This window comes from Pollicipes pollicipes, unplaced genomic scaffold (assembly GCF_011947565.3).
Source record: "Pollicipes pollicipes isolate AB1234 unplaced genomic scaffold, Ppol_2.1 Scaffold_4881;HRSCAF=5763_pilon_pilon_pilon, whole genome shotgun sequence".
In the NCBI taxonomy this organism is placed as follows: domain Eukaryota; kingdom Metazoa; phylum Arthropoda; class Thecostraca; order Pollicipedomorpha; family Pollicipedidae; genus Pollicipes; species Pollicipes pollicipes.
In genome coordinates, this window is record NW_023596576.1 from 24552455 (window position 1) to 24692404 (window position 139950).

The 139950-nt window shown below is 55.8% G+C and overlaps 9 protein-coding genes across 17 annotated transcripts in view; 3 read left to right on the forward strand and 6 right to left on the reverse strand.

The window, feature by feature from the left end:
- Window positions 1-9081, reverse strand: part of LOC119100154 (mitogen-activated protein kinase kinase kinase nsy-1-like) — a 30994-nt gene extending 21913 nt beyond the window's left edge. Inside the window, 2 exon segments of the mRNA XM_037223264.1 lie at window positions 155-315; window positions 9078-9081. Coding sequence (XP_037079159.1) covers window positions 155-315; window positions 9078-9081 — 165 coding nt within the window.
- Window positions 9082-20086: 11005 nt separating this feature from the next.
- Window positions 20087-28781, reverse strand: LOC119101232 (putative neutral sphingomyelinase). 2 transcript variants are annotated; one of them, XM_037224531.1, is made up of 8 exons: window positions 28704-28781; window positions 26436-26609; window positions 25585-25768; window positions 25060-25278; window positions 24458-24689; window positions 23850-23956; window positions 23280-23457; window positions 20087-21518 (listed from the first exon to the last, which is right to left on the reverse strand). In XM_037224531.1, the coding sequence occupies exons 2-8, from the start codon at window positions 26570-26572 to the stop codon at window positions 21367-21369; spliced, it is 1209 nt and encodes a 402-aa protein (XP_037080426.1). In that variant the 5' UTR covers window positions 26573-26609; window positions 28704-28781; the 3' UTR covers window positions 20087-21366. The 2 variants fall into 2 exon arrangements, with proteins under 2 accessions (XP_037080426.1, XP_037080425.1); XM_037224530.1 differs by lacking the exon at window positions 28704-28781 and adding an exon at window positions 28246-28402.
- A 3994-nt stretch (window positions 28782-32775) lies between these two features.
- LOC119100155 (trichoplein keratin filament-binding protein) lies at window positions 32776-42039 on the forward strand. The gene is made up of 12 exons (XM_037223265.1): window positions 32776-32929; window positions 35804-35897; window positions 36317-36453; window positions 36725-36833; window positions 37646-37849; window positions 38285-38511; window positions 38762-38890; window positions 39185-39291; window positions 39539-39665; window positions 40363-40630; window positions 41076-41222; window positions 41486-42039. Exons 1-12 carry the CDS (start codon window positions 32922-32924, stop codon window positions 41522-41524), a joined length of 1596 nt encoding a protein of 531 aa, XP_037079160.1. The 5' UTR covers window positions 32776-32921; the 3' UTR covers window positions 41525-42039.
- Window positions 42040-42290: 251 nt separating this feature from the next.
- Window positions 42291-91395, reverse strand: Ask1 (apoptotic signal-regulating kinase 1). 6 transcript variants are annotated; one of them, XM_037224616.1, is made up of 30 exons: window positions 90653-91395; window positions 80570-80655; window positions 73215-73328; window positions 67317-67511; window positions 66357-66520; window positions 65575-65743; window positions 63019-63128; window positions 62559-62842; window positions 61899-62058; window positions 61268-61430; window positions 60637-60806; window positions 60024-60210; window positions 59614-59747; window positions 59214-59331; window positions 58465-58609; window positions 57679-57845; window positions 57114-57209; window positions 56513-56652; window positions 55928-56074; window positions 54388-54396; window positions 49472-49555; window positions 48756-48840; window positions 48254-48400; window positions 47947-48105; window positions 47073-47178; window positions 45905-46172; window positions 44987-45127; window positions 44301-44484; window positions 43829-43905; window positions 42291-43214 (listed from the first exon to the last, which is right to left on the reverse strand). In XM_037224616.1, the coding sequence occupies exons 2-30, from the start codon at window positions 80648-80650 to the stop codon at window positions 43118-43120; spliced, it is 4101 nt and encodes a 1366-aa protein (XP_037080511.1). In that variant the 5' UTR covers window positions 80651-80655; window positions 90653-91395; the 3' UTR covers window positions 42291-43117. The 6 variants fall into 6 exon arrangements, with proteins under 6 accessions (XP_037080511.1, XP_037080508.1, XP_037080509.1 ...); XM_037224613.1 differs by having other exon boundaries at window positions 48756-48843; XM_037224614.1 differs by lacking the exon at window positions 90653-91395 and adding an exon at window positions 85808-85869 and having other exon boundaries at window positions 48756-48843.
- Window positions 91396-93737: 2342 nt separating this feature from the next.
- Window positions 93738-102216, reverse strand: PI31 (Proteasome inhibitor 31 kDa). Its single transcript, XM_037224842.1, has 7 exons — window positions 102053-102216; window positions 99853-100043; window positions 98344-98496; window positions 97568-97681; window positions 96678-96826; window positions 95646-95762; window positions 93738-94971 (listed from the first exon to the last, which is right to left on the reverse strand). The coding sequence occupies exons 2-7, from the start codon at window positions 99988-99990 to the stop codon at window positions 94824-94826; spliced, it is 819 nt and encodes a 272-aa protein (XP_037080737.1). The 5' UTR covers window positions 99991-100043; window positions 102053-102216; the 3' UTR covers window positions 93738-94823.
- Window positions 102217-102459: 243 nt separating this feature from the next.
- On the forward strand, window positions 102460-115441 carry Bsg (immunoglobulin domain-containing protein Bsg). 3 transcript variants are annotated; one of them, XM_037224204.1, is made up of 9 exons: window positions 102460-102494; window positions 102900-103037; window positions 104202-104480; window positions 107858-107972; window positions 111323-111501; window positions 111956-112069; window positions 113016-113204; window positions 114104-114239; window positions 114668-115441. In XM_037224204.1, the coding sequence occupies exons 2-9, from the start codon at window positions 102986-102988 to the stop codon at window positions 114702-114704; spliced, it is 1101 nt and encodes a 366-aa protein (XP_037080099.1). In that variant the 5' UTR covers window positions 102460-102494; window positions 102900-102985; the 3' UTR covers window positions 114705-115441. The 3 variants fall into 3 exon arrangements, with proteins under 3 accessions (XP_037080099.1, XP_037080098.1, XP_037080100.1); XM_037224203.1 differs by lacking the exon at window positions 102460-102494 and adding an exon at window positions 102517-102584; XM_037224205.1 differs by lacking the exons at window positions 102460-102494; window positions 104202-104480 and adding an exon at window positions 102560-102584 and having other exon boundaries at window positions 114668-115436.
- LOC119100157 (translation initiation factor IF-2) lies at window positions 114811-121238 on the reverse strand. The gene is made up of 3 exons (XM_037223266.1): window positions 121155-121238; window positions 120127-120854; window positions 114811-114825 (listed from the first exon to the last, which is right to left on the reverse strand). The coding sequence occupies exons 2-3, from the start codon at window positions 120802-120804 to the stop codon at window positions 114811-114813; spliced, it is 693 nt and encodes a 230-aa protein (XP_037079161.1). The 5' UTR covers window positions 120805-120854; window positions 121155-121238.
- Window positions 121239-121587: 349 nt separating this feature from the next.
- On the reverse strand, window positions 121588-129376 carry LOC119100158 (chromatin assembly factor 1 subunit A). The gene is made up of 12 exons (XM_037223267.1): window positions 129144-129376; window positions 128495-128551; window positions 125553-126307; window positions 125002-125144; window positions 124372-124642; window positions 123698-123725; window positions 123250-123396; window positions 122977-123164; window positions 122781-122861; window positions 122315-122413; window positions 121848-121980; window positions 121588-121604 (listed from the first exon to the last, which is right to left on the reverse strand). Exons 1-12 carry the CDS (start codon window positions 129148-129150, stop codon window positions 121588-121590), a joined length of 1926 nt encoding a protein of 641 aa, XP_037079162.1. The 5' UTR covers window positions 129151-129376.
- A 326-nt stretch (window positions 129377-129702) lies between these two features.
- On the forward strand, window positions 129703-135503 carry mRpL54 (mitochondrial ribosomal protein L54). The gene is made up of 6 exons (XM_037223268.1): window positions 129703-129845; window positions 131729-131857; window positions 132304-132380; window positions 133053-133188; window positions 133665-133672; window positions 135251-135503. The coding sequence occupies exons 2-6, from the start codon at window positions 131770-131772 to the stop codon at window positions 135368-135370; spliced, it is 429 nt and encodes a 142-aa protein (XP_037079163.1). The 5' UTR covers window positions 129703-129845; window positions 131729-131769; the 3' UTR covers window positions 135371-135503.
- The last annotated feature ends 4447 nt before the right edge of the window (window positions 135504-139950 follow it).

Genomic DNA, 139950 nt, shown 5'->3' on the forward strand with positions numbered 1-139950 from the left:
GAGAGGCTCGACGAGGAGGGAAAACCGAATGATATCTGGTAAAAAGGCCTACCGCTCCACCCAAGCTATCTAAGTGGGACATTGACCGCAATCATCTCCGGCACGGCAACGGACGCTCTAGGCCGAGGGGGGGGGGGGGTGCCGGCACACTCACCACCTTGTAGAAGAAGCAGCCGACGGGCAGCTCGTCCTCGCGGCCGGGGCAGTCGTAGGCGCCGTCGCAGATGCTGGACATGCCGACGCAGCTCCATTCGCCGCCAGTGTCCGGAGAGGGACAGAAGAACTGTTCCTCGCCGCTCGGCGAGAGCTGACATTCTGCAACGACAGGGAACGGTCACGGCCCGCGCTCAGCGCGTACACGGATTGTCTCGACCGCGCTCAGAGCGACAGGTACTGTCAAGTGCCGCGCTCAGAGCTGACACGAACTGTCACGGGCCGCGCTCAGAGCGACAGCAACTGTCACGGCCGCGCTCAGAGCGACACGAACTGTCACGGCCCGCGCTCAGAGCGAGACCAGGCGGATACACGAGCAGAGCGACGGCGGGCGGTACAAGGTCAAGACCGGGTCAATAGCTGGCAGGGAAGCTCAAGATCGGGATCAAGAGTCGCAGAGAAGTTCAAGACCGGATCGAGAGCAACAGGGAAGCTCAAGACCGGATCGAGGGCGGCGGGAAGCCTCAAAACCGGATCGAGGGCTGGGCGTGTTAGTCGAAATCAAGCTCGTGAAGGTCGGGTCACAAACGAACCAGTCCGAAACACGTGTGCCGAGTAGACTGGTGCCGCTGCTGCAGGTGCCCGGAAACTGCGCGTGAGGTGACAGCGTGCGAGACAGTCTCCTTGGTGTATGGTCAGAAGCGCACTGTATTGGAGGATGTGTCACTTGGGGATAAGGTTGAAAGTCCGGCGTAAAACCGATGCCTCGGAATCGACACGGACTGTCACGACGCTTCGGAATCGGATCACTCCAGCTTTTGGAAGGAGATGAGACACTTGCGAGATTGGTTTTGAGATAATAGGTAAAACAGGATTATCTTAAAAGCAACCGATTTCAAACACCACCAACAAGAAGCCGGTGTAGAAATGACGAATGGCTATGGAAGGCATGCATTCCATTTAATTACATTTTTCAATGGCAGTACATTTTTGGACTTGGGAGCATCACTTTATCATTTTGGCCAAATGACGCTGTGAAATAATCACAGTCATATGTTCATAGTTAAGCTAAAACAGGCAAATGCTTCATATCTGTTTATGTATATATATATATATATATATATATATATATATATATATATATATATATATGTATACATATATATATATATATATATATATATATATATATATTTACCTATATGAGATAAAAAAACAATGTTTGCTCAGAAGAAAAATATTTTCATACTGGAGTAGCGAACTATTGATTCCTTTGGACTGCTTGGTCTTAAATGTGTGCGCAAAGTTGTTTTTAATGTAGTGTATACATTTGGGCTCATCATACTATTCGTTCCCAACTATTTTAAAACGTTGCGTTGGCCAAAAATACCGTAACGCAAAAGAGTGAGACCATGTAGCACGATACAGCTTCCGACAGTCTCCGACGGTCAAGGGACATGATCCCACCTGCACATCCGCCCGCTCGCTCTGCACCACATCCTCCCTCCCCTCCCGGCCGGGCCAAGCCACCGGCGTAATCACCTCCGCCGCGCAGCCAGCGCTGGTACTCGTCGTGGGTGCGCGCCCGGTCGGCTCTTCCTGCCGCGCCGGCTGCGGCGCAGACGTCCGCTCCGTCCGCCCGGCTCGGCGGCGGCCGTCCAGCGCTCCTGAGCGCGCGGGGTGGGCGCGCCGCGGCCGCGGCTGGCTCGGCCAGCGGCCCGGTCCAGCCGGAGCCGGCCGGCGGCCGCCGTCGTCAGCAGCAGCGCCAGCACCAGCACCACCACCTGGGGCCACCTCATGGCACGGGCACGGACGGGGACCGACTGACCAGCCGCCGCCGGCCGCGCCTTATATGCCGCCGGGGATGAGCGCCAGCGGCGAGTCACGACGGCGTCGGCGCGTCGGCGTCCGCCGGTCGACAGTGGGTGGGGGCGACGGGCCGGTCGAGCAGCTGACGCCAGGCTGGGATCGGCGCTGACACCGGGTCACAGGGGGGGGGGGGATGTCGGAAGCAGGAACCTCAGCCCGCCGCCGACGGGGATAGGCGAATAGGGAAGTGGCAGGTCATGGCGGGGAAAAGAAGAGAGCATAAGAACTTACAACGCCAAGCACTGATTACTAAAGATTATTGGACAGGCGCCGGTCACTGGTGCGCAGCCAATAAATATCATACCGATAGTTCGAGCAGCGGGAAAACACACGGTAACATTCAGTGAATGGTCGGAAAAAAAATAGCAATGAAACACCTTAAATCTAAGCGGTCTTACCACGTACCTATGAAGATTAGTGAACATATGTGATATTCAATGCACGGCTCTTGTGTATAACAAGGCTTTGAACCATATCAAATACTAATTAACATAACAAACGTGCAGCGCATTTACCACGTAGCCATGTGCATAGAGAGACCCTGTAAGCATTGCAAGCCGAAACAGCCATATGCTCTTGCGTTGGACACTTGAAACATAACCGGGCGCCAAACCCCACCGCCCACCACGGCACAGCGGCCATGCTACCCACACTACGTGACGGCCGCTGGGGCGTATGCCGGCGATTTCATGGCCTCCTGCCTGAAACAGAACATGGGCTTACGCATTCCTTTAGCTGAAAATGTGGAGTACGCTATTACAGCTACGCCCATCGCCTGTGGCAGACACTATTTTGGTGACTATCGACCTCGGAAGTCAAAGTCAGAAGTCAAGCTACAATAACACAATACCGATTACCTCTCAAATGAACCAATGGAAGATAACGAAAAGTAATGTCCATTTCAGTTAGCTGGGATTTTGGTGCTATGCGCAACAGAGGTTTACTTGCCTGGTAGTAAAGCCTTACACTTAATACTATGACGGTTATCGGCTGCCGAAAGTCCTTATTGCTACAGTGATGCAAACATGCCGAAATGCTGTCTTTAACGATTGTGTTCCACCAGAATAAATCCTTTATTGTATCGTATCCCATTTTGTTGGCTCACGAAAGGTGCTGAGCTCGTTGTTCAGCCGCACAGGGTATGAGGCCCAGGGCGGTCACATTGCTTGACCCGATTGGCATGGAAAGGTCAGCTGAAAACCACCAACGCTGCTCAAACAACACCCTGGGCGGCCGTGCTGAAGCATCACGTGAAAGGTAAAGCCCTTCGCAGTCCTGTCTTGGAAAGGCCAGAGGCAAAATTTTCTGTTAAACTGGACAACCACAGCCTGGGTGGTGGTGGTGGTTTTGGGAATGCGTAACAAGCTGCGCTTTCGTGAGAAGTAAGCATGGGTGTAGGAAGAGGGGAGGGGGGGGGGGGGGCAGGGAGACCATGGCCCATCCGCTTTTCAAGGGAGGCAGGAGTGTTAACTACCCCCCCCCCCCCACACACACCACGCTTTTCAGGTTAAGGTTGTGTTTAGCCTACTTTTTGCACTACATTAACACGCGCCCGCGCGGCCGGTTGGATACCCTTCGTTCGGATGGGGGTCAATTTGACCCCCCCCAGATATCGAGAACTATAAGAGCTAGAGACACCAAATACATAGAGTATGTTTGACCTGTATGTGAACTCACTTAAGTCAAAGTTTTGAGGTTCCTAGGTCATGACCTTGTGGTCAAATAAGGTCAAACAAGGTCAGTTTCCAGGTTGGTCATCAAAGTGCCCCCAGAACTTAGATAACTGTCTGTAAACAAAAGGCAATGCTCATAAAGGTCAGTGACCTTATTTGACCTTCTGAAGGCCACGGTGACCAAAATAATACAAGACTGCTCTGAGTTTGCGTTTGAATAAGCGACAAAAGCTTACGCTAGGCAGTATGTTCCCTAAAAACCAAATGTTGACGGGGTCATTTTAAGTCGATGACCTTTTCTGACTTCATAGAGTCCATGGAAAATGTAGATATGCGGTTCCTGCTATCAATAAAATTCGAAATGAGCACCAGAAACTATCCTATACGGCAAGCCCCTGGAGCAATAAGAAGGTTGTTTTGACCTTGGTCTGACCTTCATACTGACCTTAGGTCAACGCAATTTGCTCATTCAATTGTTGTGTTGTCTAAGAACGCATTTTCGAGATGCATGGTTTCATCTAACACTCCGTTGTTGCATCAGACTGAACGATTCCCCAGAAATTGACTTCACTAAAACTATTGCCTGACCTCTATAGGTCAGCCATCCTTTAGAGGTCAGGATGCTCATAGCGGACCAAACGATCCGCTATTCAGTTGTCTACAGCTGTGCAAAATTTGGGGGCGGCTACGCCGCGCTGTTCGGAAACCATTCTGGAAAACCTTTTGGGAGGTCAATTTGATCCCCCCCCCCACACCCGAGCGCGTGTTTAACATGCATACCGATTTACCCTAGTTTACCAACATCTTCCGCAAGATGTGCCAATCTTTTTCATTTGCTCATTGGTCATCGCTTAATGTCACAGGCGCAGGGCCGAATTCCACGCGGCCTTGGAGACTGCAACGCTGGGCGTCGAGGCTGTTGCTGCTGACTTGCGAGAACGCCGCTTAAAGCTATATTGCATAGTTGTTTATCAGTAATCAGTTATATATAATATCAGTAATATCAGTTCTGACCAAATCTTGAAAATTTTAAGAGGAACATGGATTAGCCATGTTAATGCAAACCCCATTTCATCTACAATCTATGTTCGGGGAGTCCTCGCTATTTTTGAAGAACACAGAAAAAACATGGAACTGGAGTCTATGTGACAATTATTGGAACACGGTGGCGATCAGGGATGTTGTTGCATCAGTGAAGGCTCCTGTGCTGATCCAGGGCCAACTGCGCGGGACAGAAGGCCTTCCCATGTCAGAAAGGGCAACAATGTGACATAATGTACTTTCTAATGGCCTTCGGATCGACCGGGAGATCCTCTGCGTGACGCCAGAATAACAGCCAGAAGACGCTTCGCGATGGGGCAGAATGGCCTTCCAGTCCTTGATCGGAAACGGTATTGTGCCCCTGGTGTTCTAGCTCAAGGGGCCTCTTGCCGGGAAGGATGTAAGTGGTTTCATTATTATTGAGTAGAGTGGGAGTCTCATTGTTGAATGGGGTGGGTCGAAGTGAAATAAAAAAGCCAACAAGGCCATCCCATGTTTCCCTGAAAGTGCTTCTTTCTTCCAGAATGGATTAGTGAAGCAAATTTACATTAAAAGGTTTGAGCATACCCGCCTTCACCTCGAGAGGCAAGGACAGCGATGGCCTGGGTCAGCTTCCGTAAAACCGAACAGCGTCCGCCACTGCAAGTGTCACAGGGCGGCGGACGCCGTGTTAATCTGTCCAGAAGGACAAATTAATAGTTACAGAAGCAAGAAAAAAGAGACTCTTCCTGTACTTTTTCAGTTCCACCACAAGATTTTAGCAGCACTTTGCGGTGCGTACAGGGCCAATCCGTTCGTATCATCAGTCTAAAAAATCGCATGCCTGAAATATACGCCTATACTGCCTTCTCAATGCAAGATTTGATGTCCTGAGGCGTTCAAAGGCACTTCCTTCAGGAACGTCATCATTTTCCTCCACCCGTTGGCCACGGTTCATATTAGCTGCTGGACCGACGCTGCGCGGCTACAGCAGCGAGAGCAGAGACAGCAGAGACTACAGCGCACGGCGTCAAATTTCCATGACTAAGATTTTGCGAGTGCGCATGTTCAAAAATTATGTTGCATACCTCGTATCATTACTCTGTTTAAGTGCTTTAAGGTAATAATTCCAGGAACATCATCATTTTCATCCACAGTGGGCCACGGCTAAAAGTGAGCCACTGGACTAATGCTTCTCCGACTATAGAGACTGCAACGCCTGGTGTCGAGGTTTTTGTCGCCGAGATTTGCGAGCGCGCATGTTGAACAGCCACGTTACATAAGCTGTATCACTGATCAATTCTGACTGAATATCCAACATTTTCAGACAAGCATGGCTTGGCTATGTCAAAACACGTTGTTGACCACCCGATCTACAACCCCATTTCCATCTTCAAATTTCGATCAGACATGTCTATCCACAATCTACCCTTCGCGATGTCCTATATGTCTGTGGAACTCAGATACAAAATTCTGCCAAGCCTTTGCATTCCACGGGTTTGGAAAAAGTCCACTGACATGAAGGGCGCCGGTGATTTAATCCGTACAGTCGTCCAACGCCTGGTTTCAGCAGTTTATTAACTTCAAATTGCAAACAGAATTGATCTCACGGTAGCTTCTGGTTTCTTTTCTGGTTACAAGGTAAAGATCAAGATAAAACGAGGAAAACCATGTCTTTTTTTAGCAGGTAAGCTATATCCGGGGATTTTTAGGGGGGGTGGGGTTTACACATAAGGGGAGCTTTTGTCAGCCCCTATGTTTCCCCTTGGCACGACTCCTGGTCACGCCCCTGCTTACACACAAAAGCAGATCAAGTCGTCTAAGTTGAATGATGGGAAATTAAATGTCCTTTTGGCCAATTCATGTCTAAGGCAGGTAGTTTCCCGGAGTTTTTTCTGCTGGTGGTGTGGTGTAAGGGAATATATTAGAGAAAAAGATGTCCATTGCAGGTATCCATTATATGCTTTACACACCAGTTAGTAGCATGCTGGTCCAGAAATATGCAGCAAAGCTGCCATACGATCAGTTCGCAGTCAGTCATGCGGGAGACAGAGCAAGCCGGGGGCAGTGGCCGCCAGACGAGGAATATATGACTGAAATGCCTTCATTATGTGGGTTGGTTTTAAAGGAGAATCTTCCACTTTTATGGCGTCTGCCACATGTTTTTTGGCAGGCTTTAAGCTTCCAAATTTGTTTCCGCCTAAAATGGCTGAGACAAGTCTTATCTCTTGAAAAGCAGCCATGCAAAATGAAGGTGCATAACAAAGATCTGTCGCACTTTGAGCCATCAATTCACTTTAAAAAATAATCACCAGCGTGTATCCAGTCAGTATTTTGGCATCTACAGTGTGGAGGCAGATGCCTCCTCAAGGACCCAAAATGCTTACCCGCTCGCGGAATTTCGTCTCCCCAGAAAAGACGATGTTGCAATGTTGAAATGAGCGAATGGTCTTGGGAAGCTGGATAGTCTTATTTTGCAGAAGGACATAGATAAGACGAGTATACAAAATTGTGCACCAGTGGGAAACAGCCCTAGATGCATATCTAGCAGAGCAGCCATGACATTTGAATAAAGAGCGAGAACAACCTTTGTCCTCAATCGCTCCTCCCTTGGTCATCGGGCTTGCTTTGCAGAAAAAGTTCCTGAAGTAATCCCTGAGCTTGACCTCCCCTCCACACTTTTGAAATGTTCTTATGTCTATGGAAGTAAGTCAGTTATAATGATACAATATCGATAAGCTCTAAATCAATCAATGCAAATTATCGGCAAAGTGCTGACCCTTCAGTTTTGTTGAGACTTTGCCAGGATGTGCTCAGCCCACAGCAAGGCTCCGAATTGGAAGACGTCTGCGTTGAGAGACAGGTGTGTAAAAATCGTTCTAGGTGGTTAGCAGCTTACACCATCCGCGTGGCGGTACCAATTTTCGAGGACCTCGTCCGTATTGAAGGCAAAGTCCAAAGTGAGTCGTGTTTCTTGCAATGGACATATTAATGGCGACAAACAGTCATATGAACTTTGCCGCAACTCTGGCGACAGTTTTGACGACAGCTTTTTACACACTCGCGCCATTTTCTGAAATGTCATGTCGCCTGTTTGGATCGCCCGGCCAAAACCAATGGGCCCAGAAATCACTTCGCAATGCATGCTACACGCTACCGTCGATAGCACCCAAAAGAAACTTGTCATGATAGCATACCATCGCTTGCGCGCGTGCATCGTGTCACAAATTCACTCCTCAGTTTCTCACTGTTTGGTTTGAGCACGGATTAGCATGCAAGAGACGATAGACCCGCTTGGCTAGACGTCTGTTGGGATTGTGGGAAAGGTCGACGATGTAGTTAGGCACTTCTTCAGTCAATCAATTTATTGTTTCATTTCATCGCTCCCTGAGCTAGAAAGGATGGAGATACAAATCCTCTTCTACACATGGTGAGGGAGGATTTGTATATATGTAACGGGACACCATGCATCGATTGGGACAGTTTTCATTAAAATGTGACCCAACCACTTACGTGATGTACAAAAAATTGAGCGCCTGCGGCCACGTCGGTAAAAACGCCAACTTTGGTCTGGGTACCATGGTGTTAATCACTTACAGCTGAATACAATACAGCAGTGGCCGCTGGCTGCTCGTCCTTCCCGACTCATAGTCGTGTGCTGGAAACGAGCTACAGAACAGACTAGGGAGGCTATCCTGAACATTAAAAACAGAAACACCATTAACTGATGGGACAGCATTAATACAAATCGGAGTAAAACGCTAACATAGCGCACTCAGGAACCTTGCTGCTGGTCATTCAGCCAAGCCGCTGAGACGCCAAACTTTAGAGCGGCACAGAGCGACCGCAGTAAATGATTAAAAACATGCAAAGATAATAGATAAGAGAGAAACAATAGCCTTTTTCTTCGCGGAAAAAATACAGGAGAATGCACGGATAGATACGTTGATATTACGGCAACATGCCTTTATCGAAACGAATAGCAACAGTATCAAGACAAGTCTGCAAGTAGTGATATAAGGTATCAGTATTACTACTGATATTCGTTTCGATAAAGGCATGTTGTCGAAATATCAACGCATCTATCTCTCCATTCTCCTCATTTTTCTACGAAGGATAAGGCTATTACTAGTGTCTATCTATATGCATAATGTTCCTCGCAAATGCACTTAACATCTTACTTATTATATATCATGAGCGCTCTTCAGATGACAAAGCTGAGATTTAACGTTCCGGGAGGTACTCGTTAAAAGACGATATCATTAAACATTGGTTATGTTGGCAAAAGGTGGCACTTCAAATTTTGCCCATGGCCGCAAGGTCTACTCGTGACCTTGAGCGTCGAAGTCGGTCGACGCTCACGCATGTCGAATTCGAAGTAAGGCCAGATCTTTTTTTCTGAGTGGCAGTCACTTTCTAACCAGCAATTTAAAAACCGTAAAAAACTAAAAATCGTTGCTGGCTTCATGCAAGGTCTCTACGCACCATTCACAACTGGCCTTGTACTCTAGTTATCTATTCAATCCGCCAATCTCGACCACTTAGTCTATTGATAATGCCTTAGAAAGGAAATGTTTTTGGTTCTCGGCAGTTTCGCTTCCCACATTCATTTCCTCGCTTTCTATCACCCTGTAAAACGCTGAGGCCTTGACTGTCATGTTTTTCTCATTTGCTTGGATTATTTCAGTTCCAATATGTCTTGCATCATGTTGAACTGCCTGTACGGTGTCATCAGTTTCCTTTTCCGTCTTGTGTTTTGCACTGTCCTCGTTTGCGCATCACGTAAGCGGTAGCGCAACATGCTCGTGTGCAAGCATTGATGGGCAAAACCTGAAAGCTGACTTTGTAGCCGCAGCTCTATTGCCCTTTTTCCTTGCCAAATGACGGCGAGAAAAAAAAAACGTATGGATATTTCGGCTTGCAAGCCTTGACCAACACGGTTTATGAACAGTAAATTGAGCAATAGATAGCCATCAACTGTCGTTAACTTTTTTAACAATCTACGGACTAGTTAAAACTCAATAAGCCTACCCAGTTAACGAATCAGCTTTAACAGAAAATGAATTTTGTAAGTTGTTAAGTGCTACTGGAAGGTACATTACACACACCTAGAGCAGCACAATGGTTATTAATCCTCCTTGCACCACTAGCAAATTCGCCGAAAGCGCCGATCCAGGATTTCGTCAGGGTGGTAGGCACAGAAGCTGTGGTGCTCCTGAGTTGTGGTGCCCCTCAGAAATGGAGATATTTAACACCTCGGAAATGCTTTCGTTTGAATTTGATGCCTCTTGGAAATGAACGTTGTGGTGCCTCGAATTGAAGGTTTTGTTGCCCCCCCCCCCCTCCCCCCCGTAGAATGGGCCGATCCAGGATTGCGTCAGGACGAAAGGTACATAAATTTTAGTCTTGAATTTTGGTCTTCCCTTTAAGAATTTATGGTCCTTCAAATGACCCGTTTGAGTTTAGTGCCGCTGGAAAAAATATGGTGATGGTTTGGTGTTCTGAAATGAAGGTTTTGGTATTTTGCTTGGCGAAGCGCCTTTCTAGGACTTCATCTGCGTGGGAGGTATAACAATGTCATGCCTCCTGGAATATGGTGCCGCCTTGAGAATGAAGTTTTCGCAACCGTTTGAGGTGCTTCTTGAATTGGGGGCTTCCTTGAAATAAAGGTTAGTGCACCATGAAGTCAAGGCTTTGGCTTTTCTTTGCTAAATGGGCCAATTAATAATGTAGTGATGTGAATTAATAATTGTAGTGAATTAATAATGTAGTGATAGATCACGGCACGGACATTGCAGTGCGTGGAATTTGGCACCTGTTAAGAGTGAAGGTTCGCTGTTTCTTCGCCATATAGTTTTGGTGCTTCGGAGGGGAACCAAACGTCGTGGCTGGGCCAGGAGGAGGGAATCATGCGCCCCCCCCCCCCCCACCGGATCCGCCCCCTCTGCAACTGGCTCATATCGCTGTCCGTACTCGTTTCGCTTGGAGTGCTCTCATCCCGAATATTGCTTTGTCTCAAGAGATTGCCCCTTAAAAGGTTGTGATTTAGCGCACCAGCATCAATACAGCTACCAGCAGAAGATGCCTTATAGTCACAGCTAATGACAAATCACATCCTGTTACTGGGTTTTAGAAGCCACAAATTTAAACAGAAGAAAAACGAACGCACGCCATCACGAAATGGCTGGTCACTTATGCTACAATTACGGGAATCAGAATCCGTCACCTGAACTTTTGATGGCAATACTAAAAGTAAAATATCAGGTATTTGCAGGCTCAAAGCTGAAAAAGGCTAAAGAGGTCTCAAGTTTCCATGTTAGTTAATTTTTTCAACTTTAACTAAAGCGATGATTTGTGAAGGACAAAGCTAACAAGGCCATGGTCCGTCCGGAAATATTCAGCTTTCAGTTAAAATTGAACGGTTTCCAATGTTAGTTAATTTTTTCAACTTTAACTAAAGCGATGATTTGTGAAGGACAAAGCTAACAAGGCCATGGTCGTCCGGAAATATTCAGCTTTCAGTTAAATTGAACGGTGACACAAGTTATGTAACATAGTGACAGAATTATGTCACTAATATGTGTGCTCTGCAGATCGTAACAACAAATACCTCGACGTCAAACTCGCAGTCTCAATGGGCCACACAGCGACGGCCCCATGGCTAACACTAAGCCGTGGCCAACGGTGAACGCGAGAGATGACGCATCTGAAAGAAGTATGTCTGCATGTTTAAGGACACCAAATCGTACATTTAGAAAGGAGTCAGGGCGTGTATTTTCACCGGTGCCATTTTAGATTAATAAGTGCTGGAACCTGGTGGTGGAACTGGGAGGGTAGAGGTAGATGATGCCTATTTATAGACTCTATAGACTCTATTTATAGGCTCATTAATAGACCCTATTTTTCGTGTTGCTGTAACTGTTAATCTGTCCAGAGGACAACCTCAAAGTTGTATCAAAAATGCAGCCAGCCTCATCTTTAAAGGTGCCAAAATAATTTTAAACACTTTGAGGACTATCATTTTACAACGGTCGGTTATCGTGTGCACAGCGCCCCGCCGCCTGGTGTTACTTGCACCGGCGAACGCCATTCGGTTTTACGGAAACTGTAATTCAGGCCATCGCTGGCCCCTGCTCCCGCGATTGCTGGCAACCATGCTCGAACCTTGTCATGTAATTCGTTTCAGTTGTCAATGGCTGAAAAGTCTCATTTTTTTCTATGTTAATTATGTGACAGAAGTTCTTATTTTTCCTTTCGTTGACAGAGGGTCCTGACCAACGCGACCTTTGAGTCTCTGTCCTTGAGACTCCGTCCCCGTCCCTGTTGAGCAAATCTTCCCCGAACTGACCGAGGCCCCTCGTTGACACAGAATACCCTGTTAGGGCACTGTGGGCTTCTGAACGATACAAGAGCCCCCGCATTGCCACAGGGACCCCGGACAACGCAAATTGCGGGCCCAGCCATGTCCCTGCGTGGGAAATGGGCCTCCAGAGCTCAGACCGACACAGAGCCGATTGACCGGTGTTGCTGATCTTTGGCCGAAACAGAGAAGCGCTCTGTTTCAGGGGCTCCCGATCGGTGTCAGAGGCCTTCTAACTGGCATTTGAGATTAGGGCCCCATGGGCGGGCATCCTGAATGTGACCTACAGTCAGCCGTTTGGGCCCTTCAGCCTTCCAATAGAGCACTTGATCTTTGGTCTCAAGAGACCCTTCAGCCTCTCTTTGGGCCCTCAAACACCGCCTCTGGCCAACTCGGGGCCACTTGCCGCCACAAGACCCCCGTTAGGCACTGTGTCCCCTGAACGACACATGAGCGGACACATTGCGCCAGGAATCCCGAATATTACAAATTGCGGACCCGACCTCGTTCGTACTTGGGAAATTGGCCTCAAGAACCCTGGCGGGCATGGAGTCGACTGTTTGGCTCCGTACCGAGGCCCTATACAACAGGGAATAAAGCACCTAGTAGGAGGGCCTTAATAGAAGCCCTCTGACTGACATTTCAGGTCACGACGCTGCGGTAAGGGCCGGGCCCAAGTCCAATCGGGCTCTGGATCTCTGGTCCCGATGTGCCCTCCGTCCCCTTTTCGGACCTCCGCAAACAAAGCTTATGACCGACTCGGGGCCACTAGCCGACACATGACACCCTGTTAGGCGCTGGGGCCCCTGATCAACGCAGGGCACTGACCACTGTTTTAGGGGCCCAGACCAACGCACATCGTGGCTCCCGGCCTCGCTCCTGCTTGGAAATGCCCCCCCCCCCCCCCCCCCCCCAGGGTTCAGACTGACAGGAAGCCAACTGTTAGGTGTTCGTGGTCTCTGGCCGACTCAGACGCCAGCTTTGTCCCAGGGGCTGTTCACGTTTCTGTGACCTTAACACCAGTCCTTCAGACTCTTATGCCCTCCAAACGGACCTCTGATGGTCAGTTCCGTTGGGCCACCCGGGCCTCTCTTCGGGCCTCATCTAGCACTGCTTTTGGTCGGCTCTGGACCCCTTGCGAGCACAGAACCCTCTGTCAGACGCCGTGGGTCCCTGACACATACGGGAGTCCGACTTCTGTGAAATCACTGGCCCCGGCTTTGTAGTAATGAGAAAGTGGGCTCTTAGATCCATACCCACACGGAGCCGGCTGTGCGGTACCGGTGGTTCCTGACGGACACGTAGGCCCATGTCGACGGTCATATAGGTGCTGATCAGCGCAAAGGGCCCTCTGACTGTCATTTGAGGGCCCGTCTCCACAGACTGGGTCCCTGAATAAGACTCTGACCAGCTCTTCGCTTCCTTAGACCCTCTAGTCTGACCCTTGATTGTTGGACCCGTTGGGCCCTCCAGGCTCTTTGGGCCTCCTCGAACACTGCCTCTGGCCGACTCGGGGACCCTTGCCAACACAGGGCCTCAGGCTAATGTAACGACAGCTGATGGTTGTGGGCCCCCGACCAATGTAAATCGCTCTCCCTCGCTTTGTCCGTGCTTGTGAAAGGGCTCTCAGGCCCATGCCGTCACGTAGCAGACGTGCGTTACTGGTGGTGGTACCCGCCAACAAGCGTGACCAGCTCCCTCGTGGCAAACGTTGTGCATGGTGTTCGCTTAACAGGCTCGTACGAGAAGTGCTTTGACAGTGCCTGTCTGATCAACATGGTTTTCGACCACTAGGATGTCGTCGTACAGGGCACCGCACTTAGCACCGCGACGACATGACTCTTAGCTTTAGTAACTCGAGCATGAAAACTTCGAGCTACAAAAGCTACTGAGACGGAGCAGTCGAGCCGCGGTGACCTACGGGGTGGGAAGCCATGTGACCGCGCTGCAGTGCTTCTCTCATGTTCTCCGTTGAAGTCTTCGCGGCGGACGGCGCGGAAGATTTCAACGCTGCTATCGGTTGTTCATCTCTGTTGGTGTTGCCGCTGTTATTTGGGTCGTTGGCACCGCGTGATCCTTGGCCTTTCAGCGCGTCATCCCCGGGTAACCAACGCCAGATGCACCGCCAAACATTGCATGAGGCTGGGGTGGCGTTCCCGTCCAGGGGTCGGATGTCAACGTTCGTGGTACACCGGCTAGTCTCCTGACTTGGAGGGGTGAACCGTTACTGGAACAAAGGAAGTTGCTCAGAAGCAGATTTCCAAGCGGTGCATTTATCGATTCCAAGGTCCATTGACCTGCAGTATCATACTAGGCCCTGTACGAACCGAAGGTGATGTGTGAAGGCTGCAAAGCAAAGGACGTTGTTAGTAGATAGCCATATGCATAGCTTTGTTTGGTCAGTTTTGTCGTGACGTTGGGCATGCGGATCAAAATGCCAAACTAATCCGAGCTAGCGAATTCTGGATATGTCAGTTTGTGAAGTCTTGAAAGAACCATGTTTACAATCACCGTTATGTGCATGGTGGCATTACTCAAATGGCGCGATTGTGAGCAAACCGACGAGATGGAGATATACATCGGCCTCCCTGTGAAGCAGCTTGCTTGCGTTTTTTCCAAAATGTGTTGTTTTTGCGTCCAAGCTTCCATCCAATGATTTGCTTTGCAGCGCATGCGCCTGTTTCTCTAATATACGGCTGCTGCGAAATGTTCCCGCCCAGTCCGTGTCAGTGTGTGCAACTATCCCTGGCCAATCCTCGTCAGCGAGTAACACTTAGTAAACACCCTCATACCACTGATCACCCGGTCGCCTTCGTACCCTTTCACCACTGAGAAATTTACGGCACCTTTGGAGATATCCACACTGTGATCGGTTTTGAACACGACCATACCAGTTCCATAGACAGCTTTGCCGCTCTTATGAGACAGCTTCTAAGCAAACATCGTAAGCAAAGCTCCCCACGGGTGAAGCCGGTCGCACCTGGTGATCAGCCTGACAAACGGGGCAGTTTCTTCCCCTTAATGCCGAACTTGCCTCCGTCAGGCTCGGCGGTTCCCTGACTGACGGCGGACGGAGCAGCGCTTGAATGGTGGGAAATCATGCAGAAGATGCTCTAGAGGTTGTTCTGGAAAGCGATGAGAACAGCGTGCGAATGGCGCGATGGTCGCTCGCATGCGTGCATTCAGGAGGCACTCCCGTCACGAGCGTGCGGGGGGTAACATGTGGCCGTGGTGTGCATGTTTTATTAGTGAAGTTCTCTTGATTTTTACTGAAAATGATGCGTGTTGAGGGCTCTCTGTCCAGTTCAAAGGTTTAAGCGGTAAGTTTCCAAAGCAGGAAGGCCCGAATTCGTCCATCTTACGCCAACTTAGGTCACAACGGTGATTTTATTGCTGCTTTCATGCAAATTGGGGTGTCTGCGAGTACGCATTCAAACCTTATATCACTGCTTGCTGAAAATATTTTATGTTCGTATTCCATTATGCCACCGACGAATTTTAAGCAGCCATCGATGTTAATACGTATGTTGTCACAATGAGTGATGAATATGACACTGGGCCTCAATATCCCTCATGAGTGCCTGCTGGAGGTAGGAGCCAAATAGTCCGATTTGCCCTGTCTAGATAAGAAAAAGCTGACTTGACGAATACGTGACGTGACGAAAAGTTTACTTGAAAAGTTGACGAACTTATGTATCACGGACCCGCTGGGGATAGCCTGCCATTGTGTTAAAGGCGCGCTCGCTTCGATGCGCCACATGTCAGGTTTGGCGGTTTTTAGGGCTGACCGTGGGCCTGGACGTCTCCAGACCGCACACGGTCAATGGCTGGCTGCAGTGAGATTACGGGCCGGGATATTGGGCCCGTTTCCAGCTCGTCTTCGCTTAATGTGGACAGCCCGTTAGCCAGCAAAGGGGCTCATCCGTGAACACACACGCCTGTTTTTTTTTTCTCAAACGGCACGCCACCACGAAAAAACAGCGGCCATTTGCCTCCGACGGCACGTGGTCGGGAGACCCTCGCCGGTGACACGGCTCGTTCCGTTCCAATAGACACCTCACATATCAGATGGGCTTCCCTATCGGCCCGGCCGGCCGGCGAGCTAACAGACCGGGACAGGATGCGGCCGACCCCGCGAGTCAGGGGAGTGCCCCGGCCGGTACCGGTGGCCCGTGAGCGCCGGCCGACGGCCAGCCGGGACAGAGGTCGACCGCGGCGCCACAGGTAAACAATGACGGCACCGCTGACGAAACGGTGACGTCACCCGACGCCACGGCACGCAGGAGCGGCGCCGCCCTGGTTTTTCAGGCGTCAGACGAATTGTTGACACGGGACGGAAGCATGGGTGGGGGAGCTGTGAGAGGAAGCCCAATGAGTTGTCGCATGGCGCGGCACATGTGATCTTGGGTATGAGGCTTATATGAACAGACATGTTTGTTGTCGCGCTGGTGAGATGACGGAAATATGACGCAACTGGCGTGCGACGATCGGTACCTGGTGATACCAAAGACTAGTGATGGAAGGCTTCTTTTAAACCGTGTTGTGGCACCGTGCCATCACTGGCTTAGACGTTTTAAATTCATCACGACACGGCCATCACCGATCTAGAGTCACCACACCATGATCAGTCGTGTAAAGTAACGGCTCGTGTTAGCACTGATAGAGTGAACACCTTGCAAATGCTTAAATCCAGACCAGCAGTGCCCTAAAGCGGCAAAGCCTCGATGCTGTCAACTGAGGCGGCACTGGGAGCTTAACGCTCAGCGGCGGATTAGACGGGGCTGGCTGATTCTGGACAGCTCGAGGCCGCGGCTCGAGAGACGGCCCGCAGGCCAGACCACATGCTAGGAGCAAGTAGGCGCGTTGATACATGGCCCACAGCGGATGCAGCTGTTTAATGTGTTGACGTAAAGCCACTTCAACAGAGCAGATCCCTAAACAAATGACATCCTCTGCTGTGCATACCGATGGGTGATTTTTTTCTGGTGCTGTGGTATTTGCCTTTTTATTGCTCAGTCTTCAGTTAAGTTCTGTCTTTCCCACAGGTCGAATGGGTCCTGACAGTAAAGCGGCGCCGCGCCCATAGTCCAACGTAACAATAACACGTGGTAACGATGTTGCAAATGTTTATTTTGGCGTCGCTTTGCAGCGGCCATATTTGAACACGGTTTTCAGAGATGAGAGATTTTCCTCGCTTTGGAAGCAATCAATCAGGACTTGGTATTTCGCTGGTCAAACCTTCCGCAGTTTCGTCGCTACACTTTGATCGGCAATTGAAAGCCGTCGGTTCACGTCAAGAGACGATCACATGTGGATCAAGCATACCCTTGATTGGATTATCTCACAACTCACATCTTGACTATCTCACAATTGGGAATCAGCTAGCGCGGCTTAAAACAGGTGCATAGAGCTGATGGAAGATGTAATAAGAAACACGAAGAAGCCTAGCAATATAGCGAGAAAAGTTAGGTGCTCTGTGCCATACATGGCCCGGAAAGTCCCCTGGAGCGCTGTGCGACCACACAGAAACCGAAATTCCCCGCCATGGTTTGAACATGGTTGAAATTGCTTATACGCATCGGTGACATCCAGGGACGTCACCTTACACGCTTTCGGGGCGGGGAGGGCTGAGCCCCCAATGCTAACTTGAGCATTCCAGCGTTTCTTTGAACCCCCTGAGTGAACATGAGTAAAAAACAAATGCTAAATGGAGACAAAGTGCCTGAACTGTTGGTATACGCGGTATCTATAACATAACCCCGCTGACATGCTCACTTTTGTGCCAGATAGAGTGCCCTGTGGGAAGCTAATAGGTTTTACACAAACTTCCCTATGTGTAAGACCAGTCTGCATAAGTTGGTGTGTCTCACGAGATAACACTTGTGGATCATGGCAGTGGCGCGGTCATGGGGTCTCATGTGGCTTTAGCACATCCCCCGTTAGGTTCGAGCGCAGTTTTTCACAATGACTCTCATGAATGTACTTTAAGAGTGTGGAGATCAGGAACACTTTTTGATTATGTCATAGACTTTACCACGGGCAGCGATACGGGGGCCCAACAACCGTAATTTAGTAAAACACCTGTGGATAGCCGGGTGAACATGCGCGATACGCAGCTGAAACAATTGCTTACGACACCGAAGCAACCAGCGTCGATAGCTCAACTGATACGCCGGACTGTGGACCGTTGATGGGACCTGCCAGTCTATTCGTAGTGCGTAGGTATTGGCAACGGGGCTGGAACTCGCTCGTAAAAATAGTCCCCCGTCGCAAATTCTAGCCGTGCCCCTGTGGCATGGTAGCAATGGATCGCAATGTACAGGAGCTTTATAAAGTTCATGATATGGCCAAAATCAAAGTCAACCAGTGCTTTTCAGGCCGGTGGCAAGTGTAGTTACAAGCACAAGCACAATCGTTACTGTGGTGGGATGTCACTGAACTGTCGGTTCAATTCCATGTGATGTACGAGCAGCAACAGTGTCGGTCATCAGATATTGCACATCCATCAAGTCGCAACTACAAAAGATGCATCAGGTGGACGCCTGCAGTCAGGATGCGCAATAGCACACTGCTCTTCCTTTTTATGATGTTAAGACTGGCGCGTTGTGAGAGGACGGCCATGAGTTTTTAAGATTAAATCAGAACTTTTTAACTGGATGTATTTCTGGGATGTGAGTCCGCGTTAAGCAGTGCTTATTGCGTTGGACCTGGCTCCGCCGGTGGCAAAATTCCAGACCATGGGCGGAATTTCGCGGCGAAAGCTAGATGTGTCCCAATGTTCGGCACGTTCCGTCCTGCCCTCTGGCGTCACCTGACCGTAACCGTGGCCGCTCCCACCGGCTGCGGCCATCCCAGTCAGGGGCACATAGCCAGCGCCTAAAGCGACTCGGACCCAACCCGACATAGGTCTGTGAATCGGAGGGCAGGTGCTCTGAGCAGCTGAACTATCGGGACGGCCAAGAACACTTCGGGACGGGGCGGTTTAAGCTACGGTTCTGCGGTATATCTTCCACCTGGATCTACCACAAGAGAGACGAAGAATAGAATCAACACATTTTGTGCAGTTTCCTCCAAAGTTTCCAAAATGAATGTTTATGAGCGGTGAAATCTGACCATGGGCACAGCTTCAAGACGTCGAGCTTTCTTCATGCAACCAATGCTGTTTTGACATCATTTAGCCATTACTTCCTGGTAAACTGAAGATCGATTGTTCTCAACACGCGGGCCCCAACTCATGCGCCGAATCACGAAGAGTTTGGGGCCTCCCTCGCTTATACCGACTTCCGACACTTGTCGGAGCGTCGGCCGTGCTATTTGCTTAACACGGACGCTCGTGTTTCGTCCAGTCTTCAGCCCTCGCTTACGCTGTCCTACCAGCCATAGACACGTCTGTTGAGGTCATGCAAGTCTAGTTTCACTCCTAGATGAATGCAGGTTTGAGTGCAGGTTAGGTCAGCTCTATCGGCTCATCCCCTCCCTTCAACTTATCTACGAAAGTGACACGGTAGTGTCCGATGACGTTCACTCCTCAGAGCTACAAGAGGTACAATATTGAGAGCAGACGCACACGTACCCGAAACGCGAGGTTTAAAACCAAACCGAACATTGCTATGGGTTCTTCCGAGCGTGACTGGATTCAGTGTCACAACGGACTCGCCAACCGCATCGTCCTCTCTCGCTCGCACAGCACCCACCTCCCGCCGCCTCCGGGCGTCACCTGGCCCGAATGACGTCAGAGGTGGTCAGCCGGACGGCCGCCAGAACGCCGGGAGCCGGAGGCCACCGTCCGCGCGATCCCGCGAACGCCGCGGCGGGCCGGCGGACCCCTGCGCACGTGACCCGCCCGGTGTCGGCCTTGCGTCAGATGAGACCAGGGCGGCCGATGCCGGGCCTCCGGGAACAGTGACGGAGCGCCGCGCCGTTCTTCGCCGCCGGGCCCGCCGCGCGGCGCTGGCGAGCAGGCCCGTGACCTGCCTCGGGGGTCCGGGTCCGAGGGAAAACACACACTGCATCCACACACACGGCATATTTGTATATTCTCTAAGAAGCGTCGCGAACACATGGCGCCAATATCCGTAACGCTCGGCTGTTATCACATCAAGCTGTGGTCACCTCACTCTGCCAGCCACTGGCCCCGAAACGAACGCCCACCCCGAGATCAGGCCTGGCCCGACCGGAGCACGGGTCGCCCGGTCTTCTCCGCGGCACGTGGCGCGCGCCGGCGGTGGCACGGTGCCCGCGGCGCACAGCCGTGGCCACTCCGGCCCGCACATCCCCCTGAACGGTCAGCAACGGGCGCGAGGAACGAGCATGGCTCAGTCACGGCTCACAGGCACGAGCGTTCCCTTGAGGTGGCGGGTGGACGGCACACCCCGTGCCGGACCCCTGGACACGGCCGCATCGCCGCGGCGCTGGCTCCACGCTCCACGCCATCGTCGCCCTCTGGCCGGCGCGGCAGGCGGTCCCCAGCCCGTCGCATCCGCCACACCTACCGGTGACTCAACCCGCACCTACCGAGCGCACGCGCGTGTCAAGCCAGGCCCACAGCCACGCAGCTAAGGCAAAGCGACATTCACGGCAAACATAAAACTTTGAAATCATAGCTGGAGTGTTTTCAGAACACCGCACTGCATTACGCGTAAAATGGACCCCATAGAGATGGCTGGTGGCATAAATAACAACGCTTTCGTAACATTTTAGTCTCATAACAGAGCACCTACCAGCGGTGTCGACTAGTTCATACGGGAATGTTGCAAGCGTTTGCGTCGCCTATCTATTGTACAGTTCACTGTGCCCAGAGCATTCGTCTTCGTTCGAGGTCCCGGCGTAACTATCATTAACTTCAGTTCACAATGAATATCAATCAACAGCTATTGGAATCTGGTGTTGGCGTCGCCCTACCAAAACTCGTTTTCGGGTGTAACACAAGACCAATCATACGGTCCACACTTCCTCAAACCAGTGTCGTATCAGCGCAATTGGAGCTACTGTGGGCACCATCAGGAGACATTGAGCCCGTGTCCGACAGGTAGCTGCCGATCGTAAGATCGTCCTGCGATCCCACCCGACTTCGACTCTTAGACCTCCGCTCGCGCAGCTGCTATGTGACGGCTAACAACGACCAGTGCTCGCCGCCGGACTTCTATGTGACGGCTCAGAACAGCCAGTGTTTATCACCAAACACCGGAGGATCTGATCCCGGTGCTCGGTACTGGAGGGAGACCGCTGGCCCGCTGCCCCCGGCGCCCGGCGCTAGAGCGAGACAGTGGTCAGTCCCCCCGGCGCCTGGCGCTAGAAGGAGCCGTTAGCGGTCGCGTTGTCCTGGTCGCCCGACGTCAGCTCGGTGTTGCCGTCGCAGTCCGTGCTGTCGCGCCGGCCGGCCGGTGGCGGCGAGGAGCCCGATTCCGGACACTTGTTCAGGGCCACACGCAGGTCACACATGCCTGAGTGACATCAGGAGTAGGGGTCAGGCCTGGCCGAAGGCCACAGCCGCCCGGAAGCCGACGTGGCGGCTCGACTGTACCTCAGCAAGCGCATTAAAACAGCTCGTATCGTGTCCATTAACATGCGACACAAAAGACATTTAGCGGTAGCAATAGATGCGACCCACAAACACTGATTAAAAAAAGAACAATGCCCTGCAAAAAATGGGACGTCAAGTGTAGACATATTTAGGGGCGGCCCCACAGAGGCTAAACACCGACGTACAGCGGCCGACAAGATAACACACAATTGATGCCGCAGGCCTACGGGCCATCACCAGTACTCCTCAGAGTACCCATAATACAACTACCACTTCTACTCATAGTATTCATGGTACTAAGTGTTCGAGCAGTGAGCTTTATTGGTCTGTCGCGAGCGAGGAACATCCTAATGGACGATGCTGTCGGGCTGTGTGCTGAACGCCCTGTAAGTCGCAAAACGTCCCCGAGAGCCAGGAGTCGTCCCGACTGATACCTCTGGAAGACCGTGACAATGTGAATTGTGCAACCTGTCCGGATGCCTATGATTATGCCCCTTAACTGGAAACGTTTGGTGGAGCACGATCCGAGCACCAGTGCCGTGTACGGATTAACATCAATTTAATGATGATGATGGTACGGGTTGAAGGGCGCGTCGGTTTCTTTGGTCACCTTACGCCCGCAACTGTTACATGATTACCGCCGCGTATGGGTGGCTGAACACGTTATGTTGGTTAAAGGTGAAAACAGTCGGCCTGTGGCAACCAAGTGAGGGTCGTCCTTCACAAGGCCTCTGCTACTGCTGAATGACTAACGCCGCGTGTGGATGGCTGAAAACTGATTGGTTAGAATAGAAAACAGCTGACCTGCAGCAACCATGTGAGAGTCATCCACAAGGCCTCGATTCATAGCAAGTAGTAGCGTTAAGGGGATCTAATAATAGTCGTTCAACATCACACTGCAGAATTAACCCGTTCATTCTGGCACTGCAGGGGCACAGACCGCGCAGACATATCCATACTTCCATCAGGCTGCCGAAGGAGGCAGAGAACTGACGGGGTTCCGTCAGGCACTGCACGATCGAGAGGCAGGCCAGTAGGTCATGTCATGAGACGGTCTATGGGTACTTGACCCGTCGGGCTTTAAAGGCAAACAACGGTCACGTGACCTCACCGTTCGGAGCTCTGCGGGATCTACCGTCAATGGTAGCAAACGCGAAGAGGATGAAGGTCAGTGGGTCAGTCGCCATCCAACACTCCCGATGGAGACCAACGCCGCGTGCTCCGCAGCCTGGCATGAGCTGCGCAGATCGGTGGCTTGGATTTCGTGGCCGGATGCGGGGGAACTCCCGGCGGGGTACGGAGCGAGTAAACATGATGAGTCGCTGGCAGACTAAGACGCAGGTGACCTCACTGACTCAACCCCACGTGGTCTGCCGGTCACTTCGGGCGACACACATCCCTCGGCCCGAGTCAATACTCCGAGGTCAAGTATGCACCAGGGTTGCATAGTCAGAGTCGCACAGAGCACTGCAGCGCACGCGCGGCAAAGTGCTTCGCACGAACGCGAGTGCCGCCCCGCTCATCGGCCCACCGGCGCCGTCCAGCGCCGCCCCGGGCCGACGGATGAGCCGGGCGCCGGGGCGGGCACAGCCCCACCGACACTGGGTCACAGAGGCGCCCGTCGATCCGCCTTCGGAGCCGGGCGGGCGCAGCTGGCGCGCTGGCCGCTCCGCCCACTGACCGGCGGTGATGCCAGCCCGCTCCATCCGGTTCCAGACGGACGCCATGAAGACGGTGTAGCCGAACATGAGCGTGATGACCAGCCGCAGCAGGCCCTGCGCCCAGCCGTGCAGCACCGGCACGCCCAGCGTGGCCACCAGCACGGCCAGCAGCAGCACGGATAACACCACGTGGAATATCTGCCGACGCGGAGCACGGACCCGCGGTCACCACCGACGGCACTATGTGGGGAATCTGCTGAGGCACGGATGTGTGTTGGTGGTCAGCAGCAGAACCGACTTCGAGATCGTCTCGGTCAGGAGACCGGAAGCAGGGACCCGGAAGTGGGGCATAACAGGAGCGTGGACGGTATGAAGCGCAGGGCACGTCACTGGTACAATGCAGCATATCACATTGGCCCCAGCGGGGGGCCCGGCACGCAGTCGGCGACACGCGCCACTCCTTCGACATCCCGGACACACGCTGGACGCCGAGCCCCCGCGTCGGCGGCACCTGCCCGTCCGCCCCGGCCTCAGCCGCGCCCCGCCTCGTCACCGCGGCCAGTCCGCGGGCCGGTGCGCCGCACACCCACCTGGTCGACGTGTAAGGACCTCAGGTAGGTCTCGCAGACGGTCAGCGCCTCGCGCAGCACGCCGTCCCTCCAGTTACATGGGTGGAAGATCCACTTGGCGGCGGCGTCTGCAGCAAAGCCGCTGTCAGCATGGCGAGCTGGGCCAGGCTTGCGCTCCGGTCAGAGGCTCGGACCGACTCAAAATAGGCGCACGCCGACGAAAGTCAGGGACTTAAATTAGAGCTTACTAGACATGGCTGTGACCTGCCAGGACGCGTGCGGCAAGACTTTCCAGGACATCCAGCGACAATGCCACGAATTGGTGATTTTCACGCATAGAGCACGTACCATGATCACGCATCCTGCACATCTGACAAATGTGGGACGCGCATGACATGGATCTCCTTGTCATTGTTCAATTCATGACAACTTTACGCCCGATTTATTCTATGGAAATGTCCACCCTGTAAAAGTGTGCGTACTTCAAACAGATGCTATTCCATACCACGGTCGGAATTAGGAATTGACTCGTGCCGTAGTTCTTCAGGCCCTTCGTGGGCGCCGGCACGACAATTGCAGCGGGGTGCGATTACGGCGTTCATTTCGGGCGGTGCCACCCCTGCTCTGACCTGGCAGCGTGCTCAGCCGCAAGGTGACGGCCACCGCCTCGTGGTCCGAGAAGCTGAAGGAGGCTCCAGGCACGACCGCCGGCATCGGCTGGCTGTAGAGCACCTCCTCCAGCCGCGTGGAGCCGCGCGTGCCGACGAACACCAGGTCGATCCTCTCGCCGTGCTCCAGCACCGACCCCGACGACGTGTAGCTGTTCTTGGGCGCCTCGCAGGTGGGTTCCTCGGGCACCTCCTGCGACGGAGGAGGACATCACTGGTCATCGGTCAACAGAGGCGCGACGGCAGCCACGGGCGGCATCTCCTACAGGAGAGAGGGCGGGGAGGGAGTGCAGGATACTGTTGAGCATGACGGAGACATCCAGACAAGTGAATGCAAAACGACTTCAAATATCTTGCGTCGATTCACCAGACAGCGCAGAACCACGCTTAACCAGCCTCTGGCACTCAATGCTTTTCGTAAGCCCAGTACAGCACGCCGGCCAGAAGTGAAACCAGCGCGACCAGTCAGTCTGTCTTGCTACACCGCCCCCCCCCCCTCCGCCGTCTCCACCTGCCAGTGGGGGTGGATAGCCCGCCCAGCGCCGCCCGCACCAGGCGCCCACCTTGTTGGTGCTAGAGTCCAGGTAGTAGGCGTCTTTGAGGCCGGCGCAGTGCGTCACCACCTTGTATGGCAGCTCGTCTGGGTTGGTGTTGAAGTCGCCGGCGAAGATGATGAGGTCGGCGCCGAATGACGTCATGCGCACGAACTGGGCGCAGTCGAAGCTCTGCACCAGCCGGTGGCAGGAGTACACGTCCCGCGCCTTGTTGTAGTTGGCGTGCAGCTGTGGCGCGGAACACAGAGTCCATGTGGACGGCCACCTCACGGAACGCACGGAGGCGACGGTGAGAGACGGAAGGCCGCTGAGAATCGCGAACGTAGCATACAGTGTAATGGACGGCTGGGGAGATTGCTCTGTTCAAAGGCTGCACATGACTGATAAAGTGCCTCAAACAACCTTGTTCTAGACTCAGTAACGTCCCACCTACAGGGCATACAGACAAAAACACTAGACGTCACACAGAGCTCCATGAGCACTTGACCCCTGATGCTGAAGGACCGAGTCGGGTCGGGCCGGGCTAGCACTGACGTGCGTGATGTAGAGGTTGACGGTGAGGCCGCGGCATCGCGCCTGGCAGAAGCCGACTCCCTTGCCGCCGAACCAGTCGCCGTGGTGCACCATGTGCGCGAACCCGTTCACCGGGCTGCGGTGGTAGAGACTGGTGGAGAACGGGTGGCGCGACAGGATGCAGGTACCGGAGCCAATCACGCCGCTGCGTCAGAATATGAGCACCAGGTCAGGTCAGAACACGAGTACCAGGTCAGGTCAGAACATGAACACCAGGTCAGGTCAGAACATGAGCACCAGGTTAGGTCAGAACATGAGCACCAGGTCAGGTCATAATATGAGTGCCAGGTCAGGTCAGAACATGAATTCTGGGTCAGGTCAGAACACAAGCATCAGGTCAGGTCAGAACATGAGCACCAGGTCAGGTTAGAACACAAGCATCAGGTCAGGTCAGAACATAAGCACCAGGTCAGGTCAAAACACAAGCACCAGGTCCAGTCATCAAGTCAAAACATGAGCACCAGGTCAGGTCAAAACACAAACACCAGGTCAGATCATCAAGTCAAAACATGAGTGTCAGTTCAGGTCAGAAAAGGAGTGCCAGGTCAGCACAACAAGCATCAGTGGCTGGCTCACGCCAGTATGACAGGAGGGTAATGTGCCACCCAGAGGCAGCTATTAATTAAACATTGTGTTTGCTGGTGGGAACAACAAAAGATGGCTTTCATGGTCTTTGTAAACAAACAAAGCAAACCATTTTTCCTGGTTAGACACAGTTCCATGGTATCAAACACCTAGAAGAGACCATGTACAGAACATACACACTGCTGCATCACACAAAGTAAAAAGACCTTCCATGGTCTTGCAACTACCTGTAAAAGTAGTGGCTATGTGGGTATTGTTTTTCTGTTTTGGTTCTGATCAGTGCATAGTCAGATTTCAGCCATACTTCTTCCAGGAAAATGAAGTCATAGTCAGCTGTCGCCAACCACTCTGCAATAGCGTGCATGCGATGTGCGCGGTTCCGTGCCACAACTGGCACACCCCTGAAAAATGGATCTGCATCACATACTGCCATCTTGAGTGCACCAACAGTTGACCACTCATATGCACAATACTGTAACAGCAAGCAGTTAAATGGAATAACAAATTTCTCACTCAACAACTTTGCTTGCAAAGTATATAATGACACTTCAATCATCATCCACAATTGGCTTGGGATTAGGAATATTTAAAAACAAAATGTGCTTCTAGATCATCAGGCAGATGTCACACAGAGAACATGGGACCCCATACTTCCATCAAACAAACAACTGGACATAACAGGAAATTACTGAGACAACTTATCTAAACCAGACTCTAATCACTGATCTCCTGAAAATATGCCCACTCATATTAGATGCTCATGATCTACCTATTCATTTACCCACTATCATATCATAGGCTTGTCAGTATGGCGGGCTATTCAATGCACTCAGCAGTTGATACTATGTGGCACCTGTCAGTATGGATTAATTATGTTGTAGCACATTGATAGATGATGGGAGATCATATTCCTTGATATGGATTTCATATATCTGTGTAAAATAACAGATGATGGAAGACCATGCTCCCCCAGAGGACATTTCAATTAATTTTCAATCATCATTTCAAATAGATAAATATTCATAATGGCATATGACACACTGCCACATTCATATTATGGAACACCAGCAACCCAATTAGCCCTAATAATGCTCAAGGGATATGCTGCAACCAGGATTCTAGCCTGGACCTGCACTAGCCACTGAGCCATTATATCCCTACCTCTTTTATATAATTATAATTTTGGTGGATTGGGTAGGGGCTGGCTAGAGAAACCATTTCTTAACTATGTTCTTCAGGTTTACAGCATGCAAATACCATACTGTCTGCAATGTGTCAGCAAGATAATATTAATAAGATTTTTCATACAAAGTGGCAAACTGAAGTGAGTGAACTAGACCATACAGAATGATATCCATTGTGTCAGTGGTTATGGTAGTCCACAGCATCATGACTGCTAACAATTCTATGTTTTTATCATTCACAAATATTTCTTCCTTTATTAAAAGTTCTTACCTTCTAATGGTACAGCAGGTCTATAGAGGCTATCACAAAGTATGCTGGGCAGAAAGGAACCCAGCTCAGTGGGGAAATTTTTAGGACTATGTTACATGGCAAGTAAAGTATAAGTTTAGGAAAAAGCATATCCCCAATTTTCTACAATGCTTTTAGGAAGATAAACACTAAAAGACAGTCTCTTGATTATTCAAGACTTATCAGTGAAGGAGAAATGAGTTTGCATCCAATTTTTATACAAGCCGAGAAAAAAGTGCTTGAATTCTTTGACAGGTAAATATATAAAACATTTCCTTAAGTATGATAGATCAGAGCATTGCTCAAAAGGTGCATATGTTGGAAGAGACTTGGCATCTTGAACACCATGCATGACCATCAGCAAACACCCACTCAGCAAACAAATTCAAAATGAGTCACAGATTGCTCAAGTCATCACCCAGCAGAAACCTCATCACCACATTCAACCCTAGCCTTCCTTTCACCACACACAGTTGCCAACAGCGCATAGCAAGTGTTATTGAAACCCATACAACTGTAATAATATGACAGCTCATGAGATATCAACGCGCTAAAGGGCCATACCAGCAATTCAGAGTTATAGCCTTGACTTGATGGTTCATGTTTGCTTCCGCGAATAGATTTTTACGCACGTCAGGCACAAAATACACTGCAATAATTTTGCCTCGAGCCAAACGAAAAATTTAGCGGGCGGCACGCCCAAGATGCTGCGGCATACCCGTTAGGGGCATACACAACGCGATATGGTATACCAATAGTCCTCGTCGCAAGTGCGCAGGAAACAATTGTTGTCTGGATGCTTTCCGTACTGCTCAAACTCTGTGTCAGCAGCACCCGATCAGCAGCAAAAGTTAGAAGTGACGAATAGCGTTCAGTGGATGAGACTGGGCACGGAGTCATTGGAATTGGTTCAAGCATCAAATGCCATTTGAGCAAGCGCAAAATACTGTATGAGGTTGTCAATTTCTGCAATTTTGGGGCCTGAGCTGAAAGCAAGACGACTTAACCCCCACTTTTCTCACCGGATTTAGCTCACTTTAACTTGACAAAACACGGCATATTTTTCATCTTTGTATAATTTACAACAGTTTTTATTTAAGCAGCATAGAAGTCATGCAGGGTTAGATGCATGGCGCAGGCGCTGGACGCACGCGCCTCTCCTGATCGGCACGTGAAGGCGCCCAGGGGCGGATCCAGGATTGTGCCAAGGGGGGCACGCAACGCTGTTGGCCCTTCCAAAAAACATATCTCGCATTCCGGTCATTAAATTTTAAGATATGTGGTAAATGGTATATATATATATATATATATATATATATATATATATATATATATATATATATATATATATATATATATATATATATATATATAAATATGGAAACCCATCTCACTGTGTTAAAGCCGGGCATGTTACCCATGCACATACATGGAGCCCATTAATCTTCTCCAGATCGTTAAATCTCGTGATTTGGAGTCAAAATGTTAACTCTAGGTTTTTCGGAAAAACAAGCAAAATGAGCTCAACTTGGCTTCTAAATAGCATCCAAACCAAACACGGACTCGATCTTTAGCTTATTTACGGCTAGCCGGCTGGGTGACGTTATCAGCTGATGACTGGTTACTTATGTATAATTTTTATTTGTTATGAACGTGTACAAAATATTCTACCATGCAAAATATGTTAAGAACATGATGCACAACTTTGATAAGCGTCACACATTCAATCATCTGGGGAAATGACACATGCGACGTCGGAGGCATTAAAATTACCTCCGACAACTGTACGTAAAAATTCATCGGGGCAGATACGACTGCTGCTCTGAGGCTAAGGCACCAAGGCTAATAGGGACGGAATCTGACCGATCATGGGTGCCCTGCGAAGCCAACAAAGACGCTCCTGTCAGCAAGTATAGGGTCATCGGGGCAAGTGAAAATAACTCAAGATCAACGTGATGTTGGGATCGGTAGCACTCCGGCAGGCTGACATAGAAGGCCCCGGCCAGAGCACAGGACCCCCTGAGCAAAGGGGAATTATGCAAGACCATGAATTGATACCGCTGTGCGATAAATAGTGTCCGGGCAGGTTAACAAAAAGAGCCGGATAGAAGTGAAGAGTCCTCCACAAATGAGATCAAATGGAAAGAGCCCTCGATCAAAGAATCGAGTGTGCATCGAGCATCGAGTCTCTCGGTACCTGACCTTATATGAGCTCCAGCAACAGCGCAAGGCCCTCCGAACAAGTGGAAAAGCCCAAGACTAATATGAAGGGCTCCTGAGCAGCTGAGTGTGCCCTGACATATGGGGCCCCGGAAAGAACGCATGGAGCCTTTCAGGCGAAGGGAAGAATCGGTGGAGGACCCCTGATCAATCAAGAGTACCCGGGCGTGGAAGCAGGTAGTGCCCCAACAGCAGCGTTGAGATCATGTACGGAAAATAGAAAAATGTCAAGAGATCAAGGCAACGTGGAAGGCTCCTCGGCGATAGATTGACCAGACAAGTGGACATATATGGGCCGGGCAACAGCGTGCGGCCTCTGGAAAGTATAATGAGTTCCACTTTTTCAATCAATCACCACCCTTTCAATCAGCAATGTTTTAAATTTGCTTGCTTGTAAACTCTTTACTTTTGTTTGCAACCGTTCTATGCCGTCTTTGGCCCAAACACGTCCAATTTTGTTGCGTTTTTTTTTTTTTAGTAGAAAACTGCGTCCGTTCAGCCGGTTATCGGCCACTTCGAAGCCTATGGGTTCCCACTGCATGGCCCATGGGGCATGGTCCTGTGCTCCCCCCCCCCCCCCTGTTCCGCCAACGGCAGCTTAATAAATGGGGCTCGCCAGCAACATAGAACCATCCATTCAAGTAAGACGCACTCAAGACAACGTGGAGGGCCCGGAGTAATCGAGTGCGCCAGAGCAGGTTAAAAGATAGCCCCCCTCCCTCAAGAGCGTAGGGCCTTCCATTTCAATAAGAAGCACCTAAAACACAATGTTCCACACTCAACCGCCGAACGATTGAGTGTGCACGAGCAACGTGTCAGCAGGGGCTCGACAAGAGCGTAAAACCCTTCATTCAAATAAGAGGTACTCAAAACCAAGTGCGGAGGACCCCCGAAAGATGGAGTGCGCCCGAGCATGTTGTCAGATGGCTCCCGTCAGGAGCGTAGCGCCCTAAATTCAAACACCAAGCGAACAAATGGGCCCCCGACAAGTGCGCAAGGTCCTTTATTCAAATAGGAAGTACCCATGACACATTGTGAGGCCCCGGGCAATCGAGTTTGCCCAAGCAGGTTAAGAAATGGGGCCTTCGACAAGAGAGTAGGGCCTTCCGTTCAAATATGAAATACCCAAGACACGATATAGAGGGTCCCAAACGATCGGGCGCGCCAGAGCATGTTAGCAGATAGGGCCCTTGTCAAGAGCGCAGGGCTCTTCATTCAAATAGAAAGTACCCGAGACCCTACGTAGAAGCCGCCCAACAATCGAATGTGCCCGAGCAGCTTATCAGAGGGGGCCACGACAAAGAACGTAGGGCCATCCACTGAAATAATAAGTGTTAAAAACCCGGTGCGGAGGGCCCACGGAAGATGGAGTACCCGAGCCGGTTATCAGATGGCCCCGATAGGAGTGCAGGGCCCTAAATCAAAACATCAAGATCCAGTATACAGGGCCCCCGAACCATCCAGTTTGGCCGACGAGATGAACAGAGGTGGTCCCCCACAAGTGCGTAGGGCTCCCATTCAAATAGGACGTACCCAAGACCCAATGTAGAGGGCCCCGAACGATCGAATGTGCCCGAGTAGCTTGTCAGATAGACCCCCGACGAGAGCGGAGGGCCCCTATTCAAATAAAAATTACCCAAGGCCCAGTGTGGAGAGCCCGTGGAGGATCGTGTGTACCCGAGCAGGATATCAGATGGCCCCCGACAGGAGCGTAGGTCCCTACATTAAAATACCCAATGTGCAGGGCCCCTAAACAATCCAGTGTGCCCGAGCAAGATCACAGATGGGCCCCTACAAGTGTGTAGGGCTCTCCGTTCAAATAGAAAGCACCCAAGACCCAATTTGGTGTGCTTCGAACAACCAATGTGCCCGCGGAGATTAACAGATGGACCCCCGACAAGAGTGAAGGGCCCTTACCAAGTGGCAGAGAACTGGAAGGCCCCTAGACCAATGTGGAGGGTACATGAGCATATCGTGAGTGTGTCGATAAGTTAACCGAGACTGACATAAAAGGCGCCCGAGCAACCGAGAATACTCTGGCAGGTTAACATAGGAGGCCCTGCAGCTATAGCGTGCGCTTCGCGGGTCCTTTACCCTTGTTTGCGACTGTTCTTGGTCGACGGCAAGTCCAAAGACGCCCAAGTTGCTGCGTTTTGTGTTAAAAAAAACTGCACCTGTGTCGGCCGGCTATGGGCCATCGGAGCCCATGGGCCTCTTCGGGCCCAAAGCGTGGGGGGGGGGGGCATGGCCCCGTGGCCTCCCCCGTCTGGATTTGCCCCTGAAGGCACCCCTTAAGAGCCAAAAGGGCCAAGAGGCCTTAGGGCGTCGATGGCGCTCTTCTATGGCGGTCATGGGAGGCGGCACGCATTTTGGTTGTGGGGGACGGGGCCGGGGTTAGCCATGAAGGACTTAGGTCATCCCCATATTCTGGAGCTTTTCAGTTTAAACTCACAAAGCAATGCGTGTCTTATGGCGCTAGGTTTGTGAGGTTTATTGCATCGTTTATCCGCTCAGCTGTAACGATCTGTATCTTGTGGTGAGAGCAATCATGACGTTGTTATGAAGGTAGTACGAGACGCCACTACGCAGACGGATCAAAGAAGATGGCCTTTGAGTTATGGTCATCTTGTACCCACGTTTTTGTAGTATTCCAGCAAAAAACATCGGGGGGACCAAGCCAAAATGGGGGGGGGGGGGGGGGCAACAGCAAAGTCGTTTTGTCCAGCACTACCCATTCCAAGTTTGATAATGCGGCGCAATGCCAACGTGGCGCGCTAGTTGATTTTGCCGATTTGCGCTTTGTTTATTTTTATGGTTGTGTGGGACGCGGGCGGGGGTTCGTCGCGGGTTGCGCTGGCGTTTTCTGGTGAGATTCCGTGGGATTGCCTGCATGCGTTATTGAGTTTTGTTTGGCGTTTGCCTTTGAACAACCAGATATAAGTAGTCATAGATCCATGGGTCCAGGTTTTGCGTTGAGTGTCGCAGGCAGTTACGGGATATAGTGCTAAAGCTCCAGGTGGATGGGCAGGTAAATGTGGCATGTATTCTTGCCCTAATTTGCGATCTTTGGTCTTCTGTAGATTTTCCTTGGTATGAATGTGCAGGTCCCCCCCCCAATACAAGATAACAGATGCTTAAAGAGGCATGGGAAATGCCAGCAGCACTTGCGGTTTGATGTGGCGTACATATGTATCAGTAATCTTGTCTTCCAAGAGTCCAACCACTGCACAGGATGCTTATGTGACATTGGTGCGCTAAAAATCACAACCAGTGAAAAAAATAATTTTTGAAATTGTGCTGCTTGTGTGGTCTAGCTCTAGATGACAGACAGTGATCTGCTGGCTCACCACAGTCACCAGCCCAAGCTGTCAGGAGAGATGAAACCTGGCAGCAGCAATGGGCAGCTAGCATGTTTGTGCTTTGTTAAGGTGTTGGTGGGTGCACATGTTTAGTTACCTGCTCTGGATAACATAATTCCCATTCTGTTTAGTTATGTCTGGATATCATGAGCAGGAATGACAGATTTGAACAACTGACAATCACATTTACATTGACCTCGATTGCTGCTTTGCTAATGGCAAGATTTGAATGCCATTATGTCATTGAAAGTCTGCACATTTTCTTGGGTGTGAAGTTCAGATGTTAGGAAGGTTTAGGTCTAATTAAGGGCAGAGCTGTAAACCACACCAAATGATCTTCAAGGTGTCCATTTCAGTTCAAAACCCACATAAATGTGGAATGCTCTTTAGCAGGCTTTCCACCTCACCAGTTGTATACTGTACCCAATAAAATCACACCAAGGTGTCAACAACACACAAAGTGGTGGTAAAATAGTGAGGGTCCCTGATGCAGGTGCCTACCTTGAAATGGCCCTGGCAGCCAGTGATAAAGTCTGAATTATTGCTATTAGGGTGTCAACTAGGGGTGCTGGTAGTGTAGTGGCTAACACATCTGTGTTAACCACTGCGCGTCTGGGAAACCAGAGGTACCGGGTTTGATTCCCCGCAGTGCCTGCCCTTCCTGCCAGGGTGAGAGGCAGGCAACGCCATATGGCCTCAGCAGCTCTGTGCGTTGTAAAGCCTCAATCATATGTGCAGGGTGTCAACTAAAGCCTGGCTCATCTATGTAACAATGTCTAAAAACAAGCAGGTCATGTCCAAAGTTGAAAATGGGTAGCAGATATTTTTTCCTGAGATGGAGTCATTGGTTTTAATATATTTGTCTCCAGGAGCCACACATATTGACCAGGTGAAAAGTGTATGGTAATTATTTTTAGCAAATTAAGAATAATTAGGTTCAGTAGATCTGAGTTAATATAGCTTTCAAAGGGCAGAAATGAGAAACTGAAGGAATCTGTGAAAAAAATAAGCCTCAGCTGTTCTAGGTCTCAGTTTTCCAAGAGCAAAAATGCATGAACTGCTCACTTGGGCAGTTTTGTCTCTGCCATTAGCCTCAGTACTGTGTTAAAAGCATGTATCTGTGAAATTATGCATTTTTGTCCTTGGAAATTGTGAAGAATTTGAAAATTATGTGTTAATTGTGGCATGTTTGTTCCTTTTCCTCATAATGGATGTGCTGCAGTCTGTCTTAGATGAAGCCTTTTGGAAGTGTTTTTAGATGAAGGTGTGTGTTGATCATCTTATGCTGGATGATATTGAGGAATGGAGGCAGTTGCCCTTCTACAGTTTTGCATATTTTTTGTTCAAACTCTTTCAATGGGATAGAAGGTTCAATTCCTGGGATAGGAGGCCATGCTAGGCATTGCCTAGTGGGCAAACTCTTACCCCCAGGACCCCACCACCCCATTGTGATCTTGCAGGTCAAGGGCAGAATTTCATAGTGCAAGCTCATGGCACAGTGATAGCATGATCTGTTCTGAGCTCTGGCTTGACTTGACTTTTGGCATGGGTGCTGCCACCATCTGCAGGCCATTCCAGTCAAGGGCAAATGACGAGTCCTCAAAGCGACTGGAACCTGTGCTGCCAGGGGTGGATGGATGGATGGAAGGCAGATGCTTTAACCAACAACTATGGGGATGGACAGACATTTCTAGCAGTCATGATCATTCTCAGAAACCATCCAGTCGCTTTCAAACCTTCAATCAATTTAGCGTGCTAAAGTGAGTTATCTTAAATAATAATAAAGTGAAATATCCTACTCTTTCATACAGGTCTGAAGACAGTTGCCCCAGTTTTAGATGGAAGGCCATCAGTTTTCACAGACTTCCCTTCTTGTGGTCACATTATCACATCACATTGTGGTCATGATATTACTCCCTGGTTCTGCGTTGTTTCCACTGATGTACTGGCTGTGACATTTAACCTGGTGATGAAGCCTCAGATCAATTTCCAATAAAGAACCTAAACCGAGTATCGGTGTGGGCGTACTGTGGGTCTTTGTGCCATGGCCATCTACCATCAATGGCCATCTCCTGGACAATTATGAAATCGCTAGTTACGCATGTTTGATGTTTGACGGCGTCATTATATCATGGTTGAAATTGATGTTCAGAAAAGAGGGAGCTGAAGCTGAGAACCGTGTTGAACGCCAAGTCGACGCTCGTAACACTGCGTGCCATCGGATCTTCGCGACGCACTCAGTCGCTGAGGCTGTTTGGCGTCGCCTGCCTCTCGCCCGGCAGGAAGGGCGGGCACCGCGAGCAATCAGACGCCTTATGCCTTACCTCTGGCATCCCAGACGTGTAACTTAACCACTACACTACCGGTGCCCCTGCTGGTGATACCGATGGGCCGTATCGGCAGTGCGCTTTTCGTCAAGCCGCACCGCGTTACTTGGTAATCCATGCTTTTCAATGTCTGTCAATCCACCTGTCATCAAACTACTATAATTTGTGCAATATGCGTATGATCCATATGACGCAGAAATTGCGATGACGTTTCAGGACAGCAAGCAGCACAATGTCGTATCCGCTGCATATTCAGGAGCATCCGATTCCAGGCCGACGCTATGCGAGATGTGGCCGTGGTGCCTATGAGGTGAGCAAGGCTTGGTCACGTATCAAACGCTGTCAGCGTTATTCAGCTCGAAGGGAAGTGAGCCTTGAGCAGTGTGCGGAAATGAACAGCCGCGAATGGGTATAACCTGCGTACCTGTAGCCAAACAGGTAAATTATAGAATGTGAATTTATAGCAGCCCAAAGACTCAAGTTAAGTATGGTTCTTTTAGTTAACAGTGCAAAATTTTGCACCACGTCTTTTACGAGAATGTAGGATAACATACATGCATTTAGAATATCATAATTCCTGCATAGACTCTCCACCAATCTGTTTTGAGCCTTGCTGGCATATCTTACCATCCTGAATCCCCCTCCACTTGTGTTTGTTTTGTTCGCCGACACGTGACTGGGGTGTCGTTGGGTTGGCCGGGTGAGGTCAACGTGTCACTTATATTGCAGGACAAAGTGGCCAAAATGCGGATGAGAGAAGACAACTATTACAAGGTGTGGAATGATGTGGTCCAGTACTATGACACAATGGATATTAAGACCAAATCGCATAGCAAATGGGCTTCGAACGAGTTCTTCGTCACAAGGTGCGTATCAGCGCCGGTGCCGGAGAAGTTTGAAGCGATGCACCGGCAATGGGATTAGATGCCTGATGATGTGTTTGGCATTGGTTAGATGCTCTGCTGCTATGATAGGAGATCTGTTGTCATGCCATCCCAATGCAGACTGACATAAGACGCATGTTTTGGCTGCTGACATGATCGTCGTCACTGGGAACGCATCTCAACGAGACACGTTGCGTCACGTATGTTGCATTGCAGCTGATGCGGTGATGCTCGATGCCGTTCTGTTGTGCAGCTATCAGAACTACTGTCAGCAGGAGCTGGCCAGGCAGGCCGACGCCAACCTGGAGGCGCGCCGGCAGAAGCTGAAGACCAAGCTGCAGCAGGAGGACGACGTGTATAAGGTGGCCGCCCGCCCAGCGTGCTGCAGGGCACGCGCTCGTGGGGCCCAGTCGTACAGGGCTCGTCTCGCCACTCAGCGTCCTGGCGGGCTGGGCGGCGCTTGGCGGCCAGTGGTTGATCGAACCCAGCCTGACCAGCCAGGCGTCGAGCGGGCACACAGTGGAGTGCGCGCACCAGTGGCGGCCTTGTGCGGAGCGTGGTGCGGTGACGGCCGTGCGCGCACCAATGGCGGCCTTGTGCGGAGCGTGGTGCGGTGACGGCCGTGCGCGTCCGTGCGCGGCGCATGCGCTGCGGCGACCGTCCCCGTACGGGCCATCTTGCTGGCTCTCCGTGTTTGGCGAATTCACCTCTGATGTGTACGTGTGCGTGCGCGTGTGCTTGTGTGCGTGCTTGTGTGCGTGCGTGCGTGCGTGCGTGCGTGCGTGCGTGCGTGCGTGCGTGCGTGCGTGCGTGCGTGCGTGCGTGCGTGTGTGTGTGTGTGTGTGTGTGTGTGTGTGTGTGTGTGTGTGTGTGTGCGCGCGTACGTGCGCTCGTGTGCGATCCATGCTTGCTCGCGCGGCGCTAGCCGCGCTGCCTCACTGGCAGTCTGCGTGCTGTGCCGATGTGTCCTGTCCTTTGTCCTTTCCCATGTCCTGTCCTGTGTGCTGTCCTGTGTCTTGTTCTGTGTTCGGTGGCCTGCTGGTTGTCGTTGCCTGCGCTGCGTGTCCGCGTTGCCGGCCGGCCGCTGGGTGTGCGCGGTCACTGCCGGTTGCACTCTTGCCACTCCTGCGCGCCGCCTGGCTTTGTGACGGTCCGTCCTGGGTTTGCGCGGCAGCTGGAGCTGTCGCAGCTGCCGCCGCACTGTCGGCTGCGCGCCTGCCGCTCGGAGATGGACGAGTACCGGCAGCGGCAGCAGCGCGTGGAGGCGATGCGCGCCCAGCTGGAGCAGGTGCAGCGTGAACAGGAGCAGAAGCGGCTGGAGCAGGCCCGCCAGCGGCTGCAGCAGCACTGGCGAGTCAACAACGCCGTCCTGCGCCAGGTAGGCGCGCCGGCGCTGCCCGCCCACCTCGGGAGCGGAGCCTGCTGCCCCCGGATCTTCTCACTCACTAATGGGAGCCGAATAACGATGCTCCTACAGCGTCCGCAGATGGGGCGGGGAAAGGACTGGGGGCTTTGGTATAGGCGGGAGGAAACGTTGATGAGACAGGGATTCTGGGAAGGTTTGCTCTCGTTTCCCCGGTTTATTACGTCAAATCTTCATATTTGAATCATATTGTTAAAATGCATGGTTGCAGGTAAAATGCAGGTAAAATGCATTCATCAGCCCATATGTATATAGATATGTTTATGTATGTCAAGGTTCCGGTGAGCATTGCTGAAGTCATTGTTGGGAAGCATACCGATAGATAAGATCTGAGGGACCACGATGTGATGCGGAAGACCTCGGTTGAGTACTGTTCCTATGTCCCACCAGGTTGAGTCAGAACGCTTAACTGAAGGTGCCAAGCTAATGTGGGAGCAGCAGATCAGGGAGAAGTTAGAGAGGGAGCGGCTTCAGAAGGAGAAGGATGAGGAGGAGGAGGCCGAGCGTCGGAGGCGCCTGGAGGAGGACAAGCGCCGGTTGAAGGAGGAGGAGGCGGCCCGGGAACGGAGTTTGCACGACGCCCAGGAGTTCCTCAAGAAACAGATGGACGAAATAAGGCAGGCCCACGGTCTCGTGACATTTCGTATGAAATGTGCCAGCCCCGGATTATTCACGCCTTGTTGAAATCCTATAGAACGTCTCTGTGTAAGTGCTTGACTCATGAAAAGGTAGATAGTTGTATTCATTGAAAGGCTGTCATTGGATGGGGTCGGTGTCCATTGCCGTGCGCCGGCACTGGGCTCAGTCGACGCAGTCTGTGCCGAGGGGAGGGGGTCTGATTGCCTAACGTACCCCTCCCCCGGGCAGGCAGCGGGAGAAGGCGGAGGCAGAGCTGCGGGACCAGGAGCGCGAGCTGCTGGACCGGCAGCGGCAGATCGAGGCGGCCATCGAGCGGCGACAGGAGGTGGAGCGTCGCCGACAGTGTCGACAGCTGAGGTAGGGCGGTCTGACAGTGTCGCCAACTGAGGTGGGACGGTTCGACAGTGTCACCAGCTGAGGTGGAACGGACCTACAGTGTCGCTATCTTAGGTGGGATGCCTTGCCTGTGTTGCCGGAAGACTACCAGTGGGAGCAAGCTGTGACACGCGCGGCACCGCTCCGTCATAAGCGAGCACCTCTCTGACATCGGTGTCAGGCCGGTGGCCCCAGCCGAGCTGATGTCACTGACCGGGCCTGGCGTGCCGTGCCGGCTGCTGCCGACCGTCCGTGACGCCGGCGCCCGCCGCTCAGTCTGTTCCAGGCGCAGCAGTGTAACGCCAAGCTGCGTCAGCGCTCGGCCCAGGTGGAGGACGCGCTGCGGGACGAGCGAGACTTCCTCGACTCGCTCATGGCCTCAGGTGAGGCGGGCTCGCGGCAGCCCCCAAGGCGGAGGTGGCCCTTGGAATACGCTCGGCGCAATTGTAGTCGGTGACGTTTCAGGTGACCTGCTGTGTGGTCTGCTGTCCCCAGTTACGTCCTCTTGTAGAGCGGACCCGTTCAGTGTTCCGTGTCTGCCTGCCAGCTTGGCAGCGCGTCTACAGCTCACCATGTGCAGCTGTAGACGGCGTGTACAGTCTGCTCACACTGTGCACGTGACGGCGTCAGGGGACCGAGACCGTCTGAAGCTGGCCGAGGCGGCCGAGCGGGCCGAGGCGCACCAGCTGCGGCAGGTGCTGCAGCAGCAGCTCGACCTGGAGCAGGCCAGGCGCCGCCAAATGGAGGTGCTGTTCAAGTGAGTCACCCTCCCTGTCCGGAGTCGGGGGATGACTCCGGCGAGTGGCGTGGCAGTGGGGTGCCGGTAGTGTAGTGGTTAACACGTCTGCGTTAACCACTGCGTGTTTGGGAAACCAGAGGTACGGGGTTTGATTCCCCGCGGTGCCTGCCCTTCCTGCCAGGGTGAGAGGCAGGCGACGCCATATAGCCTCAGCAGCTGAGCGCGTTGTAAAGCCCCAATGACACACACGAATGGTGTGGCGGCGTCACGGATGATAACACCTCGCGATCTAGACATTTGCCTGGGACCAGCGACATTATTGACGGTGCGGGGCTCCTCTGGCTTAAAACTACACTGTCAGTTTTCCTTTCCCCGAGTTAACTGATCTGTACCGATCTAGATGTGCCATGACCCTGCGTGAAGATGGTGTCCGTGTTGCCTGTAATGTCTCCGTATATGTATGGTGATGGAGCGGAGTTGGTTTAGGGCCGGGCGGTCGGGGACCTGCTCCCCAGAATGCAGTGAGTGGACGAAACAGTCGGGTGTGTTGTGTCGACTGCGTGACCCCATGTCTCCAGTGAGGAGGCTGAGCAGAGCCACGTGGCCGGCCTCCTCGCCTTACACTGCCTACGTCCCCGCAGTGTATGTATGTGACGCGGCGCCGTCTCCCCGCGGCCCTCTCTTACCCCACCTCCCCTCCCCCTCCCCCCCACAGTGAGGAGGCGGAGCAGGTGTGGCGGCGACGCGAGGCCGAGTGGGCGCGCGAGGAGGCGGCGCGCCGCCGTCTGGTGGCCGACGTGGTGGCCACCTGGCGGCAGCAGATGGAGGCGCGCCTGGAACAGTGTCGCGCGCAACAGCGGTGCGAGGCCGAGCTGCGCGAGACGGCCGCCGCGCAGGCCGAGCAACAGGGTCGCTTCGTGCAGCAGACGGAGGAACTACGCCGCCAGCGCCAGGCCGAGCTGCGCGACAGCTGGGGTCGACAGGTGCGCCCCTCGCGCTGACCTGGTGGTCTGGTGGGGCGGGCGGGCTCACGACAGGGACCCGCTTGGACGCTCTCTTGGTTGCACCCTGGTGATGGATGCGTTTGGGGCATGTTTGTCAATGTTGACAAGGCGCCTGGATGCAAGCGCACAACGCTGCCTCACCAATCTTGTTTGATGCGACGAGTTTCTGTCGGTCTGGTGAACAAAGTGTCGACGAGTTTATATCGGTCTGGTGAACAGTGTCGACGAGTTTCTATCGGTCTAGTGAACAAAGCGTCGACGAGTTTCCATCGGTCCGGTGAACAGTGTCGACGAGTTTCTATCGGTCTGGCGAACAAAGTGTCCATGAGTTTCTGCGGGTCTGGTGAACAAGTGTTGACTAGTTTCCATCGGTCTGATGAACAAAGTGCCGGCGGTGTTGACACGGAGGTCTGACCGCGGGCAGATTGAAGAAAAGACGCGACGTCGGGACGAGCAGCTGAGGGAGGAGCAGGCCGACCTGCAGGAGCAGCAGCAGCACGACCAGCAGGAGGTCTGCCGGCTGCGGGAGGAGCTGGACCGCATGCAGTTCGAGTCCAGGTCCTTTAATCAGGTAACCGTCGGTGTCTCGGCTCTGGGCGTAGCCGGACAGCAAACCCGGTGTTCATAGCTCGTCAGAAATGACCAGGTTGCCGGCCGGTATCCTCTGTTGGTAAGGCTAGGCTGTTGGCGGTCTGTCGCATTTCCAGCAATGCGCAATGTTCCGAACATCTACCAGTGAGTGGTGACGGAGGGGCCCGATGGTGCTCCAGACGTCGTTGTGTAAGTTGTCATGTTTAAGTCGTGGGCTGACCGGAGGGGGCGCCTCTGTTGCAGTATCGCGACCACCGGCCCACCCGTAAGCTGGCCTGGTGAGACGTCCTCCGCTGTTCGGACCGCCGGCGACCTGTGGATCGGCCTGGTGGGCCCGGCCGCCGACCTGTGGAGCGGACCGGTGGTCCCGGCCGCCGATCTGTGGAGCGGTCCGGTGGTCCCGGCCGCCGACCTGTGGAGCGGACCGGTGGACCCACCGCCGCGGGCGCCGCCGCTCACACCCAATCGTTACGGGATCTGGTGCCTTCTTGTGAACGCTCGTAGACCGCCAGAAACGCTGTGTTGGAACGTATCTCACTGCCGTTTGCCTCGGACGCTCCGTCCGCCGTGTGGGTGTGGTCGGTTACGGCGGGAGCGAAGTGGATTAGTGTGGTGTGTGTTTGCGTGATATTTACGCCTGTGCCGACGACTGAGTGTGAGCAATGCTCAAGGGGGCGTCACGTGGGTAGGTGTTTGCTGCGTGGCCTTTCGCCACGTCCATGGCGCGGCCTGGTCGCTCGATATCCAACAAAGCCGGTCGCGGTCGGTGATGCTCCAAAGAAAAAATCCCGAGGAACGTGGGCTTACGAAATAAACGGTTCCGCATATTTTTTCTCTGGAGTCACGTATGCGCGCCGAGAGACTGCATGGCATGAAGTATAGCAGACCACGCCAGGACCTGGGGGCGAGCTGCAGATGGCCGCCGTGTCCCCCCCTCGTCGAACTCTGCATCGCCGACCGCACGACACAGGACGACTGGTGCCCACGCTAACCTAACAGAGTGGGTGTCTCATCCGCTGGTCCAGTCACGACTCCGCAAACAGCACGCTATCAATATCCCATGTATTACCTTTGTTATGGACGTAACACAGTTAATATGTAAAATACCAGATGCCGCCGTGAACCAGCTCCGCATATGGCACGGGGTTAGTCCATAGTTCAGTAACGCGCCGCTCCCGGTTGGCACGCGGGCGGCCACCGAGGACGGGCGTAATCACATTTGTACTGGTGCAATATCTACAGCAACCGACCCGCACGACGCGCACATTATTGTCTGGAGGTACTTTGTACTCGGCGCCTGGCGCACGTGGCTCCGTGCGGCACGCGAGCGGAGGGGCGCCACCGCACGTGCGCATCGGAAGGCAAGACGAGCGCACACGGGGCTTAACTAATATCACAACCTGCTCGGCGCGCAGGCAGACGACGGCGCACCTTAACTGAGGGGTTAACCTAGCTATCGCTGGCGGACACGGCCGGGCCGGCCGTCCGCGCCGACCGCTCGGCGGGCGCACGGCTCGCGGCCGCGCGCCCGCTGACCGCCCGCGGAGCTGCCTCCGCGGGGCTCCCTACCGCTCAGCACCACACACCCGCACGACCGAGGCAAACACACCACAACGCTCCTCCTAAGGCACTTGACGCACGGCCAACGGCCGCGCCACAGAAACGTCGCCCGCTGGCGTCCGGAGGCTGCCCGGCGGCGAGGGGACGGGTTACAGGTTATACGGCCGCGCGCGCGGCGCGGCACGGTTAATGCTCCTAAAACCCGGCGGCGCGCACGGCCGACGGGCCGCTCCGCCGCTGCCCCGGCCGCTCCTCAGTCGAGGCGCGCGGCCGCCGGTCCGTCAGTCGGACGCCACGCTCGCCAGCGGCGACCGCTCAGTCCTCGATCCGCTCCGTCGAGTTTTGCCGCGAGAGCGGCGGCCGGCGGCGGTGGTCGCAGAGCGCGCGCCACAGTCGCAGCTCCACGCCGCCCCTGGAACGGACGATAACACGGCGGTCGCAACACAACAGCCGGTGACACGAGGCCAATATCGATCAACACAGATAGTCAGCTCCCGCCGCCGGCAACAGCCGGTGCGGGGTAGAGTCGGCAGGGCCATGTAGCGCATCGCAAGAGTATGACAAGTACGGGAAGTAGAGATAAGAAACTGCCTCGCGATAGGCATCCCAGCTCCTTCACCTTGTGAAAAGGCGACGCACACGTTGGGAGCAGGGCGTTGAAAGCAAACAGATACAATTACTTTCCACTTCTCACCACCGGCTCCCTCCCCGTATGTTCATCTTATATCTAGCCGCTATTAAACCCTACAGTCTGCCCCAAATCTAGTGGCTCGGGCGACACCGCGTCTTACGTTCCAGGTGCACATAGTTAGAGTCACGTGCTCCAGGTGCGGCATTTTCCGCCATCAACACCGGATGAACTTATCAACTCGCTCGCCTCAGATGGCTTTCTCACCACTTGCGTCAGCCATCACAGGGGCGCCACTTCTGCACAGTGGGGCCGCTCTCAGCGTTGGCCCCGCCGCCGGCTGCTCCCTCCCCGCCGCTCCCACCCTGTCCCGCCATCTTTCCGCTCTCGCCACTCACCTCAGGTGAAGACCGCGAAGGTCTTCTCGCGTCATCATGGCCAGTACATCCTCCAGGCGGAAGCCCTCGTTCACGAACTGCCGACAGACAGGCACGCGGCCCGTCAGAGCGAGTCGCCGCGGCTCACGGCGACCGTACGGTCAGGTGGCGGCCCGGGAGGCCGAGATCCATCCCCAAAGCCCCGCGGCCCTATGCATGAGCTGGCTGGAACCTCATGCGGCGTTATAACGCCACCTTAGAAAGTCGGTAAGCGACAGACGATACCACCGAAACGGTAACCAGCCCGCACTGGGGAGTGGGTCAGCACAGCACGCCTCCGAAAAACCAAACGCCACGACACCGACCCGACCCGCAAAACATAACTCCCGGCCACCTCCTCGGCACCGGCGGAGATCTATGAGCAGCGTCGTGGAGGTATACCACCGCAGATCAGTACAGTGTGCGGGCCAACGCTCTGGCCGGCGGCGCTCACCCGCGAGACGGTGAGGTGGTCGGCGCCGTGCTCCACCAGCCAGTCCACCAGACAGCCGTCCGGGTCGGCCGACGGCTGCACCTGAATCTGAGGCGCCGCCGCCAGCTGGCCGCCGCCGCTGGGCGGCAGCAGCGGCGAGCCGGCCGCGATGCCCGAGTCGGCCACAGACACCTGCGAGCTGTACCTGCAGGCGGCGGCGGTACTGGACGGTCAGACTCCGGGAGGGGTCGAGGACGGTACGCACCATAGAAGTACAGACACCTGCGACCTGTACTTGGATGCGGCGGCACCGGACGGTCAAACGCCGGGAAGGTACGGGGGGGGGGGGGGGGGGGCACGCCGTACGGGAGGAGTACCGACACCCCCGAAATGTGCCCGATTGCGGAGGCGCCGGCAACCGGCTGCACGCCAAGAGGAGACGATGACATGTGCGGGGGGACGAGACAAGGGCACCAACACTGGTGCGGCGGAGGTCTGAGTCCCATGTTCTCTGAGCTTCTGACGATCGACTCTGCGTATCGGAATACACTCATCTGAGTCCTGAACAGCGCCGCGCCCCAGTCCCAGCACCACGGTGACACTGAGGCCTCAGCACAGCAGGCCAGCGCTGACACGTTTACCAGCCGCCCCGCCAGCGGTCCACATGTGGTCAGCTGACCCCCGGGCTCCCCGGCGCCGCCACTCACTCGGTGTCCTGGCGCTGACGGGCGGCCGGCTGGCTAGCCGACAGGCTGCTGAGCACCTGGATCTGGAGCGACCTCTCCGACAGCGTCCAGCGCAGCAGCTCTCTGTACTCGCGCTGCGACTCCAGCAGCTCGCTCAGCAGGCTGCCGGCCGAGGGCGGGGCGTCAGCGGCCGAGGGCTGGGCGTCAGCGGCCGGGAGCGGGGCATCAGCGGCCAGGAGCGGGACATCAGTGGCCGGGAGAGGGGTGTCAGCGGCCGGAGGCGGAGCGTCAGTGGTCGGGAGCGGGGATTCAGCGGCCGCGAGCGGAGGGGGCGTTATCAGTCGAGAGGAGGAGGGACTGTCAGCGACCAGGAGCGGGGCGTCAGCGACCGGAAGCGGAGGGGGGCACTATCAGTCGAGAGGAGGAGGGAGTGTCAGCAGCCGTCTGCGCTGCGCCGCACTGTGGGATCGGACGGGACGTTTGCGGCCGAGAGCGGCCCGCTGCCGCCGCCGTCATGATCGGCGGCAGCGAGCTTGAGAGGGTCGTTGTGGGAGTCGCACTGGCGTTGGAAGGCTGTTACGACAAGCGGACAGCACACGCTCTATCACACATCCGACAGCAAAAGGGCAGGCGTGGGATGAACGAAGCCTGGGCACAAGACCCCACCCGCCTGCCACTCACATATTTCAACAAGACTTGGCCGACACTCCTCTTGATTAGCCCGAACAGCGGCACGCACTTCCGAAAGCTCAGGTCAGACCCAGACACCGCTCTCGCTGAGCCCACCAACGCACCTACGCCGCGCATTACACATCCCAGAGCAGAGACATTGCAGCGCGGTACGTCGTCGCCATCAGCCTGCCACGACTAACCACCTCTGGGCGCACCCTCGGTCAGCTGCCCCATGGCTCGACCCGACCGCGTTCAGCGCCCGCTCACCGTTTGTTCTCGCTGCGCAGCCGGTGCAGGTCGGCCAGCGTCTGCGGCGTGTACTCGTCGTGGCGGACCGAGTTGATGGTCGACACACCGCTAGTGCTGCCTTCCCCGCCCGCGCCGGCGCCGCCGGCGGCCGCGGCGGCCGCGCCCTCTGCCGGCGAGCCGGCCGCGTCCGGCGCGGCCAGACCACCGGGGCCGGCGGCGGCCGCCGCCGCGTCCGGCGGCCCCACCACCGACTCCTGGTCGCCGCCCAGCAGGTTGGCGCCCAGCTCTGTGGCGGCAGCACGGTCACGCGTCAGAGGCGGCGCTCGCGGCGGGGACAGTGGCGGCGGCAGGGACGGTGGCAGCGTCAGAGGCAGCACTCGCGGCGGGGACAGTGGCGGCGGCAGGGACGGTGGCAGCGTCAGAGGCGGCGCTCGCAGCGGGGGCAGTGGCGGTGGCAGCGGTAGGGACGATGGTGGCGGCAGGGACGGTGGCGGCGGCAGCAACGGTGGCAGCGACAGGGACGATGGCAACAGCAGGGACGTTGGTAGCCCCAGACCCGCCTGGCAGCGCGGCGGTCGGAGAGAGCGGCGAGCTCGTGATCAGATCCGACCGCAACGCGAAGGATTCCACATCACATGGCACCAGATGGGTGCACATAGCGCGAGATGACTGACGTAGAGGACCTCATCAAGGCAGCAGTGTTTGTCGATGAGGTTACTATTATTTTTTTTTAAAATTCGCACAAGTCTTCATATTCACAAACATCAGTCCCATGACGGTATTGAGTTTGTGTTGTAGATTCATTGATGGCATGAAAGGAACGTTCACTCAGGCGGTGAGAGTTATGCATTTTTATCATATTAGCACAAGACAATGCACTTCCTTGCTTTCTTGAGTTTCTCCGTCCGGGCGTTATGCAGACTGCAGCGTCAAATTTTCCCGCAGTACGCCATTCTGCAGACTGCAACAAAGACTGGCAGAAGGCTAGTAAGCGTTGGGTTCGCGGATGAGACGCAGCCCAGCCGGCCAAACTCGCGATGTGACGGTCGGCGTCGCTGGTCGCAGATTCCGCCGGTCCTGACCAGTCCCCCCCCCCCCCCCTGACACGCTGTGGTGCTCTGCCGGCCGGGCTCGCTGGCCACTCCCGGCGCGGTGCCGGCGGCCGGGAGCCAGCGGCGGGGCTCACCTGGCGACAGGATCAGGATGGCCATCTGGATGGCGCTGCGCACCAGACTGTCCAGCGCGAACATCCAATGGGGCTTGATGTTGTGCGACCGGAGGGCCGTGTTCACCTGCCGGCGAAACAGCGCCGCCGCGTCAGGACACGGGATCACAAGCAGGGGCGGCGCCGGCCGGCGGCGGCGAGGCACGGCGACACAGACGCAGACGGCACGGGCCAGCAGGGGGACGTGGTGACCTGCGGGGTCCCCATGGCCCGCACAGCGTCCAGGCCAGGGACGCCCGGCGGCGGGACACGCAACTGTGGCCTCCGGGCGGGCGGACCCGAACAATCGGGTTGACACCCGCCTTAGCAGCTGGGAGTGTCACTCGGCGACAGCCTCTGATGGCTCCGGGACTACTCCAGCTGTGATAACTGTGACGCGGGTCGTGGGTGCAATGACTGCAAATTACTCGGTGCTCAGTGGTGGTCATTCTCATCGGAACACAGGCACCACACTCTATCGTTTTGAGCGCAATCGAAGCAACTGGCCAGGGAGAGGACGAAGCGAGGGCGTGGTATCAGTCTGTACTTCTCCGAAAACATCATTGTTGGAGGTTTCACGTCCGACCTAGATTTCCCATCAAACGAATCTGTCACCTTAATACACCACATTAATACACAGACCTGGCAAATCAAAGCGCAAACATCGCACATATCTGTCACACTGGCGCACGCCAGTCCCACCCAACTACACCGCTGTCGTTGCTTTAGAATAGTTTTTTTCCGTAAGCCGCTCGGCGCAAGCAATTGAGTTTGAACACAACCAACAATAAGCGGCCGAGGCGGCGCGGCCGAACGCGTCGGTAGCAGGGGCAATGGATCAGATCGCGCTAATTACCGCCTCCTGGAAGAGGTAGAGCGCGCGGTGGATCTGGTCCATGGCGCGGCCGTCGAACTCCAGCTCCTCGCGCAGCGTATTGATGGCCGCCTCCAGGGCAGCGCGGTTCTGTTCGGGGATAAAGTCGCGCAGTCCCTGCAGCAGCAGGGTCAGCTGTTCCTGGAACAAGAGGGAGGCACGCGGTCGGAGGCCGTTCGGCGCAGGCAGGCAGGGTGGACGCAGGACAGAGACATTCGTCGGGACACAGACGCTGGGTGCAGCGACAGCGCCGAGTCAGACCGCTGCACAGAAGCCGGGCTTGCCGTACCATGTTCAGCAGGATGGGTCCTATGCCCGGCTCGTTACGGAGCGCCGGCAGCCAGACGTCCAGGATCTTCTGCTGGTCCTGGGACAGCACCTTGTGCAGCGTCATGCGCCGGTGCGAGTCCTTCTTCAGCAGGTAGAAGCCGTCCTCCTGCCACAGGTATCGACATCAGCTGGGCGTGACGACGATAGCAGGTCAGTGACCCGCCATCCATGACAGCACCGGCGGCATCGACCGTGCGATACATGGCCGCCGAGCGACACTCCCGCGGCACTACAATGGCGGTAAAGCACCGCCACAGAGCCCGGCCCGCGGCACTACAATGGCGGTAAAGCACCGCCACGGAGCCCGGCCAAATCGCACACAGATCACAACACGGAAACCCGATAACACTGCACTTCCTGCCGATGGGTTTCCAGCACGGCGGAGGGGACCCCCCGCGACCGAGGGGGTGTACGCGTGTGCGGCGTCAGCCGGGCCGAGGCTCCGCCGCGCGGGGTCATACCAGCTCGCGCGGCGAGTCGACGTCCGGGCTCATGAAGCCGATCGACGAGTTGCGCCGCATCATCACCGTGTCGTCGAACTCGGCGCTGCTGCAACACGGCGGCGGGCCGCGTCAGAAGGCGGCGCCGCACACAAGACGCCATGCGATGCGAGATAGGTACCACCGCAGCAGCACGGAAGGGAGGGGGGGGGGGGGGGGGGGCGGGCGCCAGTGCTGATATCTGGACGCGATACGCCGTAAAGCGGACGGAGCAGCTCGATATGGAGAGGGTCGGAATGCGCCGGCCCGATAAAAGAACAGCTGTCAAACAGCACGTGACGAACGGATTAAATTCTCAGTTTGTTTTTACCATGATGTGATTAGGAAACATCGCACGAAGTCGCTCAAGATTCAATCCAAAACTCAGCTCGGTTTTCAAAAACCTGTACCAGCCAACCACCTAGGGGAGGGGGGACCTGTACCAGCGAACCAACGCTTCCACCCATGCTACATCAAGAACAGAGCAGAGCCCCTTCCCAAGTGGAATGCCACCGGCTACAGCCAACCGGACCCACTCGCGCTACGAGAGCACTAACACCGCAGCCCTGACACGACCAGTGTCGCCCAGCCCACAGAGCCATGACTGAAGGTGACAGGGCCGAGGCTCGAGAGGACCACATGCAGCAGACATGTCCCGCGGTCCCGCGTGCCAGCCGAGCGCCCGACCCTGTGCCTACCTGGAGAAGGAGAGCGTCGAGCACGAGGCGGGAGAGCCCACAAGCATGGCAGCCGTGCCCGACGGCCTGGCCCCGTACGAAGCGCTAGAAGAGGAAACAGGCCGGTCGGAGGGTGGCGTCGTACACTACAGCGTTAGTCGCGTCTCGACAGTTAGTGCCATGCCGGACAGGGACGCGGGCCGACGGGCCGGCCCGGCAGCACCCGCCAAGCCAGTCCCAGCGCGCCGTGCCAGGCATCGGCGTCACGCGGCGCACCGGCGCTACGTGCTGTCGCGCCGCGGCGCAGTGGAACGTCAGGCGCGGCGATCCAGGATGCGAGAGTCGAGATGCCCAGTCCCGTGCAGGAGAGCGCTCAGAGATGGGGTCAGTGGATTGCAAGCGTCTAAGGAGGGCTCTGGAACTGGGGTCGGCTCCCGCCCATCATGAGTAATTCCACTGTGCGCTTTATCGGCACAAGGCCTGAAAACCTGTGTCAAGCCGAAGTCTCACATCACAGATGGCGTTGATGACTGCCAGCATCGTCAGAAATACGAGTAAGAACGAGCGTCCGAGCACGAGAACCACAGCCACGCCAAAGGCGCCTCGGCGGCCGGCCGCGCGGCTCGGCGAGAATGGCCGGGGCCGTCACCCGGCCGGACGTGACGTGACGGCCCTCCGCTCCGCCCACGACACGCCACGGCCGGAGGGCCGCGCTGCTCCCCCTCCCGGCCGACCACGACGTCACGCGAGCCGGGCGGTGGCGGTGCCGGGGAGGGGCGGTCGACCCCGCCCCGCCGGGTCGAGCTTCCTCCGCCCACGGCTTCGGATCGGCGGCCGGAGGCCGGACCGTGCCGGCTGTGACGTGGAAATGACCGAAGCCCCCAGCCGTGAAAACTACAGATGAATTGGCGCTATGAGTGGAGGCGTCTGGCATACGCCAGACGCGCATCAGTACCGGGCCGTTCCGTCGGCCTCAGATCATGGGAAATTCCTAACGAGCCATAAGTGGAGCCCTCTTGCAATAAACACGTCCGCTGAGTGCCGTGTGGCTGACGGTTACAGCAACACCGCTGTCGAACCGCACAGAAATGCGGTGGTCCCGACTGGGGGTGGAACTGAGGGGTAGAGGGTCTGATCAACACGGAGGAAACCCTGAAGGCAGCGCACTCATGGCAGAGCGGGATGGCGAAGGTGGATGGGGTGGAACTCGATGTCCCGGCCACCCGTGTGACGGATGTGCACCAAAACCAGGCCGCTTCGCCGACCTGAACAGAGGTCGTGGGCAATTCCAGCCGGCCGTATCCGGTGCACCCTTGCACACGGCCACGGGCACGGCGCAAGGAACAGCCGCCAGACGACGCCATGGGAGCGAACGGCAACGCGGTGGTCCCACTCGGGGACAGTCGGCGTGCTGAGTACTCGAGCGCCGCTGTCACACACAGAGCACCCTTGAAGGAAAACGACATAACTCAAGCCGCGCGCCCAGTCGCAGCGAACGGGTGGCACGGCATCCGTAGCCGGGCAGCACGGTTTCCCTGTCCGTGCGGAGGCGGCAGGGCCGCGGGAGGCCAGCCCACGAGCGCCCCGCCCCGCGCCCGGCCGGCCGGCGGCTGGCGGTGTTTACCTGGGGCCGGCCGTCTCTTGCCGCAGCGGCACAGGCGAGTGCCGGCCCGGCAACGGCCAGCGGAAGTACACGTTCACCATGTCCTCCGCGTCGTTCACCAACAGCAAAGGCACGTCCGCCGACGACCGCATCGTCGCGCTCTGGGGTCGCACGTGACCGTACGTGGCTGTCTCGCGCGGCGGGCTTTCACGGGGGCCGGCGGCCGGCGCTGGCTGGCCGCCACGCCGAGCCAGCTGCGCGCCGACCGATCACCGACAGGCCACTAGCCTCACACCGGTCGGCGGGCCGTCGCTCGGCTCGGCCCGGCCCGGCGCAGCCCGGCTCCGGTCGGCCGTCGCTCGGCTCGGCTCGGCCCGGCGCAGCCCGGCTCCGGTCGGCCGTCGCTCGGCTCGGCTCGGCCCGGCACAGCCCGGCTCCGGTCGGCCGCCGCTCGGCGCGGCCGGACGCGCACGACTGCCGGCCGGCCGCGGCGCCGCGCGGCTCCGCCTGAGTCAGCCGCGGCCGCGTGCGGTGCGGCGGCCGGCGCGGCGCCGCTGCACCGGAATCGTACCGTCCCGCCGGACCGGGACCACCGGCGACCCGCCGGCGACTGAGCGGCCAACCGGGTCACTGCCCGCCCACCCCCCACCCCCCTCCAAATCGTCTCATAGCCGACCCGCGCCGGAAGGGGCCCGGCTGTGACGTCAGGCGTGCGTGGCATTCCGCGCGGCGGCGGCACGTCTCCGCGGCGTGTGTGTGACGCCCAACTGGCTGGGCGTCACGCCCGGTGTCATCCGCGGCTGGACGGACGCGACAACCGACGGGGACCGGCGGGCCCTCCCGCTCCCATCCCGGCCAGGCTGAAGAGACGTGGGACGTGGCGGAGAAAACAGACGCATTGAACTGCTGATATGCCCAGCGGTGACTGAACGTTTCGCCAGTACTGCGCAATAATTCGCCGTGAATGCTATATTTACTCTGCACCCAAGAGACGCCGTAAAACAGGCGGCTGATTGCAGCCGGAGCTGGAGAGCGGGCAGGGAGGGAGAGTTCGCTATCGGGTGATCAGCTGTGACGCACGTGGACGGTTCATATTCGACGGTCTTCCCCATTAATCTGCCGGGGCGACGCACGGCAGCTGTCGCACGCAATCATGCACCAGCGCATGACGTCACTGGAGCAGCCGGCGCCGCTGGGCCGTGTTGGGCCGGCAGATAATCTCGGCCATTTCCACGAGCGTCGATGGCCAACGCGACCTCGTTCCGGACGGTTCTTCAACTTTATGAATCCGGGTCAAACGGCGCGCCCCAGGCGAGCACCGTCAGTCGGGCCGTCGTCATGCGCCACAAGTGTTTAGCAGCGGCTGGCGTCCGAGGAGCGCAATCAGCGTTCGTCGGAGCGACAATGCAGTCGGCGACCCTTCAGACAGCCGCCGCCGGACGAGGCACTCTTCAGCATTGCCGGTATGTGCGGACGTCTGGCGTCTGGACCAGCTAATCGGATTATGATGGGAGCCGAAGGTTAGCAGCCGGTGGACGGTCACAGTGGCGCGCGGGCGCGCACGACCCCAGACCCGCGGCTGCAGCGACAGACGCAGCTCCGGCGAGGCGGCTGAACTTGCTGGCGCTCCGACACACTGGACGTCGATGCGGCGCCGCCTACACAGAGCATCGCAAAAGCCATGGATGACGCTTAATATGGTATCGAACCTAATGCCCCCTCCGCAGAGGGGCACGGCCAGCTTCCCAGCGCCGCCACCTCCCGGGTGAGCCGGGGGCGAGGCGGCTGCCACCTCCGGCCGCCGTCTCCGCACTGCGGGAGCGGCGCGGCCGGCGCCGCGGGTCGGCCGCCCCCACAGCTGGCGCCGGGCGCCCCGCCGGCGGCCGAGTCGCAGCCGGCCGGACGCGGGTTGTGTTTGCGCTCGGCGAGCGCGGCACAACACATCACAGCCGCTAATAGCCCGGCGGCCGGCGGCCGGGCCGGCGGAGTCGGCGCCGCGCGGGCGAGTCGCGCCGTTGACGGCCCCCACCGTGTCGGGCCCCGCCGCCGCGAGCCCGAGCCTTCAGGCCTGCGCGTCGCCGGCCGCCCCGCGCACCGGCCGCCCCTCGACCGAGTCCGACGAGTGCGTCAGGCGCCACCACCAGAGAACCCGACACCATTGTAGAACTGCAGAAGGCTGGCATCACCGGAGCGGCCATTTACAACTGACCGGAAGAGCGACTGGTGCCGTCAGACACGCTCCCGCCCCCGGCACCGGTGAAAGGTCTGGTCACTCGTGTGTGCAACTAGCTGGCAGTCAACCAACAATACACCGGTGCCCGGCGGCAAGTCTTCTAACGCTGTCGTCATCACCAATCCCACAAAGACCACAGATAGATCCACTGGCAGCATGTGGCATTACGGACTCTGTCTCCCTTACCCTTGAATTTCCCTGCTTCATTTGGACTCATTACATCACACACGACGTCAAACGGACAGGTCAGATGAGATACATCCCGTAAATTATCATTGACAACACCAGGCACAGTCCCCCTGTCCAACGCCACTGCCACAGGTCTTCACACGAACACACGCCGCTTCCACGAGCTGGGCGGTGGGTTCGCGTGCGCCGGCCGACAGCGGCCGTTCGGCGGACAAGGCTGGCGGCCTCAGTGACCCCGAAGCTCTCCCGGCCGGCCGGCCGCTGTACACGGCGCCCTCGGCGTCAGCCATCATCCCGGCCGGCCCCAGGCCCCGCCGGCCGGCACAGACCGGCCCCGAACGGTGCTGGACGGGGTGGATTGACGGGGCGGTCTGGGCACAGTAGACACAGAGGCTGGCGGGTTGGACACAGCAGACACAGAGGCGGGCGGTCTGGCCACGGCAGACACGGAGGCTGGCGGTCTGGACACGGCAGGCAGGGAGGTGGACACGGCAGACACGGAGGCGGGCGGTCTGGGCACGGCAGACACGGAGGTGGACACGACAGACACGGAGGGGGACGGTCTGGACACGGCAGACACGGAGGCGGGCGGTCTGGACACGGCAGATACAGAGGCGGGCGGCCTGGACACGGCAGACACGGAAGCTGGCGGTCTGGACATGGCATACACGGAGGTGGACACAGCAGACACGGAGGCGGGCGGTCTGGACACGGCAGACACAGGGGAACACGGCACCCACCGCAGGGCTGGTCTGAACAGTCTCCCGGGGGCTGACGGTCTGAACATGACATGTGTGGAAGTCGATCTGAACATGATAGTTGGGCGCACTGCTGTCACTTTCTTCACATCTGACCTTCACTGCCAAGGTAGCACGCTAGTGCTAGTGCCGCGAAAGTCGGTGATTAGCTTACCTGATCATCCTAAACGGAAAGCATGAAAAGTAAACACAATTAGGTCCCAAGAAAGCGGTGAGCTGATCTCCAGCGGACAACAGGCACTCAGTTCAGACACCCAGTCCTTCTTGCGCCGATCCGATGAACTACATTACGACCACCTGCCGCTGACCGCTTCCCGCGGCGCGCTTTTTCGGCCAACTATTAGTGGATGAGCCCAGCAATCCCGATGACCTTAACCGATGTGATGCGCATAACTGCCGATTATCCCTTGGGCTAAGCTCCGCAGACTCTGGAGGGCATCAAACCCAGTCACCATCGGGCCTGCCTCCCCTGCCCGCAGCCGCGAGAGACGCCAACAGACGGTGGAAAACGGAATCAATCAAACGTAACAACAGTCCCGGTCTCGCCGACAGTGTCCACGTCGGGTCAACAGTACGCAACAGTCACGGTCCCATCACAGACGCTGTTTACGAGAGGGCCCACGGCCGCTGGTACTAAACGAAAGCAGGCGGAAGTGCAACATAATAAGTTCAGAAGCACAGCTGCTTGGTCTGATGACGGTGATATCGGGGCTTAGGGGAGCGCCAATGTCCCAGATGGACACCGGACTCGATCCCTGAGGTCCATTCCACCTCGGCAAACCGCCAATATGCCCATGTTGGAGACACTTGGTGAGTCCACAGAGCCACTGCAGAGTTGGGTTGCATGTAGCGCATTCGACTTGACAATGACGGGACGAGAAACAACAACCCCGCCGCAATGTCGGGAACGACACGCATTCGGATGACGGTCCGCTTGCACCGCGCCATGCTGGAAGCGTGTGATGAGCTTCCTCTTACTCAACTCCCGTATCTACACACCACGGCTGTGCTATCGTGCGTCATGACCCAGAACAGACCGTCGATGCCAGACGGCGCAATGCATCCCCATTCACCAGTCCAAATGCACAAAAAATGTACACCAGTCTGTGCCCGCATCCAAAGGCAAGCAGCATAACCAATGCAACGCAAGAGTGGGGTTAGGCCTACTTAACTGGCTGGCTGTACAGGAGGCATCCTGATCTAGCCCAAACATTCCTGATAACGACTTATTGTCCTCGTGACAAGGAAACGTAATCAGTGACCCACCTGTCCCCCGTGTGCATGACACGAGGCAGAGTGCCCGTCATGTGAACGTTAGATAGACCACCGCGCGGTCAACTCATGATGAACTTGAATTCAAACGGACGGCCGCGCAGTTCCCTGCCTTCCAGCCCGGGTCGAGAGTCGCCTGTGGTAAGCGTGTCCTCCACACTCCCCATAGGCCAGCAGGCGTCGCGCGTCTACCCCGCCTCCCGGCGGGGGCCGGGCCCGCCGCTCCCAGCCCCACCACAGGGCCGCCAGCCCCTATTACCCGACTCCCAGGGGAAGCCGACCCCCCCCCCCCCGCTCCCAGCCCCACCACAGGGCCGTCGGGCGTGCCCGGTTCCCATCAGCCCCCAACCCCTACCTCCCAGTGGAGGCCGACCCCTGCCGCTCCCAGCCCCGCCGCAGGGCCGTCGGGCGCGTCGGCTGACCTGTCGTCGGGCGACGAGCCCAGCCGCGGCAGCAGCGAGCGCTCCTGCTTGTTGACGCGGTCGGCCGGCACCGAGACGCTGCGGTTCAGCTCGCCCATGTTGGCCGCCGCCGTCATGGAGAGGCGCAGCGTCTTCTTGCGGCCGTGCCTGGCGGTGAGCAGAGGGGTCAGAGGCAGTGGCCGCCGTGGGAGGGTAGGCGATGCCAAACGGATGACCGGCCGCCAACAGGCTGGCCAGTTTGGCAGCACCACGGACGGACGTCAAACGCAGGTGGACACCTCGCGCCGGTCATTCGCGGAGGGCAGGGGGACACTCTCGAGCAGGACCACAAACGTAGATGGGAGGAGAATGAAGCAAGCGCTGGAAGCCCCAACACATCGGAAGAGATGCAAAACTAAGCGAAACACGGCAGGCCACTTGATCAGCTTGCACTGCTGAGTCTAACCTACAGATGCACCCGCACTTCACACATCCCTCCTCCAGACGCCCCCCCAGGATCCGCGTTCAGCCGCATCCCGCTCCCACATCGTCCCATGACCACATCAGCGACATCGGACTCGGACGCCGCCCCGGCCGCTGACTCACTCGTTGATGAACGGGTCGTCCAGCAGCACGCAGGCTGTGGCCCGCTTGTCCGGGTTGGCCTCGAAACAGCTCAGCAGGAACTTCTTGGCCTTCTCGGAGAGCGACTCGGGCAGCTGCGGGTGCATCTTGTAGAAGCCCACCTGGGACCAGAGGGGTGTGCTCGTGGAGAGGCTGGCTCGTCGCGCTGGAAACCCCCCAGTCAGGAGCGCCAAACACCAGCCGGCACCGGCCGTTGACCCGTCAGTTACGGCTCGCCATCAGGTGTTAACGTGATGGAGCCAAACACCAGCCGGCACCGGACGCTGACCCGTCAGTTACGGCTCGCCATCAGGTGTTCACGTGATGCGCCAAACACCAGCCGGCACCGGCCGCTGACCCGTCAGTTACGGCTCGCCATCAGGTGTTCACGTGATGCGCCAAACACCAGCCGGCACCGGACGCTGACCCGTCAGTTACGGCTCGCCATCAGGTGTTCACGTGATGGAGCCTGTACTCAACACCTCACACATAGACCGGCCTTCGCAGCTTTCCCCGCATGTCCACCTCGGATCGAAGCCCGTCGCCCCGTTCCGATCCGGAGCGCCGCCAGCTGACCACGTACCTTGAACATGGCCGCCTCCGGCGAGCCGAGCTCGATGAAGGGCGGCTTCCCGGTGGCCATCTCCACCACCGTGCAGCCCACCGACCAGATGTCCGCCTGCCGAGACCGGCCGCCGGCCGGGTGGTCAGAAACAGCGGCGCCACCCCCAAACGGCCCGGGCGTCACGCCGACAATAGCATCACGGCGGGACGCCGCGAACGAATGCCTACAAACGGTGTAAAATGTGTGGAGGATGTACCGATTTTGGGGGGTAGGGGAGGGGGACGATGTGATGGGCGTGCAGGATTAGAGGAGAGTCGGGCCCAGCACCGAACGTGAGACAGGCACCGCGACGCGACGACAAGCAGCCGGCGCCTGGGTCAGACATACGATCGCCATACACGTGCAACACGTGCAATCCATCAGTTCTCCGCCGCCGTGACCACTCTGAGTGGGCAGTCGCGGACAGCGAAGCGCACGGCCCCGCATCGGCAGCGTCTCTCGCTGGTGACCTGAGGACGGGTCCCACACCGCTGCGCAGCGTCCTCGCCGTCCTCTGGCCAGATCCCGAGCGGTGGTGACGTACCGGCGCGCCGTATCCGCGCTGCCCCTTGTCGATGACCTCCGGCGCCATGTACTGCAGCGTGCCGGTGAACGTCTCAGCCGTGGGGCACAGGCCAGCTAGCCGCTTGCTGGTGCCGAAGTCGGAGATCTTCACCATGCCGCTATACGTGTTCACCAGCACGTTGTCGCCTGCGGCCGGGTGAGGGCGGCCGGGTCAGAGCGGCCGGGGCAGGGCGGTCGGGTGAGGGCGGCCGGGTCAGGGCCACCGGCCGGAGCAGGAACTCCCAGCGGGATGGTGCCGTCCACAAGCCGGCGACGGGTGCCGTCCGGCCGCCACGCCGGCGGGCCGGCCACTCCCAGCGGGGTTCTCAGCGGCACACGGTGCGTTGGCCGGCACACCGCGCGCGTGGCAGCGCTGGCATGGCGTCCCGCTGGTCCGCACAACCAGCCACACTGGCTCTGTCAGTAATGTAAGCTTACAGCGGCCAGCCACGTACACTGGCGACGTGTCTGAGGCTTTCGCTGCTTGGTGCACGGTGGAGGCAGAATACCGCTCGTCCACTTCGCCGTTGTCGTGGTATTATAACAGTATCACACATTCGTAATTTTACGGGGAACCACGACGCCCACGCCACCCATTCAGACATTGGTGCGAAAACCGTCTTATCGCCTGTATTTGCCGCGATAAGAGCAGAACTGCTAAATAAGAGCAACGCCTGCCTGCACGGCAAACGCCGCCGAACGACCACGCCGCCTGCTTTGACAACGTGGCGGGTTGTGACCTTCGCACATGATCACGTGATCCGACCTTTGATGTCGCGGTGGACGATCTTCTGGTCGTGTAAATACTTGACGCCCTCCAGGATCTGCTTGGTGTAGTAGGCGATGGTGGCCTCGTTCTTCAGCGGGCCCCACTTGAGCTTCAGCAGGGCCGACAGGCTGCCGCCGGGCACCTGCGGGCCCCCGGTCGCCGACCGTCAGCGACAGAACATGACGTCACGCCGGCACTGACCCAGCACGCTGCAGCCGCACCGGGGGCGCCGGCACGAGACACGCGGCGGCCGGCGCCAGCGCACAAACACACGCCCTGTCGCGAGCCCACGCCGGTGTCGACACGGCACGTGAGCGCGACAGGCGGGTGCCAGCGCTCGGCGTGCAGCTGCGTCACCATCAGCCGTCACGCACGCGCCGACATGGTCCTCAACACTGGCCAGTGAGTCCCCCGCCAGGAGCGTCGCCGCCTCCGGGCACAACACAGCTCCGGGCGGGTCCCCGGCCACACGGGCAGAGGTCGGTCCCTGCCCAAGGTCGGGTTCACGGGCAGAGGTCGGTCCCTGCCCAGGGTCGGGTTCGAGCCCCAGCGAGCGAACGGCGGCAAGCTATGACAAATGACGGGGCAGGGGAGAGTCAGCCTCACCTGTCAGCGGGCAATGGAAAGAAGTGAAAGAATCAGACCACTTCTGTGGCACACGCAGCGCGCTCATGCTACACCAGAGCGTCACCAGCTTTCGTTAACACCTCAATGCCCCTCGCACGACGAAAGTGCTCGCTGCTCACCTCTTCCATGAATATTTTGAAGAAGCCGTCTTCAGACACTGATCCCAGGTACTGCACGATGTTCCTGTGGCGCAGCTGCTTGTGCAGGTTGATTTCCTCGTGCAGCGGCTGCACGTCACTGATGAACACCAGGAAACAGTGCACCGTCTTCAGTTTCTTCAGACACAATATGATGTCTTTCAGTTCACTCGTTACCCGGCTTCGAACGTGGAGCTCTGTTCAGTCTCAGGCGACAGCACGCGTACAAACCTCTCACGACACAAATCCCCTCGGCGTTCACAAACAACAGCGACGATCGCGTCCGGTTCCGAGCCAGTACCGCCTGCGTCTGGCTGGCTACCGCAGCCGACCGGAGGCCCGCGGAGGAGCCGCCGGCGGGACCGGCCGCAGCCCCACTCACCCGATGTTCTTCTCGGGGATCTCCTTGACGGCGATGCGGACCTGGGTGGTGAGGTCGCGCGCCGCGTACACCACGCCGTAGGTGCCCTTGCCCAGCACGATGCGCCGGTCCTGCTCGTCCGCCTCGTACTCGTACTGCGGACGGAGCGCGGGGCGGGGTCAGCCACCGGGCGCGGGTTTACGACAGGGCACGAGAGAGCGCGGCACGCCCATTCCGGCGCTTTCCAGCTCATCCGACACGACACCGGGCGGCGGCCTGCCACCAGACGCCCCTCGGGCACGGCACGGCACGCAGCCGGGCATCACTGGCCGACGGCCGACGGCGGAGCCCCACGCCGCCAGCGGTCTCAGGTCCGGGCGGCGATCCGGTCCCGACCCGCCGCCAGCACCGAGCCCCCACCTCGCACTGACCTGCGGCGCCGTGCCCAGCGTCACGTCGTTGCCGAGGTCGGTCACCATGCCCTCCATGTCGGCCGTCATCTGCAGCACCAGGTTGTAGAAGCGCTGCCGCAGCGCCGCCGACGGGAAGAACATCTGGAAGTCGTCCGAGTTCTGGTGCACGTACAGGAACACGCACCGATCGTCCCGCTTGTACTGGCTGAAGCGGAGGGCAGGAGGGGAGTGGCGTCAGCCCGGCACGCGGCACCGTGTACCGGCCCGACACGAAGCGCTGACGGGGCGCCGAGGTCCAGGTGTCTTACGGCGTGCTCAAAGTTGAACAAATCGTGATAGCGGAGGAGCTGGGCAATGGCTTCAGGATGCCGCTTCTGGGAACTGGCACCATGAAAAGTCATTGTACGCCGCGAACGGCCCGATGCAGTATGCTCCTCACGCCAGACTGAACAGATCCACGATTGTGTCAAAAGGTTGATTATATTAAAGTGCGGTCCAAATAACCCACAAATCGAGGTACATGGGTCCCCGATTACATGTGTGGATGCGACCACTCCCCAGACAAATATCTCTCGAAGGAACCAAGTCAACCATGAGCAGGCTCAGCACCAATGGCTGCCCTCCACTGTACCTGATGCTTTTGATATGGGTCGCCTCCAGCACGAACTCGTGCACGCGACGGCACCTGTCCTTGAGGCTATCCAAGCAGAGGTTGGAAATATGCATGGCCGACGTCTCCGCGTCCAGGTTGACCACCACGTAGCTGGGCATGTACTCCTTGGTCGGCTCCAGCACCAGCACCTGCCGGCGGTGGCGGTCGCGTAAACGCACCAGCGGCCGCTCCGCCGCCGGAGACGCCGCTCCAGAGACCGAGCGCGGCTCCGGCAGAGACAGGCCCGCGGCTCCTGCCGGGACAGGCCCGCGGCTCCGGCCGGGACAGGCCCGCAGCTCCTGCCGCTGCTCTCGGCCGGCTCGTGCGAGCCAATGCCAGTCGGCGGAGCGTCAGCACACGGCGCGTCGACCCGCACTGCCAGACCAGTGTCGACACAGGGACCATCCGTCCGCGCCTCCGACGTCATCCTACGTCATCCTACGACCACGCAAAATGAATGTGAAGCGGGCACAGGTATTGTGCGGCCGACGTTGTGGACTTTTATACAGTCCGCTCAAATGTCCTTGGGTCAACACAGCAGCGTGGCTCCTTCGGGTAACCCATGGCACAGCAGGGACAGCAACAGTTTGTGTATAGGTATCTTACTCACCGGAAACCGAATGGTGTTCACGGAGGCCTCGTCGACAATGCCCTCCGAGAAATAGTCCATCCAAAAGTCAAAGATCTGCATCTCAGGCACCTTCTCGTTGTCTTCGGAATGCTTCCGAAACTTCTGAATAAGAGTAATATTCCCGATCGTTGATTTCAAATACCTGAAAGGAAAGCACAATAATTGTTCGCATTGGGAAAAATTAACGGATCCTGCGCTCATTAACATACGTTAACTTATCACTTTACGGGCATCGTTTGCGCCTTTGGGAGCAAACTAAAAAAATGCGTTGTTTCTGGGTTCAATTGTTCCGTGCGCGAAATGGAGCCGAATCCGTGAATGCAAGGATTCCAGTGACCAGGCATGACAGCCATATCAGAACTGACGCTGCCTGACCTCTCAACGGGATGCACCGCGCCGAGAACTGTCAAAAACGGACACCGCCCGGGCAGGACGAAACATTTCAGCAGAAGTGGGTAAAGTACCTCATTTTCGAATAAAAGTCAAAATCTAAGAACACGCAGAGCACAACAGAAAAAAGAAAACACCGCGGTGACATACAACGGTGCCTCGTTCACAACAACTGGGGGCGGAAGTGATCTCGAACAAAACGACAGCAAACACTACCCACCAATTAGGGGACTTGAGTTTGAACATGCTCTCGGCTGCCTGTATGGCCTTGGAGTAGTTCTCGGCCAGCACACTGATCTCGAAGAACGTGGCGATGTCCCAGTAGTCCTGCAGGGAGGAGAGACTTCCCTTCTTCCCGATCAGGTTGTTCAGTGTCATACCTGCCGCACAGACCGTTCTCAATCAAAGTCGACGACCGTGGCTTCTGGCGCACGCTAATGGGGGATTGGGATGACGGCAGCTAACGCCGTTTGCTGGCGGACGGCCGCTAGACCAGGCTAGACCGCAGTCCACGGTGGGCGATCCAGTCCCCACACGGAGACACAGCCCGCCAGGATCTGCCGTCTAATACATCGGATCGGTGGAGCCAACTCAGCAGCTGGGGAGCCGCACAGCGACGCTAGGCGCTGGGCGCAGCAGGCCGCTGGGCGACACGTCCGTCTCACCAGGCCGGTGAGCCGATACCCTTCCGCAGCCCGCACCGCCCCAAACCAGCGTGCAAGCAACACTGCGCTCACGTCAGTGCACAGGAGCGTTCGCGTCAACACGGCCCCCGCCCGCGACTGGGCGGTGCCCAGACACTGGCGACAGACAAGTCCGGCAGCCGCCCGTCCCAATGCCGCGTCCCCCCCCCCCCCGTCCCCCCACGCCCCGCACGTACCGATCTGCTGCAGCTCGCGACTTTTGGAGAATTCGTTGCCGGCCACCACCAGCAGGGTGGCCAGGTTGACGCCGGCGTACTCGTTGGGCTGCACCTCGAAGCCCTTGCGGTACCAGTGGATGGCGTTATCCAGGCTTTCGGCGTCCGAGTGGCCCGACTCCACGAAGATATCCTTATAGATGCGGCCGCACAGGCAGAGCATGTCGGGCACGTGGTTCTCGGTGCGCTCCAGCGCCTCGCGGATGACTTTCAGCGCCCGGTCGCGGTCGTTCTCCAGCTTCCGTCTGCGGGGGGCCGGGGCACGCCGGTCAGCGGTGAGCGGCGGTCCGGCGGCACACGACTCCGCCGGGAGCGTGCGCTCCCCGCCAGGACCAGCGCGCACCGGCAGGCCGCCTGCTGACCGCCGAGGGTGCGCGCAAGGCTCGCTGGTGCCACCCGCCGCCCCGCCGCCAACACCCACCTGGTGAGGGCGAAGGCGAACAGGTGCTGAATGGCCACGGGCGAGGTGTACTTCTTGTGGTTGGGCAGCGTCATCAGGTCATCCACCAGCTTCACCATGGCGTCGTAGTCCTGCCGGAGTTCAGAAGCGGTGACGACACGCCGGTCACGGAGCCGCTCTGGCAGAGGCATGCCGGCAGGCACGCACCTTCCCAGTAAACGTTCGCTCCCGCTCTGGGTCGGCGCCGGCAACACTCAGACATACGGCAGGTGCTCCCGCGACCCAGTTAGAGGCGGTGTTTGGCGTTTTGATGAGTCGTGTGAGTGCGCGCAGGACTGAGACCCAAGCTCGTGATAGATAGAACATTAAACAAGTGTCTCATCATACCTTAGAATTCGGGGCCAAACCGGTATAGACCTTTCAGCGCTAAGGTTTCGTCAATGTCAGCTATGCGAAATGACACTGGCAAAAACACTGAAAAACGTGCAGGCACTTTTAAGACTTTGACCAGAATATCAATCCTGTTCATTATGATTTCCATCAATTCATTTCAATAATTCCATAAAACTGTCATCTTGAACACTGGCGCAAAAGAAGACTTAAAAGTCGGACGACAGCCTTCTGGACATTGTTTTGGGGTCTATATTGTTACCCATTTTTGTTTTTGGGAACGTCTTGTTTTTGGCTCAAATTTAAGACGTAGCATAATACTTCTTGTTACTTTTCTTCTTACATAGCTTTAAATAAAGTTTCAACAAAACGGCCAGCTTGTCTTGTAATGACAGATGTGACGCGAGTACAGCATCATCAGTAAGGACGAAACCAAAGGAAAGACACTTAAGATACGTAAATACTTTGCTTCCTTTGCAAAGGTGATGCCCATCATAACACTAGCATGTCCCATCTGCTCCGCAGTCGAGGCAAGGCTGGGTATTGACTTAAGTACGCTACGTCAGCGCATTCGAGGAGTAATGCCAGTGCGGAGACATCATTCTTTTCAGTGAGCATGAAGAATGGCGGCTTGAATGGTTTCGTTGTGAACATGCTGCAGTTTATGCGCTGTCTGAGAACCCGAAGAAGCATCAATGACCCGCGTATGACGTAAAGACCCGTCGGGTCTTTTTGTGCATTGCTGAGCAATCATCACGGCAAGTCACTTGTGACGGCGAAAGCGCGAGGCAAAGCAGGCGACAACCACTACTGAGGGTTGCTTATTGGCTGCTATTAACCACCGTACCAACCAGTGATCCGTGAACTAGCACAGGCTGTGTGCATTGCGGCTACAGCACAGTGCGTCTCATTCAGGAAGGTGACGTGCGGCTACAGCACAGTGCGTCTCATTCAGAAAGGTGACGTGCGGCTACAGCACAGTGCGTCTCATTCAAAAAGGTGACGTGAGGCTACAGCACCACGCGTCTCATTCAGAAAGGTGACGTGCGGCTACAGCACAGTGCGTCTCATTCAGAAAGGTGACGTGCGGCTACAGCACCATGCGTCTCATTCAGAAAGGTGACGTGCGGCTACAGCACAGTGCGTCTCATTCAGAAAGGTGACGTGCGGCTACAGCACAGTGCGTCTCATTCAGGAAGGTGACGTGCGGCTACAGCACAGTGCGTCTCATTCAGAAAGGTGACGCAATCGGCGCCGAGCTGGCGACGGGGCGCTGCTGCAGGCATTCCGAGACCAACAGAGCATGCACTGAACGCCCGGCGGGCTCCAGCGCGGGTCGGCCCCGCGGCGGCGTCATCACAGCGAGAATGCTGCGATGCCGTGGCGTGTGTAACGTGCATACGGCAGACGTGACGTGTCGGGACGTGACAGAGACGGGCCTCTACACGTCTCGCGTGCTCCACACGAGATGTGGTCACCTGAGAGCGGCTGATACCATCCGCGGCGGCGAGGGCGGGGCAGGCCGGGCCACGTTTCGGGGTTAGTCACGATGAGCGGTACAGCGTGGGGCTGCACAGACACCACGCTCAAGCCAGCGAGCCCGCGTGAAAGGCGAGCAGCCGTTGGGCGCGACCGGTCCTGTTCGGCTGGCCGGCATGGGCGCCCACACCCGCCCCAATTGATGACGCCAGCCGGATTAATGAAGCCAACAGCCGGCGGGCGGGGCGACATTACATGGGCGCTGTAAGACTGTGTGGCCCCGAAGCCCCTCCGCCCGAGCCGGCATTACCAGGTGGGCGCTGATGCCGCGTGCCCGTGATGTCATGTCAGCTGGTGCTCGCCAATGGGGACGGCTAGGCGGAACTGGCGTGACTCAAGCCGCACACGCACAGCGACGCGGGACGAGACATGTGATCCCGTTAAACAAGAGACCCCGCGGGAGAAGCCACCCGATTACACCGCCGCTGTGCAGGATGTGATCCACTGGCAGCCGTTCACCGCACCGACAGTCCCACGCGGGATGCCCGGGGTCCCCGACACGCCGACCGCGGCCCCCGCCGGCCCGGGGTCCCCTACACGCCGACCGCGGCCCCCGCCGGCCCGGGGTCCCCGACACGCCGACCGCGGCCCCCGCCGGCCCGGGATCCCCGACACGCCGACCGCGGCCCCGCCGGCGGCGACACCCACCTGGATCTCACGGAAGGACCACAGCATGTTGAGCACGACGTCGGCCGACAGGATGTTGGGGTCGTCCAGGCGGCGGCGCATGTTGTTCAGCGCCTGGCTCATGTCCTGGGAGCTGACCGTCTCGCGTGTCTTGCGCAGGTCGGCCAGGAACTTCTCCTTCATGTGCACCCTGGCGGCGCGGGCAGCTCGGCTCGGCTTGGCTCGACACACGGCCGCCGCTCGCTCGCTGCCGTGCTCTGGGCCGACGAGCCTACGGTTTACCTGCCCCACGCCCACAACCATGCCGCGAAGCTAATGGCTTCGCCAGCTACACCCGTCTACAGATATAAGCCATCGACCGGACGGCCGCGCCTGGCAGCTGGAAGGCAGCCGGCCGGCGGCAGCGGCAGTACCGGCCTGTCTCCGCTGGCGTCAAGCCCAGCCAGTTCCGCACTGGCCGGGCTGGGGCCGCGGAGCTCAATGCTGTCCCTCCGAGAACGCCGAGCAGCGCACTAGCCGCGCTACTTGGGGTAAGATGGAGGCCGCGCGACGCCCGTGGCCCGCCGTCCCGCCGACAGCGGCACATCCCCACCCCCTGAGCGACCTACACCGCGCCGCCCGTCTCTTTCCCTCCCCATCGCTTAACTGGATAACAGGCGGCTGCTGCATCTCGCAGCCCGCAGCCGACGCCCATTGACACTGCAATGTGACGCCACAGCCGCCTACACAAACCTAGCGGACACGCTCCATGCCCGAGGAGAGAGCGCCGCGCCTGTGCGGCGCGGCGGACACTGCCAGCTTACTTGGCCTGGATCTCGACCTCCTGCAGGTGGCGACTGAGCCGTATGGATAGCAGCTCGCGCGTCTCGGTCGTCTCCTCCGGCGCCAGTGCGTTCAGGTCGGTCACGCAGCACTGACCCTGGTCGTTGCTCCGATACGATATGAACACGTAGTTCTTGCACGAGGCCTGCCGGGGTGGCCGCGGCGTTGGACGCAATCATACCCCCTTCGCTATCGGGGCGGGGCGGGGTTGGACGTCGGACGGGCGGACGCTGGGCACGTGGCGAGCTGGGAAAGCCCACAGCAGTAACCGCTACACACCCCGCGGCTTCCGCCCATCACGAGCGGCAGTCAGTGCAGTTTTTCGCACCGAACCGGCGCAGCGCCCGGCTACAGACGCGGGAGGCCACCCGAAACGCGGTCGAGTGCCTGGCTGCACGTGCGGGAGCCCACCCGAACCGCAGTCGAGCGCCCGGCTGCACGCGCGGGAGCCCACCCCAGTCGCACAGTCGAGCGCCCGGCTGCACGTGCGGGAGCCCACCCCAGCCGCAGTCGACGCCCGGCTGCACGTGCGGGAGCCCACCCCAGTCGCACAGTCGAGCGCCCGGCTGCACGTGCGCGAGCCCACCCGAGCCGTTCAGTCGACACCCAGGCGGACTGCGGGGCTCCTCACGATCCGGATCCAACAGTCACAGACCCGCCCCAAACTATCCGCAGTCTACAACCCAGACCCCAGCCGCAAACGGCACGACCGCCAACAAACACCGACAGGCCAGCGCGCCGCCGCCCCTGACGTCCGACCGCAGCGCGCGTCCGACCAGCCGGCTCTGACGCAGCGCGCGCCCGACCAGCCGACTCTGACGCAGCGCGCGCCCGACCAGCCGACTCTGACGCAGCGCGCGCCCGACCAGCCGACTCTGACGCAGCGCGCGCCCGACCAGCCGACTCTGACGCAGCGCGCGCCCGACCGGCCGGTCACGAACCTTGAGCGGCGCCGTGATCTCGACGTTGTAGTCGAGCGTCAGCAGGATGTTGCCCTTCATGCCGAAGCTCTCGCGCACGCCCAGGTGGTAGAAGAGCGAGCTTTGCTGTAGCTGCACTGTCAGGTCCACCAGCGCCACGTCCGCGTTGTAGAAACTGTCCAGCACGTTCGTCTCACCGAAGTCCAGCTTCTCGAACTGCCGGCGCACGGAACACGGTCAGTGACGACAGCCGAATGGAGACCAAGACAGCCAGGGAGGGAGGGAGAGAAAAGGAGATGGAGGGAGGCAGGGAAGGAGACAGGCAGGTAGGCCGAGAGGCTGGGAAGGAGGGAGAGAGGAGAGAGAGGGTTACGGACAGGGAGAGGTTTCAGTGAAAGAATCTAACTAAATCAAAACTTTGGCGGTACTACAGGGACTCAGCTGAACTTTTGCTATTCGGCCTATCCGCATAAAATATGCATGCCTGGGCAGAGCCGTAGCTTGAGGAAAACGAACGGGAAGTTGGACCTCAAGCCAAAGCAAGACCTCGTCGGCAATCACGGAGCCTACAACGCAGGAGTACGAAGATAACCAACGCTGATCCCGGTGCAGCGACGGTCTATCATTTCTATAATCGTTTTCATAGCACTGGATCCGTCGGGACTATCCACATAAGCTTGAATCCCCAATATTTCTACAAACGTAAATGCACCATCATATCGTTCACGTGAAATAAGGTAATTGTTTATTGGTGTTTTAGGGCGCGTTAACCGCAATGGTCGTTTGCCACCCAAAAGAACGCATTTAGTAGCTTTAAACGCCAGGCATCAAGTTCCTCGATGTAATGGATAGGACACAAATGCTATTGACAACCAAGCTTAACAGGCGGTATGCTTTAACAAGCATGCCTTGCACGCATTGTTGGTCAAAGGGTCGCAAATTACGTTATAACTTTTTGACCGCTTTCGAACCAGCCTCTTCCGTGTTACACGCTGGTTGTGCTGGCCCACCCACTCCTCTGGTTACACTGTTAATCGCAACATATCAAGAAACAACATTTGTTTAAACCGTAGTCGAGCTAGAAATGCAAAACAAACAACGGGCGTGTTCCATGCCATGAGAGGTAGCCAGCGGCATCCAGCTTCAAGTGGGTAAGTTGTATTTAAAGGCATTGCAATGATTTGTAAGCACACCTGAGCGGAACGTAACATATATAACCGTACAAGATCTCTCCTTCCTCCCATGTGACGCTTCTGCTACGCCCCATCAATCCCCATCCCTCCACGCTTGACGTAATTCATGGACAACACCCTACACCTCCCTCCCACACACACCTCTCGCACACGTCACTGACTTAATGCACACTTCACGACTTCATGACATGCATAATCTTCGCTGTATATATCTTGCTCGGTGTCGAAGCTACCGGAACAACGCAAAAAAGACAGGAAGGCGGGCTGTGGACATTTGCATGTCCACAGCCCGCCTTCTGCACGATGCACGACACAGCTGCACGATGTTACACCTCCCTTGTCTGTTTCTCTTTTCAAAATATCTGAGCCCTTTTTAATCGCAAACAGGGGTGGCATCCACTTCGATCAACACACGTTCGGGTGGGGGGTCAAATTGACCCCCCCCCCCAGGGCTTTTTCCGAAGTGTTTTCCGAACTTTGCGACTTGGAGTTTGATCTTATTTGACCCGAAGGTCATGACTTAGGAGGCTCAAACTTTGACCTAAGTGAGTTCACGTGCAAGCCGGGCCGCACCCTGTGAATTTGGTGTTTCTAGCCCTCTTGGTTCCTGAGATCTCAGGGGGGGGGGGTCAAACTAACCCTCCACCCGAGCAAAGGGTATCCAACCGGCCACCCGGGCGCTTGTTTAAATAACAGATAACACGCATTGGTGCCCGTAACGCTGGCCATATATATATATATATATATATATATATATATATATATATATATATATACATATACAAAACTGCCTGGTCGTACAAGTGCTGTCCACCCAACATGGACTGGGTATCGGCTGCGACAGCTGTGCACATCAACATGTCCCTGTCGATGATTTCGATTTTAGGGCGCGACATCTGCTTGGTGATTCGGCACCCAGACCTAGTGTGATGAGGGTGATGATTTGGAGTTTTAGCGCGCGTCGACTACAATCGGTCATGCAGCCCCCATCCCATAAAGAAGTGTTAAAATGACGCGCACGGCACAGCGCCGGCCACCACCCCCAGCTGGCCGGGGCACCAGGGCGGCGCACGGCACAGCGCCGGCCACCACCCCCAGCTGGGCGGGGCACCAGGGCGACGCACGGCACAGCGCCGGCCACCACCCCCAGCTGGCCGGGGCACCAGGGCGACGCACGGCACAGCGCCGGCTACCACCCCCAGCTGGCCGGGGCACCAGGGCGACGCACGGCACAGCGCCGGCTACCACCCCCAGCTGGCCGGGGCACCAGGGCGACGCACGGCACAGCGCCGGCTACCACCCACAGCTGGCCGGGGCACCAGGGCGGCGTACGGCACAGCATTGGGCACCACCCCCAGCTGGCCGGGACACCAGGGCGGCGTACGGCACAGCATTGGGCACCACCCCCAGCTGGCCGGGACACCAGGGCGGCGTACGGCACAGCATTGGGCACCACCCCCAGCTGGCCGGGACACCAGGGCGGCGTACGGCACAGCATTGGGCACCACCCCCAGCTGGCCGGGACACCACGGCGGCGTACGGCACAGCATTGGGCACCACCCCCAGCTGGCCGGGGCACCAGGGCGACGCACGGCACAGCATTGGGCACCACCCCCAGCTGGCCGGGGCATCAGGGTGGCGTACGGCACAGCATTGGGCACCACCCCCATCTGGCCGGGGCACCAGGGTGGCGCACGGCACAGCACTGGCCGCTACCTCCAACTGACCGGGACACCAGGGCGGCGCACGCCATCACGCAGCTACAGTTGGCGAAGGTCATGGCGGTGATAATATCAGCCAAGTTTCCACAGAGGTTCATGCGCTGGCGGTTGGTACTGGTCGGAATTAGTTGAGCTACGGCGAAGCACGCTGTGCTGATGGCCGTGTTCCAAGACTGGCTGTGCCAGGCTTACGTCACAGCGCCTTCGAATGGGCGCCATTTTTAAACGCCGATCTTGAAACTCTTGGTCCGCAGTGGCACGTCTATCTCCCCCCCCCCCCCCACCCACCCTCCCCCCAGAACAAACACAAATCTAGCTGCAAAACGCCTCAAGCCCGGCAGATCCATGCCACCCATTCCTGTGCGCAAGTGCCGGGCCAGCAGGCCCACACGAACGTCAATACGACCGCCCCTATTTGCACAGCTGGGTGGCACCTGCGACGTCATGCTGAAGACGGAGTCAGAAATATGGGCCAAACTCAATGTACGGTTTGCCTACTTCTCGTCCCACCTGCCTTATGCATCTCCCGAATGCACCGTTTTACTTCCGTAACTGGAACAGGGTCGCGTTTACCGCTGCACCACACCAGGCAGACGGTTTCGCCCATTCAGCGCAATACTTTTCCGACACCCACGGGATTTTGACGAATTTAATCATCGCAGCTCACATGGCGAAGCCACCAGACCGTCCCGACACTGCTGTTGTCAGCGGCTTTTGCCCGCACAACCCTAAACACTCCGATGGTAACGCCCCGAGCTGAACGCGTCACGCTGGAGCTTGAGCCACGAGCACATCTCCGCTGCATGCGCCGCTGAGCACCCAGGAGCAGCGGCGGCGGCTCGAGCGGGACAACGGCAGGAAATATCGTCAGCACTCAGCGCGCCCTGCTCGCCCGAGCCCACCGGCGGCCGCCGCGGCGCGACCACAGGAAAATCCCGCCCGCCGCCGCGGCAGCGGCCGCTCGCAGCCGGCGCTCAGACCGGCCGTGCTAACGGGCCCGGTGCAGGCTTCTCGGAGGGCTTGACCGCGGCCGGGCGGCCCAGGCGCCGTCGCCGGCCGCCGCGCCCCGTGACGCGTCACGTGCTGGCGCTGTACTGCAGGCCACCGCGCGTCCTCCCAGCAGGCTCGCCGTGCAGGGGTCCCTGTTCCGATCACGCCCGACGGGACACCGCGGGAAGATCGCCAGGGGACAGCGCAGCGGTGCCATCATTGTCATGTCGTCCCGACAGCATCCCCAGTCCTCTTCAACATTCTCGGCGAACAGATGGCTGCAACGGCCCGTTGTGTGCGACGTTTTGACGGCGCGCTAGACAGCAGCCTTTCCAGCATGCTCAACAGGCGACACTCCCACCAAGTGGGACAGGATCGCTGGCGAGTGTTCTCGGCGCGCTCCCGCTGCCGCCCCGACAGGATCGCATGCCGCGCTGCTACCACGCCCCACTGGAGCAGTGCCAACATTCCAACACCGTTCCGACAGGATCCCCTGCAACATTCTCAGCGCTCCCCTATGCGCAACAGCCAGTGACGTGTCACATTCTGAGGCGGCCCGACAGAACCCCGTGCAACGCTATGCACGTGTGAGTGACACAGTCAATGAAAACCGTACACACATCAACCGGCTTCATTGGCGAACCATCGTCAAAACAACAAGCGTCAAATGACAACCCAAGGCCAAGGGTTTAAAAACCCAAAGCTCAGGAAGTGCCACCGAATACAACCCTTACGTGCAAACACTATACCCTGACGCATGGCAGTCAGGAGCTATTGTTTGCACGTGGCCCGTTAAGCCCCTGTAAGTAGCGCTGATGCCTGACCTCCTCGCCACCGGCTGCGCTGCCCCACTCAACAATGACATCAGCAGCGTGCGAATGAGGAAAGCGATGACCTCACAATTGTTTATGCAGATGGAAGCGCCAGCGCCGGGCAAGGTCGGAGCCCGACCCGGCGCCGTCGGCCGGCGTCGGTACCGTCGCGGCCGGCCGGGTGTCGTCAGCGCCACGTGTGCGCCGAGCAATGCCGGCCCCCGAGCCAACACACCGACTGGGGGGCCGACGGGACCCGGGGCAGACGCGCGCCACCGGGCGCCCTCGACCTGACCGCGCCACCCCAATACTGGGAACGTGCCCCCGGTCGGCCAAACACGCCCCGCTCGCCGGAGCAGCGGCGCGGTGCCCGTAACCCGGCGGCGCACGTGCTCCACGACGATAGTGGCGCCCGCGACCGGGACCCGCCGGCCTGCAACGCGATAGGCGGCCGCCGCCGCACCTTCCGCTGCGGGCGGCGCGCCCCGCGGCACCCACTCATGCCCGCCGGGCGTCAGAGCGTTCCCAGAACGGCTCCCACACGGCTGCCGCGGCGGCGCCGGCGGCGGCAGCGGCAGTGGCAGGGCGGTGACGGAGGGTGGAGCCGGCCGAGGCGACTGGCGGAGGCGACAGTGGCGGCAGCGGCCCGGAGGCGAGCCGGGATCAACGACAGTAACGAGACCCCCCCCCCCCCCCTCCCACGGCTGGCGTACAGCCGCTTCAGAGGTGACGTAGGACCGACGGGAGCGGCGGAGCTCTCCCTCCCCCCCCTCCACCCGGAAGACGACCCAGGACCGGGTCGCGGCGAGATCACCCAGCGGAACTGGACACATCTGACCGTGAGTAAAGCCCATCGTGCGTTCAAAGGCCATCGCGCATTCAGAAACATAACGGTGTTGCCACACGGCATTCCACTGCATGCGCGTGTGCGATCGTGCGCGGACGTTGTGCTGGTCTACGCGTCGAGTGAACGCACCGCATGCCACGGTTTCTGTTCAGGCCCAGCATGCATGTGTGAAAGAGCATTTGCAACGCACGAGGTCTATCTAACAAGCGAGGGGCCCCGAGAACGGTCTATCAAACAATGCTTTCACCGTTGGTGTGAGGCGCAATCGCTTGGCACCTGTCGGCATTTCTTGCCTTGCTCGGGGTGAGCTTCACCTCCATCTGAGCGCGACGCGCCGGTCGACGGCGGGCACATACCTGGATCTGAGTGCAGTTGGCATTGCTGGCGCGGCAGGCCAGCTTGACCTCCTCCCAGGCCTTCTTGCGGTGCTGCAGCCTCTCGTGCGACTGCAGATCCATCACGCACACCACCTGAAACGGCGGGCGAGGCCCGGTCAGCCGCGGGGCACAGGGCGCTGCCGCTGCCGCCGGCGCCATGTGCTCGCTCCCACTGCGCGCGCCCGCCGCGTCCGCGTCCGTCTGATCCGTGTCGGCGCCGGGTCGGTCCCGGGAACGGCGCGCCCCAGACCGCGTCAGCCCGGTCTGTCGACGGCGCCCAGCTGGCGTCCACTGGCCCGGCCGCGCGGCCGGCGCCGCTGGAGTGGCGGTCGACGGTCCACCGGCCCCTCAGGCGCGGCGAGCCTGACCGGTGGCCGCCTCTGAGCGGTGGGTGGAGTATCGGCCGCCAGTGATTCACACCGGCCGCCAGGGATAATCCGGGCGATCGCACTGATAACGATAGCCGTCCGCCCCGCCCGGACGGCACAGCCGCCCGACGCAAACGGCAGCGCGAAGGCAGCGCACGCCCAGTCAGCAACGGAGTGAACATTATCGCGACGTGTTTCAACAAATAGCCCTTTGCCGTGGTAGCTCTGAGCGCGACGCAAACGCGGTCACCAGCCGACAAATGAAGAAACCACAAAAGAATCGATGGGAAGGCCAGCCGCGGCAGAAGGAAGGGGCCTGGCAGGAAACCGGCCCATCATCAACACCTGCATTCGTCCACGGCATTGCTAAGGTTCACTGAATCCCCGACTTATCCCACCGCCCCATGCCAGTGACCCGGGAGCTGGCCGTTCAGAACAGAGCCAATAATCCGGAGTCATGTGATCCGCTTCTCCACCCATCTGTCCCGTCCCGGTCACTGGTTACGTGTCACCCCTGCGTCAATGGCGGCGATACGTCACGCCCCGCTCGGGATCCTAGCGCCGCGTCGGCCCAGCGGATGACGCCATTTCCGGAGAATCGCTGGGACGTGCGGCGGCGTGTCGGCAGTAACCGGTCCTGGGGCCAGGCCGGGCCGGCTGGGCACGACACAGCCTGGCCAGGTGCGAGACGGACCTTCAACACGGCTCCTGGCCGGAGAGCGCCGACCAGTCCCGCCCTGGTCACCGCCGCCGGATGGCAGCGCGGGTCACACCCGACCGGCGCCAGGGGAGCCCCTCCCCGTCCCGCCTTGCTCCTACCTTGACGGCGGGCGGCGGCGGCGGCGCGGTCCGCGGCTCCTCATGGCCCGACCTGGCCGTCGTGGAGCCGCCCATGACGCCGACGCCGACGCCGACGCCGACACTGGCACTGACGCGCGCGCGCGGCGGCGGCGCAGCGGCCGAGGAGCGCGGCACGTCCGCGGCGGCCGCCGAGCCGGCACTATCTGGCGGAGCCGGCCGCCGCTGCAGCCGTGCAGCGGCGGCCGGCGCCGCGTGCGCAACGTCAGCGGACCGCACGGCCGAGCGACGACGACCCGGCGCCGGCCCCGGCTCAGGCACGCAGCACGGCAGGCGCGGCCGCTGCTGGGGCACCGGGGACGGCAGGGGTGAACTGCTTGGGTCTCTCAGTGACGCGCCGACCGGGGAGCGACCGCGGGCTCGGGTCCCTCTGTGCCGCGCCGACCGGGGAGCGACCGCGGGCTCGGGTCTCTCTGTGCCGCGCCAACCGGGGAGCGACCGCGGGCTCGGGGTGATTGCGTGGCGGTGTGCGGAGAAGACGGGGTGTCCGGATGGCATGCACAAGGTGGCAGCTCCATTTCACGGAGACGACACCGGTCGACGGGTGAAACAGAGCGACACTCACCGCCATCCACTTGGCCGGGAGGCCGTCGCTCCAAGAAGCGAGAGCTCGGGGCGCGAATGGTTGTTTATTGGGGGTTTTACGGCGCGCCGACTGCTGGGGTCATATTACGCTCACGACACTCGGGGCACGCTGACACTGAGGACAGAGGGCATCCGGATCGATGGAAGGCTGAAAGCGGACTGGAGGCGGAGGGAGGCTGTAGACGGAGAGGGGTGTAGAGCCGGGAGGTGACGGGGGGGCGCATACGGAGCGAGGTGTGGAGTCGGCAGGCAGCTACGTCAGTCCTCACTTGAGCAGAAAGGGACTCAGACTAGTGCGGAACTCCGTACAGAAAGACATTTGATGATGATGACGATTATCCGTGTCTTTGGCGGTCTAACAGCTCGGATCATTTTGAACTCGTGAAAAAGTTTTAGTCAATTAATGAGGTACCTACGACCTTCGCGACCTTCTTTTCCGTCATCGCAACCATGCTCGAAGCTGGTGCACCCAATGGCTGTAAGATAACGACAGGCATGGAGGCTACCAATTACGGCAGTAGGGCAGTTCAATTCAGCGTGATCGCCAAGCCCGCGCAAGATCTGCACGCCTGTGAGCTATTTCTGCCCAGCACTCTGCCTTCACAATGCACCCGAACAAATTCGGTAAATTTCAGGTCCACCCGACGCGTTCAGTTATGGCTGTACTGACGACACACTGGTTCACGTGACAGTTTCTCAAGATGCGCATGTAGAGCTACCACTGCAAACGCTCGGCACCATAAAGAGAGGTGCGCCATTTGCGAAGCACAAATAAAACTGTTGCCGTCGTAAGGTGTGACAGCACGAATCTCGCATGCCACAAAATAAATCCAAATTAAGTATCTCTTAATACCTATGTGGAGCATCGTCAGCAGCTCGTCCGAAAAAAACAGGCTGGACGTAAGGGTCAATGAAGTACAGTGCAGTACCAATGCCCTAACCAAATGCCGCTCGATGAAGTGCTAAAAAATCCCGAAGTATCGTTGTGAGCAACCTCGAGCCCCTGTACTCAAGATTACCCTGAGCTTGAGCTCGAGACTATCTCATCGACACCTCCCTCCTCCCTCCAGCACGAGTAGGGTCAAAGGTGACGCCTCCTCGCCGCCTCGCCTGCAGCCAGCCAGCGATCACGAAGTACCGTTGTGATCAACCTCAAGCCATACGCTCCAGATTATCCTGTGCTTGAGCTCGAGACGATCTCACCAAAACCTCCCAGCACGAGCGGGGCCAACGGTTACGCTTCCTCGCCACCTCGCCTGCAGCCAGCGTGATTTGGTTAGAGATCAGAGCGTGAGTCGTCGTCAAACCTCGCAATTGACGAAAGGATTAACGTGGAACAATTAGACCAACGAGCAGTGACTGAAACTTGGGCGTTTCTTGGTGTTTTTAGCCTCGAGACATGTTGTTCTCCACAAATATACACTGGAAAGCATACAAAAATTGTTCTCTGTGGGCAACGCGAGATGAAGGCAAGCTGTTCCTGAAACTTCGACATCATCGCGCGCCACACTCACACGACTAAACGAGAGTTTAGTACTTGTTAGTAAATACTTGCGGGTTTCAGCCGAATCTTTCTACCATATCACACACAATCTGTCCTTTCACTGCATTCAGTGCCCAGGTCCGTCGCTGCTCACCAGCACACGTTTGACCCACCTGCCGTCCACCAACCACACCAACGCGGCCAAACACCGGGCACGAGCCCCCACTCAAAACAACAGCGCCTCTTGACGGGCCAGGGAGACGTGAAAGAACAGACAACATCTCGTATACGTCACGATTCAACGTTTCTGGACTGCGCGGGGAAATCACTGCAACACAACAAAAATTGATAGGGAAGTACGTGATGTCACACCAACATATATCCGTAAATGTGGCGTGAATTGATCATATATTGGTGGAAAACATTTTAAATCCTTTTTTGAATAGCATCCTCATCAAATTTGCATTCGAAGCTATTAAAAATGGAGATTGTACCGAAGGTGTAATGGTGATGTCAAATACCATCCCACACGCTCGCTTGAGCACGCGGAAATCCACGGCTCCGCGAGTCTCCGGCTCTTGGGGAGGATTGGGCTTTGGAGAGAAAGCATATTATCCACCAATAAAGGCATGTAATTTTTATATCGATCTACAGAACGCCGCAACAGAATCATGATTGGAGTATGAAGCTATAGCAGGGTTTCTTGTTCTCCGTTGAGCAGAACTTTTGATTTTGAATACTTTTTCAGAGAATCATTTTTTTATTTTTTTCACATAATTATTTTTTCACAGGATCATTATGGTCCTAAAAAGCAATATCAAAGCCAACGAATAACTTACAGTGGCTCTGTCGTTGAAGACTGCCATGCCATGCGCGCCATTTATGTAGCCTTCCGTTTTTTCGTTTTTTTTGGGGAGCCACGTGCGCGGCCGTGGTGGGCGGTGATGACGCGACTGGTTGATAGCACAGATAAAGGCAATATATCAATTCAGCACAGTGGTATATACTGAGGAAAGTATTGTATCAGACTCAACGTCGGTGAGTACATGTAGCGATGCTAACTTTGCACGGCCAGCTTGCACTATGAGAAGGAAATAATTCCTCCGCTGCATTGACCTCCGAGCCCCGATCACGCAGCAGCCTGACGTCCCAGATGGTGTAGTTTTGTACATAACTTTGAGGAGCGGGTGAGCATAGAAATCTTAAATCCCAAATACATGGTGCAAACCACGTTCCGCCTGATTTTGACTAAGTTTATTCTCAAAGTTGACGGAGGGACTAGCATCCCATCCAAGCAAACCCCTGGTCCCAAATTAAGCGTATCTAGGCTAGTAAAAGCCTAGGCGGGTATCACATTGCCCCAGAATCATTCCCTTAGGCGAGAAAGATTGCACCTCGGCTCTAACATAGCTGCACTTACTACCATGCCCCAGATGTTCCTATTTATATAATCCCAGATGCTCCTATATTTATGCCTACAGACGCTCCTTGCATGACATTTCAATCATAAATTTGTTCTAATGTGCCCTGGGGAATTGCTCAACAGGTGCACAATATTTTAAGAACTGGTTTCTATCAGCCTTAATTAAGACTCACACCTTTACAACAGAATTGTCAATATCAACAACTTTCTATCATCTCCATAGCTTCAAAACACACCGTAGGTGTGAGCATAGACTTAGCACTTACTTAGGAGCTAGAAAATTTTAGAATTGCAAGCAGCCAATCTCGAATGGTCTTTGGTCATCACTGAGACGAGCTAAAGCATGGTGTTTACTGTCATCTCCTGTCAAAGAATGTCCTTCAATGCCAGCTGTGAATACCGTGCGAATTCACCTGTTTTTTTCTTCTTCTTACAAGTCGCTCTTTTAGAATCTGTGTTCTCTTCCCCAAAAAACAAACCAAATTTGAGATACTGCCATCGAGTATCACAAAACGCTCTCGGATGATCACATCCCCATAAAAACCGAGGCCTGCGTGCAATTGGTTAGCAGCCGAAAGTGTTTGAACGTCACCAAAATAGGCTACAGGTTGCACAGTTGGCACGACTGATTTTTTGAAGCGCGTTGGTTCGCTCAGAAGAAGCGACCTGGCACCGAAAACACGTGGGCACTGCTGCAGCGCGAAATCTGCTTGCGGTAGTGTCGAACAATGACGTCGTGTGGAGTTTGGGTGAGGATACGCCATATTTGGTCGTGTTAATTACAAACGTGATGCAATAGCTATGAGACATACGCGATCCGCCCGGAGTGTCGAGAAACGGTCCAGATTATGGAGAGCCCCATTGTCTCTCAGAATCATCGACCGTTTGCCGGTTTCGTGAAAGCTCGGGTCGCCATCGAATATCACACCAAGGGGACGAGGAAACAAAAGGCAAACGAAGGGTCGCGGCGCCCCAAATACCGCGTTCGTTCTTCGCTACAATGTTGGTATGAAACTGAACATGAAGAGCAGAGCATCACTCCAAGATGGGAGAGGGTCGGGGCAGCGCGGCACTTGGAACGGGGTGGCACGGGACTCGGAGCGGGGTAGCACGGGACTCGGAGCGGGGCAGCGCGGCACTTGGAGAAAGGTAGCACGAGATCCGGAGCGGGGCAGTGCGACACTTGGAGCGGGGTGGCACGGGACTCGGAGCGGGGTAGCACGGGACTCGGAGCGGGGCAGCGCGGCACTTGGGGAGCCACGGGACTCGGAGCGGGGTAGCGAGACACTTGGAGCGGGGCAGCGCGGCACTCGGAGCGGAGTAATGAGGCACTCGGAGCAGGGAGGCCAGGGGCTGCACGACACTCACAGTAAGAAGGGGACAGGGGGACAGGACACTACACGACATTCCGAGAAACGACACTCATATTCCCTGCTAGACGAGATGCTGCCCCTGATCCTCCTCCGGAGGGTTATGAGTGGCTGTCACCGGTTCATTCTATTAGAAACCTCGGTCAAGATGAAATCGGTGACCTCCCGGAACCAAGAACTTCACATTTATTTATATCACTGCTCCGCAACAAATTGCGTACGAACGAATTAGCTTCAACATAGGTGATGAGCTGCAAACATTTGCGGCAAACCCAGATTGTATGTGAAACTGCCTAAGTTTTCGCTTTTTTCGCCGTAATTTGCCAAGCGTAGCCACTTCCAATATTCTCTCAAATACGACAGTGTGCCAGAGTCTCCAGCAACCCTTGACCTTTTGCCCACGTGAGCCTCGCATCTGGACACATTCCTCAGACGCACGTGATCAGAGAGTGCGCGAGCAGCTCGCTACGGCTGGTGAGAAAGCTGTATATGGAGTCTCTGGCAGCGCAATGCTTCGCTGAGCCCTGGTTTAAGGCAAAATGTAACAAACCGGGACGTCCTGGCATGGGTGGCGGACACTCACCTCCATCCCGGGCCGGGCGGCGGGTACTCGCCTCCACCTCGGGCCGGGCAGCAGGCATTCTTTTCTACCCCGGGCCGGGTGGCGGGCGCTCACCACCTCGGGCCGGATAGCGGGCACTCACCTCCACCTCGGGCCGGGCGGCGGGCACTCACCACCTCGGGCCGGGTAGCGGGCACTCACCTCCACCTCGGGCCGGGCGGCGGGCACTCACCTCCACCTCGGGCCGGGCGGCGGGCACTCACCTCCACCTCGGGCCGGGTAGCGGGCACTCACCTCCACCTCGGGCCGGGCGGCGGGCACTCACCTCCACCTCGGGCCGGGTAGCGGGCACACACATCCACCTCGGGCCGGGTAGCGGGCACTCACCTCCACCTCGGGCCGGGTAGCGGGCACTCACCTCCACCTCGGGCCGGGCGGCGGACACTCACCACCTCGGGCCGGGTAGCGGGCACTCACCTCCACCTCGGGCCGGGTAGCGGGCACTCACCACCTCGGGCCGGGTAGCGGGCACTCACCTCCACCTCGGGCCGGGCGGCGGACACTCACCACCTCGGGCCGGGCGGCGGACACTCACCACCTCGGGCCGGGTAGCGGGCACTCACCTCCACCTCGGGCCGGGCGGCGGGCACTCACCTCCACCTCGGGCCGGGCGACGGACACTCACCTCCATTCTAGGCCGGGCAGCGGCCGTGCTGGCCGAGTGGACCGAGCCCTCACTGAGCCGGCTGCAGACGCTGTCCGTCATCCCCGCTGAAACGGCGCCGTACAAATGTCAACAGCAGGGCTCCACGCCCGGCCCCTCCGCGTGCGTCAGCGGCCGGCCGCCGTATCGTTGCTGTCCACCACGGGGCGGCTGCGGGCCCGGGCGGCGGGCACCAGCACAATGTCAGGTCCAACAGCCTGAGTCATAGTCCGAACCTGAGCCCCTGTGTTTTCACGCCGAGTCCGAGTCCTACGCTCATTCCAGGCTGAGCCTGATGTGCAACGTTGCGTTGCAAAGCCGAACCATTTTGTGTCTGTTGAAACCGCATGGGGACGAAATATCGTTCAGGTCTTGTGGAATGACTGAAGCGAGATACCAACATCACGGGCGGAATATCTGTTTTAGGACAACCGTCCCAGTTTGATGGGTTAATATGTGCAATGCTTCCTACAGTATAAGAAAAGCCACGACCAACAATCATTAATAAGTCGTGAAAGTCGTGAAAATACCCGGCCGTCTTTTGGTTTCCAGCCATGCATGTCGCGCCGCTTCGAAAAGTTGTGATGCACGCTGGGGTGGCAGGACGGGCATAACAGTGAAGTTAAGTCGCAACTGCAAGGAAAAACGACCGGGGCAAAGTCAGATAAAATCGCATGACGTCGGAGCCACAAACAAAACAGCTGCCGAGCTCTCAGCAACGTTGAATGAAAACAGCAGCTCCGCAAAGCCCAAGCCGGAGCAAACTCGTCCCCATGCCTGACTACGAATCTGAGATTAAGCCAAAGCTCAGCTCCTTATCGTCTCGTTCGGAATGAGGATAGTTTCGCCGGACCGTCACGAACAGATCGTCAGAGATGGGAATTTCTGTAATTTGTACGCATGCATCTTCCTGAGCACATCAAAACTCAGCCCGGGCTTTGCTACTTCACATCTTGCCTGGCCCGCATCAGGCAGTGATTGTACTGTAGTTGCAGACGACTGAGTATTGAACCTTTGTTTTCGTGAACAAAGAGCCCCATGGGCCCATGCTGGAACTGAACCCTTACATGCAAAAAGTGCACGCAATGGCAAAAACATTCATCACACATGCACTGCAAGTACACTCAGGGCAAAAAAAAAACAGCTTAGCAATGAATAAATTATGACCAGCTTAGTAACAGCACATGACACCGCGCAGCAATGTCACACAAGAAGACGATTGCAAACATCGAGATAAAAAGCGCATGGAACACTTCGCAGCGGCACAGTGGGACGGAGCTGAAACGACGTAGGGCGGCACGGTGGGACGGAACTGGAATGACGTCCAGCGGCACAGTGGGACGGAAATGGAACGACGTCAAGCGCATCAGTCTATCTCCGAGTCGGACATCGGATTTGGATGTGGGCGGTTCAGCCTGTTTGAAAATAACGTTCCTTTTGGTTCAGTGGCGATCAAGACTTGCTTTAAATGAGTGGCAAAAAGCACTTTTCACAAGTTCAGAAGGAAGCTTACTAAAGACATAAGGATATAAAGACATCATGCCAACAAAGAGCCACAAAGGCCCATTGAGGTTGGCCCATCCTAGGTTCCTCACCCATTCCTGAACTAATCTTACCACCTGACCTGCCTGAATTTAGCTATAAATAAGATTATTAGACCTAAAGAACTTGTGCCATCGATTTTTAATGCTGCTTCCTACAACTTCGCTTCGCAGTCCACTTCAATGATTCACTGCTCTTTGACCAAGTGACATCTGTCTCTTCATAGCTCTACTCCCTCCTTTTGCTAATTGAAACTGGTTTTCTCTAAGTCTCGGCCTAATATCCCATGCTCCTTGTAGATCTTCCTTGCCTATCCCTTTCATAATCATGAAAACCTCTATCAAATTCCTTCTAAGCACACTCACAGCAAAAAAAACAAACAATAACTTAGCAATGAATAAGTTATGGCCAGCTTAGTAACAGCACATGATACCGCATAGCAATGTCACGCATTCTAAAGCTTATATTCTATTTAAAGCTTTTCCTTATTCTAAAACTTAAGAATCCTGACACTGGCTGATTTTGTAGCAAACAAAACTTACACAAGCGAGGTTCAGTCCAACGCCCTCCGTATTTTGGATTAAATCAATGCCCTCTTGTTCGGTTCCCAACAATGTTGAAAAAGTGTTGTTATTGGCCGTATCCAAGCACTGAGTCATACGGTACACGTGAGTCATTACGATACCGTCCATTGGGACAGTGCGTACGGCCCAATCAGACGTCATTGCAGGAAACTGATATACCCTTTGCATTTTATGATATCAATTCAGTGTAACTGCGCATTCGCACAAGCAGCGTTGGTAACCGAATTCCTCCCTCCCCCTTCCCGAACGGTACAAACCATGGGCATTAGGTATAAGCTGCACCCACGGCGGTAGTTTCAGCGATAGCCCACACCTGTATTCGTGCTGTGGCAAATATTCACGCTAGCACGTGACGTCCCTTCAGGGAATCCGTCCAGATCAGTTTTTGGGGCATCGCTCGACATCAGCGTTACACACCAGGGGGGGGGGGGGGGGGGGGACTACAAAAGGAAAATAACGGAACGGTGATCACACGTTACAGTGTTTCCTACTGCTATTTTTGCGCCACATGCGATCACCGCTAATTAACTTTTTCTATTCGGTTTAGATATACGTTGAAGCAGGGTGATGTATTAACCGGGACAACTGTATCCTACCTATGGGATCAGATCGTCTCTTATTAATTCAGATCAATTCTAGCACGCCTATCTTGCGATATGATGACGACGCGGGGAGCAGAACGCCTCACCCACAAAATATATCACGTATCCCCATGATGTATTTGCTTCTTGTAAATGTGCTTGGACTTACTTGCTTCCAAGCTAGCATAACGCATGTACTTTTTGTCAAGTACATGACCTTACAATCCGAGTTTTGAGGGCCTTCAACAGTTTGTAGCAACAGCATCCGTGTATGACTGCACTTTGTGTCACTCCCGTTAACACCGCTCCAACCGAATGTCGAGGCCAGCGGGCGACTCAGTTGCGCAACACCAATCCCTGATACCATCTGGGAGCGCGCCAGCTCCGGCGCGTGAGTAGCACGGCAGGCCGCGTCCCAGGCCGGTTATCGTGGGAAGCGGGCCCGGCTCCTGCCACGGCTAGCGGTGGCGACGCGACGGCCGGCGTCAGCGGCGGCGACGCTGCTGGCCGTGGCAGAAGCAGGCGCAAATCACTGACTTTCCGAACGCTGCGCTGTAACTGACGGACAGCGCTGGGACATTCGGCAAGAATGCTGGACGGAATACAACTAGCACACCACATATCTGACAGTGGAGTGATACTGGATGGGCCGACCAGGATACCGTTATGTTCGCTTCTATCCTAGAATGAGCGAACAGTTCTGATTCAGAAGCTGCTTTTCAATGCTAATATATTTTCTGAGCACCTTCAATGGTAGGACTTTATGGCTTGTGGCCACCATGAACCCGAACACTGGCAAGATCATGGTGCGACTGTCGCATACTTGCCTCCCTCCTCCGGTATTCTGGTATCCTATGGTAATCCTATTATGATACCCACACTAAGCACAACATTTGTATTTATGATGGCAAAGGCTGCTGAGAGTCCCTAGCAAAATTAATGACATCCAATCGATGTGGAGTGTGCCACAAGGTTCTAACCGTTAAACTAAAAGGTATCGTCATGCCATGTCATTGGGGCTTTACGTCGCACCCAGCTGCTGAGGCTATATGGCGTCGCCTGCCTCCCACCCTGGCAGGAAGGGCGGGTGCCGCGGGGAATCGAACCCCGTACCTCTGGTTTCCCAGACGCGCAGTGGTTTACGCAGACGAGCTAACCACTACCCTACCAGCACCCCACTAAAAGGTATCTTTGGTCCTCCGGATCAAAAATCAATGCTCGCATAGGGCTTCCCGTGCAAGCCCAGCTTAACATTCTCCCATATTCTGCGCAAAGTCAAGAATGCCAGCAACGATGAGACACGCCACCATTTGATGCATGCATGAATTGAAACATCAGCCGTGTCTGCATGCTGTTTGTTTGCATACCGTTTGTATACTGTATCGTCCTTGTCGATACTGTTCACCCGCAATGGATATCAAACTGGACCGACAACGTCACGACATTCAGTGTCTCACCATAGCACGCTGCAAGTCAAATTAAGGCTAAACTTAACGATAAGCACATGTAGCTAGAAAACGTTGCCTTTCTTCTGGGCCGAAATGCAAAGAACGTGTCAGATCTGATGCTCCGTAACAAAACATCTCCGAAAATAATCAAGCCAGCTCAAGCTCCCAGCGAGCTACGGTGTTCGGAGGTTTCGTGAGCGCATCGGCTACCGAGGCCATATCGCGCTCGGTTGCACTACTTGCTGAGCGTTACACAGCTGAACAGGCGAGCATTTGCCACGCAGCCCGGTAGTGCCCGCCGCCAGCTAAACATTAGCGCGTCTACAGAAGGCCAGCGAGGGGACGTCTTCAGAAAAACCCGTCTGCGGACTGCGGTCGCTGAACAACTCGAAAATGCCAGAACACATCGCCGAATGTCGCGCAATATGCGGCAAACAACGGCAAGACGGCCTCCATGGCCGGACAGATACGTCCACCTCTGCTGAGATGAACGAGTAAACAGAGGTCCGAGCCGCACAAAGATGAGTCACAGGCGACCAGCCAACCATAACGCCTCCGGCAGACACCGGCCCGCCGCGGGCCAGGCCCTGCCCCGGGCGCTCAGCACGGCGGGATGACTGCCGGACGAGGCCAGGAGGGATTTAAACACATTGCGTCATCCTGCTTCGCGTAGTGCGCGTCCACCACGTGCCGTCGCTCCCAGGAGGCATGCGTTCCATTCAAACGAGAGCTGACCGGTCGGAAAACACGCGAGGAAAACCCACATAAATAGCTCTCCGGAAACCGCGGTCAACGCGGGCGGACTGACCGCAACGCCCGCCGGGCACATTTTGTTTTGTGGATGCCTTTGCCGAAACGACCGCACGCCAGCCATGTGATCTACGGTGACATAGGGCACACTACAATGCCTCTTCTCTCAAGTTTGATGTATTTGAATATTACGCCCCTGGTCAGACGATACTTTTGGCCGGCACGAATGCCTGGCAAAACATCCCCTCATCTCTCATGCCAAACTACACACGAGACACGAAAGTAGGCGGCTCGGCAGTGATGTGCGGACATTACCTGCGCGGCTGAACCCGACGCCGCGCACTGTTCACACCACATCCACGGCACGGCGTCAAGCCACTGGCGAAGTGTCTGGGAGGCTCTCTCGCGCACCACACACCCGCGCACGGTCGGCGTCACCGGGAGGAACGCGCCGAACACCCGGCGCCAGCACGCGCACACGCTGCAGTCGGCTGCGGCGGGCCGCGCCGTCTCCGCCGCTGGAGCAGCGGGCCTGCCTCGCCTGTCCGGGCCAGTGCCACCCCACCAGTCGTGCCACATTGCCGGAACCCCCGCGTATAAACACGGTACCGTCCCGCGGCGGCCCGTGACGGCCGTACACCGGGGCCCAGGATCGCGGGCGGCTGTACTCCGGCGCAGGACTCGCAGCGGACTGTACCCCGGCGCAAGACTCGCGGCGGACCGTACCCGGGACCAGGGTCGCAGCGGACTGTACCCCGGCGCAGGGCTTGCAGCGGACTGAACCCCAGCGCAGGGCTCGCAGCGGACCGTACCCCGGGACCCCGTTCGCAACGGACCGTACCCCGGGACCAGGGTCGCAGCGGACTGTACCCAGGAACAGGACCGCAATAGACTGTACTCCGGGACCAGGACCGCAGCAGACTGTACCCCGGGGACCAGGGTCGCAGCGGACTGTACCCGGGACCGGGACCGCAGCGGACTTGACCCCGGGACCAGGACCGCAGCAGACTGTACCCCGGGACCAGGACCGGAGCGGACTGTACCCCGGGACCAGGACCGCAGCGGACCGTGCCCCGGGACCAGGCTCGCAGCGGACCGTACCTCGGGACCAGGCTAGCAGCGGACTGTACCCCGGGACCAGGACCGCAATAGACTGTACTCCGGGACCAGGACCACAGCAGACTGTACCCCGGGGACCAGGGTCACAGCGGACCGTACCCCGGGACCCCGTTCGCAGCGGACCGTACCCCGGGACCAGGGTCGCAGCGGACTGTACCCGGGAACAGGGCCGCAGCACTGTACCCCGGGGACCAGGGTCGCAGCGGACTGTACCTGGGACCAGGACCGCAGCGGACTGTACCCCGGGACCAGGCTCGCAGCGGACTGTACCTCCGGAGCAGGCTCGCAGAAGACCGTACCTCGGGACCAGGCTCGCAGCGGACCGTGCCCCGGGACCCCGTTCGCAGCGGACCGTACCCCGGGACCAGGGTCGCAGCGGACTGTACCCGGGACCAGGACCGCAATAGACTGTACTCCGGGACCAGGACCGCAGCAGACTGTACCCCGGGGACCAGGGTCGCAGCGGACTGTACCTGGGACCAGGACCGCAGCGGGCTTGACCCCGGGACCAGGACCGCAGCAGACTGTATCCGGGGATCAGGACCGCAGCGGACTGTACCCCGGGGCCAGGCTCGCAGCGGACTGTACCCCGGGACCAGGCTCGCAGCGGACTGTACCTTCCGGAGCAGGCTCGCAGAAGACCGTACCTCGGGACCAGGCTCGCAGCGGACTGTACCTCAGAACCAGGCTCGCAGCGGACTGTACCATGTGACCAGGCTCGCAGCGGACTGTATCTCGGGACCAGAACCGCAGAGGACTGTACCTCGGGACCAGGCTCGCAGCGGACTGTACCTCCGGAGCAGGCTCGCAGAAGACCGTACCACGGGACCAGGCTCGCAGCGGACTGTATCTCGGGACCAGAACCGCAGAGGACTGTACCACGGGACCAGGCTCGCAGTGCACTGTACCACGGGACCAGGCGCGCAGCGGACTGTATCTCGGGACCAGGACGGCGGTGGGGCGTATCCCGGGACCAGACTTGCTGAACACCCTCGGGCCTTACTCCTGCGTCAAGTCAAGTCAAGCCAAGTGGATCATCATAATGTATCCCCAGCCCACATCCCACAAAGCGCCACAGAACTGTATCCCCGAGTCATGTCCCACAGTGGACGAACAGCTCGTGCCCAAGGGTCACAGGCCACAGGCGGCCATCAGCCTGCGCCTCCGGTCGCATGCCACAGAGCAGCCCCAGACCGTGCCCCGGACAAAAACCCGCAATGGGCCATCTGACTGGGCCCCAGGCCACGTCACACGGCGGCCACAGCGGGTACGGGCATGTCGACCGCACGCGCCACCGCACGGCCAGGAGTGAAGGAAGTAGAGGAAGGGGGAGCGAAGCAGACGGAGCCTTCGTCCTCCCCTCCCCTCCATATCTGAAGTATTGCCGGCGGCGTTGCGTGGAAAGAAACGAAGTTGACATCGCGCGTACTCCGCCCCAATGCCTCGCAGGTGTAGCCGCCGCTTCGGACAGCATATGACGAGACGTCATCACGCCGTCAACAACGCAGCTGGCGAAGCTGCAGTCAGACAGATCCTGGCGAGACCACTTACGCATAGTGCCCGACACTTCTGCGTCAACAGGGTCCCGCTGAACCCCGGCACAGGTCCGCATAAGGTACGCTGCAGACTCCGGTGGTGATCAGAGCGACACGGAGGCTCTCGACCCCAGGGTATCACAACAAGCAGACCGGTTTCCGGCAACAATGGGTTGTTGTGTGATGTGTCGGACGAGCAGTGTCGTGTTATGGCTAGCGGGCACTACCGTTCACTGTCAGAGGCCGTACTAACGCCGGCACAAAAGACCAAGTGGTGCTATGTGATGGTTCAGTTGAAGCTGTTACTCATGTCCCAGACATATCCAAAACATGCACTGAAAGTGCAACAGCTCCTATGTGTCCCATACTCAAGCTGTAGCCAAATCCATCATCTGTGCCACATAGAAGGTCAACACCAAAAAATATTGGCTGTATATCCACCACTATTTGTGTACCTGTCAGTTAAATGAACTTAAACAGCATGTAATGCTATTTTAACCATTACAACCAAGCACTGAAAACAGAGGGAAAAGGATCCTGGAGTTAAACAAATGAATTCACTTGGGAGTAACCTGATTGTCAAAACCAAACTAAATGAAATGTAACATAAACTGTAAAAATGCAAAAATGAAAGCATGAATACCCATACAATATAAATGTTATACTATCCAAGCGTGTGATAAAAATACATCAAATTCAACCACCCACACTGGCTTGCAATTCAATTTAGCTTGAGGGAAGGACAAAGCCCTTCTCAAGCTGAATATAAGGTTGCAAGGATGAAGTCCTTCCAACTTTAGTCCCCCCACCCAAGCTTGCAACTCAGCTCTCCCAACTTCAGCATTATGTTCTATCTAACCAAATAGCATGTGCCAAATTAGGAGCAGCATGCGGGTGTACCCTCCTCTACCCATGCTGATTGAGAGCAGGCAGAAACCTCCCCTACCACCAAAAACTATATTTACAAAACTGCATGCTGGTCATTTGAATGTGTAGTCAGGTAGCAACATAACCAAATATGTTGATAATCCTAACAATAGCCAGAGGTGTTTATGATTGAATATCCAGATATCATTGCTGAATGTGTGCTCTACAAACTGATAAATGTTGTTTCAGGCCCCTTGGCTGTGTACAATGTGTTAACATGGTGTGGCATTAGATACAAAAATCAACAAATGAGCAAATGTCATCTAACATATCACCTGGAACAATGTATGTTATGCACCAAGTACTTACCTGAAGCCCATTATTTATATCTTATATCATTTTCTACTCCTGCCCCCTACTGATACATCTAGATTAGTTTCAACTCTTGTTTCTCTCTGGTTAGTGTTTGATCAATGTCATGCCAGAAGGTAACTTAAATTTGTAAGCACTAGAGGATGGACTTAAGGCACATACAGAACTGTCTTTATTGTTCTATACATAAAAAGGATCACCTAAGATTACTGTCAGTAAAGCATGAGATATATACCATATCTTCTACACAGAATTTCTGCAGTGGTCCTAGTATCTTAAATAGCTTGGTCTGTGGTCTAAAACCAACCAAATTTTGTATGAGGTACATGAGCTAATATCATGGTCCTGGGTACATCATGCATAAAAATTTAGGCTAGCTGGGAGTAAACATGCATAATATTGTTGGGACTTATATAATGTGTATTTTACTAGGTAGATAGAATATTATAATAACTTTGCATAACCAAACTGAACAAAAACCCCTGCATGAGGAAATCTTCTGATCAAAATGACATTTCATGATGATCAAGAATACTTAAACCTTATCATGCAGTGTGAAAGTCATGGCACAGATTGCAGTATGGCAGACAAATTCCAAACTGTCTACCTGCTTGTTCTTTATAATTAAGGTCATCTCCATGATTCTGTGCATATTATTATACTGAACTAGAATCATACACCATGCAAATCCCGCCCATATAAATCGCTGTAAGAGCCATAGTATGACTCCTACAGGGATTCACATGAGCAGGTATTTGCATGGTTTAGGTATCTGCATGGTTGGACTCCTAAAGGGACATTGAGATATGACATAAGATTTGACCAGCCAATCAGTTTCACAAGCAAAATAGGTTATGATGTGCATACAGAGAACCAAAGTTCTCACCAATATTCTGCCCAATGTTCAGTTGAAGATTTGTCCATCTTGAACATGAGTGGACTGTCTATACACCCTCTAATTTGCAAAGAAACATGGGTATGGTGGTTATATGGCTGAAAAGGTGTGAATAGGGATATGGTTATGAAAAATCATTTTCTTTACAATTAGCTGCCAGTGGCAAACATCACATGTGTTGTAATTCAGACCATCCAAGAGAGGTGCATATCATTCGTGTCATCACGACTAACAGATTGGATACTATCGGAACGGGTAGGCACCAGGGCAAGCGAACCAATCCAATGTTCGTGGGCAGAAAACAGCAGCCGTGTTCACATGCTCCATTTAAACCCTTGCTGGCCTTTCATTGCCGGTATCTAGATGACTTACCATGCTACGTCCTTGGAAACAAGAATATGTCACACAGACAATTCTGAAATGACGCAGGAATTACACAGTATCCATGTACATAATCAAGAAAACCACATCCGACGTCCACGCGACGAAAAACCGTGGGACCTGTTGACGGTCGTCGTGCTGCCAGATAGCCATAAAAGAACCAGATATGGCGGTATACCTTCACATCTGGTGATTGTTTAGGCCAAAGCCACTAGGAATTTGGAAAAATGCATGCTGTCCTTGAACAGGTAAAAATATCAACGTTCACAATTGCACTGTCAAGCGCATACATTAGATGTGGAAGACTTTGCTGCATCAGAAGATGGCACGCTGATGTCGCTTTTGCATGCATACACTGCACACAATACACGCCGACTCAGTCACTAATTGGGCTTCCCAACTGTTCACGCCTTCGGGATTTACTCCGTTTATATTTAGCTTGTGGAGGTACAGAAATGCCACTGCAATAATACTTGCGTGTTTTTCTTCCCCAAAAAGGCTTCGCGGCACTTGAAAACTTAACACAGGAGGTGTCATAACGGCGAGTGAATAAGCATGCGACCGAGCTGTGCAGGCACCGGATCTTCCAACCAATTGGGCTGGTGCCGGGCACGGCGCCTCTCACGAGCTTCAAGGCATGCCAGGTGAACTTGAACATTCTATAAATCAGTTGTATTTTTAGTCGCGGCGGGGATGGGAGCCGCCCTGGTCAACCTGAACTCTATGTTATTGTCGCGCCCTATGTGCTCGCGGACAGCTCCCGGCTTGGAGATTACATGGCTCAGAATCGGGACCAGCGTTTCTGCGTTTTCACGTCCGCTTTGCCCGCTGATGCCTTTACCTGCAGTCCAGTGGGAACGCTCCACAGAGAATCCATTTCCAAGTCGGCCGAGACATCCGACTCTCATCGTTGAGACAAACACAAGGCAGCTGGGCCCCCTCGGCCCTGACGCGGGGGTCCCGTGTCAATCGTTGCTCAGCACCAGACGCTAACGGAGCGGGAACACCGTCGCGCCGGCTTCCTGCCCGGAGGCCGGCCCGCGATACCTCCTGGCGCCACCCTGCTGACCGAGTGACAGCACTGTCGGACCGCCAGCCCGCTGCTGGGCTCCCTCGCGCAGACATGCGCTCTGTCGTGCGTGCTCCGCGGTGTGCTAAAACGGTCAACAACGGCATGCTTTCTGGCGTGAAATGTCCTTTCGCTTGTAATGTCCAGAGCCATGGCGCAAGCTGTCTGAATGATGCGCGTGGCGGCTTCGCACGCGTGCTGCGTCGGCGCACCACCGAAGCCGTGAGTTGCTCGCTCCAGATCGCAGGCACGCGAGGTCGACAGCCGCCTGTGGGATGCCACCTTGCGGAGACGCCCGGGAGCCACGGAAACGGCAGCGCGGTGCGGCGACAGCGGAGATACTGTGCGCCGCCGCGTAGCCGCAGGACAGGAAGGCGCGGCGGACCGCAACCCCGCTGTGGCGGACCCTCCACACCGTAATCGGTCCGGCGCCGCCGCGTCCGGCCAGGTCAGTGGTCAGCTGGTGTTCCGGCCGCCTCTCCAGATGCGGGTCAGGAGCAGACCAGGCGCCGTCAAAGCCAACCGCAGCCGCCGGTCAGCTCGGGTACCGTCAGATTCCGTTACTACGGTTCGCGTTGAGTCAGGTGCTGTCGACTTCTCTCGAGACCCCCGCTAGGGTCAGGTCAGTGTCGTCGGAGGCCAGCGGGCTACGGGTCAGGTCATATACTACACTGTATCCCTTGGATTGCGGGTTAAATCGAGTCAGGTGTTACCCGATGCCCCTCGAATCGCGGATCAGAGTCCGGCCAGAGACCCGATGTTGCCAAGACGACGGCTCAGGTGGTATGCTGCCAACGGTTCCCGAGCCCGCGGGTCAGGGTCAGTTCGGAAGTCATCAGAAGTCTCCGAGATGCGGGTCTTCATAGGGCCAGGTACCGCCAAATCTTCCAGAGACAACAGGTCAGGTGTTGGCATTTTTCCCCAACCTCAGGTCATGGACAACTCATGTGCCGTCGCAGATTTCCGGAGACTCAGGCCAAGGTTCGGGCCAGGTCAGGATCAGATCAAATTCCGTCAGAGGCCAGCGGATCCGACAGGGATAACCGTCCAGACACCGGATCAGGGTCATACCCTGGCACCGCGTCCGGGTCGGATTCTCGACCGTCAGCGTGTCGACTGCCGGCCGGCGCCGCCGCACGAGCCGGTCCCAGCTGTGGCCCCGCCCCGAGCGCCGGCATGCTCCCCGCTCGACGCTGGACGTGTGCAGTCCGAGCTTTGGCCGCCGGAGAGGCTGCGCTCTCCCTGGCCGGCCGGGTCCGCCGCCGGCAGCGGTGCGCCGGGCCGCACAACGCGCTGAAAAGCGCCGCAGGGCGAACGGCAGGACCCGAGGCAGGAGCGGGGGGAGGGGCGGGTCAGGACATGGTCAGAACATTGCATTCTAGTCTGAGGCTGCACGATTATTGCATGTCGGTGAGCAACATATGACTTCGACAGAACACTGCGGCACTGTCGGTGAGCAGCATATGACTTCGACAGAACACTGCGGCACTGTCGGTGAGCAGCATATGACTTCGACGGAACTCTGCGGCACTGTCGGTGAGCAGCATATGACTTCGACGGAACTCTGCGGCACTGGTAGCTGCTACCTGAGACGTGACGTCTGCGGAGAGTGGCATGGCGCCATCAGCAGAAACGGATGAGCGAGCACTCATAAAAGACGCGCTTTAAATTTAGCTCGGAACTCCAGCGATTTTGTCTTCGAGCAGCTTTTACTCGTTAATGCGAGCCATTAAATTTACCGATTTACTTCTACGTTTTTGCGTGAAATAGCTGTAATGTTTGATCTCATGTCAATCACGTATTCCGTGTCTCATCACGGTAGCGGTTGCGGCAGGCGACACTACCGGCTCTCCATGTAATGGGTGATAGCCATTGAAACCAAAACACGCGGCCGCCAAACAGTGATGCATCAGCGCTGGGATGCGGTGCACAGCGTACGCACGGAAGCATCGCAGCGCGCTGCAGTCCCTGTCCAGAGCGGCCATAAACCTTCCAAGACGGGTTCGGCATCAGCTCCTTTTTATTGCGGCCGCCCGTTGAACTACGCATCAGCGACGTCAGACGGGCTCACGATCACCACTCGCCGCGACGTGCCGCGGTCGCCAGACGCCGCGTGCAGCCGCGGCCGTCGCCGCCCCGGAGCGAGTAAGAGTCGGCACGGCACTGCACGCGAACACGGATGTTACGACAACTGGCGGGATCGGATCACAGCTGAATCACTGTCTGTCGCCGGCCACCTCCGGTACGCGGCGCTCGCCCAAACCGCTGAGTCATCAGTGTCGGGTGCAAGCGTCTTGGAACGGCGTGGTCGCCCACAGGCGCCAAGGGTGGGCGAAACCGATGCAAACACGCTGCACCCGACGGCTTCTTAGGCCGTGGGCGCCGGCACGACGCAAGCGGGGGTGTGGGCTATCTGAGCTCACGCAAGTGCAAGCGCAAACGGCAGCGGTGATCACAGCACGAAGGGTGCGACCGGTACATGGTCACGGCGCCTAGCCACAAAGTCACAGGTAGCCACGGACAGTTACAGATAGTTACGGAGTCGAGTACACGGAGTGCAGACGTTCGGGTCGCGGGTCACGAGGCTGCCCGCCGCCGCGTCCCACTCTTGTCAGTGGCTGGTGTTCAGCTAGCCACCACCTCTAGCCTCGTTCAGAGCTCACGCCACCTGCTGGGTCACACCCCTCGGCACACGAACAGCTGGGAATTCCAGTTTAAATGTCCTTGGTTGCAGCGGAGAAACGCATGTTCACAGCATGATCCGCAGCAGACACCCAGGCCGCGGCTAGCCAGCCATGCGTTGCGGCCGGCTAAACAGAACAGCACACACGGCTGAGCAGCACAGCAAACGTCACGCTGCTCTTGCTGAAACGCGTGCGACTGCTCAGCGATTCTCACAGATCACGGCTGTCATCCAGTAACAGCCTCGTTAAAAGGCGGCTAACGCAGCCACCAACGCCGCCTCGCAGCCAAGCATGCCCCGGCAGTCTCGCCCGGGTGACTGATATGTCAATATTGGAGAACGCAAGTGATCCGGGGTCTTCCGATCCAACGCCTTGCCGCATTCGAGCCTTGCCGACGGGCCGTGCCGGTTTACATGAACATGTTGTCGTAGCCGGGCATCCGCAGGTGGTCCGGGTCGGGCTCGCCGGGCACGCGCGGTCCGGGTCCGCCCCTCGGCCGCGGCCCCAGCCCAGGCGGGCCGAACGGGTCGAACCGGGCGCCGGGCGGGACACCAGGCCTGCCGGGTACATCAAGGTTCACGCGGTCGCTCCGATACAGGGCCCAGGCAGCGGCACGAAGGGCGTGTGGGCCAAACACTTTTTGGGTCAACTCGTTGCATGCATTGTCATAGGGTTGACGTCAACCACTGAAGACAATCTGGTTGACCATGACGGTCTTCAGAAGAAGCGAGAATAGCAAGACAGTACGAAGATAGCTCGCCCAAGGGGTTCAGCGAGTGTGCCAATGAAAACGCAGCTCACACCGGGTAGACTTGGTCTGGCCACGAGGCCAGGAGTCCCACGTGGCACCCTGATTCGGCCAGCCAGTAGTGAACATTGTTCAGAGTATGCATACAACTTCCGAACAGTGCAAAGCCACACAAGCCGGGGCTCACTGTCGGCCAACCAAAGCCGAGCTCACACACGTGACAGGAAACACCGTCGGGGCTCACATACGGGACAGGAAACACAGCCGAGCTCACACACGGGACAGGAAACACCGCCGGAGCTCGCCACAAACTTGACCCAAACCAAAACCAGCACCGCAATCCACCCACGCGCGCCATGCCCACCGCCGCGTGCAGAGGCCAGTGCGGTGCGGGCGGGGGCGGCGGCCAGAGACGCGTCCCCCGCCGGGGCGGCCGGCGGGCTCCATCGGCGGCAGCCGGCGCCTGCCCCCGGCCCGACTCACGGCAGGTTGCTGACGGGCGGCCGGCGGGGGTCCATGAGCATACCGCCGCCGATGCCGCGGCCCAGCGGGTCCAGGTCGGCCCCGCCCACCGCCAGCGGCCCGGTCTGTCCGGCCACCCTGCGGACCAGACCACACGCGGGTGACGACAGCGCGCGGGGTGTGCCGGCCTGTGGTCCGCACTGCAGGATGTCATGCCCACGCCCGCCCGCCCGCCGTGAGCTCACGCCCACGCACTGCGTGCGCATGAAGTGGTCGGCTTTCGCGCCACAAGAGGACCACTTGACACGCGTGGACCAGCAAACGTGGCCACGCACGAGCTCATTCATTTCATTGATTGGCTCATTCATCCGCGTTCGTTCGAAGCAATCCTTCACGCGCTCATAGTACATGATCATGTCGTCAGGTGAGGATGGCGCACCGCCGGTGGACAACATCCAGATGTTGGCGATTAATGGGATCCGTTAGTTCGCATCAACACATAGCGAACAGCACCACAAAGACCAGAGAAGTGAAGAGACGCTGAATAATTGAGAGCTTCCTAACTACCATTAATATACACCCAAGGTCAGTGTGACCAGAACCAGTATCACGTGCATGCCACCTGAAGCATGCATAGATTTCTAACAGTTACCAGCAGGCCACGAGCCAAGGCGCCCAGCAACAGGTACCAGCTAAATGAAGAATACAGACACCCACCCACAGAAGGTTGCCGCCATAGTGATCAAACAATCAGCAAAGCAAACAGCTTTCAGTTACGAGCTTGCATAACCTAAAGTACCTAACCTAAACCATAACCATAACCTAAAGTATGAGCAATCTTAAGCATCCAGACACCACACCACAGACAGCTGGTTCCAACCAGGTACCAAGAAATACATAAGACCACATCAACTGCATGTACCACATTACAAAACACATCAAACTTATTTTGAACAAGAGCGTCCTTTAATGCCACACTGAGTCACACCGAGAGGCACAGCGTCCTCCCGCTCCCCCCTGCAGCCAGTGTGTGGGCCGGCAGTGGCCGGTTACCTGCCGTAGCCGGGCACCCTCAGAGGGTCGGCGGCCGGCTCGCGGCTCTGCCGATCGCGGGCAGCGGAGCCGGTCGGCGCCAGGGCCGCGTCGGCCGGCCGCTGGCTGCGGAAGCCCGGCGCCATCGCCTCCACCAGACTCTTCACCACCTGCGGCACGACGGCGGCGGCGGCGGGGACGCGTCAGCACGAGCAGCGGTCATGCGGGGTCGGCCGGCGCCGCAGTGTCGGCAGCGAGTGAGCACCACGCGACCGCGGTGCTCACTCCGCCCGCCGGCCGAACACGGTCGACTGGCGGGGGCACACCGCGAGAACACACGATGGGTAAGCAGCACACGTGGTGAGAGAGAGGCATAGAGGCGCACGACTAAATCAAGGTCATGAATGATGACACAGGGCTACTTACCCTCTGCATGGGATGCCACACTAACCAACACATCGCAGGCGAAAACAGCACACCAAGGGTCGGATTCAACCGCGCATGAATGAATGGTACACATTACGACACTGCCAAACTTGCAGGCCGAGTAAAAATTGCGAATCAACTTCAAAATAATGCACGTGATTGATGGCGATTTACACGTTCGCATTAAAAACAAGATAGTTAAAGCAGATCGATCGATCATACACCAGCGAAGCCCGCCAGCCAATCTACGCTTCTTCCCCACACCAATAGACACTGGGTTAGCTCAAGGTGACCTGGTCTAACCCAGTAGCGAGCTGGGAAGTTGCGCAGCTGACCACATCGTATTGCACACAGCGAGGAGGTCAAGGCACTCGGTGAGCTTGCCGACGAGGCTAAATCGTCCTGAAATCAATCAAATCAATCAGCTAGAATGCCCAAATCAGTCAACTAGATGTCTTGGATCTCATATGCTCTTAAGCACGCACCTCATCCTTGATGTTCTTGATGTCTTTGAAGACAGAGACGTAATCTTGCAGGTCATCTCCTGCCATCTCCGCGATGGGCTTGTTGAACACAGCCGTGATGTCGCTGTCTATCTTCTGAAAAGCAGATCACACCGTTGAGCAAACAAGCGTCTGAAGCTGAAAAAGAATGTCCACACGTCACACCACCAGGAATACCCAAGCCAAAGGATCGATCAAAACGATGGTACTATGCCTCCTGGATCCACCACTGCAAAACACACCGCGCACGACCCTCATCGTAATGACCTAAACAGCCACCAGGAGACAGCCCTGACAAAAAGTGCCGTGATCTCCTCGTCACTCCCATGTCTGGATCGGCCGGTCATGATTTATCGCCAGTGGGGCGACCAGACTGGGCCGCCACACCGTGGCCTCAGACGTCCCTCCCATGGGCCGCCACACCGTGGCCTCAGACGTCCCTCCCATGGGCCGCCACACCGCGGCCTCAGACGTCCCTCCTATGGGCCACCACACCATGGCCTCGGACGTCCCTCCTATGGGCCGACACACCGTGGCCTCAGACGTCCCTCCCATGGGCCGCCACACCTTGGTCTCAGACATCCCTCCCATGGACCGCCACACCGTGGCCTCAGACGTCCCTCCTATGGGCCGCCACACCATGGCCTCGGACGTCCCTCCTATGGGCCGACACACCGTGGCCTCAGACGTCCCTCCCATGGGCCGCCACACCGTGGTCTCAGACTCCCATGGCCGCCACACCGTGGCCTCAGACGTACACTCATGTTGACGATCAGCTGGCCCTCCACCACCAGTGCCTTCATCAGGTAGCGGGAGCGGTCGCGGCCAACGTAGGTGAGCTCGTAGATGCCGTCCTGGCTGCTCCAATTGTCTGGCAGCCGCTCCGAGCTGGGGCTCTGATTGGAGGTGTCCTGTGTCACATGCCCACGTCAGTGCATCTACAGCACTGGAAGATACCTAGGTCCTAAATAGCCACTTAACATCTGGAAAGTACGACTTCGGCAAACTACGTGAGCAGATCGAGACTTCACGCCACGCACCCACATTCATAACGAAGCTGGCACATCTGGAAGTCAAAAGACCAGTGAGAGAGCATGTTCCTTGTTTCTGCCCTTCTGGTATTCGCTGAGACGTCGACTGGGAGTCCGGTACTGTACCGCAGGACAAGTGGTACCTTAGGGGGCAGGCTGATTAAGACATTGCCAGTGACACGCCTTGCAGGCTAGACGAGTCGTGAGAGCCGACGCAACGTTTAGCTCCAATGTGAACCAAGACGGGTTCAACGTACCAAAGCAGTGTTTTATGCGTGGCTATTGCACACCATACGTCGCTCATTTCCGACATGATCACTTTCCAGGGCTGTGAGCGGGGATCAGACATTCATCGGGGCGGGCTGACCCACTGAAACTACGTCGAGCTGGGAGCTACCATAACACAGTGACCGGGCATGGCTGGGGTGAAACCTACGATCCGGTGATAATAAGCACGCTTTGGATAAATAGAGACGTGTGTTTGGATGTGGAATGTGGGGACACGATCCGCAATGGGGAAACAATCCAACATTGCGGTTGGAACACCGTCTGGGGTCGGGTGCTTAGTTCAAGACGCTGGCTTGGAGCGTGGTTGTGTTCAGGCACTGACCGGCGTCGGGATTTACATTCAAGACACTGATTGGGCCGGGCGTTGCATGCTCGTCAGGGCAGGCTGTTACGTTCAAGAAACTGGTCGGACAACGCGTTACGTGCACGGACAACGTGTTACGTTCAAGACATTGATCGGGCAACATGATGCGCTCAAGACATTGATGAGGCAACGTGGTAAGTTTCAGACACTGCCTAGCGACAGGGGTTACATTCCGGACACTGACCGGGGTCGGGTGTTCCGTTCACGACACCGATCGGGTCGGACGTCACGCCGCCGACACTGACCGGGGCTGGGGGCCATTTCGTCAAGACACTGCCTAGGGACAGTGGTTACAATCCGGACACTGACCGGGGCCGGGTGTTCCATCCGCGACACCGATCGGGCCGGACGTCACGCCGCCGGCACTGACCGGGGCTGGGTGTGCCGTTCACGACACCGATCGGGTCGGACGTCATGCCGCCGACATTGACCGGGGCTGGGTGTGCCGTTCACGACACCGATCGGGCTGGACGCCCCGCCGCCGACACTGACCAGGGCTGGGTGTGCCGTTCACGACACCGATCGGGTCGGACGTCATGCCGCCGACATTGACCGGGACTGGGTGTTCCGTTCACGACACTGACCGGGGCCGGATGCTCGGCCTGAAGTCCGGACGAGGCCAGTGTCCAGTGGACGAACAGCAGGGCGGCGTCCGCCGGGGTCCGCAGGTCGGATTTATGCGCATAGTGAGTCAGCTCCAGGCCGAAGAACGGGTCAGTCATGGCGACAGCAAGGTCACGCGCAGCCTGCTCAGGTCAGACACCTCCCTGCAGATCTGCAACACAGAGAGAGCCTGTTACAAATGGTCTGCATGTTTGGAAAGCGTTTCGGAGATGGTGAGAGGCATTCCTGGGGACGTGCGTCTTCACCGAAAGAAGTACGACAACCTTGCATGCTTGGATGATATACAATCATAAATTGCTGTAAATGTTTGTGAATGTCCAGCTTGGTTGCATTTATCTGCACATAATCCAGACCATTAACTTTTTACTTCTAAAATAACATTTCTTTGAGGATATCATTGCATCTTGGTGCTCGCATTTTCCCATAACAGTCAACAGTATGTCCGTGTTGTATAGGTGTGATATCCAAATGCATTCAACTGAAGTACTGGTTTGAGCTTGCCAAAACTTAGAACAAGATTGATGAAATTTCATAAATGAACACACCCTTAAATTCATCCTGTAAGCAGGACTTCTCCTAGCATCTTATCACCTTGTGTTCTGAATGCAGGTATCTATGCTGGCACACAAATAAGAATATTTAAGTTTTCAATTCAGATATTCTCCTGCTTGCCAGTGTCATAACATGCACAACAGACAGCAGAGGCATGCAAATTTAGGTAATTTTAAGTAGTTTGTATCTGACATGTTGTTACATAATGACCCCAAAACAGGTTGCAGGTATCAGATAATATTGACAGTATTGATAAGTTGGTGTAGCTAAGCACTGAAATGCATCATCACATGTATGGGAAAAAATTTAGAAAATGTGTTGCATGAATATGGATCACACAGATTATGTTTAACCATAATTTGATTCTGCATGCTACGAATGTTTGTCCACAGACATGTTATTTCTGACAGATTCAGCCTGAGCCTTTTAAATGGATGGATCCCTGGGATAAGAATTTATGGTAAACAGTACTTGCCACAAGACCTCTGATTCCCACTATCCAATCATTGAATTTCATGACATAGGCGGAATTTGGTGGTGAAAGTTAAACATACTGCATTGCTTGGCAAGCTCCATCCTGCCTTATGATGACATGTAACCTTTAGTGCCCAGTCAAGGACATTAAGTCAACACTTAAAGCAACACAAACCCAACTTGTCACTGGTGGGTGAATCGGAAGGCAGGCAGTGTAACCGACTGAACCGTCCTAATAAAGAACTGTACAAACACAAATGCATGCTCCAATGCATGCAAACTATAGAATGCATCATGATGCCTCTAGGGAGGCTTGGAATATATCCCAAGGCCCACATCAAGCTACTTTATATAAGCACATGTGTTGCCTTGAGCAGCATGCACCAACTTACTCTTACTGGTAGTGCCAATAATCCAAGAGCCAATTGTATGATGCTCAGGGAAAGTATCTGGTTGTAAAGCACTATCAACAGCACAACTACTGTGGCAGGTAGCTCTGAAGTACATAACTAGCTACTACTACTAATTAGAGTGAATTATTTTGAAACACACTGAGTTGCCTACTTGCTTTCAAAGTACTATCTACATTTACATACTTTTTACATAATAACACTAGTGGTTAACACATAGCACCAGGTTTAACTGAGAAAAGCAGGAATGTATCACCATATGTTTTGAATAAAATCATCCAAACACACACACAAACACAAACACTGACCACCACAGGTGGATGTACTTGGGGGAGGCAACCTGGTGAAGGGTGCCAGGCCACTTCCACTGTCTGAAAGTTAAACTAGCAATATCCACAAGAACTAGACAGAAGTAACCAAACATGACATTTGGCAATAAATTTGGAATATTTATCCCCTATGCTCAGCACCATCACCTACTTTATAAGAGTTAGCACACATGTGTCCATTCCAGTACCTCAGATGCTAGTGCCTATCCACATATTCACCAGCCCTATAAAACTGGTGGAATTCATTTAGAAAAATCACTTTTTGATTTCTCGTTGAATAAATGAGACAGAACATTAATGAGAACAAATGAGATTAGCTGAACAGATGAGTGCAACGCATTCATCTTTTGTACCTATTTGACACCATTGAGAAGTAAAACTTTCAAATTAGTTACCTAAAATGAGTAAAGGCAGACTGCTTTATTTCCTTGCCACACTATGCACCCTCGAGCACCTGCACTCCCGTCTCCCGCGTCCCAACCAATCAGACACACATCCTCATAGCCAGAATTCTGCCCGCGCCATTTCCTGCATCAGTTGCGTCTATTTCACATTGACTATTATCGTCGAAGAATATTGATACCATATTGGGCTACGTGATAAAAAAACCTTGAAATGTGGCTGTTTTTGCAATATTTTGTAATGTTTATGGGATGCCTTTACCGTGCTCAGATACTAATTTTTGAAAATTTTTAATGTTATATTGAAGCAATTCTTAGTAAAGCACGAATACTTTTGGAATGGGCTAATAGGTAAAAAATTAAGTGGTTTTCCTTTTTCTCCACTTCGGCAGTTTTCGTAGGAAGTCCGCTTGTCCCGTTCGTCCGTTGTTGGGAGGTGGGTTGGATGGGGAGTGTCTCCGTGACATTTGGCGAAATTACTGTTGTGTATATCGTGTGATGTCCTCGTACACATGGGAAAACAAAGGTGTTCTTTGTGATCATTTGATATGGGATAAGATGCGGACGGAAGTGTTGAAGGGCCGGTATATATTTTTTATTTCGGAGCGACGGCACATCGTTTGGACGTGGGTTGTGGGGGTCGTGATGAATGCCACCTCAGGTCTTTTGGTTGGAGTGTTGTGTCAGTCTCTTCTGAACGCAGCTCTCTGGTCTCCAGTACTTGTTCTTAGACTTCCCACTGCAGGAATAAGCTGGAAACTCCCAAGGAGCTGTGTGCTGCATGTTTCCTTCTGCCTGATCATATGGTAGTAATATTTCTGACAATGCTTCTCCTTTTTAGGTTCATTGATGACAACCAAGGTAGATGCTGGGCTGTCCTAAGCATACATAGTGGTTCTGCATAGGCTGTTTTAAAGCAAAATCATCATGCAGCTCATCACTAGCATCCTGTTCCCATTGCTACTGGTAACATGTAATGGTAAGTACCTGGTCAACCACGGTTTTTCCATTGTGCATATATATTTTTCTGATTGTTGAAATATTGATTGTACAAAATGCAGCTGCTGCAGCTTAAGCACAATGTATCAATGACATCTTGCTTTGTCACCTAGATTGTGCCTTCATGTTCATAGGCTTTCAGCATGGTACAAATTTGAGCAGTAATCCTTAGTTCTGTCAGTTATGAAAGGGTAACATGTTAATATGCACTGTGTTATGTATGGAAAAAATATCAGCATTTCTTGAGATAATCATCACAGTATTTATGACAATATGGCTAAATGTGATGGCTTTGGCAAAATAAGACATGGATTCCTAGACAGATATTTTTTATTATGACAGTAGTTTATAGTTGTTGCTAACCATGTGCTCATGGGTGCTTTTTTCATTGGCTAAGATCTTGCTTTTTCACATTAAAAATGGCATTGTCACAGAAGTGGGTTCTCTATTAACAGAATAGGTATGCAAGGCAACTTTTTGTTGTTTCATATGAATTTGCATACTGGACACATAGAGCATATCATTCCTGTTACACATAGATGTATTGGATGCTAGTCTTTTAATTTGCATCAGAATATTGCCATGAAAAATGTGCTTAAAAGGCAGTTTAAAAGTATAAGTTAATTGCTTTCTGGCATCTAGGCTGTGGGCTCTAACCTTCAGTGAAAATCAAAATGCATATGCCTATAGCATGATATTTGTGCAGCAAAGTTAAAAGAGGAAATTAAGCATGATATGTCATGACAACTGTCATCAAGGTGGGTAGATGCATTTGCTTGCCATGAAACAATAATTATACCTAATTGGGAGTGCTGCCATTAAGCTCGCTTTGAGTATCCATCCACACATGATGTAAAGGACCTGATATATGATGAATATCAGTCATTCAGTAATATATATATATATATATATATATATATATATATATATATATATTCACCCCTAATCACCATTCTGAGGCATGGCAACTGCCTGGGCCAAAGGCTGCAGCTGATGCGGGCCCACGGCATCACCAGAATCGCGCGCCAAGTGCGGCGAAGGGGACTGTGGGCGCGGGCCGACGGCCTCCCGCCGGGGGAAGGTTACCCTGTGAGCGGGCGCCGGCACGGGCCGTGACCTGGCCCGGACGGCCGCTGGTCCGCAGGCGCCGACGTGGCCGACTACGCCGGCTCGGGCCCGGCGTTCGTGCTGGAGGGCGAGCGCCTGTTTGTGGCGTGCCGCGTGGTGGCCTTCAGCCAGATCAAGTGGCACTTGAACGGCCGGCCGGTGCCGCCGGACGGGGCCGAGTTCGCGGTGAGCACGGTGGAGGCCGACGGCTACCTGCAGTCGAACCTGACTGTGGCGCGCGCCAGACATGAACACTCCGGACGGTACCGCTGCACCTCGTTCGTCGATAACTGGTACACGGTGCAGGTGCTCAGCGGTAAGGCGAGACTAGCGACATCTGTGTGCGACCCACGCAACTAACAGTTGGCCCGCGAGCCGGGCGAGGCTGGCGTGACGTCCCGCGCTATTAATCAGCTCGGCTGAATGCTTTTGATCTGGCCCCGCGTTGGCCGCGCGCCCGCGCGTTCCAGCGGCTCGGTCTGGCTCTGATTCCGTGTTTCGTGTCCCCGTGGGTGCCGCTCTGCATGCGATGCAGCCATCTGGCCCGGATTCCGTGCCCGCGGGAGGCGGCCGATCGAGCAGTTACGTGTGACCGCCCGGCCCACCGCAGCCCGGCGAAACAACCGCGTCATGTTCGCGTGGGGAAGGCGCTCCCACCTGCGGCTATAAGTGTTTCCTTCTGAGACGCCTGTTGGTTGGCGCCGACGCAGCCACGCCTAGCTACCACTAGCGGAACGACTGACTCTCGCCCGAGCGGGCGAAAAGGCGGTAACGTGGGAGAGTTCCGGCTACCGCGGTCCCCCCGGCGCCCGCTGTCGCGGAGGACCCCACGGAACCGACCGGCGGCCACGCTCGGCCAGGTCCGGCGGTGGCGGCGCAGTTCCGCCTCGTTCCTAGTCACGTCAGCACGTGCCCCTCGAGTGGAATCAGGGGGCCGTCCGAAGCGCTCGTCTTCAGCAGCAGCTTGTCCAGGGCGGATGGCACGAATGGATAATGGCTTGGGACAAGATGTGCTGAGCACGATTGGCCGGTCTGTGGTGGTTGGCTATCGTGGCCTGTTTCCAACTCGTGTTTGGTGGCCGGTCGAGCACAGCATTGTGCATTGCTTGTTTTCTCAAAGTCGAATCTACAGCCCCCGGATCTGGAGACTCAGAATCCTCTCCGAAGTCGCGGCAGCAGATCTGGCGCGATGCCTACGGCAACGTCAGGGAAAATCACAGCAGCTGTCGGTGGCCAGCAGTTCCCAGTACTGACAGCTGCTGCTCGTTCTGGGATGACTTCTGCATTGCTGCAGACTGATTTTGGCCCGGCCGGATTGAGCGGTTCTAGCATCGCCCCGACCCAGCGGTGGAACTTGGCGTGACCCCGCCGGGTGCCCGCCGGCGGGGTCGGGGTCGGCCGGCGCGCTGTCGCCCCTGGCCGGCGGCGGCGGTGGGGCGGACAGCGCGCTGGCACCGCCGTGGTCCGGCCGGCACTAATAATAGGCGCTGGAAGCCGGGCCGGCCGCACTGTCAGCGGCGCGGTCGGCCCACGCGGCGGCCACTGTTGTCGCGCGACTCGAGCGCGGCCGACGCTCCCGGACGGACGATGCCTGCGCGCTCGCGCTGGCCGATGAGGGGAGGCGCTTCGACCGCTAGCGGGCCCAGTGCGGCTCCTCCCGGGGCCGCTTTCAGTGGCTGCTTCAGTGCAAACCGTGACCGATGCACTGGTCAATGACAGTGCCGGATATGTGAGGTCTGAAGAGACGCCGGCTGGTTCAGAAGCCGGGAGCGGGACCGTGGGAAGCGGGAGGCAGCTGTGGAATCCTCTCTGCTGCGCTGTCCACGCGGCATGTGGACGCTTGCCATGCTTGTCCACTACAGGACGCCACCGCTGGCCGCTGGGGGAAGGGGGGGGGGGGGCCGAGCGGCCTTGCCCCGCAGGTCGGCTAGGCACGCACTGACTGCCGGCAGGTTGCGGGTACAGTCAGAGGGCGTGCTAGCCCGGCAGAATCTTGGATGGCTATCTGGGCCGCGCTCACCATAGGCAGAGTGCCTGCCTAAGCTGCAACGTATGGCGTCGCATGTGGCTACATCATAGTCGCTTGTGTATGCCTACGTCATACACAAGCGACTTTTCTCCAAGCCGTAGGAACGGGTGTGAGGCACTGGCCTCTGACGCCATAGGCTGCGACTTATGGACGGCGTTTTGTAATGGGGCACGCGGCCCAGATGGGGGTCTTAGGAGTCGTCTTCGCAGGTCTCATTTCCCGTGCACGGGGAGGGAGTCAGGGAAGGGTTTGGTAAGGAAGCTTGCCAATTGCCTGCGTGGATCATAAAGGTCCGTTTTCGAAGCACATCGTTTTGTGTATCATGCACCAGATTGCAGACTGCTGAAAAGGGCTGTTGCATGAAGCACGTGAATCACACTGACACCACCGCCAAAAATATACTTGAATAGATTAGTTGAAATTCTCAGGGGATAGCAGAATATTATAGTAATATAAGATGGTGAAGTTTTTATAGTATGTGTCAAGCTATAGTCACTAAAGGCGGTAAATGAACAAACTGCGTCAGATGCGTTGGTGTTAGATGGTATGGACTCTGTCGTGTCTGCTGTAACTCGGCTCTCGGAAAAACAGTCACTGACGGTGTGTCCGGCGCAGTTCTGTTGCCCAGCTCATTGGGCAATGTTTGACTATGTGCGGTGACGAGACGTATAAAATGTTTGCTTATGGAGTTAATGGCTCGAGTTTTCACAACCTCTCGCATTTATACACAAATGTGAACAAGCGGTCACACGCATCGCGTGTTAGTCCTGTTCGCGGAGGCCATAAGCTTAAAAGACAAATGTGGTTGTTGTGCGCTTCCTGGCGCAAGTAACCGCCGCATCCTCTGGAAACTTACTGTAATAATCGCGTGGCGTGCAGTTGTGTCTGAGTGATTTGTTAAGTTATAACTTTGCATGCTATGTCAGCTCTGATGCCCACAAGTCCGGAATGTGATGGCCAAGTCGATAATGTCTTGTCATCTCATTAACAATTCAATGACACTTTGGCTCATTCTTGCGATTAATCAGACATCAGACAAACTGCGATCACTTCCCGGCAACACTGATGTTATTTCATAGTTTTTATTATGTATGCAAACACCGAGGCATTTTGGCAGCACTTGTCGGAATAGCATGATCCGGTCTCGCAGTAACTGGCGCGTTGTTTATTCCCGAGCCTCCCACTGTGTCCTACCCTGATCAGGCACTATAAGCAATGCTTTTTACCTCAGCTTCTCATTTTTGAATCAACACACCAGGACTGCTGCGTGGCTGTCGTGCTTGTTTACTTCCGTCGCGTCCACTAGTTTTGCGTTGAGCATCCTGTCCATCCCTTAAAGCCGCCCCATACCTACCACTTTTGGTTGTATAGCGTTGCGGTGCGATGCGAGGCAAAATGAAACTGAAAAGCAAAAAGAACGGAACCGTTTGACTTTACTTCCACATGGTGGGCCGGTCGTTTGGAGTCCGACCGGACATCCGTTCTGTCCGGCCGTTTAACGCCCGTCCTTCTGGCCGTTCAACGCTTCCTTCCGGCCGTTTAACGCCCGTTCTGTCCGGCTGTCAGGCATCCGTTCTGTCCGGCCGTTTAACGCCCGTTCTGTCCAGCCGTTTGACGACCGTTCCGTGCGTCCGATTGACGTGCGGTGCGTCGGCCCGTTGCAGCCGACATGATCAAGACAAACGCCGACGACACGAACGGCTTGGTGGTGCTGGACGGCAAAGACGACCTGATGCTGGAGTGCAACGCCACGCAGGTGGATGGCGGCAACGTCTCCTGGTATGTGGGCGGCGGAAGGCGTGCGGCCGGGCGCGGGAGAGAGCGCGTTACGGCAGTCCGGAGCGTGTTACGTGGCAGCGGCGGTGTTCGGGAGGGGGGAGGGGGGGGGGGGGGGTGCAGTACACGTCAGGCCACGACTGGACTCGTCCGGATGCGTGATAGTGCGTGGGTCGCGCGGCAGGATGGGCGTGCTGTGTGCTTGGCTCACGGTTCGCTGTCGTGTCAGCAGGGGTTCGGAGAAGTCTGCCTCCCCCCCCCCCCCCGAGTGTTGTGACCACTCACAGTCAACCCTCGTACTCGTGATGTGGCGATGTGTTGGTGTGCAGTGTTGTACCGTCACGGTCGCTGGGCGGTTGAAAGTTGGGAGACTTGGGAGGCGGCGTGCTTAAATTACAGCGAACACCATACCAATTAGAACATTGCATCAATTGAAATTTAAACATCCGCACCCACCCTGGGCTGGAAATGGCAACCCAGCCATGGCGACGGTGGTTTTTACTGGCCTTTGTCTCATGATTTCTTATTATTTTTAGGCACAATGAAAAGATGGTTTCCTGATGTCCCTAAAAGTTCTTTCGCTTGTATGATTGTGAGGTCTGGATGCCGAAGAGTCGTATTCGTTCCACTGGCACAGACTTGTCAGGCGTATGCACAGTTACGTACGCACCCAGACACGGAGCCTGAACACAGGTAAAAAAACGTGGTAGGTGGCCGGTGACGACCGAAAATCTGTCTTCCTTTGTTATGGAAGCTTCTTAAGCGGATGGGGTCTTCTGCGTGGGATCAGCAGCTGAGCTCTGGAGTAAAGTCTGGCCCAGCGCCGTGCACCTCCCTTGACCCACCCGCACCCCGATGTTGCACACTTAAATTGGTAACAGATTGTGGTGGTATGAGAGTCGGAAGAAAACGTGGCACCATAGCAGAATCCACACTTAGTACGGCGAACGTAATTACCAATCGTAATTCGACGTGCTGTTGTTAGGGGTGCGTCATCGTCAAGGTCATGTGCAGCGCGGGGTCTGACCCCGCCAGTCAGTCCGCTACCGCTACCGTCACTGCCGCAAATCAGCATCGGAGGTCGGAACAGAAAAGCTGCGACCTCAGTTGAGACCAAGCGTGGCAAGTGATTCCCGCACGGTGACAGCTCTCCGCCGGGGAAGGCCACTGTGGGAGACCTCGCAACTTGGCCAGTGTCGGACGGCGCGCCGGCAGCGGCTGCTCACGGCGGCCGGCCGGAGGGCGGAGGCGCCGACACGCGCCGCCCGCTGGTGAAAGCGCGCCGCCCAGTCGCACGGCCACGACCTCCGGCGCCGGCCGCAGGCGGGGCGCCGCCGCCCAGGGCCGACCCGCGCCTAGCTGGGGCGCTGAAACACGACCGCGCCCGGAGGATCGCAGTGGACTGGGCGCTGGTCGGATGTGCTTCCGTACGATGTTTCAAAACCCTGGCGGCGGAGTCTCGTGTTCAAGCTCTGGAAAATCTGATCTAAAATGGGTGCTTTGAACCGCTGAAAAATGCGCCAGCTTCATTTAAAGGCCATTCGAAACGTTTATATAGGCGTTTTACAAAGCACGCATTACGACTAACCCGCTTGTGAAGAACGGTTTCTGCCGTTGTTGGAAAAAGGACCGACAAGCGATCTCGGCCGTACCGTGAAAATGGCTGCCGTTTTCGTGTTCATTACGTAAGCGTAATGTGCTATATCGTCGATCTTGTTATCTCTAAATTAATTCGTCTTTTACCCTCCACCCTCAATTGGGCTTCATCATGCAATAAGCGGCGCTGCACGCAACGGCTTGTGCCGTCGGTCGTCTCTTGGCTCAGGGATTACCGTGTGAGAATGATCCGCCCGGCTGCGCGGCTGGCCGGCAGCCAACATGGTGCCTCTGCACGTGGCCCGATCAGTTGAGCGCCTCACGTGACGTCACGGACCCCCTCGGCGGGGAGTGCACGAGTGGCCACCTGGGGCGGTCTGTCCGGGCGTGCTGATAGCCGGCCGTCGCGCTGCTCGAGAGCGTTGGTGAGCCGCCGTGGTGACTGAGCTCTGCGCTCGGCTGGGAGGCGGCAGGTACCGGCGCGGGGTCCGCCTGCCGTCGCCCCCGCTGGCCGCCCGCAGCTGCCGATGCAGTTGTGTCCACGATTCCGCCTACTGAGTAAACACAGCCGCACAGCGAGCCGGGCACGTCCCCCCAGCGGGCGGGGAGCGGTCACGCCGCGGGGCCGTCACAGTGGCCTGCTAGAGGGCCGTGGAGGGACGGCCTTGCCGCCGTTCGGGACGCGTTGGGGGTCACCCTGACCGATGCGACGCCGGCTTAAAACAATACACAGACCTGAGGATGATGGGTGTGGTGGGCTCCACAACGCTCGCCAGAGAACAGCGCCGATTTGACAACACTGGATTCGGCTCAGGTCAACAGCTTGCAATGCGCATCCTCATCGCGAGGCCGTCATGGGTTCATTAAAGAAGGTCAGCCCGCAAAGAACGTTGGCCGTATTTCTCACCACGTTCCTTTCACCACTCGTCCGCGTTTGGGAACGTTGCGGACGTACCTCGCAATTGTATGCTTTGTTCTGAGCTATGGTCGGTTCAGAGGTAACCAGGCAAAAGCGCTCAGCAAGAAGTGCCACGCTGAAAGCCCCTTGCGCGTCTGCACTTAAACTCGTATCCAACGTACCATGCCTCTCGCCTATACTTCCGCTTTTGAGTTTCATTTTTCGGGAAATAAAATGTGTGCTGCGGCACTGCACCCGCAACACATGCAGTCGGGAGGAGCACAGAGGAGGCAGACCGAGGACTGGTGACGCTCAGCGAGGAGGGCTGACACCTCTGCATACGGGAAAGAACAGGCCATCTATCTCCGTCACGCACGAGGACACACATTTAGGAGTTTAGCGGGCTGGTTCTGAACACGCAGGGGAGTCTGGGCTGCGTATTGCGCACTCCGCACGATTGCAAACGACCTTGTTTGGAAGAGGTAGCTTCGGAGGTTGTGGGCTACTGCGAAGCCCTGTCTCACCACCAGCATGACCCCACCCCCGTGACGTATCCCTCGCGGTCACTGTCCGCATAGGCGAGGGCGTCAGCTGTAGGTGAAGGTGAAATGTTTCCAAAATCTGGGCTGATGATTTATGGTAAGGGTTCACGGACTAACACGTTGTGCGTGCCAAAGATTTGTCGGACATTGCAGTAGGCAGTGTCCCTTGTTTCCACGCGTGTCATCGTAAGACCAGTGGCGCAGCGGATGTTGTCCGCCGTGTATATCAGACTGGTGAGCTACCGGGTTCACTATGACCACCGGCGGGCCGGACGCCTCGCCAGGGACGCCGCTGACTGCTCGCGCCGTCTGCGCAGGTTCAAGTCGACTGAGGGCGCGCCGCGCCAGCCTATCAAGGCCGACAAAAGGATCGTCGTCGAGCAGGGAAAGCTGACCATCAAGGGCCCGCGCGAGGAGGACGCCGGCAACTACACCTGCGTGTTCGCCACCCGCGCCATCAGCGGCCAGGACCTGGAGGAGACGCTGCACGTCGTCAGTGAGTGCGCCGGCGCCGCGCGCGGACCTGGCCGCTGCTCCGCTCCACGGGGCACGTCGGGCAGCTGAGCCCGCAGCCCGCCCCGGCTGGGCTGATGCCGCTGGGGGTCACACGTGCGTTACCAGGGTATGCCAAGCGTCTGCACCAAGGAGGGGAAACTCAGCGTCGGAAATAGGGGCCGTCGTTACGACGTGTCGTCAGAACCGTTGTCGCCGTTCGTTGCTCGGGGACGTCACGTCGTGGCATGAGCTGTTGTGGTGCGCTCTCCGCTGGGTGATGGCGGCTTGTTCGTCCGTCTGGTATCTACTGACGCCGTTGTGGTGCGCTTTCCGCTGGGTGATGGCGGCTTGTTCGTCCGTCTGGTGTCTGGTGACGCCGTTGCTCCGGCTGCCGCGCTCTGTGCCGGTGCGCGTGGTCTCCTGGTGAGAGGCGTGACGGCTGCGTCGTGTTGCAGCGAACGTGACGGTGCGCCACGTGGCCAAGTCCATCAACAAGCAGGAGGACGAAGACCTCTCGATCAAGTGCCGCGTGTTCGGCAAGCCGACGCCCACCATCACCTGGACCAAAAGTGAGCCAGCGCCGGCTTCCAGGCCGCCGCACTCGCCGGGGTTCGGGCTGAACCGAGGCTACAGGGGCTGTTGGCTTGGTCAGGTGTGACAGAGTCAGTTGAATAAACCTAGTCAAGGTTAGCCCAGGGTAACTTTGTTTGGATGCTTGGAGGGGGATTCTAACTCCCTTGATGTGTTTTTCTTGGAGACAAATGAACGCGAAACAAGTGTGTGTATGGTAGACGCGTGAGGGGACCGTGGCGGGTGAACCGAGACGTGTTTTTGTGCTGTCTCGCCGTGTTCTTGTCCGTAGAGGTGTAATTGTGTCAGAGCGGGCGGTGACAGATCCCAGGGCTATTCCCGCCAAAGCTGACGGTCGGCGTGTGGCTGTGTGCCGGACTGGTGCACTGCAGCATCCCGGTGGACGCCTCTCCGTGTCCCGTGTGTTGTCGATTCAGTTGAGTCGGGCCGCCAGGCCGGTGGGATCAGTGGCCACCTGCCCGCCGGGGCCGGAGCGCCACTGACCAGAGCCCACGTCCACGTGCAGACAGGTGGCGTGCGCCACTTTTGTCGGGAGCAATGTCGGCCTGGCTGGCGCACGGCAGCCGGCCCGCCCCGACTGGAGGACGTCCGTGGTCAGAAACGGGGCCCCTGCTTACATAGGAGGACTGTCGGTTATCTGTTAACATGTCAGACCGAGCTACGCTTCTTAGTGAAAATACCGACCTTGATATACTGCCTGGGACAGAATAACAGACCCTTGTTTGTTGGACTTGGCGGAACCGCAGTCGTTCTTCGTTAGCGGGTCCCCATTAGTGATGTTCGGTAGTGTAGAAATCGGTGTTCATTAACCGTCTCACCAAGCCTGCTTCCTTTCGCCTCCATGAGTCCTCTAAATCTCCGCGCTCGGGCGCCTGAGCCTGACCCGGTGGCTTCCGGCTGACCCGCGCCGGCGCGCCGCCGCAGACGGCGAGGACGTGTTCAAGATCAGCAACTCGAGCACGCGGCTCTCTCTGGGGGCGAACGACGATGGCGTGCCTGAGGCCAAGCTGGTGCTGAAGGGGCTGATCCGGCCGGACGACTCGGGCGACTACTGCTGTCACGCTGAGAACATCGCCAACGCCGCCCACGACTGCATCCTCGTCCGCGTCAAAGGTAGTGCCGACGCGGCGGTGGCCTGGCGCCGACCTGCTGGGCCGGGAGTGCTGGGGCGCAGGGGCCCGAGCGCCGACCTGCTGGACCGGGAGTGCCGGGGCGCAGGGGCCCAGGCGCCAACCTGCTAGGTCGGGAGTGCCGGGGCGCAGGGGCCCGGGCGCCGACCTGCTGGGTCGGGAGTGCCGGGGCGCAGGGGCCCGGGCGCCGACCTGCTGGACGGGAGTGCCGGGGCGCAGGGGCCCGGGCGCCGACCTGCTGGACGGGGAGTGCCGGGGCGCCGAGGCCTGAACGGGGGTTGTGGTACCGTGTGTGCTTAGTTTTTTTTTGGGGGGGGGAGCAGTGCTATATGTCATTGTTATAGTGCTTCAAAGGCTGGTTGTGGTATGCTTCAAAGCCCCTACTCGCTACGGATAGTTTACGAGACAAGCAAATGTTAATATGCGACTTGAAACTTTCGAGGGCCTACCCTAAGCCTCTGTCCATGCGTTGTTGAGGGACCATTTTCTGCGCCAAATTCCCGGCGACGGCTGGCTTTGGAGGCACCGGCGAGCAGCGGCATGCCCCGATTTCACACGGCCGCTTTGGCATCACCCACAGTAGACGGCACCCGCCAGACCCGCGCTTTGCTGCTTCATAGAATGGTGCCTCCTCATCAGCCTAGGACACTGGGAGAACGATGGTTGTTCCCATGGCTGGTGTGATGGTGCTTGAACTGACCGGCGCTTCTTTTTAATCCCTCCGTCGTTCTCGCACGCAACGGTGTGCTCTAGGACGCCGCACTGGTCGTGAACCTGTTGCGGGGCGAGCGTGACACCCAGTGCCGGTCCAGTGACTGCGCGTGCCGTGTATGTGCCATCTGTCGTGACAGCGTAATAGCCGACGGGTGGCGCTCGCCGCAGACAAGTACGCCGCGTTGTGGCCCTTCATCGGCATCGTGGCCGAGGTAGTGCTGCTGACGGCCATCATCTACATCTACGAGAAGAAGAAGAGCAAGCCGGACATGGACGACAGCGATACCGACCACGGCAACGACAGGTGAGCGCGGCGGCGGCGGCTGGTTGGCGAGGGGCGTGGCGCGTGTAGGATGGGCGGCGGTCGGCGCCGTGGGTTCAACTGGTTGACCGTACAGTCAGCCGGCACCTTCCTACAGTCACTCAAATGTGTTTACACTGACCAGTTTCCAGCCGGCGTGTGGTGCATGGTTATATGCCCATGCGCATACATGCGAAGAGACGTTCATTGGTAAGGCATGGCGAGTGTTCTGGCTGACGGCAATGGGAGTGCTCTGACTCACGTTCATCGCCACAGATGCGTTACGGTGGTCGGCTGTTTCGCACCAAGCGCTTGGTGTAACCGAATGCGCAGCCCCCCGGTGTCTCGTGTTCTCCTCACCCGGAGGACGGGGCAGCACCTGCCGCTAGCATGTCTCGGTGGGACCGCTGGCAACTTCTCCCTGTCCCCAGGCCGGAGTCGAAGGGCGACGTCCGCCAGCGGAAGTAGCGGCGCCGTGCTGTCGCTGCCAGCGAGGCATCCGTTAGTTGAGTGCGGCGCGCCAGGGCGCGGTCGGCCGGCGAGCTGAGGCCGAGCAAGGTTCAGCGCCCGCCGATCACGCTGCGGACGACTGGCGGGTGGGGCTCGCCCAGTAGTCGGCGCCCGCGGCCTGGGCTCCGTAGAACGGGGGTCGGCAGTAGACTAGTCATAGGTCCTCCTCGCGCGCGCGTGCGTGCGGTGATTCGGTTCTGGGTGGTGTCCGTGTCCGTTCGAGGGCGCTTGTGTTGCGCGCGTGCCGTCCACCGGTGGCGGAGTGTCCGGCAGCGCGCCGCCTGTAGAGTGCGGGGGAGGCGTGTTCTCTCGGTGTTGGGACTGCGCAGTGCTCGAGATCCGGCTGGTCCGTCGCCGGGCGGCTAGTCATGGGGGGCACGAGGGGGTGGCCGGCCCCGCTCCGGCAGTCGGCCAGGTCACATCACGGCACCAGTCGGTGCCCCCTCCCCGTCCCGCCACTAACGGGGCTCGGTACACGTCGCGCCGGCTCCGCGCCTCAGGCGAGTGGCCGGCCGGCGGCACCCGTCAGGCCTCTAGCCGCCGGAGAGCCGGCCCCGCGCCTCAGGCGAGTGGCCGGCCAGCGGCACCCGTCAGGCCTCCAGCCGCCGGAGGGCCGGCCCCGCGCCTCAGGCGAGTGGCCGGCCGGCGGCACCCGTCAGGCCTCCAGCCACCGGAGAGCCGGCCCCCGGCGCCTCAGGCGAGTGGCCGGCCAGCGGCAACCGTCAGGCCTCCAGCCACCGGAGAGCCGGACCCCGCGCCTAGGCGATGGATGGCCGGCGCGGTACCTGGTAGGCCTCCAGCCACCGGAGAGCCGGCCGCGCGCCTCAGGCGAGTGGCCGGCCCAGGCTCAGGCGAGGCCCGTCAGGCTGGCCGGCGGTACCGTCAGGCCTCCAGCCACCGGAGAGCCGACCGCGCGCCTCAGGCGAGTGGCTGGCCGGCGGTACCGGTCAGGCCTCCAGCCGCCGGAGAGCCGGCCGCGCGCCTCAGGCGAGTGGCTGGCCGGCGGCACCCGTCAGGCCTCCAGCCACCGGAGAGCCGGCCGCGCGATGACCAGGGGCGTGTCTGCGCGACCTGTCGGATGGCATAGGGCTCGGCCGCGTGTTACGTTACAGTACCGCCTTCCCAGCGGCGGCACAAGCAAGCTGATCACACCATGGCTCGGGGCGTTGCCTTCTGACCCTTGCGAAATCCTCCTCCTAGACCCGTCTGCGCAATATTTGTTAATGATGTAGGCTTTTATCGCACGTTAGCCTCGGCGGACACCGCGCCGGCGCCGACCTGATGCCGATGGCCGGATTATTACTGTGTCGTGGACTTTTATTTATCTGCATGCTCATGCTGTATTTGTTCCAGTCTCAATAAATGGTTCCAAATCTTATCGTGCGCTCGACTAGCCCGTCACCTATGATCTGTAGTGCCGCGCGTTCTTCACACCGGGATTGGGAGTCAGCGATCCCCGTGGGTTGCCTGCCTGACTGCCCGCGGGTCATGAAGGGCAGTCTCGCCGTCGCTCTGGAGGCCGCGCGCTCGTACACTCGACGGTGGGGATGGGTTGGAAGTGGTCGCATCCCGATGTCACGTGCCTCAGCGGTGCCTGCTGAAATGCCAGACATGTCGATAACACGCGAGTGATCCACGCTGTTATGCGTCTCCGGTGCCCGACTCGTGAGCAGCATGTCATAACATGAAACGCTGTCATTAGCCGGAAGCGCTTGCTAAAACCGAGGACACTAAAGACACCGGTCACAACAGGGGCAGATCCAGGATTTGGTCAAGCGGGGGGGGGGGGGAGGCACGAAACACAGTGGGCCCCCTTGAGTTTGGAGCCCCCCTCTAAAATATCCTCGCAGTGCGACCATTTAATTTGTAGATGAATAGTATAAAACACACACACACACACCACACACACACACACACACCACACACACACACACACACACACACACACACACACACACACACACACACACACACACACACACACACACACACACACACACCCACACACACACCACACACACACACCCCACACACACACACACACACACACACACACACACACACACACACACACACACACACACACACACCCACACACACACACACACACACACACACACACACACACACACACACATATATATATATATATATATATATATATATATATATATATATATATATATATATATATATATATATATATATATATATATATATATATATATATATATATATATTAGTAAAACGGAAGCCCATCTCAGTGCGCAGCATTACAAAGCTAGGCATGCTACACATGCACATAGATCAAGCCCACTCGTTTTCTACAGATCATGTTAGATCCTGTGATTCTGACGCTGACTTTCGGAAAAACAAGCAATGTAAACTCAAGTTGGTTGCTAAATACCATCAAAACCAAGAACAAACTTCATTTCTAGCTTACTCACGGATAGCCCGCTGGGCGATGTAATCAGCTGATGGTTGATGACCAATGCAGAAATTTTCCATTGTGGGAAAGGAGTGCACAATATCCTGACATTCAAAATGTCTTACGAACGTGATGCATTAGTATAACAAGCCACCGCCCAATAGCCAAGGGAAACAGCACATACGACGTCGGCGGCACGTCAAATTACGTTCGGCGATGGCGAGCAAAACTTCATCGGCGCACATCCGACTGCTGCTCAAAGGCTAAGGCACCAAGGTCAACAGGAACGAAACCTGAGCGATCATAGGTGCCCACAGGAGGCGAACAAACAGGCTCCCGTCAGCAAATTTAGGGTACTCAGAGCAAGCAAGAAGAACCCAAGACCAACGTGGTGCCCCTAAACGACCAGTAGTGCCCTGGCGGGTCGGCATATAAGGCCCCGGCCGGAGCACAGGACCCTTGCAAAGGGGAATTACCCAAGACCATGAATTAATACCCCTGTACGATCAAGAGCGCCCGGGCAAGTTAACAGCAAGGGCCTTGACAAGAGCGGAGAGCCCTCAGAAAATGAGGTTAAAGGGAAAGAGCCCTTGATCAAAGTGGAGGGTCCCTGAGCATCGAGTGTCTCGGTGCCTCACTATGAGCCCGACAAACTGAAACCGAAACCAACGTAAAGGGGTCCCGAGCAACTGAGAATACCCGGCGGGTTGACATATGGGTCCCTGGCTATAGCCCACAGAGCCTTTCTGGCGAATGGAAAGAGTCTGTGGAATGACCTGCCTGACAAGAGCGCCCCGGCGCGCTAACAGGAAGGGCCCGATCAACAGCGCAGGGCCCTCCGAGCAAATGCAAAGAAATGAAGGGCAACGTGGAATGCCCCTTAATGATTGAAATCATCCTGCTGGTGGGCATATAGGTCCCGCGAAACAGCATAGGACCCCTGGACAGCGTAATAAGGCTGAAATTTCTCAATGAACACATTTTTCAGTCATTGAAGTTTTTTTCTCTCTTCTCGTTGGCCCTTCACTTTTGCTTGCAACTGTTCCTGGCAGCCTGGAAATCCAAAGATGTCCAATTTTGTTGCGTTTTGTGTTGAGAAAACTGCATATATTCGGTCGACTATGGGCCCCCCGGAGCCTGTGGCCCCGGGACCAACCCCTCTGGATCCGCCCCTGGGTCACAATAACGAGCTTTTTGGACTTCCGAGAAGATAGACCCCAAACTTCGAGAGGTTGATGAGCCCAGGCCACTATTATCAGTAATGCGCCTTGTATGGCGTGGGACGAAAGAGGCGGTAACAGTTGTATGGGTATGGGGTAGATGATGACAATAGCTAAAAAGCGCAGCCAGACACCAGCAACCGATGTCGATAGCTCGATCAATTCGTCACAAAATACCTTTTGTGATAACTGAATAGGTGCACTAATGGAATTCAATGATACGTAGGATGTATGCAATCTTTAAACTTATAAAACATGCTTTGCGTAACCAGTTCAAAGTTCGAGATTGCGTACTACTAACAGTGAATAATGACTGGATATGAGACCGGGCATGCTTGGTAACTCAACGACAGCAGCTAATGTAGTTCATTTACGGTTTCGGCAGCGGTAACCAAAATGTAAGGAAAAGGTTTTGGATGTATTTTTTTTGACAGTCGTAATCACCTTTTACTGTGTGCGACTACTCTCTTGATTTCGGCCGTCTTTTACTTGGGTTTGGTTTTACACATTGCGTGTTTTCCGGCCGATGCTGGCACACCGGACGGTGTGAGACGGTGGTTGGCTGAAGTTTGTACTGGGTGCTAATTGTCTCCAGCTTGTCACCCCCCCCCCCCAAAAAAAAACGTGGCTCGGCTAGGCCGTGAAGTTGGTTTTCGTCTATTATCATTTAATAGCGTCGTGTCGCTGCGACGCCGGCTCGCCGAGATCTGGACCAGCCTCGGTCAGTTGTTCATCTTAATCGCAATCCGGAAGTCTTTGCACTTCTTTCGCTCATCAAGTGGTAAGCGGGTGGCCAAGTTTTCGTGATGCTGCAATGCTGAAAAAACGACTCGCCAAGCAGTACTCATGCAAATGCGTAACGTCTTATGCGACATTTTAAGGCACTATGTTCCTAACTGTTGGAAACTGCGTGGTCCTGCGCCCTGAGGCTCACAGGACATGACCTGGTGGGAAGCGGGGCGGCCGGACCGGGCTCCAAGTGAACTTACGCTTCAAACGGGAGCACAGAACCTCATCTGGCCTGCGGACTGTTCACAAAAAAGCGAAATGCCGTCACCACACACATCTTCCTCACCCAAGTAACACTATCGCGAACAAACATAAAGCAAATTTGCTGCTTAATTACAATTCTGAACTATTTCCTACGATGTTTTTGCCTCCACGCCCTATGATGGCCTGCCAGGGGTCGTGGCAAAACAGCGCAGTTGACAACGGCATTTACTTTACAATAAGGGGCTCTGGAGGCAAAGCCAGCAGGTAACTGTCGGCAATACCGGAAATTTATTGAAAAACCACGATAAACTATGGAACTGATCCTAAAAAGAACATGCACAAACGGTACTACAGTATCCAGACTACATGACTAAGCGCCGCAGAACGCAGTGCCGTTTACAACACTCGCCTCTGAAATATACTTCCAACGGCCCCTAGACCGGCGGAGCGTCGGCGCCCATAGACCACGGGTCAGCAGCAAACACAGGCCTCAGAACTCCGCCTCGCAGTGCGTCCGCCAGCGCTACTCCAGCGTAATCGTCTCCACGCCCGGGGTAACGGCGGCCGCCGGCGTCCCAGCGGCGGCGACCGCCCGACCTCGGCCGGCGGCGGGCTGCGACGGGCCGGTACGTGGCGCGCCGAGTGGCACCGACACGAGCGCCACCTTGCGGCGCGGCGCTGCCGGGCCGGCCACGGGTGTGGGCACCAGGCGGCGGGCGGGCGGCACGGCTGAGCACGCTCCGACCGGCGTCGGCGCCAGGCGGCGCTTGGGGGTGCCGGCGTCCGAGCCAGTGGCGCTGGCAGCACTGGAGGTTCCAGGTGCAGGGGCGGGGAGCACAGGGGCGGCGCCGGAGCGTCCAGGAGTGCCGGAGGGACCGGCGGCGGCCACCGGGCTGGCCTTGAAGAACTTGGAGATGCCGTGCTGGGCGGGCCGGCCGGCGGGCGGTGTGGCCGGCGAATCTGGCGCGCTGAGCTTGGTCGGCATGATCTTCCGCTTTGCTGGCGGGCTGAGCAGCTCACGGCGCGCCTCCTCGGGCGTCACAACCTTGGCGAACTTGGTGATGAGCGCCACACCGGGGCGCGGCCGCTCGGCGGCCGTCGGCGCATCGGCGGCGGCCGCCGTCGCCGCCCGCTTGGCGCACGTCTTGGTGGTCCACTTCCACTCGCTGGGCAGTGGCAGCTCGGTCGGCAGCGCCGCCAGCACGTCCGGCTTCACCAGCCAGCAGCAGCGGCCCAGCAGCGGGCCTTCCGTCGTGCAGCGACCGTACAGCGCAATCTCGGTCAGCTTGGTCTCGATCTTCTTCTTGGAGAGGAGGCTGCTGGAGCCGGCCGGGGTGTCAGCCACCGCATCCGACTTGCGCGGCGAGAGAGGGCTGACGCGGCGCTTCCAATAGTTGGCGAACTCGCGCACCAGCATGGGCTTGGCGCGGGTGCTGCCGTGCACCAGCTGGGCCAGCGGCAGCAGCGCTGTCGGGGCGGGCAGACGTCAGTGGACTGTCGACAGGCGGGCAGCGGGCAGCGGGCAGCGGGCAGCGACGGTCCGGCGCAGAAGCACGCTCGACCAGTTACATGGTGAACATGATCCGCAGCTCAAGCGAGGTGTCACGAGTGAGACCAGCGCAACCCCAGCATAAGCGGCGGTCCGGGGCACTGCACTTGCCAGCCCCCGGCGCGAATACCGCGGCTCCTCCTAACAAAGGTCGCCGCGGCCGAAGTCCAGCCCCTCCGCCATGCACCGACACCGGCCGCAGAGCCACGACAACCCACCTTCGTCGGGGAACTTCTTGAGGAACTTGCAGCTAGACTGAGCGGAGCCGGGCGTGGCGGCCGGCGACGGCTCGGCCAGCAGCGGGTCGGCCACCCCGCCGCTGATCCGCGTCGGCACCGGCAGCTGCGACAGCGGCCGCACGGCGAACGGCCGCAGCAGCTTCACCAGCTGCTGGTACACTGCCGGCGGACGGCGCCGGTCAGCGGCTGGCGAGCACGCCTCAGGGTCCGAGCACACGCATGCAGCAGAACTGTTCGCATGCTGCAGTCGTTGGCGTGGGGGAAAGTCGGCGATAACGCATGCCATCGCGGCAAATGCAGAGCATGCCAAATGTCGACCTGTTTCCCAGCGGACGAAACATGCGGATGGCACCAAGTGGAAGGATTAATGATGCCGCCCCTGGCCAATTGAACAGCCGTCATTTATTTGGGCCTAGGGACGCTTCGGCACTGCGCGGACGCGCCATGCCCTGAAAGGTAAGTCCTGTGTCCGTTGCCGGTCACCCCAGTTCGGCAGACCAAACGACAGACGCGCCATGCCCTGAAAGGTAAGTCCTGTGTCCGTTGCCGGTCACCCAAGTTCGGCAGACCAAACGACAGACGCGCCATGCCCTGAAAGGTAAGTCCTGTGTCCGTTGCCGGTCATCCAAGTTCGGCAGACCAAACGACATAGAAAGAGGACGATTAACGCACTCGGATCGACGTTGGTGTCGTCCTGCCACACGCAGCCGATCAAACGGGGCTTCAGGGCCGTCGTCTTCTTCTTCATCTGCTTCTCAAACTCCTCTCCCTTTTCTTTCAACTTCATTTTCTGCGTCTCTGGCGACTGAACGCGGACAGACGTCGGACGTGCACGACAGTGGCGGAATCGAGACAACCACACATATACAGCAGGCGATCTTATCGAAACCTTTAACACAGCAAACACTCTGGGAGCGCTTGAATGCATTTCATTGATCATGAACGCTATAGCCACACAAGACGCAGGTGCACATTCGATGACAAAAACGCATACACGCGCCTGACATTTCTTTTCCGCCTACTGCAAGGCCAGTACTTTCAACTAGTCGTGGAAAGGATGTCTGACATGTTTACTTGTGTTCGCATCTTATTAACGTCATAACAACTAGGGTTATCGGTCTCAAACGCTATCGTCTCACCATTATCTCTTCCTCATCCTTCACTTCTTCGTCGCTGAGGTATCCGTGTGGCACGAAAAACTCGTTGTCTACCTCATATTCGTCTTCAGACTCCACTTCCTGGAGAATTGAGTCGAATGTCAGCACTTTCAGCAGATTCCCCAAAACGAAGCCCCAACATTTCCGATCACGACTTCATACTTCGCTCCATTCAGCAGTGCTTGCGAACATAACACCATTTCCGATTGTCAACCACCCGGCAACAATTTGCTAACGACAGAGACCCTCGACCAACGGTGGGAGTATTTTAACAGCGGCATAGTCTTGACTCCTTGATTAATCAGAGGTTCAGAACGCCAGTCGATGCAGTTGTAACATGTTAACTGTGCGGGCGTCCGTATGCAGGCATGCCACGACGCCAGGTTTGTCATCACCTCCACCGCTCGGCAACCGCACGAGCTTCGCACGGCTCGCCGCCGCAACCTACCTTCTCCGACCCGCTGAGACTCTCGCCATTCGGATCCTCCTCCTCCCAGTCGTCGTCCGAATCCTCGTCATAGTTCAGGTTCTGGACAGAGGACGCCGCGTCACTACACCGCGGACGCGCATCGCTCGTGGTTCGATCCCCTCAACACCGCACACGACAGGGCACGGTCGCGCGGCGCCCGGCCCGTCGGGCTCACCTGATCCCGGCCGAGCGGGCGGCGGCCCCGCACGTGGCCGCTGCGCTTGCTCCAGGTGCCCCAGTACGCCGGCCGGCGGTTCTCGTGGAACATGAGCAGCTTGAAGCGCAGCCGATGGCTGGCCGCCGCCGACGAGAGAACGATGTCGGTGCCGAGGCCGTCCAGCTCCCGGTCCTCCTCGTCCTCCTCTGAGGACGGGGTGTGGTCAGACACTGAGGAGAGCGCGGTGTGGTCCAAGGCCGTCTAGCTTCTCGTCCTCCTCTGAGGACGGGCTGTGGTCGAACAAACTGAGGAGAGCGCGATGCGGTCCGAAGCTGTCCAGCTCCCGGTCCTCCTCTAAGGACAGGGTGGTGGTCACGCGCGCTGAGGAGCGCGTGACGCCGGTGCCCAAGCCGTCCAGGTAGTCCCTGGCGTGGCCTCCTGAGGACGGGGAGTGGCCCAGCGTGCCATCGCCACACAACATCAGCACTCCGTGCACAACGGTCCAGTGACGGTACCCAGGCATATGGCTGACACACGAGATCGGCCACAGGGCCCCGCCACCCACCTATGACCTCTACGTCCTTCTCGAGCGGCGGCAGGGTGCGGCCGCGCGTGAGCGGCCGCCGCCGCCCGGCGCTCAGCTCGGCCAGGTACAGCTGGGCCGGCGGCTCGCTGGCCGGCGCCGCCACGGCCGCCTCCAGCTGGCTGCGCTGGCACCGGCTCAGCGCCGTCCGCGCGCCCGGTGCCAGCACCATGTCCTCCTTCACCTGGCGGTCAGGGGCGACGGTCAGCCCGCCGTCCTCCCCCGACTGAAGGGGGCAAAGGACGGCCAGACTACCGTTCCTGGCTTCGTGAGGACGTTTGGAGTTGACCTTATCCTGCTTCACGCGTCGCCAACTATGTCCCTGTCCCGGCGGAAAATGTCATGTGGGACTGCTCCTCCGCTGGGAACAGCAAGTGCCCTTCATTGTTTATGCCCGTTGCCCGTTTTTATTGAGAGAATGGGTCTGCAGATGGGACGGCACATCGTGGCAGTAGGCCACACCTTTTTACAACACACAGCAGGGCCGCACTGACGAGTGACCTACATCCCTCGATGACGAGTACCGGCGCTGTCAAGGCTCGCTCTATTACTTTACAACAGAACGCTTGTCACGGTTTTAAATCTTATCAAGGATGTTGACTGAACTTAACTGATGTGAGCAGTTTCCTACTTCGATGAGCACTACAATGTGTGCTTAACATAAAATACGTGCTAAGCATCAAATATGTGCTTAACATTAAATATGTGCTAAACATAAAATATGGACTTAACATGAAAATAGCATGCTTAATAATACACATACCGCTGACACAAACACTTGTAAAGGCTGGGCTAATATTACCGACTTCACAATGAAACAGGACGCATACCCTGAACTGCTGGAAGGCTTTGTTTTCTTCTTCATCCACCCCTTCCTGTTCTGCACCGGGCTCTTTTGGCTTCTTCACAAAGAAACTGGAGAACATCGACTTGGCCTTCTCCAGCTTCCTCTGCTCCTCTTCCTCTGCCTTGCGCTTCTCTTCTTCCTTGCGATTCTTTTCTTCTTCCTTTTGTTTCCTCTCTTCCTCCTTAAGCCGCTTCTTCTCGTCCTCGCGCTTCTGCTTTTCAGCCTCCTTCTGCAGCCTTTCCGTCTCTTTTTGTCTGTAAGGCGCCAAAAACCTTGACTGCAGATACCTTCCTTTCCAAAAGCTCAGATACACATCCTTCCTTCAGCTCCACCAGCCAGCCTAATCCATGTTGTAAAAAATGCACCTGAAGGTTGATAAAGGAAACGATCGTCCACCGACAATCGCCTATCCGGAGGATGCAGCCAAACGTCGACGCACTAGACGCTGGAAGCAGGCTTTGGCTCAAGCCTAGCATCCATCAGGAAACTGGTACAAACTCTGGTGCTCGACAAGTCTAGATAAACAGACAAGTAATTGCACAACGTCTGCATAGTTACGAGCCGGGCCAGAGGCATTTAAAGCCGCGTCCATTGCGTGAAAATGAAAACTTACTTCTGTTTCTCCTGCTTTTCTTTTTCTTTATCTTGACGCTCTTTCTCTTTCTTCTCTTCCTTTTCTTTGCGCTCTTTTTCTTTTTGCTCTTGCTTTTCTTTCTTAATCCTCTCCCTCTCTTCTTCCTTTCGCTGTTTCTCTTCCTGTAAAACCAGCGATCGTGAGCAAAATACGACGGAAAGTTCAGTCATTCGAAAGGAAATGAGCCGGAAGAAAGAAGTGAAACAGATGCACTGATAACAACTAAAAGCACCATTCCATCGCAATTATCGGCGCCTCCGCTGCCGAGTGCGTCGTAAAGCCCTCACGACGAAGACAGCGTACATCCTATGCATACTCTGTACGCCTGAAAGCGATATGCGAACGAAAGTACCTCAAGTTACTACCAGAAACAGGACCTGAGCAAGATTCTGGTCGCCAAACTCATATAGGAGACGCGAATCAGGAATCCTCCACATGTGTTTCGTGCGCAGAGTTTGTACGGTACTGTGTGCAAACTTCACGTCACAGAGCACAAACAGGGATGTGGTGAGGTATTCTGTATCGCTGACCTGTCTCTCCTGCTCCCTCTTGGCCCGGACCTTCTCTCTTTCTATCTGCTTCGGTGTCTTCTTCCTCTCCAAGGACGCCAGCTTGGCGCTTGGTGCTGTGAGCGTTGTGTCCTTCCTGCCGGCTTTATCGCCGGGTGATCCACCCTTTCGCTCGGCCTCATTGTCCAGCAGGACGACCTCCTCGCCGTCACTCTCGCCATCGGCCTCCCCGTCCGAGTCTGGCGCGCTCGCCGGTCCGTCCGGACCCCGCTCCGGCTCTGCTGGTTCGGCGGAGGCGCGCCGCTGGCTCGTCTTCAGCTCCGATCCTTTCGCCGGCGAGCCCGAGACGCCGTCCGCGCGCTTCTCCGGCTCCGGCGCGCGGCACGGCTCGTCGCGGGCCGGCTTCGCGTCCGCCGGGTCAGAGGTCGGCTTCGGGGCCACCGGCGGCGCGGCGTGGTTCTCCTTGTCCTCGCCGGTGAGGTCGACCAGGTCGCAAGAGGTGGAGACCTCGGGCGGCGGCCGCTCCACACTCACGAACTGGTCGAGCAGGGCGCGCGGCCGGCGGCGCGGCGAGCCCGGCCGGGGCTCGTCCGAGCTCGACGACACCTCGCCGCAGTCGGAGCCGGAGCCCGACTTCTTCGCCTTCTTGGTCTGTGCCGTCTTGGCGTTGCCAGCCTCCTCCCGGGAGAAGTGTCGCTTCTTGGCCGGCTGGGCCGCCTTGTTCGGCCCGGCCGGCCGAGACGCGGCAGGACTACTGACCTTGAACGGCAACTGGGCTGGAGCGGATACATCAGTTACCACAATTTGGGGCAAGCTGGAGAGACAGTGTGTTCAAATAAAAACTACAACGAAGCAACAACCACTACATTTGCAACATACAACATTCTAGGAAACCGAAATTTGGCACACAACCGACGGTAATTTCAATATTCATTTATAGGAAAAAATTCAGGAGACGGTTGATTGCATACCCATGTAGCAGTGTAATTATGATGGCGCACTGAGACAAGGCATTTGCCAAAGGAACTTGTGATGTTGAAGTCCACTGAATTTTGTTGTCATGCAAACAGTGTAATCCAACTTTATCAGCAAGCATGCCTACTTGAGCCAAGTCACAGTTGTTGCCTAGAAGAGGTTTAGTGCATATGGTTATTGACAGTACGGCAGCATTACATTCAAGCCTGATGTTAAGTGCCTTTGTTGGTTCAGTCACTGCACAAGAGACAAGAGCAGCTGGCCAACAATGACCATTCTGACACACGGGGTATTTCAACAATGCATTGCACGACACGCAGTCATTGGTAGGCCAACCATATATCAGGCGCGATGGGACCAGACCAGACAGGTCTTCTTCCGGAGAGGTTTATGGGCGAAAATGTGCGGCTAATTATCGACACAATTCGGTGTGCAAAAATCCACGATACGCCTGGACTGACACTCTTCTGCGATTGGCGCAAGGCATATGATTCGGTGAACTGGGGTTATCTGAAAGGTGCCGTTACAGCACTGGGTTTCGGACCTAATATCCGGAAGTGGGTTAACTTGATGTATGATCAGACCGGAGTCATCCAGAGCAGTGTTCGCGTGCAGATAAACAGCCATCTGTCAAAGCCATACGTGATAGCCAAAGGTCTCCGTCAAAGATGTCCACTCAGCTGGCTGCTATTCCTGATTTCAATTTAGTCTCTGGCACAAAACATCAGGTGCTGTAGCGACATTACCGGGCTTACCATACGCAACGCAGAGATTGAGATCCCAGCCTATGATCCAGCCGATGATACAGCTATTATTATGGATGGTTGCGGTCAATCCTTTAGGGCATGCCTTAAATGTCTGGACGCTTATCGAGATGTGTCCGGGCCTATTCCTGAACAAACAAAAGACGCGAGCGGCATGGATAGGCCAGCACCGAAACCGAGCAGATGCCATTTGTCCAGCGTGAAATATCGTGGGAGCGTAACTCAATAGATTACCTTGGAGTAAAACTTACCCCAACATGCGAAGACCTGGGAAATATTAACTACCCGGAAAAATAGGAATGTCGAAAGCCAACCTTAACCCAGTCCGGTTAAATTTGGTTCGGGCGTGGCTCAACTGCATATGGGAAGGTAAATGTGATAAACTCCCTCTTCCACAGCTTATAAATCTAAACACTGTCGTAGACACGCCAAATCATGCATCTTGTATGAAGACAGAAACAATAATATACCAGTTCATTTGGAACCAATCTCGAGAAAGGATTAAACGGTCGGTGATGAGAAATCCGTCTTTTCGTGGGAGGACTGAGGGTGCCTGATCCATCAGTACGGGCACAGTCTTAAAATGGCCTGCATATAGAAGCTGCTTAATCCAGAGTACAGTGCTAAATGAAAGAAAATGCTGCAAAACAAACTAAAAATAAATGTTGTAACATCATTATTGCACTGTGATTCTGTACCTAAGAAATGTTGCATCTTCTAGATGGATGTAAGTTTTGGTCAGAAGCATTAAACACTTGGATGCACATCACACACTCACTACAGCCCAAACTATCATAAGCAAACATACTGGCCAAAGCCATACAGAACAACACTGATATGAACCTTGAATGGAATGTATCATTGAGCAAGGCACCAACTGATTTACCCCTTGGCGATTCAAGTAAACAACCTTTACAACCACCAGGATTGAAAGCTCCTTAACACAGACCAATTGCAATTGCAATTAGGATATGGACATTTTCTAACATGGCCATCTATTCTGCATGCCACACCTTGTCCTTGGAAGGAAGTGCTCACTCAGGAAATGCCCACTGATGCAGTCCTTCCATGATGGGACCATTAATTACCATTTGCCTGATCTTTGTCATCCTGCTTAGCATTCTTTTTTAAAACAATCTTCATAGAAGGTATGATAGACAAAATCCTTGGTTTTCCATGAGGCATGAGAAAAATATTTCAGCCAAACAGCATAGGCAGACAAACCTTGTTTTAACTTCTTAGCGGATGGAATCTGTTCACTCTTGTCCTCAGGCTGAATATCTGAAAAATATGATGCAGTTTTAAATTGAACACACCAAGCCCTTTACCAGGAGAACACCTGATGAGAACAAATGGTTGCTGAAAATCTGGCTCTCAGACAGCTGAACTACATCCCTCACTTCCACCCCTCATGATTTCCAGGGCTTTGGTCGAGAGCAGCTCATAACAAAAACAAGGAATTTCTTGCACCTGAAATCTGATGTTAATAACCTGGTATGTGTGCCATCTGTGGTCCTTTCTCTACCCATGGGATCATGCCATCATCCTAAAAATTACAATGTTCTCAAATGCCTCAGACATTTTGCACTAAGTGCTTTCAGCATATATTTCCCTGGACTTACATTTGCAACATCATAATTTTAAGAAACACTGGCTATAGCTTTGAGCACTCTGGTTTAACATATATGCACAAAAGTTGCTGCTGTGATACTACTGCTAAACAAGATATGTTTGGTGTAAAAGGATTTTTTTCAGTCTGGGCACCAGCTCTCAGTTTCCTGGCACACCACCTACCAACCCTAGGAGCATAATTTTGCACTTCCACACGTAATAGCAGGGGTGCACGCAACATCCCAAATGATGCACAACTCACCTGGCATTATGTTCTTCGATGGCACAATAAAGGAGCGAATCTCGTACTTGCTGCGAACTTCAGGTCGCTCGATAGTTTCGACGGTATGGATGGAATCACAGTATTGACACTACAGAAATACAGGCCTGAGCAATATACAGCGTACAGTACGAGCGTACACACCGCATAAGGTTTAAAAATATTGTGAGGGTGACGCCTCGAACATCGATACGCGCGACGTTAATACCCTGAGCACACCCTCGCTTACACAACACGCATACGTACGCAAGCAGCTGATCTTGGCGCTTGTTTTTCGCGGGAACCCGCGTTCAGAAATTACAAATACACAAACTGTGACAATATTCTAAAATAGTTGCATTGTTGATAGATTCATAATAAAATAGAAACAACAAGATTCAGGCAGTTGAATATGGCCCAATGCCTACCACTGCTCTTAGAAATGCCTCATGGTTTACGGGTTGTCAACAAGATATGTTTATGAAATACTGGATAATAGTACGTTGCTGACGCACCTGCTACAAGCGGTCGATCTTGATATTCCAGAAAAATATGGATGTTGTGGGCGCGTGGAACTGGACGTTGAGGTTGTTTCCGGTTTTTTGTCTGTATTGTCTTGCTTGTACCTAGAAGTTGATATATATCCACCGCCGAAAATTGAGAGATAAAGAACATCGCCAGGCTGGTGGGTTTGGTCCACGAAAGGTACATTGTGCCTTGTAAGCTACCCGGTTTTACTAATTTGTGGTATCTTAGAGGCAGTGAACGCATCAGTGAGCAAAGCCGTGGGTATACTTTACACTTTGGTAAGAAGCTTGCATAACTTGTTTCTTGCCAGATGTTCACTTGTGTGCCTCATTTCATCAACACATAATATGAGATGTCTTCTCTGTAGCACACAATTGTGGCAATCAGGGGTGAAGTTTCATTTTCTATTGGGCTTCACCCCATTGTTTTGAGCAGAAAATTGGCTTAATCTGCGTAGAAACTTTTCTGGGGAAGATAAAGCCACCTTTCACTATGCAACCAGCCATATATTAAGTTCAAGTAGTCATGAGCTGGCAATGAATAAGATATATGTATTGTATCATATAACCTTGGGAACACATTATTTTCAATATCGCAGCACACGTGATCTATGTTTTTTACATTGAAGAGTGATGCTGATGCATCAAGGCTAACTTTTTGCTTTTGCATATCTGTGTCTCATTTCTAGATGCAGATTGTTGATTGGTGGACTGCACAGCTTGCTGCTGACATTCATATCAGGGATTTTGAATGATAATCAGTTGCATGACCTTTTCATGCATCCCTTTTACACTAGTCAGCACCGTGTTTCTTAAGTTTGAGATGTTCAGAGTCATCATTGGTTGAAGCCCAATCACTGCTTTTCCTCCTTTGCCATGGAGAATAAAACAAATATAAATTTGAGTAAAATGTGCTTTCTTTTTGTTAATATACAAAATGATATGCTACAATCAAAACAAGTTAAATGTTCAGCAATAGTGAAAATGCATCATAATGCTTTCCAATTACATGCATCATTTACATCTTGAAAGCATGGAGATTACAGAACTGAGCATGCTTTCTGAAACATGGTAAACTGGGTATTTCTTTGTTGTGACACAAAACATCAGACAGACAACATAGCGGCTGGTAGTCTCTGATTTCATTTTAAAGGGACATCTAATGCATTGTTGGCAGTACATTTTCTTGCACTTTTATTGTTGACAAGGTAGTGACATCATTACATATGGGAATGATCAGCTTGTGGTTGCACCATTGCTAATAAGACATTAATGTTCTTGCTTTCTTCATGAAAGCATGGCTCCTGGCATGAGCATGTTACTTCTCAGCTGGAATTTCTTTTTTGGCTATTAATGGTTTATTTGTTATGCAGCTCAGCCAGTGTATGTGATTCTGATATTTAATTTCTGGTGCTTTTCATTGTCACTTAGGCTAGTTGTAGATAATATGTACAGGCCCTTCAAAGTCAAAATATTCAGTCATGCCTGTCAGCAAGGATAAGAAGGTGAATGTATTTAGTTGAGCCTTCAGTGATATGGTTAATGTTATAATCAGTCATGACTACAGAGTAAAATTTGTCATAATTCCCCTCAGTTGCAGTTATTTTGTTTTCTTGTAGGGACAAGCATATTGCTTCTTGGGCATACAGATTATTGATGGTGTATTTATTTTAGTACTTGTTGAATGTAATCCCCATTACACTTGTATAACTACATTGCAAATGAATGCTTGATAACCTGGTGGGTTTTATCATACCATATGAAACATGCTGCAATGCACTCACACCGCCAGTTGTTATGTTCATCATTCTTTGCTTGTTTGTCATATTTTGTGTGCATGGGGCTGGGGATGGGGTGTTGTCACATGAAAGGTTCTGCACCGGGAGGATGTACCTCTCATGTCATGAATATCTGTCTACAGTATAAATGTCAACTACAAATATCTGCTCAAGCTTGGTGAATGATGTGCACTGGGATGATGTGCTGCCTGCTGCTGACTGTCATTTATAATTGCCTCCAAGCAGCATCAGTGTTCGTGACTAGACCAACTGTCTGTTCCAGGAGTGTCTTGCTGCTCCTGTAGGACTGGCAGCTGCAGCTGCATGATGTACTATTACAGCAGGTGGCTGTTGCCATCTGCAACTGCCCTCTGCCGACGGGCGCTCGTCACATCTGCCACACATAATGCCCGTATGTGAAGTAAATATTTGTTGGTGGTTGGTGATATATGGCCTGAGTTGTGTAAAATGGTATTTTGATAGAATTGGTATTGCATGCATGACTTTTACATTCTTGCTGGCCTTTGACTTAACAACTTTTGGGATGGTCTTGTTAACCACGACAGCTTGGAAATGTTGGGCAGGAAAATGTGTAGATACTTTGCCGCCACTTACTCATCTGTTTTATCGTACTGATGGCGGCTAACGTGTTGACGAACTTTTGGCATTAAAGCAGCTTCTTTCACCACTAAATCAGTGTCATCGAAATTTCAATGATTTTGACTTGGATATGAATATTTACTGTTGCGTGCATTTGGTGAGCTCCTGCCCGCATTTGCTGCTCCTATCCAAGGGCGCACTTTGTTGCCCAGACGTGAAGCATAACTTTGCTGCCCGTTCATCTGTTTTTTTTTTCAGTTCCATCTATGACAGCTGGTCAACTTGGAAAAAAGGTTGCTAAGGCTGGCAAGTTGGGATCGCCGACAGAGAAAACGGTACGCTCATCTTTTTGGTGGCTCGTGTACGTGTAATAACCTGTGGTGCACGCAATTCCCCACATTGTTTCTGATTGACGGAGTCCTTACGATTCGCATGTCCGACCTTTTAGTGATCATCTGGCGTGAACCCGCCAGGAATGGGAAATATTTCCCGCATTGGTAGTTGCTCTCGCCTAGCCGCACTAGACTGCTACGTAATTTACTTCGGTGTCAAAAGACCAGAATTTATGCTGCACGCGTAACAGCTATGCTAATCGAATGTCAGTGCGAGCGACACTATACAGATCTGCTTTGGAACATATTAAGGTGAGGGAACGGCAGTCCCACCCAAGCGGTTGTACATTTTGCATGTGATGTTCGTCGGTGAGAATTCTACACGATATTCTACAATGCACGTTATCGGCGTATTACAACCAGATAAGCTAGCGCAGCGCTCCTGTACTTGTGGTTCTCCAGTCTCCCACCGTGTGGCGACTTGAGCCGTGGCCGCGACCGTTTGGCACGCATGTTTCCGCCCCGCCAATGATGTCCAATGCTGGGATCCGTGGTTGCAGACCCTAGGTCCACGCACTCCATGCGGCTGGTGACGTCACACTTGTGACGTTCCGTCTGCCGAGGGGCGTCTGGGTAGCGTCAAGGCGGCTTACGAAACCCTCCCCGCCCGGACAGGTGCTGCCCGTCGAGACGGACCCCCACCGGCTGGTGCAGTACTGCTGCGGCAGTAACATCCTCATCGAGGGCGAGGACATTCAGCTGGCGCCCGACTCAGACTACCCGGACTGGCTCTGGGAGCTGGACACGTCAGGTGGGCAGGGACAGCGTCCCATCACCGCTCCCTCTGACTGGGACTGGCTCTGGGAGCTGGACACGTCAGGTGGGCAGGGACAGCGTCCCATCACCGCTCCCTCTGACCAGGACTGGCTCTGGGAGCTGGGCACGTCTGGTGGGCAGGGACAGCGTCCCATCACCGCTCCCTCTGACCAGGACTGGCTCTGGGAGCTGGACACAGGTGGGCAGGGACAGCGTCCCATCACCGCTCCCTCTGACCGGGACTGGCTCTGGGAGCTGGACACAGGTGGGTCGCGGCAGGGCGGTGTCCCATCACCGCTCCCTCTGACCAGGACTGGCTCTGGGAGCTGGACACAGGTGGGTCGCGGCAGGGCGGTGTCCCATCACCGCTCCCTCTGACCGGGACTGGCTCTGGGAGCTGGACATGTCAGGTGGGTCGCGACAGGGCGGTGTCCCATCACCGCTCCCTCTGACCGGGACTGTCTCCGAAAGCTGGACACGTCAGGTGGGCCACGGCAGGGACGGTGGCCCCGGGCTGGCTCTGGGAGCTGGACACGTCAGGTGGGCAGGGACAGGGACAGCGTCCAATCACCCCTCCCTCTGACCCGAACTGGCTCTGGGAACTGGACACGTCAGGTGGGCCGCGGGAGGGACGGTGCCCCATCACCCCATCCTCTAACCCCGACTATTCAAGTTGGCTCTGGAAGCTGAGCGCCTCAAGTAGAGGAAGCGTTCTCCCCTTAACCTGCGGCCGCGACTACCCAAACTACCCAGGTTTGTGGTCAGTGAACTGTGAACTACCCCTTCGTGACTGACTCCTCGGATCGACTCGGGAAGGTGGACACTTCTAACGAATGGTAAGGGCCCCGTACGCCGGCCTGGTTCCAAGCATCCAGACTGGTTATCTGGACTGGAATTAGTTTCCCAGCAGAAGCCGACTTAAATGTTTGAATTTACAACACGTGCGCAAACCAGGCACTCGTTTGCTGAATCGCTGACCCAGCGCAGCGCTAGAAGAATGCCGCACGCATCTGGCAACATCGGCTGGAGGAGGCACTTTGACATTAATTGGACAAGGTATTGGGGTTCTGACTTTGTCTAAATTTCTCGTACACATCCCTAATTGCTGATGGGGACACTTGATCGTGTGTCGAGGTTACACCCCGGGCATCTACATGTCCAGATGCGTTTAAGGGCATGGCGTATTGTGGGTGCATGCGTCAGCTGTTTGCTATTCCTGTTATGAATGTGGCCGGTAGGTAGGCAACGGCGTCAGTTTAAAGTCGCTGCTGGCGGAATTGCAATGTACATTGTATTGAAATCCTTCATGGGTCACTCTGAAATATGGTTATGACTGTTTTGCTTTGGTGTCATGTCTTGTTTTTGTTTTCTTCTCCATACTCCAGCCGTGAATTATGGCAGTTTGCGGGCGCTTTGCCACAGAGCACGCTGTGTAAACTTCTCGACTGTAGATCCAGGCCTCCATGGTTTGCCGTGAGGAACAAACTTATCATGTGCAAATTAACCTTCACTTGTTAGCTTTTTGCAACATTTTTATTTCTGTGTTTTATTTTCTACTGCGTTCTTCTGACGTCACCGGAGGTCAAGTGGGCTATCGGGAAAATCAAACAACAAAAGCGGGAAAACTTGTGGCTAAAAGGCAGAAATGATTAAGCCCTCAAGTCACGAAAGTGACGTTTTGGTCACAACATACACAACGATTCCTCCCAACTGACAGTGACTGTCCCAGTTTAAACCCAATATTAAAGGTAGATGTCAAAAAAATATTTGCCCCGCCTACTGATTTCCAGAGCGTCCCGCGGGGTGGTACACCGCACTCCGTACCGTTGTGTCTGTGGACAGGACCGGGACTCTCCGACGACGCCGCTGCACTGGCCGCCCTGGATGGCCCCGCTTATCCCAGCGCTCTGCCTCGCGGACAGGCGTGCGCCGCTGCTGCTGGCGCCGGGCGGGGCTGGGTCACTGCCCAGAGGCGCGCGGCTGGCCGGCCGTGTCCCGTTTGGGCTGGCCGGTCGTGTCCCGTCCAGGCTGACCTGCCGTGTCCTGTCCGCCGGCAGGCCGCGCTCCTCCTCTGGAAGTCGCTCTCTCCGGACTCGCTGCAGTACTGGTGGCTCGTCCGCAACAAGGCCATCCGGAGACAGAACCAGCTACTGGCCAAGAAGAAGCTCAAGGGTTAGGCGTTGGTGGTGCGTCGTCTGCGACGAGGGGCGGACTCGCCACTCGCGGGATGTGGATGCGGCGGATTATCGCGGGCCGGTCGACGATGTGGACGCGCCATTGCGAGACTTGTGTTGTGTGTCTGTGTGGCAACGCGGCGTGCTTTTCATAAATAGACAGTGCCGTGTCGGGTGTCTCCATGCAGTGTCTGGTCAGTTTGCTGTGAGTCACTGGCCCGGCTGACCGGTGTACAGGGGCCGCCAGGCGCGCACGCCACCGCACCACACCACGCACGCTTGCACACCAGCCGCACGTGGTGGCAGTGTCTCCGTCCTGTGACCCCGAGACCCCGGATGACCGGATTTTGGGTAGTCTAAGCTTCACTGGTTCAGTTGCGATAACAGCGGTGAAGACTTGATATGGTAACAGCTTCTTCTTCTTCAAGTTAATATCTTCCACGTGCCGGTGTATTTTCTATTTATGTCTTAGCTTGTATTGTATCACAGCCAGCAATGGAAGTTACAAGATGCAGGTTTCTAGCCGTTTCAAGCACGTTTGTCGTGCAGTTTTCCGTGGAATCTGGACATCACGGCGACCATTGATACACTGTTAGCATCTATACAAAGCACACCAGCAGAAAGGCGCTGTTAATCCGTTCACAATAGTGAGGACGAAGCCGTTGGTGAAGCAAATTACCTTAATTCCAAGGTTTGGTCTTCGGCAGTCCTAACAATGGTTATCGTTCACCGTTGTGTAGCATGGGCGTAGTTAAAAAAAAAACAGTTGAGGGGGAGCCTGAACAGTGAAATATGACCCAACCTACCCCTAAAGTATGCCAACAAACAAGTTCCTCACTAGAATTGGCCTACTTTCTTCCCAAACTTAGGGGTTGGGGGCTGTAGCTCACGTTGGGGTAGGGGGCTGGAGTCCAAGTTGGGGGGAGGACTAAAGCCCCTTCAGTCCCCAAACTGAATAAGAAACTACACCCCTGTTGTGGAGGTTTGGTGTACATTGCATTGCTGGATGATCACTGACGTATTACTGATGCTCTCTACGTAAACTTGGCGTTTGTCAAGGCATTGTCCAACGAAACCGATGGCCACACTAAAATCTGTTGCTACCCGTCGCTGGGGCGATGTAAAGCTTCCAAGGCCATTCGGCAACCGGTAAATTTGGTCTCGCTCACTTCTCATCCCAATGCAAATGCACGGCGTGGGTATTTCCTGAATATGATTCGCGTCAGCTTCGTGGTTTTAGGGTGAATCGTTTAGATTGTAAGTAGTCGTGATTTATGTTGTACTGCAAAGACGTGTAATCTTTGCCTGCAAATGTCGGGTGTGTGCTGCCTGAGGTTTGCCGGTGCTGCTGTTTTTTAACTATTGGACAGTCTCGAAGAAACCCTATTACTATTACTATTACTTTTACTTCCTATAGTACTTTTACTATTACTTCCTGTAGTCAGCAGATAAATGGACAGCTCAAAGGTCATGAGGACGAAGACGGTCATTCAAAAACACGCACAGGTACACCAGTCACGACTCCGTCGCACAAACAGGTCATTGCAGCCTCAGATGTCCCACGAGATGTCTCTTCAAATGTCTTGGAAAGAGATAATCGGGGGTTGTCGAAGTTTGGCAGCGAAGTTAAATTTCGTTTTGAAACCTCTACACATTGAGCTCTGAGCCGCAAAAGTCCTTCCCAGAAAATTTACAAAAGCTACAGAACTTCCTTTTCCCCACCAACAACTGCTGACCTTTATACATACGTCTTATTCTACGTGGATCCCTATTTCCTGCTTCCATACGACGGTACGAGAAAACTTTTGAATAGTGTGTTTAGCCATATGTTTTGAACGTTCTTGTGTCTGCGGCCCTGGTTTAAGTGAACTGGAGACGCTCGCTTCCTTTTGACCGTTTTCCAGCGTACCCGTGATACCAGCCGCCGTTGGCCCGCCGGCCTGAAAACAGAGGGCTGGGTGTGCCCGGAGGCGTTGACGCTGCTTTGGTCTGGCCCTCCCCCACTGTCCGGGCTATTCTGGCCGCCGAAGATGCCCCCCGAGCGCTCCACGCCTACCATACCTGAAATGAACCCATTACGTTTCCATTTTCACTTCCCCGGCAATTGTTTTGTTTTCGTCGGCTGCGTAAATCTTGTCTTCAGTGTCCCCAAACAGGCGAACACCTGAGCCCATTTCACAGGGCATTAAGCGCTGAAACTCGGCGATGCGTCTCTGTCCGTTTAACGTCCCCCTTAGTTAGTAAACAACTACAAATGCTGCTAGTAGTCATTTGAATGGCTATGACTCGCTGCACTGTGTGCGTACTCGCTCGCGAGCATTGATTGCTGTCTAGGCACGTTGGAAAGCATTGTTGCGTGATTTTTTCAGGTTCTTTGTCCGGAAACAGCATTGACGACTCCGGCGGACGCGCTCAGTTCGGCCCTCTGTCGGTAGGTGTCGCGGCGGGCGACCGTGGCCGTTGTTCCGGCGTTAATTACGCCATTTGCATCGTGTCGCGCTAATCCTATTGGTGAGCCACGTTCATATATCGCACTGATGGGACAGCGGGTAATGAAACGCGGCGTATAAATCAATTTTTCGCCGTGTAATGGGCCGCTAAATGAGCGGCCTAACACGGCCTCATGATGGGTGGCGCCCCAGGGCCAATAATGGCACCGTCTGCTTAGCGGGCAGCTCGGACCGCACCGGAGCCTCCCCGGGGGCCACGCGGAGCAAGCGACAACCCACCGGGAAGAGGCACTCTGCTCTCCTTATGGGACATGTCGTGCGTAGCACGGCAAGTGAATAGCGTGGTGCATGTACGGCGCCGTTTCGTATCGAAAAGGTGTTCACGCGATGGTGGATCCCATGCTTTATTCACCGGTGGAAAGCCACAGTTTGTCATGTTGTTCAAAAAGACACTTTTGCCTGGCGATACATAAAATCTCAATGTTAGGCTGTACTAAAATCTCAAGGATTCCCCGCGTCACCCAAGCTGTCATGGGACTACAAGTCTCTTGCGCAGCAGTCAAATGTCCGCGGGAATTAGATTACAGGACATAAACATCTCATCTAAGATAAGATCAGATCAGATCACATCACATTTGATCACACCAGATCACATCTCAGAAGCTTAAGACAATTGCATAGAAACCAACACAGTATCGTAAAACCCCGACACAGCACGGCACCACGGACGTGCAAAGAGCAGGTACGAAATCGGTGACGAAAGCACGCATCCTTAAACTTGGGCCACTGAAAACAGTGGCATGAGGCGCGATGCTTGTCTATGCCAGTGGAAGTGCCTTGAGTGGAGAGTGTTGCCTGTTCTCGTGTACTTTGACCTGTCTTAGGGTCACACTACTCCGTATCGTAAGCGGATTCGCACATGCGTGAGAGCAAATGACGAGGTCTAGCAAGCGATCGGTCCCGTCCTCATCAAAGTTAAGTTGGTATATGCTCGATTCATGGTGATTGTCGCTCATCTTCTTTCCGTACTAGCATCCAAGCTTGTGTTCCTTTGGCTACACGTTTCCAATTAGCATAATCAAATGACGCATGCTTTGATCACGGCGTACACTTTGAAGATAACTGTTGCAGACAGGAGACCGAGGAGAGCAGTATTAAACAAAACACTTTCGCTAACCACACTGTTTTCACATGATTCGTCGTAGCTCACCGTCCTGAGGAATTTGCAAAATGAACATTTTAGGACAGGGAACAGTCTAAATATTGTGCCTTATTGTACGTTTATTTTGCTGGCTGTTTGTGGTAGCGAGTAATCGCAAATTAAAGAGAAAATGCTCTTCCGAAAGCTGTTGATCATAGCGGGCACTCGCAAACCAAAGGAAAAAACGCCGTCCGTGACGAATGTTCCCTATATGGTGAGAGTCCCGGTCGACGGTTAGAGATCTCGAGCGCTGTTCTTGGCATGCTCGTAATTAACAGATCTCCAGAGGTATGCCGTTCACGGGGCGATGAGGCACGAGCTGAACTGCAAAGCTTCTTCCAAAATCGATTTAAGCTGCGCGGTCACGAGCGTGACCGGCTCGAAGTCCCGTTTGGCGCCGGGCAAACTGAGCTCCGTAACACAGTCGTGCTGTATTGAAGGTCAGTGTTCCACCGAAGTGTTGGGGATGATGGCCTTGATTTTGATGGGAATGTCGCATGTATCACCGAATGCCCGTAAGCGCAGTGTCTTCTCTATGATTTAAAGATGGTTTTCTGCGTCCTCTACTTCGCCGTGGAAAGATGCCGTCGGTATGATCCAGCGTTTAGAGGCGGCATAACATGCGCTAAGTTATTTGGGTGTTGGGCGGACATGTGCCTGGAGCCCCAAAGGGTCCCAGGATCCCATGTACATGAAGCCCTTTGGGATCCTCTATCCACCCCTGGAATCCATGCACCTATGTAGTAGTGGGGGCATGAGATGTTCTCAGGGGGCACATGCTATTTTATTCTTGGGAAGATGCAGCTGCATGAGAAGGGAATGTGATGCTTTATCGATACCTATATCATCCACATTCCCGTCGCATAAACAATCGCTGTTAAGCACTGCTTAACACAAAGTTCATGAATAGCCGAGAACGTTGTGGTTGGCAG

Coding starts and splice junctions, on each gene's coding strand:
- LOC119100155 (XM_037223265.1), top strand. Junction 36,834..37,645: donor AGGAGGACGACGTGTATAAG/GTGGCCGCCCGC, acceptor TTTGCGCGGCAG/CTGGAGCTGTCGCAGCTGCC. Junction 41,223..41,485: donor AGTCCAGGTCCTTTAATCAG/GTAACCGTCGGT, acceptor CCTCTGTTGCAG/TATCGCGACCACCGGCCCAC.
- mRpL54 (XM_037223268.1), top strand. CDS start 131,770: ATGATGTACTATTACAGCAGGTGGCTGTTGCCATCTGCAACTGCCCTC. Junction 131,858..132,303: donor ATCTGCCACACATAATGCCC/GTATGTGAAGTA, acceptor TTTTTTTTTCAG/TTCCATCTATGACAGCTGGT. Junction 132,381..133,052: donor GATCGCCGACAGAGAAAACG/GTACGCTCATCT, acceptor CCGCCCGGACAG/GTGCTGCCCGTCGAGACGGA.
- LOC119101232 (XM_037224530.1), bottom strand. CDS start 28,283: ATGAACCATCAAGTCAAGGCTATAACTCTGAATTGCTG. Junction 25,279..25,584: donor TCAACCTCTACATCACGCAC/GTCAGTGCTAGC, acceptor TCCGCGCCACAG/CTGCACGCCAACTACAACAA. Junction 21,519..23,279: donor GCGGGCTGGCATCACCGCCG/GTCAGTGGGCGG, acceptor GATGTCACTCAG/GCATGTGTGACCTGCGTGTG.
- LOC119100158 (XM_037223267.1), bottom strand. Junction 123,726..124,371: donor AAGCCTTCCAGCAGTTCAGG/GTATGCGTCCTG, acceptor CCTGACCGCCAG/GTGAAGGAGGACATGGTGCT. Junction 122,414..122,780: donor GTCTCAGCGGGTCGGAGAAG/GTAGGTTGCGGC, acceptor TCAATTCTCCAG/GAAGTGGAGTCTGAAGACGA.
- Ask1 (XM_037224613.1), bottom strand. CDS start 80,650: ATGACGGACAGCGTCTGCAGCCGGCTCAGTGAGGGCTCGGTCCACTCG. Junction 65,744..66,356: donor GAGGTCGAGATCCAGGCCAA/GTAAGCTGGCAG, acceptor CCGCGCCGCCAG/GGTGCACATGAAGGAGAAGT. Junction 61,431..61,898: donor AAACTCAAGTCCCCTAATTG/GTGGGTAGTGTT, acceptor CTTTCCTTTCAG/GTATTTGAAATCAACGATCG.
- Bsg (XM_037224204.1), top strand. CDS start 102,986: ATGCAGCTCATCACTAGCATCCTGTTCCCATTGCTACTGGTAACATGT. Junction 103,038..104,201: donor GCTACTGGTAACATGTAATG/GTAAGTACCTGG, acceptor GCTGGTCCGCAG/GCGCCGACGTGGCCGACTAC. Junction 107,973..111,322: donor GATGGCGGCAACGTCTCCTG/GTATGTGGGCGG, acceptor CCGTCTGCGCAG/GTTCAAGTCGACTGAGGGCG.
- LOC119100157 (XM_037223266.1), bottom strand. CDS start 120,804: ATGCTGGTGCGCGAGTTCGCCAACTATTGGAAGCGCCGCGTCAGCCCT.
- PI31 (XM_037224842.1), bottom strand. CDS start 99,990: ATGACTGACCCGTTCTTCGGCCTGGAGCTGACTCACTATGCGCATAAA. Junction 98,497..99,852: donor AGGCCGAGCATCCGGCCCCG/GTCAGTGTCGTG, acceptor CATGTGACACAG/GACACCTCCAATCAGAGCCC. Junction 94,972..95,645: donor CCGCCCGTCAGCAACCTGCC/GTGAGTCGGGCC, acceptor TGTACCCGGCAG/GCCTGGTGTCCCGCCCGGCG.